This window comes from Haliotis rubra, unplaced genomic scaffold, assembly GCF_003918875.1.
Source record: "Haliotis rubra isolate DU_JTF1 unplaced genomic scaffold, ASM391887v1 Scf360, whole genome shotgun sequence".
In the NCBI taxonomy this organism is placed as follows: domain Eukaryota; kingdom Metazoa; phylum Mollusca; class Gastropoda; order Lepetellida; family Haliotidae; genus Haliotis; species Haliotis rubra.
Genome location: NW_025767036.1, coordinates 948,873 through 1,093,051, shown reverse-complemented (window position 1 = coordinate 1,093,051; position 144,179 = coordinate 948,873). Strand labels below are relative to the sequence as shown.

General features: G+C 40.3%; 8 protein-coding genes across 10 annotated transcripts in view; 5 read left to right on the top strand and 3 right to left on the bottom strand.

The window, feature by feature from the left end:
• The first annotated feature begins 4,394 nt into the window (after positions 1–4,394).
• Positions 4,395–7,792, top strand: LOC124285468 (protein wech-like). Its single transcript, XM_046721705.1, has 3 exons — positions 4,395–4,448; positions 5,350–5,649; positions 5,989–7,792. The coding sequence occupies exons 2-3, from the start codon at positions 5,460–5,462 to the stop codon at positions 7,485–7,487; spliced, it is 1,689 nt and encodes a 562-aa protein (XP_046577661.1). The 5' UTR covers positions 4,395–4,448; positions 5,350–5,459; the 3' UTR covers positions 7,488–7,792.
• Positions 7,793–32,135: 24,343 nt separating this feature from the next.
• LOC124285504 (tripartite motif-containing protein 45-like) lies at positions 32,136–34,389 on the top strand (the record flags this gene model as incomplete). Its single annotated transcript, XM_046721746.1, has 2 exons — positions 32,136–32,434; positions 32,774–34,389. Coding segments are annotated over exons 1-2 (1,890 nt in total), but the record flags the coding sequence as incomplete, so codon positions are not given.
• Positions 34,390–37,601: 3,212 nt separating this feature from the next.
• LOC124285469 (peptidyl-tRNA hydrolase ICT1, mitochondrial-like) lies at positions 37,602–46,017 on the bottom strand. Its single transcript, XM_046721706.1, has 6 exons — positions 45,598–46,017; positions 43,280–43,337; positions 42,250–42,309; positions 40,963–41,045; positions 39,658–39,827; positions 37,602–37,896 (listed from the first exon to the last, which is right to left on the bottom strand). The coding sequence occupies exons 1-6, from the start codon at positions 45,772–45,774 to the stop codon at positions 37,803–37,805; spliced, it is 642 nt and encodes a 213-aa protein (XP_046577662.1). The 5' UTR covers positions 45,775–46,017; the 3' UTR covers positions 37,602–37,802.
• A 3,212-nt stretch (positions 46,018–49,229) lies between these two features.
• On the top strand, positions 49,230–54,336 carry LOC124285470. Its single transcript, XM_046721707.1, has 3 exons — positions 49,230–49,538; positions 52,204–52,287; positions 53,708–54,336. Exons 1-3 carry the CDS (start codon positions 49,508–49,510, stop codon positions 53,902–53,904), a joined length of 312 nt encoding a protein of 103 aa, XP_046577663.1. The 5' UTR covers positions 49,230–49,507; the 3' UTR covers positions 53,905–54,336.
• Positions 54,337–63,213: 8,877 nt separating this feature from the next.
• On the top strand, positions 63,214–90,001 carry LOC124285467 (annexin A4-like). 2 transcript variants are annotated; one of them, XM_046721704.1, is made up of 16 exons: positions 63,214–63,338; positions 66,594–66,751; positions 67,150–67,257; positions 68,207–68,290; positions 69,009–69,111; positions 69,457–69,719; positions 71,439–71,520; positions 74,956–75,050; positions 75,278–75,391; positions 75,971–76,061; positions 76,243–76,322; positions 76,456–76,512; positions 77,947–78,136; positions 79,826–79,884; positions 80,611–80,733; positions 86,655–90,001. In XM_046721704.1, the coding sequence occupies exons 2-16, from the start codon at positions 66,605–66,607 to the stop codon at positions 86,712–86,714; spliced, it is 1,656 nt and encodes a 551-aa protein (XP_046577660.1). In that variant the 5' UTR covers positions 63,214–63,338; positions 66,594–66,604; the 3' UTR covers positions 86,715–90,001. The 2 variants fall into 2 exon arrangements, with proteins under 2 accessions (XP_046577660.1, XP_046577659.1); XM_046721703.1 differs by having other exon boundaries at positions 83,923–90,001.
• Positions 90,002–91,553: 1,552 nt separating this feature from the next.
• Positions 91,554–106,510, bottom strand: LOC124285482 (uncharacterized protein C4orf45 homolog). Its single transcript, XM_046721726.1, has 6 exons — positions 106,328–106,510; positions 97,097–97,320; positions 96,577–96,635; positions 94,502–94,689; positions 93,830–93,891; positions 91,554–91,898 (listed from the first exon to the last, which is right to left on the bottom strand). The coding sequence occupies exons 1-5, from the start codon at positions 106,413–106,415 to the stop codon at positions 93,836–93,838; spliced, it is 615 nt and encodes a 204-aa protein (XP_046577682.1). The 5' UTR covers positions 106,416–106,510; the 3' UTR covers positions 91,554–91,898; positions 93,830–93,835.
• A 20-nt stretch (positions 106,511–106,530) lies between these two features.
• On the top strand, positions 106,531–116,397 carry LOC124285483 (DPY30 domain-containing protein 1-like). Its single transcript, XM_046721727.1, has 5 exons — positions 106,531–106,643; positions 107,711–107,885; positions 109,627–109,749; positions 112,959–113,093; positions 115,009–116,397. The coding sequence occupies exons 2-5, from the start codon at positions 107,733–107,735 to the stop codon at positions 115,201–115,203; spliced, it is 606 nt and encodes a 201-aa protein (XP_046577683.1). The 5' UTR covers positions 106,531–106,643; positions 107,711–107,732; the 3' UTR covers positions 115,204–116,397.
• An 11,066-nt stretch (positions 116,398–127,463) lies between these two features.
• Positions 127,464–144,179, bottom strand: part of LOC124285481 (cGMP-dependent protein kinase 1-like) — a 128,145-nt gene continuing 111,429 nt past the window's right edge. The window contains exons 14-19 of one of the 2 annotated variants that reach the window (XR_006900827.1): positions 140,556–140,719; positions 136,666–136,788; positions 131,115–131,244; positions 129,164–130,500; positions 128,565–128,811; positions 127,464–128,504 (exon numbers count right to left, since the gene is read on the bottom strand). Coding sequence is in view for 1 of the 2 variants with exons in the window: in XM_046721725.1 (XP_046577681.1) it covers positions 130,402–130,500; positions 131,115–131,244; positions 136,666–136,788; positions 140,556–140,719 (516 nt within the window). In the remaining variant the exon portion in view is untranslated. Of the gene's footprint in view, positions 128,505–128,564; positions 128,812–129,133; positions 130,501–131,114; positions 131,245–136,665; positions 136,789–140,555; positions 140,720–144,179 lie in introns of those variants that run through there. The other variant, XM_046721725.1, reaches the window with a different exon arrangement.

Genomic DNA, 144,179 nt, shown 5'->3' with positions numbered 1-144,179 from the left:
TAGCTGACAATGCCACAAGATTAAGGAATAAATGTGTGTAAAGTCACATGGTATTATTTGACTTGAGAAACACTCCCTTTAGCACAGATTCTTCAATGGCTGTTGTCAACTACTGCACGTCTAGGACTGGTTCTGTGCTTCCGCCGTCATACACAACTACGATGACAACTAATCAGGGGTTGGAATTCCATGCATAAATACAAATGGGCTCGTCCAAACTGCTCACTGAATGTCCAGAAACTTTATTCGATCAGCAAACAACAATCCCCGAACCTCCGTAATATCTATCTAAATTCAACTTTACACTACAACATTAAAGCAAAGTTCCATGCTTCCAGCTTCCACGTTCTCTTCAGGGTTGCTAATATTAGTCACCTACAATGTTGATTTTAGAAAACCAGTTGTGACAGTTTCTGAGCTCAAATTTTCCAAAAGTAAATATTCCGCTGTCGATCTCCATTCTATTTTGGATGTCTCCCTTCCAAGCAAATTCCACAAATAGACATTCATCGGCAGGACCTCAATACTGTATCGTTGTTACAAACTGGTATTTTGATACACACCTGCATCTGATGAGACACAAAGTCAGAAAAACTCCATCAGCTGCCTCAGACTGCCGACAAGAATCACTGGCCCTCACCTCCATCACACGATAGACTACATTCTCTCACACACTATGGTGGCATCTATTGGCAGGACCTCAATACTGCATAATGGCTACAAACTGGCTCAGGTATTGCGATACACACTTACACATCTGATGACACAGAAAATCAGAAAGACTCCATCTCCTGCCTCAGACTGCTGACAATAATCACCCGTCTTCACCTCCATCACAAGATGGACTACATTCTGTCTCACACACGATGATGCTAACGCCTTGTTGCCATCAACTACCCACACTTGGAGGACTTGGAGTCGGGATCATACAGTCGGAATCTTTTTATCGGCAGAAATATCTTATGGATATGGAAATGGTTTTTGTTGCTTTTGGATACTATGGACAGATTTTGTCTCATATACTTACGTGTGAGGATATATGCTGCTCCAATTTGCTTAACCGGTTGCAGAAATGAGTAATTGTTGACTAAACTAAGCCACTGGTACCATACTTCACTGTTAATTATTTGGCACCAGCTCCCATTCTACAAGAACCGGGCGTGTTGGAGATGGTCATGTGTTTCTAAGCATCACATCCTTGCTCTTGGGTTTCACCAAATATGTAAATACCTAAGATGCACTTTACTTCGGGCTTTCCTCCCACATTCAGCAGACACGCTGTGATATAACTGACATAATGTCCCTAGCAGTGCAAAATAGAACTTAGAAGCCAATGTAACAATGTACACAGTCATGTCGATTTGATGTCATGAAGAGAAGTTGCCAACTGTCTTCTCGTGATATGTCATTAAGATGAATATGCGTTCTTGTGTGTTCTTCTACCACTAGTTCAATAATATTTAGTCAAACCGTTGAAATGATAATTCACATACCGATACTTTTACACTATTTAATTATAACATCTAAACAACGTCTGAAACCATTTAAATAAACAACACAAATTAAGGTTTAAATATTGTTTCAAAAATTCATAAAATGTTTCTAGAGGTTTTCAGGCAACGTGATCACACGAAGAAAGTGTTTGTGTAAATTATTTTCAAAATCCATTTTAGAAATAGACAAGAAGTCCTTACTCGCCTATACTTCGTACACATGTTGCACTTACTGACAAGCATACAGGTTCACACAAAATGGAAACAATTACATTACCTTCTTTAAGTGGCATTTAGAAGTTGGTGTGATGAACAACGAGGAGAGTTCTATGGATGTACAACATTTTTAATATTAATATGAGCTTAATATTAAAGAAGTTGTATATCCATAGAACTCTACTCATTGTTCAACAATTGCATTATTTGCAGAAACATACGACTCAAAGACAGAGAAGGTAGCTTCAGTTTTATTTTGACATAACTCGTATCTATCACTAAGTATCAATAAATGACGAGTGCAAAATGAGAAGCATTCATGAGCTTCTGAAAGCTAATGGATTTGTGTCGTGCTACATGAAAGTAAGCATACGCACAGTAGTCATGACAAAAATATGATTAGGAGCTCAACGAAATCTTATATGCTTGATATTTAAAGTTTCAATAGGTATTTCACAAACGCCGCAACACTCAATCATACTACATGAGGTGAGAACTTGAGGGACAAACTCACCTTGTTCCGTCAGTTTTACGTTGTTACCGTCAGGAAGCATTAGGTACAAAAGACGCCTGTATTTTAGTATTTTTACGCTAATATTCACTAGTTTTATGTCCATCATTCTGTTTTCTTTTCTCTTTTCCTGTGGCAGCTGCATTGACATTGGCCTTTGTGAAGTGTGCCTTCAACACAGATACTTACGCTGTGAATAACAGGTCATACATCTGCAGGATAAATCATAAAATAGACAGTCGTTACAAAGTCCAAGCATAAACCACTTTCGTAGACACTCATTTTTTCAGTTTGTTCAGGCAGCTGATTGTGACAGTTGATATCGTAGCAACTGTAATCTTGGAAACACGAGCATGAGAATCATCTTCATGTATGTATGACTTGTTACCGTCCTAAACGTAGATAATGACGCGTTGAGATGCTAGCTGAAGTTAAATAATGAAGATAAAACAGATATATTCAGATTCAATCATTTTACCGAAAAGGTTCTAACATTTATCATCACTAATAATAGTCAAGCACAATGCACAGGCGGATCCAGAGGTGGTTGGGTGGGTGGTGTTCAGGGAGGTGACCAGTAGCTGCTTTGTTTTTGGCGAGAGACGGTGAAAGGTTGTGTGTTTCTGTCAGAAGCTGTTCGTAAAATGCATTCCACACGTGTTTTGTATTTTAATTGTGATGAGCATGCTATCTGACTGTTTAAATATCTTTAAAATATATTATATAAATGCCTCTTTCGATGAACATTCAACACCTAATGCAAATAAAAGAATGAATGGGTTTTTGTTGCTCCAGTTAGTCAAAGACCAACACTGTCACAATCTAATATGTCGCACATTGTGGATATACAGAAGCTGGTCATAAGTGAGTCATCATTAGTGAAGTTCTTAAACTTGCATGTTTATTAACTCTTGCAAGAATAATTTTCATAAAGTTAGTTTCGGTCGAATTGCTTTCAATACTTATCTGCCAGCTGGGAAATCATCTCAGCTACATACACATAATTTCCATTCAATTTTCCAATGATTACTACGAAAACTGCAACTATTTAAACAACATATATTAGAAATACCAATCAGGTTTAACCTGGCTGTCTATGGAATAGATTAAAAATAAGTTGTACTTAATCAGATGTCATTCGACAACTAATCAACGGAAAGATGAAAGAAAATTATGTACACGTAGCTGAAGGTGATTTCAAAGATGTTTGCACAATATCAAAATAAAATGACTCCTACTCAATTTATGAAAAATAGTCCTGCAACAGATAATTAACATGTTAGCTTATGGAAATTTCACTAGTGATGACTCACTTATGGCCAACTCCAGTACGTTCCATGTTTAATCCCCCTGCGGATATTCCTCCTGGCGAATAGGCCACAAGTATATTTAATACCTTGGACTCATTAACACATTCAACTACGATAGTTGAGGATCTTAATAGATTTATAAGCAATATATTTTTGCACTAAATGTTTTATGCATTATCTGTAAACAAGTGGACAAGTTATGTTGTTTCCATTGATACCCGAAGTAAATGGACTGCCATCCGTGGTGTAGTAGTTAGAGCGTCCGCCCGGTGAGCGGAAGGTCGCGGGTTCGATCCCCTACCGCGTCATACCAAAAGACGTTAAAATATGGTACTTGTTGGTCCCTGCCTGGCGCTCGGCATTAATGGGTACAACAAGGACTGGTCGGCTCGGAGTCAGTAAAATGTGTCTGAGTGGGGTATTCATGCTTCACTGCGGCATGGTATCTCAGTGGGCTAGCACTATAAAACCAGCTTAAGTCTGGGCTAGTACAAGCAGCCGCACATACACATACACATGCATGCACGTCGTCATATGAGCGAAATATTCTCAAGCACGACGTTAAACCCAATTTCACCTCACCTCACCTCACCTCACCTCAGTAAATGAGGGACATGCGTGCGTGAGAGAGAGTTTGGGCAGCAGCTACGTCTTTCTGGTTTATGTTGAACGACAAGACACGAAATGTTATACACCAGAAACACAGATAATGAACTCCTCCTTAACACTAAAATGTGTTTATAAAACAACAGCGTACGAATATTGGATTGTGTCGATATCTCACTTAATTATAGTATTCATCCTAGATTCGATCCAGAAACCTACGTCGTCATCTGCTCAGGTAGTTTATAAATCACGTTTAGTCGAGTTGTCTCAGTTACCTCCCTTGTGTGGTACGCGGAAGAGACAGGTAGACAGGTGGGTTGCATATTTCAAAGCATCCAGGAGACAGAAGACAGTCTCATCGTGTGAATAATTCGCATACATTCAGACCACCGATACCATCTATTCAGATTTAAGGCATATTGTTTAAAATACTGATTTAGTTTTGTCTACACTCAAAATTTGAAAGGAAGAGAAACCGAAAGTAGGAATTGTTGGACGCGACGTTTTAAAACCAAAATATAGTGATGCCATTTTCTGTTATTGTCCTGTTTTGTACCAATGTCTGGCATTCAGGTAAACAAGTTCATTTGTTAATTTGTCAACATTTAAAGCTTAAACTATAAAGATATATGTTGGCTCGGCCTGTGAAAGAATTTCACAGTTTCCTCCCTCGTATTGTCACTTTTGAGCAGAGACCATATAATAGATTATTATATGGTCTCTGCTTTGAGGAGGTGTGACTTTTACGTGTACTTTGTGATACCGGATGGATAACAATTCCCAATTACAGGACACTTTAGGCATTTTAGATTTTTATAAGTAACACATGTTGATTTCAAACGGCGAAACGCAGTTAAAATTCATTACTGGCAATTCACGGTACACCAGGTACTATGTATGACAACGACTAGCTTGTTCTTACAGCAGGAGTTTGTTGTCATGACAACTATAATGATGGAGGGCTTTGTTAAAACTATAGTTCTGAAACACCTTGTACATGTCGTTATTCCAAGACATGCAGAACAATGAGTTTTTCAGTCTTTTTCTGTATCAGTGTTTATTGAATAATCAAGACAGTTTTATAGAAAATAATACCATTGATCCCTGAGAGGCTATCCCAGTATCCCCACATTTCACAAGAGCGACTTAGTAGTGAGCAGTTTGTGACCTGGCTGGGCATCATCCCAACCCGGATGTGATTCTTGTTTTGCAGATGGCGACGTCACGGGAGGAGAAAGTGATGGAATTCCTGACCTGTGTGATCTGCCAGGAACAGTACACAGACCCGTGTACACTGAGGTGTGATCACACATTCTGCAGGAAATGTGTCACCTCATACGTCCAGACCAGACCAGATGCTGTACAGTCCAAGACCATCCCCTGTCCCTGCTGTCGACAAGACACCAAGGTCCCCACCCCAGGAGGCCGGTGGAGGAGTGGGCGGGGCAGATCAAAGCCAGCATCATTATACAGGGGCTGATTGACACACAGGAACCTTCTACAAGTACTGCAGGTGCAAATACCGACTGACATACTAATTATTATCAGTCACTTGTGTGAATTGTATGATAAAGTCCACAAAGCCCTTGAAAATAGATTTGTCTAACATCGTCTACAAATAACACAACATGTAAGGAGTATTTGTAATGATAGATCTTCAGGGTATCTACCACTCTATCTATGCCTTAAAATAGTCCTGAATGATTATACTTGGATTTCTCAATCTGTAATAGAAGCGACAAAACCCTTTCCACATCCATAAGAAATATCTACTGAAAGCAAAGTCGATTGTACAAGCTTATGAATATATTATTGTGAAATGTTAAGTTACCAAAGACATGTCCACTTTCAGGTACTGTTTCGTGTTGCTCGCTGTGTGAGAAGTTAGGGGAGACAACTCCAGGAGCCTTATGGTGTTCTGAGTGTGAAGTGTTCCTCTGCAAAAGATGTGTCAAGATGCATCGTGCAAATCCAGCATCACATGACCATGAAATGTGTGACCTTTCAGGAGAGGTCAAGGTCAAGAGAAGACGTAAGGCTGTATGTCAGGAACACAAGGGTGAGGTTATAAAGTTCGTCTGTAAAGACTGTCACAAAGCCGCATGTCAGACATGCTGCGTGCTTCACCACAGGAAATGTGAGTCTGTCGTTACCATGGAGTCAGTGATGCCAACCATGAAGTACCATTTGAGAAAGAGCACGAATGTACTGACAAAGAAAATAAGCAAAAAACAAACGTTGATTCGGAAAACGCACAAGAAAATTAGAGGAATAGCGAAAACTAAACTAACAGTAGAACATAACATCAAATCTGCTGTTAAAAGAGTCATCGCCAGCATCAGACAAAAGGAAAAACAGCTGATGAATGAAGTCAAGGACATTACAGACAAACAAACACAGCAACTTAAGGCAGATATTAAACTTGAAGAGATCGAGATGCAGATGTACAGACAACATTGTGAGTTCATTGACCAGGCCTTGGTATCGGACTGTGAGATGGACCTGTATGACGCGTATCAGGCCTGGGAGTCTGGAGCTGTAGAGATGGAGGATGTCAGGGATACAGAGGCAGCAGACACCCGGAGAATAGATGACATCATCTTTACACCTGACACTGACAACGTCCTGAAGGTCTTAGATAACCTGCAGTTGGGGAAGATTGACGTCACATACCAGGACCAGGGTACATATCTGCCATCTCCAGTGCTGGTTGACACGATAGATGGGAGGATGGAGGGTGATCAGAAGAACCCTCTTCTACATGATGTGACAGTCCTGGTTGTAGATGGTGTACAGACATGTGTTGTTACGGACTGTGATAACAAGTGTGTGAAATCTTTCTTCACAAGAAATAATCATTCATGCCATAGTAAACTTCCCCTGGATAACCCTCCACATGGGATGACACAGTTGAATGAGAAGCAGGTGATGGTTGCTGTCCCATACTCCCTTCAGATTGTAACAGTAGAAGTGACCCCTGACCTGGTGCTGCTCTCTACCATCACAACACGTACCGGATACTACAGTCTGGCTGTTCTGAATCCTTCATCTCTAGCAGCAGGTGCTTGTGAATGTGTTGATATCCTGGACATGGCTGGACACGTGTTGAGGTCAGTCACTACATACAATGGCGACTCACTGTTTGCCTGTCCCTTCTACATGTGTGTCAACAACAAGGGCAAGCTACTCGTGTCTGACTATGGGAAGACGTCTGTGACATGTCTGACGTCAGAGGGGGATGTTGTGTGGAGATACGCCCCTGCCGGAGACAGAGCACTCAGCTACCCTCGTGGTATCACAACTACCAGCACAGGAGACATCCTGCTTGTAGACAGGGACACCAGAAGGTGATACAGCTGACAGAGTCGGGGAGTTTGTCAGAGACTATCGAGATCATTGGTTATCCACGGGGATTGTATGTAGACAGACATGATACAATGTATGCGTGTGACGATTCTCAAATTCTGGAATTCAACTTTATGTAGTCACATATGTAGTATGCATCCCAGCATCAGTAAAATATAAGTTACACAATAACAGATCAGAACAGATGTTTTGATCAGATTGGATAGTGTTTGGATTTGAAAACTGATCAAAGAAATGTGCATCACCAGAAATGCATTCCACATGATTAAACACACATCATCAGCTCAGAACGTTCTCTTCTGTGACTTCCTCCAGGTACTCGTGGACAGAGCGTCTATATGCAAGTGAAGTCAGTGATGTGATGCACTGGCCGCGTCATTCAAAGCCATGGTACTTATTGTTACCCTGCCTTTTCAGCATTGAGGGGATAGAGCAAGGACAGCTTGGTGTCAGTAGGCTGTATCTTAGTAGGGTATCCTGTTGTTCAGCATTAAGGGGATAGAGCAAGGACAGCTTGGTGTCAGTCGGCTGTGTCGTAGTAGAGTTTCTGTTGTTCAGCATTGAGGGGATAGAGGAAGGACGGCTTGGTATCAGTAGGCCGTGTCTTAGTAGGTTATCCTGTTGTTCAGCATTGAGGGGATAGAGCAAGGGCAGCTTGGTGTCAATACTATGTGTCTTAGTAGGGTATCCTGTTGTTCAGCATTGAGGGGAGAGAGCAAGGACAACTTGGTGTTAGTACTCTATGTCTTAGTAAGGTGTGCTGTTGTTCAGCATTGAGGGGAAAGAGCAAGGACAGTTTGGTGTCAGTAAACTGTGTCTTAGTAGGGTATCCTGTTGTTCAGCACTAAGGGGATAGAGCAAGGACAAATTGGAGTCAGTAGGCCGTGTCTTAGTAGGGTTTCATGTAGTTCAGCACTGTGGGGATGGAGCAAGGACAGCTTGGTGTCAGTAGGCTGTGTCTTAGTAGGGTATCCTGTTGTTCAGCATTGAGGGGATAGAGGGAGGACCGCTTGGTGTCAGTCGGCTGTGTCTTAGTAGGGTATCATGTTGTTCAGCACTGAGGGGATAGAGCAAGGACAACTTGGAGTCTGTTGGCTGTGTCTTACTCGGGTATCCTGTTGTTCAGCATTGAGGGGATAGAGGAAGGACAGCTTGGTGTCAGTTGGCTGTGTCTTGGTATGGTATCCTGTTGCTCAGCATTGAGGGGATAGAGCAAGAACAGCTTGGTGTCAGTCGGCTGTGTCTTAGTAGGGTATCCTGTTGTTCGGCACTGAGGGGATAGAGCAAGGACAACTTGAAGTCAGTAGGCTGTGTCTTATTCGGGTATCCTGTTGTTCAGCACTGAGGGGACAGAAGGAGGACAGCTTGGTGTCAGTAGGCTGTGTCTTAGTAGGTTATCCTGTTGTTCAGCATTGAGCGGATAGAGCAAAGACAGCTTGGCGTCAGTAGGTTGTGTCTTAGTAGGGTAATCCTGTTGTTCAGCATTGAGGGGACAGAGGGAGGACAGCTTGGTGTCAGTAGGCTGTGTCTTAGTAATGTATCATGTTTTTCAGCATTGAGGGGATAGAGCAAGGTCAGCTTGGTGTCAGTAGGCTGTGTCTTAGTAGGGTATCTTTTTGCTCAGCATTGAGGGGATAGAACAAGGTCAGCTTGGTGTCAGTAGGCTGTGTCTTAGTAGGGTGTCCTGTTGTTCAGCACTAAGGGGATAGAGCAGGGACAACTTGGAGTCTAGTAGGCCGTGTCTTAGTAGGGTTTCATGTTGTTCAGCACTGTGTGGATAGAGCATGGACAGCTTGGTGTCAGTAGGCTGTGTCTTAGTAGGGTATCCTCTTGTTCAGCATTGAGGGGACAGAGTGAGGACCGCTTGGTGTCAGTCGGCTGTGTCTTAGTAGGGTATCGTGTTGTTCAGCACTGAGAGGACAGAGGGAGGACAGTTTGCTGTCAGTAGGCTGTGTCTTAGTAGGGTATCCTGTTGTTCAGCATTGAGGGGATAGAGGGAGGAGAACTTGGTGTCAGTCGGCTGTTTCTTAGTCAGGTATCCTGTTTTTCAGCACTGAGGGGGCAGACGGAGGACAGTTTGCTGTCTGTAGGCTGTGTCTTAGTAGGGTATCCTGTTGTTCAGCATTGAGGGGATAGATGGAGGCCAGCTTGGTGTCAGTAGGCTGTGTCATAGTAGGGTATCCTGTTGTTCAGCATTGTGGGGATAGAGCAAGGACAGCTTGGTGTCAGTAGGCTGTGTCTTAGTAGGGTAATCCTGTTGTTCAGCACTGAGGGGATAGAGCAATGTCAGCTTGGTGTCAGTAGGCTGTGTCTTAGTTGGGTATCCTGTTGCTCAGCATTGAGGGGATAGAGCAAGGACAGCTTGGTGTCAGTTGACTGTGTCTTAGTAGGGTATCCTGTTGTTCAGCATTGAGGGGATAGAGGAAGGACAGCTTGGTGTCAGTTGGCTGTGTCTTAGTAGGGTATCCTGTTGTTCAGCATTTTGGGGATAGAGAAAGGACAGCTTGGTGTCAGTCGGCTGTGTCTTAGTAGGGCATGATTTTGTTCAGCATTGAGAGGATAAAGCAAGGACAGCTTGGTGTCAGTAGGTTGTGTCTTAGTAGGGTATCCTGTTGTTCAGCCTTGAGGGTATAAAGCAAGGACAGCTTGGTGTCAGTAGGCAGTGTCTTAGTAGTGTATCCTGTTGTTCATCATTGAGGGGATAGAACAAGGACAGCTTGGTGTCAGTAGGCAGTGCCTTGCTTTGGTATCGTGTTGTTCAGCATTGAGGGGATAGAGCAAGGACAGCTTGGTGTCAGTAGGCTGTGTCTTAGTAGGGTATCCTGTTGTTCAACACTGGGGGGATAGAGGAAGGACAGCTTGGTGTCAGTAGGCAGTGTCTTGGTATGGTATCCTGTTGTTCAGCATTGAAGCGATAGAGGAAGGACAGTTTGGTGTCAGTAGGTTGTGTCTTAGTAGGGTATCCTGTTGTTCATCCTTGAGGGTATAAAGTAAGGACAGCTTGGTGTCAGTAGGCAGTGTCTTAGTAGTGTATCCTGTTGTTCAGCATTGAGGGGATAGAACAAGGTCAGCTTGGTGTCAGTAGGCAGTGCCTTGGTATGGTATCGTGTTGTTCAGCATTGAGGGGATAGAGGAAGGACAGCTTGGTGTCAGTAGGCAGTGTCTTGGTATGGTATCATGTTGTTCAGCATTGAAGCGATAGAAGAAGGACAGTTTGGTGTAAGTAGACTGTGTCTTAGTAGGGTATCCTGTTGTTCAGCATTAAGGGAATACAGCAAGGACAGCTTGGTATCAGTATGCTGTATGTTAGTATCGTATCCTGTTGTTCAGCATTGAGGGGATAGAGCAAGGTCAGCTTGGTGTCAGTAGGCTGTGTCTTAGTAGGGTATCCTATTCCTCAGCATTGAGGGGATAGAACAAGGTCAGATTGGTGTCAGTAGGCTGTGTCTTAGTAGGTTATCCTGTTGTTCAGCACTAAGGGGATAGAGCAAGGACAAATTGGAGTCAGTAGGCCGTGTCTTAGTAGGGTTTCATGTTGTTCAGCACTGTGGGGATAGAGCAAGGACAGCTTGGTGTCAGTAGGCTGTGTCTTAGTAGGGTATCCTCTTGTTCAGCATTGAGGGGACAGAGTGAGGACCGCTTGGTGTCAGTCGGCTGTGTCTTAGTAGGGTATCGTGTTGTTCAGCACTGAGAGGACAGAGGGAGGACAGTATACTGTCAGTAGGCTGTGTCTTAGTCAGGTATCCTGTTGTTCAGCATTGAGGGGATAGAGGGAGGAGAACTTGGTGTCAGTAGGCTGTTTCTTAGTCAGGTATCCTGTTTTTCAGCACTGAGGGGGCAGAGAGAGGACAATTTGCTGTCTGTAGGCTGTGTCTTAGTAGGGTATCCTGTTCTTCAGCATTGAAGGGATAGAGCAAGGACAGCTTGGTGTCAGTAGGCTGTGTCTTAGTAGGGTATCCTGTTGTTCAGCATTGTGGGGATAGAGCAAGGACAGCTTGGTGTCAGTAGGCTGTGTCTTAGTAGGGTATCCTGTTGTTCAGCACTGAGGGGATAGAGCAAGGACAGCTTGGTGTCAGTAGGCTGTGTCTTAGTATGGTATCCTGTTGCTCAGCATTGAGGGGATAGAGCCAGGACAGCTTGGTGTCAGTAGACTGTGTCTTAGTAGGGTATCCTGTTGTTCAGCATTGAGGGGATAGAGGAAGGACAGCTTGGTGTCAGTTGGCTGTGTCTGAGTAGGGTATCTTGTTGCTCAGCATTTTGGTGAATAGAAAAAGGACAGCTTGGTGTCAGTCGGCTGTGTCTTAGTAGGGCATGATTTTGTTCAGCATTGAGAGGATAAAGCAAGGACAGATTGGTGTCAGTAGGTTGTGTCTTAGTAGGGTATCCTGTTGTTCAGCCTTGAGGGTATAAAGCAAGGACAGCTTGGTGTCAGTAGGCTGTGTCTTAGTAGTGTATCCTGTTGTTCAGCATTGAAGGAATAGAGCAAGGACAGCTTGGTGTCAGTAGGCAGTGTCTTAGGAGGGTATCCTGTTGTTCAGCATTGAGGGGATAGAGCAAGGACAGCTTGGTGTCAGTAGACAGTGCCTTGGTATGGTATCGTGTTGTTCAGCATTGAGGGGATAGAGCAAGGACAGTTTGGTGTCAGTAGGCTGTGTCTTAGTAGGGTATCCTGTTGTTCAACACTGGGGGGATAGAGGAAGGACAGCTTGGTGTCAGTAGGCACTGTCTTGGTATGGTATCACGTTGTTCAGCATTGAAGCGGTAGAGGAAGGACTGTTTGGTGTGAGTAGACTGTTACTTAGTAGGGTATCCTGTTGTTCAGCATTGAGGGAATACAGCAAGGACAGCTTGGTGTCAGTATGCTGTATGTTAGTATCGTATCCTGTTGTTCAGCATTGAGGGGATAGAGCAAGGTCAGCTTGGTGTCAGTAGGCTGTGTCTTAGTATGGTATCCTGTTGCTCAGCATTGAGGGGATAGAGCAAGGACAGCTTGGTGTCAGTGGGCTGTGTCTTAGTAGAGTATCCTGTTCTTCAGATCTGAGGGGATAGAGCAAGGACAACTTGGAGTCAGTAGGCCGTGTCTTAGTAGGGTATCCTGTTGTTCAGCACTGAGGGGATAGAGCAAGGACAACTTGGAGTCTGTTGGCTGTGTCTTAATCGGGTATCCTGTTGTTCAGCATTGAGGGGATAGAGGAAGGACAGCTTGGTGTCAGTTGGCTGTGGCTTAGTATGGTATCCTGTTTGTCATCATTGAGGGGATAGAGGAAGGACAGTTTGGTGTAAGTAAACTGTGTCTTTGTAGGGTATCCTGTTGTTCAGCATTGAGGGGATTGAGCAAGGACAGCTTGGTGTCAGTAGGCAGTATCTTAGTAGGGTATCCTGTTGTTCAGCACTGAGGAGATAGAGCAAGGTCAGCTTGGTGTCAGTAGGCTGTGTCTTAGTAGGGTATCCTGTTGCTCAGCATTGAGGGGATAGAGCAAGGACAACTTGGAGTCAGTAGGCCGTGTCTTAGTCAGGTATCCTGTTGTTCAGTACTGTGGGGATAGAGTAAGGACAACTTGGTGTCAGTAGGCAGTGTCTTAGTAGGGTATCCTGTTGTTCAGCACTGAGGGGACAGAGGGAGGACAGCTTGTTGTCAGTCGGCTGTGTCTTAGTAGGGTATCCTGTTGTTCAGCATGGAGGGGATAGAGGGATGAAAGCTTGGATTCAGTAGGCTGTGTCTTAGTAGGGTATCCTGTTGTTCAGCATTGAGGGGATAGAGCGAGGACAACTTGGTGTCAGTAGGCTGTGTCTTAGTAGGGTAATCATGTTTTTCAGCATTGAGGGGATAGAGCAAGGACAGCTTGGTGTCAGTAGGCTGTCTATTAGTAGGGTATCCTGTTCTTCAGCATTGAGGGGATAGAGGAAAGACAGTTTGGTGTAAGTAAACTGTGTCTTTGTAGGGTATCCTGTTGTTCAGCATTGAGGGAATTGAGCAAGGACAGCTTGGTGTCAGTAGGCAGTATCTTAGTAGGGTATCCTGTTGTTCAGCACTGAGGAGATAGAGCAAGGTCAGCTTGGTGTCAGTAGGCTGTGTCTTAGTAGGGTATCCTGTTGCTCAGCATTGAGGGGATAGAGCAAGGACAACTTGGAGTCAGTAGGCCGTGTCTTAGTCAGGTATCCTGTTGTTCAGTACTGTGGGGATAGAGTAAGGACAACTTGGTGTCAGTAGGCAGTGTCTTAGTAGGGTATCCTGTTGTTCAGCACTGAGGGGACAGAGGGAGGACAGCTTGTTGTCAGTCGGCTGTGTCTTAGTAGGGTATCCTGTTGTTCAGCATGGAGGGGATAGAGGGATGAAAGCTTGGATTCAGTAGGCTGTGTCTTAGTAGGGTATCCTGTTGTTCAGCATTGAGGGGATAGAGCGAGGACAACTTGGTGTCAGTAGGCTGTGTCTTAGTAGGGTAATCATGTTTTTCAGCATTGAGGGGATAGAGCAAGGACAGCTTGGTGTCAGTAGGCTGTCTATCAGTAGGGTATCCTGTTCTTCAGCATTGAGGGGATAGAGGAAAGACAGCTTGGCGTCAGTAGGCAGTGTCTTAGTAATGTATCATGTTTTTCTGCATTGAGGGGACAGAGGGAGGACAGCTTGGTGTCAGTAGGCTGTGTCTTAGTAATGTATCATGTTTTTCTGCATTGAGGGGAGAGAGGAAGGACAGATTGGTGTCAGTAGGCTGTGTCTTTGTAGGGTATCCTGTTCTTCAGCATTGAGGGGATAGAGCAAGGACAGTTTGGTGTCAGTCGGCTGTGTCTTAGTAGGGTATCATGTTGTTCAGCATTGAGGGGATAGAGGGAGGACAGCTTTGTGTCAGTAGATTGTGTCTTAGTAGGGTATCATGTTGTGTAGCATTGAGGGGATAGAGTGAGGACAGCTTGGTGTCAGTAGGCAGTGTCTTAGTAGTGTATCCTGTTGTTCAGCATTGAGGGGATAGAACAAGGACAGCTTGGTGTCAGTAGGCAGTGCCTTGGTTTGGTATCGTGTTGTTCAGCATTGAGGGGATAGAGCAAGGACAGTTTGGTGTCAGTAGGCTGTGTCTTAGTAGGGTATCCTGTTGTTCAACACTGGGGGGATAGAGGAAGGACAGCTTGGTGTCAGTAGGCAGTGTCTTGGTATGGTATCCTGTTGTTCAGCATTGAAGCGATAGAGGAAGGACAGTTTGGTGTCAGTAGGTTGTGTCTTAGTAGGGTATCCTGTTGTTCATCCTTGAGGGTATAAAGTAAGAACAGCTTGGTGTCAGTAGGCAGTGTCTTAGTAGTGTATCCTGTTGTTCAGCATTGAGGGGATAGAACAAGGTCAGCTTGGTGTCAGTAGGCAGTGCCTTGGTATGGTATCGTGTTGTTCAGCATTGAGGGGATAGAGGAAGGACAGCTTGGTGTCAGTAGGCAGTGTCTTGGTATGTTATCATGTTGTTCAGCATTGAAGCGATAGAAGAAGGACAGTTTGGTGTAAGTAGACTGTGTCTTAGTAGGGTATCCTGTTGTTCAGCATTGAGGGAATACAGCAAGGACACCTTGGTGTCAGTAGGCTGTGTCTTAGTAGGGTATCCTGTTCCTCAGCATTGAGGGGATAGAACAAGGTCAGATTGGTGTCAGTAGGCTGTGTCTTAGTAGGTTATCCTGTTGTTCAGCACTAAGGGGATAGAGCAAGGACAAATTTGAGTCAGTAGGCCGTGTCGTAGTAGGGTTTCATGTTGTTCAGCACTGTGGGGATAGAGCAAGGACAGCTTGGTGTCAGTAGGCTGTGTCTTAGTAGGGTATCCTCTTGTTCAGCATTGAGGGGACAGAGTGAGGACCGCTTGGTGTCAGTCGGCTGTGTCTTAGTAGGGTATCGTGTTGTTCAGCACTGAGAGGACAGAGGGAGGACGGTATACTGTCAGTAGGCTGTGTCTTAGTCAGGTATCCTGTTGTTCAGCATTGAGGGATAGAGAGGGAGGGAGAACTTGGTGTCAGTAGGCTGTTTCTTAGTCAGGTATCCTGTTTTTCAGCACTGAGGGGGCAGAGAGAGGACAATTTGCTGTCTGTAGGCTGTGTCTTAGTAGGGTATCCTGTTCTTCAGCATTGAAGGGATAGAGCAAGGACAGCTTGGTGTCAGTAGGCTGTGTCTTAGTAGGGTATCCTGTTGTTCAGCATTGTGGGGATAGAGCAAGGACAGCTTGGTGTCAGTAGGCTGTGTCTTAGTAGGGTAATCCTGTTGTTCAGCACTGAGGGGATAGAGCAAGGTCAGCTTGGTGTCAGTAGGCTGTGTCTTAGTAGGGTATCCTGTTGCTCAGCATTGAGGGGATAGAGCCAGGACAGCTTGGTGTCAGTAGACTGTGTCTTAGTAGGGTATCCTGTTGTTCAGCATTGAGGGGATAGAGGAAGGACAGCTTGGTGTCAGTTGGCTGTGTCTGAGTAGGGTATCCTGTTGCTCAGCATTTTGGTGAATAGAGAAAGGACAGCTTGGTGTCAGTCGGCTGTGTCTTAGTAGGGCATGATTTTGTTCAGCATTGAGAGGATAAAGCAAGGACAGATTGGTGTCAGTAGGTTGTGTCTTAGTAGGGTATCCTGTTGTTCAGCCTTGAGGGTATAAAGCAAGAACAGCTTGGTGTCAGTAGGCTGTGTCTTAGTAGTGTATCCTGTTGTTCAGCATTGAAGGAATAGAGCAAGGACAGCTTGGTGTCAGTTGGCTGTGTCTTGGTATGGTATCCTGTTTGTCATCATTGAGGGGATAGAGGAAGGACAGTTTGGTGTAAGTAAACTGTGTCTTTGTAGGGTATCCTGTTGTTCAGCATTGAGGGGATTGAGCAAGGACAGCTTGGTGTCAGTAGGCAGTATCTTAGTAGGGTATCCTGTTGTTCAGCACTGAGGAGATAGAGCAAGGACAGCTTGGTGTCAGTAGGCTGTGTCTTAGTAGGGTATCCTGTTGCTCTCAGCATTGAGGGATAGAGCAAGGACAACTTGGAGTCAGTAGGCCGTGTCTTAGTCAGGTATCCTGTTGTTCAGCACTGAGGGGATAGAGCAAGGACAACTTGGTGTCAGTAGGCTGTGTCTTAGTAGGGTATCCTGTTGTTCAGCATTGAGGGGATAGAGGGAGGACAGCTTGTTGTCAGTCGGCTGTGTCTTAGTAGGGTATCCTGTTGTTCAGCATGGAGGGATAGAGGGATGGACAGCTTGGATTCAGTAGGCTGTGTCTTAGTAGGGTATCCTGTTGTTCAGCATTGAGGGATAGAGCGAGGACAACTTGGTGTCAGTAGGCTGTGTCTTAGTAGGGTAATCCTGTTTTTCAGCATTGAGGGATAGAGCAAGGACAGCTTGGTGTCAGTAGGCTGTGTCTTAGTAGGGTATCCTGTTGTTCAGCATTGAGGGGATAGAGGAAAAGACAGTTTGGTGTCAGTAAACTGTGTCTTAGTAGGGTATCCTGTTGTTCAGCATTGAGGGATTGAGCAAGGACAGCTTGGTGTCAGTAGGCAGTATCTTAGTAGGGTATCCTGTTGTTCAGCACTGAGGAGATAGAGCAAGGTCAGCTTGGTGTCAGTAGGCTGTGTCTTAGTAGGGTATCCTGTTGTTCAGCATTGAGGGGATAGAGCAAGGACAACTTGGAGTCAGTAGGCCGTGTCTTAGTCAGGTATCCTGTTGTTCAGTACTGTGGGGATAGAGTAAGGACAACTTGGTGTCAGTAGGCAGTGTCTTAGTAGGGTATCCTGTTGTTCAGCACTGAGGGGACAGAGGGAGGACAGCTTGTTGTCAGTCGGCTGTGTCTTAGTAGGGTATCCTGTTGTTCAGCATGGAGGGGATAGAGGGATGAAAGCTTGGATTCAGTAGGCTGTGTCTTAGTAGGGTATCCTGTTGTTCAGCATTGAGGGGATAGAGGGAGGACAGCTTGGTGTCAGTAGGCTGTGTCTTAGTAGGGTATCATGTTTTTCAGCATTGAGGGGATAGAGGAAGGACAGATTGGTGTCAGTAGGCTGTGTCTTTGTAGGGTATCCTGTTCTTCAGCATTGAGGGGATAGAGCAAGGACAGTTTGGTGTCAGTAGGCTGTGTCTTAGTAGGGTATCATGTTGTTCAGCATTGAGGGGATAGAGGGAGGACAGCTTTGTGTCAGTAGATTGTGTCTTAGTAGGGTATCATGTTGTTCAGCATTGAGGGGATAGAGTGAGGACAGCTTGGTGTCAGTAGGCTGTGTCTTAGTAGGGTATGCTGTTGTACGGCGATGTGGTATCAGTTTCACAGAACGTCCTCTTTATTTGGAAACATACACACTGGTCACAGATCGAAAACGGATTGTGGGCAGTGAGGTATATTCTTAGCCATCAAGTGGTATTCTCAGAAACAAGTGACTGTAAAAGGACTTATGAATGAATGCATACTTTATGGTGAGGAATTTGATTTCGACCAGCTGAGCATGATAATGAAAAATAACCACTTTGGTTGTCCAATTATGAGGCCATAATCAAGCTCAGGGTTAAATTCAGGAATTGCACATATTGAAAGAAAGAAAACGGTCACATTAATTGTAATGAACTTCAGTGTTTACTTCATTTAAAAACAGCTGGACCAAAAACAAAAACGAAGTAATTAATTTAACAATAAGGTCTGTCATGGCTGTTTTAGTGTTATGAATGTACAGTACCATTTAGAAAGGACAGGATGAGTGTTAGATGGCTGTCATTGTTTACTGGTGATTAGGTACCTGTCTGTACCTGAGTGTAGGGTCCATTCTTGTGTTGTATTCAACCGGAAAATATAATAGAATTTGTACTTGTGTAATCTGGAATGTGACACGTGTTACGTCAGTTCGTATTGGCCTGTACTAATATGATAATTTTCTATACTAATTTTAAATTTAGCATTTATGTTAACGGAGTCCAAGAAGCATATCTTCCTGCAGTAGTTGTCTCCCTTACAGTATATGAACCCACGTGTTACCTGCATCCACCCCCGTATGTATTTCTATAGATAGGAATGTTAGCCCTGCACAACTTGCTGTGACTTGTTTGGTGTTTAATGCAAAACGTTTGTTTGGTCCACCAATTCTTTCAGATGTTCAGATATTGTAAATATATTTTATTTTAATCAAACAAGATCTCAGAAGTGACATGCTCAAGAAAAGTGATACATTTTTCCTTCCTGCAATATTAGCCCCAACATTCTATACGGGTTAAGTCAAAGGGCTATACCAGAGTACGGGACTGCATCAAGCAGTTATTAAACATTCTAAGCGTATGTTGCTTATAATTTTATATTGTGTACTATGTAAACTATATGACACGAGTTGTTTCGTTCTGGCTACGTCTATGTTCCTATGATATGTTGAAACGTTTAGACGATAATGGAGATGTTAACTGGGCTTCGGCAGTACGATCAATGATATTTCAACATGGCTTTGCCTATGTATGGATATATCAAAATGTTGGAAACTGAATTGTTTTAAACCTTTTTAAACAACGTTGTAAAGATATGTACTACCAAGAATGGATGCAAGATATAAGAGTGAGTGAGTGAGTGTTAGTTTTACCACGCACTGAGCAATATTCCGGCTATATGGCGGCGGTCTGTAAATAATCGAGTCTGGACCAGAGAATCCAGTGGTCAACAACATGAGCATCGATCTGCGCGCAAGATATAAGAAACTCAAAATCATTTTACATGTATTTTGCTTTTAAATCTGATATTGTTCCAGAATTGTATTTGATTGCACTCTCTTCGTTACATCTGCGCAGAGTTTTAACAAAATTCAGATGCGGCTCCACCAATCTGAAAATAGTTTCGTATAGAAGATCTAAAGACAATGACATTAGTGTAACTGTATGTGATTATTGTAAAAGGGCACCAGGAGATGAGCATCATGTGTTAATGAAATGTCCTTTATATGCAGCGGAAAGAACTCACTACATACCAGATATCTATATCATGAACCCAAATAAACAAAACTTTGTACATCTTCTAAATACTAAGAAGCATAATATCATACTCCGTCTATCAAATTTTGTAAACAAAATCATCTCCATGTGTCCTGTAAAACTTTAATCCAAGTTGTCATTTTGTACTATTGGCCTCACGGCCACATTTATGAAATAAATCTGTCTGTCTGTCTGTCCGTCTGTCTATCTGTATCACCTCTTTTGACCAATGTAGAGATATCACCTCTTAAAGAGTTCAGCGTAATCTTTTGGAGTGTCCTCGTTATGTTAACATAACACAAAATCTCAGAAGTGACACTCGAGAAAAGGGATACATTTCCTTGCTGCAAAAATGGGCCCAAACATTCTAGACGGGCCTGCATCAGGCAGGTATGACACATTCTAAGCGTATGTCGTATGATAGAAACATTAAACAAAATATCTGTATTGCTTTTATATCGCTTTAACACTTCTTTGTCTGTTTGATTGTGTGTGTTTTTATTGAACGAGTGTCACGGTAATATTTTTTCTTTTCCTTTTTTACCAAAACAAAAACCGGTTGCTTGATGTTTTAGTCCACTTCACTAAGCAGAGGATTCTGACATTTCAAAATATATGAATCAAATAAATACATATTTTGCATGGTAAATAATATCTTTTGGTGTTGTATGTCTACCTATATTTATAGTTCAACATCGATTAATGTGTTGGGTGCAAACTGATCGTATTTGGTGGACAATAATCACGGACAACATGTCACGTCATACGTTCACCCGTGAGCTGAAAATCACCAGTGCCACAAGAGTAAGGAGTTTAAAGTCACATGGCATTATGTCCTTGCTCTTGAGAAACACTCCCTTTAGCAGAGATTCTTCCATGGCTGTTGTCAACTACTGCACGTCTAGGACTGGTTCTGTGCTTCCGCCGTCATACACAACTACGATAACAACTAATCAGGGGTTGGAATTCCATGCATAAATACAAATGGGCTCGTCCAAACTGTTCACTGAATGACCAGAATCTTTATTCGACCAGCAACAAAAATCCCGAACGTGCCTAATATCTATCACTATTCATCTCTGCAGTATAAGTTCCTACATTCCTCCAGCTTCCAAAACAGAGCTAGGATCTCTTCCAGAGTAGCTAATATTAGTCACCTACAGTGGAGGTTTGAGAAAACCAGTTGTAACAGTTGCAAATTAAAGCTCAAATATGTTAAAACCTAAAATTCCGCTCTCGTCCTCCATTTTATTTTAAATGACTCTCTCTCAATTAAATTTCCAAAACAGATAATTATCGGCAGGACTTCAATACTGAGGTATTGCGATACACAGCTACATATCTGATGACACACAAAGTCAGAAAGACTCCATCAAGACTCCATCAGCAGCCTCAGACTGCCGACAAGAATCACCATCTACCTACTTATACCTACACACCTACATACCTACATCTACCTACACCCACCTACCTACCTACCTGCCCACCTACGCCTACCTACCTGCCCCATACGCACCTACCTACCTACCTGCCACCTACACCTACCTACACCCACCTACCTACCTGCCCACCTACACCTACACCTACACCCACCTACCTACCTGCCCACCTACACCTACACCTACCTCCACCTGCCTACCTACCTACCTACCTGCCCACCTACACCCTACCTGCCTACCTACCTACCTACCCACCTACCCACCTACACCCACCTACCCACCACACACCTACACCTACACCTGCACCTACCTACCTACCCAACACCAACACCTACCCCCTGCACCACACCTACACCTACACCTGCACCTACACCTGCACCTACACCCACCTGCCTGCCTACCTACCTGCACCTACACCTACACCTACACCTACACCTACACCTACACCTACACCTACACCTACACCTACACCCACCTACCTACCTACCTACCTACCTACTAAATATGTAGCGATGATAGAGATTTGATTTTGTAATTGTTATGTGTTTTATAAATGTCTGACATTCGGGTAAACATGTAAAACATACACTATGGCGATATTTTCTTCCCAAAAGAAACGCATAGGTGATATTGATAGTTGAAATTTCAAATAGTTTTCGAAATTAGTGTTTGATTGTTATAATTTTGCCTGTATAATGCCGGTTTGTGTACATGGAACGAGTGCACAGCACAAAAAGCGCACCTTCGGGAAATTTTAATGCACGTTTACGTTCTGAAGTGTCAACTTGCTGGAAAATGTCATGGAAAAAAGTGGTTCACAATATACACGTACAGTTCAGAGGAATCGTAGGCAGGGCCATTGCCTATGTATGGTCGTTTTACTTTTATACGGTCGTTGGCATTTTCGTCGGATTGATATAGACCTTGGAGTACCAGGATAGGAACTGGTTCATTTTCGGAATCAAAGTGACACAGCAACTGCAAGTGAAAGCGTTGTGCCTGGTTTGAGGAGGGTGTCGGTGCAAACCATTCGTAATCGTTTACGAGAAGCTGGCCGTCGAGTCAAAAGACCTGTGCTGTGACGGAAGAGTACGTGTCTATCGACGTCTAAATGATCGATTTGCCCAGAATTGTGTCGCCCAGGTTCACCGATACGGTGGAGATCTCGAGTGTCATGATGTGGGGAGCCATATCCTACACTCAGAAATCTAAGTTTGTACTCCTTCAGGACAATGTACCTGTTATTCAGTACAGAGACGAAATCTTAATGATTTACATGGTTCCGATCATTGACCGCCAGAGGGAGTTGTTCTAGCCAGATAATGCCAGGCTTCACAGAGGACATGCCACTATTCAGAATCTTCAGAATGAGAACATTACAGTGCTTCCATGGCCTTCCAAATAACCCGACCTCAACCCCATCAAGCATTTGTGGGGTGACCTCGACCGACACGTACTCGAACGTCAACCGGCGCCCCAGACATTAGAACAACTGCCACATGAATTGCAAGAGGAATAGGTTGAATTCAAAGACTTAGTCAGTCCATGCCTAGACGGTGTAGACTAGGTTTGGGCTGTGATGGTGGACAGGACAGGTATTGAAGACTGGGAACGGAAGCCGTCACTTATTTAATACGGTATACAATGTTAACAGACATTCAATCATTTGTACTGTACATTTTGGCTGCAACTGATACAGAATTACATGTGTTATCTCACTTTAAAGTTAGCAGATGACATTCGTGAAAATACACATATGGGTTTCCTTTTGGGAGTGTGTAGGCTGGGGTTGCTCTATGAAGAAAGGTTCATAGTTGTCACTTGTATTGTCACTTTGGAGGGGTGTTGTTTTTTACCTGTACTTGCTGTTACAGGGTGGATAACAAATCCCTTTTTACAGGACACTTTTTTAAAGGTAGATGTTTATAATAAACACGTGTTCATTTGAAATGTTGACACACATCAAGACTGTTGTGGGCATCTTGCCTGATCTCACATAATCACAATATGTTAAATACATTCAATTATAATTCATCACTAACAATTCAAAGTAATCCATGTACTTTGTATGACAACAATCAGGTGTTTATTATTATTACAACGATAATGAAGGAAGGTTAGATTACAAGTATATTTACAACAATGAGTATTTCGGTCTAAATCAGTATCATTCTTTATGGGATAATCAAGACGTGTTTTTAAAAGACTCTGTTGAGGCTACCCCAGTATCCTCACATATCACAAGAGCGACTAAATTATGAGCAGTTTGTGACCTGGTTGGGCATCGTCCCAATCCGGATGTGATTCTTGTTTTGCAGATGGCGACGTCCTGGGAGGAGAAAATGACGGACTTTCTGACCTGTGTGATCTACCTGGAACTGTATACAGACCCGTGTCCACTGAAGTGTGATCACATATTCTTCAGGAAATGTGTCCCCTCATACGCCCAGACAAGACCAGATGCTGTACAGCCCAAGACCATCCCCTGTCCCTGCTGTCGACAAGATAACAAGGTCCCCCCACACCAGCAGGTTACACACCACCAAATGTTTTCCCATAGACTTCTATAGTAACCTTATAATATTTTTAAATATCCAGGCTGTCAACAGCCATTCCGTGTACACATGGGTACACTCTGGCCTTTAAACTACCATAACAAAAATATCAGGCCAACTTGTCCGGCTCGTTTTGCGAGCACAGGAAGCGGAACACATCAACCCCAGTTCCGCACCAAATGTCACCTACTGGAAAATATCTGTACACAATAAGCATAAGTGATGGTGATAAAAATGACAGCACTAAATACTTAAGATTGTGGTCAGTTTTAATTACTGGTTGGATGCTTTTAAAAAACATAAACATCTTACACTATTTCATCCAATCACAGCTGTCACATGCCTCTGTCTCTCTTCACGCTCTCGCTCAGGGAGCATGTGATACTGATTTAGTGTAGTGGAACCAGCAGGCCGGTGGAGGAGTGGACGGGGCAGATCAAAGCCAACATCATTATACAGGGGCTGACTGACACACAGGAATCCTCTACCAGTTCTGAAGGTGCGACAACCCTAGCAACTACTTATCGACATACTGACTATTATGCATCAACCTAATGCTAATATGATGTGTAATGCAAAGCACCTGAATGCCCTGGTAAATAGGATATCTAAAATAGTATACAAATGACAATGATATTATGATATATCCTCAGGGTAGGCAATAGTGATTAGAACTGTACATTGATGAATCTGATGGGTCTACTTGGGTAAGTGAGTAAAATGAGTTGACACTGTCACACATCAAACCCCCATGTGAGTAAATTAAACACAGGTCTTCAGCCGGACACGCCAACACTTGACCCTGTACCCACCACCCTATCTATGCCTTAAAGACAGCAAGGAGTTTACCTTGATTGCACAATATTTAAATTTATGAAAATATTCTGATATACCAAATAACCATAGACATGTCCACATTAAGATACTGGTTCGTGTTGCTCGCAGTGTGAGAAGTTAGGGGAGACAACTCCAGGACCCTTATATTGGTCTGAGTGTGAAGTGTTCCTCTGTGAGAGATGTGTCAAGATGCATCGTGCATATCCAGCATCACATGACCATGAAATGTGTGACCTTTCAGGAGAGGCAAAGATGAAAAAGAGACGTAAGGTTGTATGCAGGGAACACAAGGTTAGATTCTAAAGTTCGTCTGTAAAGACTGTCACAAAGCCCTGTGTCAGACATGTTGCGTTGTTTACCACGAGAAATGTGAGTCTGTCGTTACCATGGAGTCATTGATGCCAACCATAAAGTATCACTTGAGAAAGAACGTGAATGAATTGTCAAAGAAAATAGATAGAAGCCAAATGTTGCTTCAGAAAAGGCACACACAAATTAGAAGAATAGAGAAAACTAAAGTAGATATTGAAAACCACATCAAATCTGCTGTTGAGAGAGTCATCGCCAGCATCAGACAAAAGGAAAAACAGCTGATGAATGACGTCAAGGACATTACAGATAAACAAACACAGCAACTTAAGGCAAATATTAAACTTGTAGAGTTCGAGATGCAGATGTACAGACAACATTGTGAGTTCATCGACCAGACCTTGGTATCGGACTGTGAGATGGACCTGTATGACGCCTATCAGGCCTGGTAGTCTGGAGCTGTAGAGATTGAGGATGTCAGGGATACAGAGGCAGCAGACACCCGGAGAATAGATGACGTCAGGTCTTACCTACACCTGACACTGACAACGTCCTGAAAGTCCTAGATAACCTGCCAGTCCAGGGAAGATTGACGTCACATACCAGGATCGAGCAGATGATTCATCTTTACACCAGAATTCCAGTCCTCGCTGACATGATAGATGGGAGGGTGTCGGATGGTGAGGAGGAGCCTTTCCTACAAGACGCGACAGTTCTGGTTGTGGATGGTGTACAGACATGTGTTGTTACGGACCTCAAAAATAAGTGTGTGAAATCATACTTCACAAGAAATAATCACTCATGCCATTGTAAGCTTCCCCTGGATAACTCTCCAAACGGGATAACACAGTTGAATGAGAAGCAGGTGATGGTTGCTGTCAAAGAGTCCCTCCAGATTGTAACAATAGAAGTGACCCCTGACCTGGTGCTGCTCTCAACCATCATAACCCGTTCCGGTTACTGCAGTTTGGCTGTTCTGAGTCCATCATCTCTAGCAGCAGGTCGTTGGAAATGTGTTGATATCCTGAACATGGCTGGACACGTGTTGAGGTCAGTCACTGCACACAATAATGACTCACTGTTTATCTTCCACTGGTACATGTGTGTCAACACCAAGGGCAACCTACTCGTGTCTGACTGTGGGAAGACGTCTGTGACATGTCTGACGTCAGAGGGGGGTGTTGTGTGGAGGTACGCCCCTCCCGAAGCCGGTGCACTCAGCTTCCCTTGTAATATCACAACTACCACGACAGGAGACATCTTGCTTCTAGACACTGCCAGGGTGATACAGCTGACAGAGTCGGGGGAGTTTGTCAGAGAATATCGACACATCGTTGATTATCCACGGGGATTGTATGTAGACAGACATGAGACAGTGTATGTGTCACGAAAATCAAAATTACTGGAATTCAAATTCATAATAGTCATCACTGCGTGCATCCAAGCATCAGTAAAACATGAACTACACTATAACTGCTTGACAACGACATTAGAATCTATGTCGCAACGTCGCCTGTACAGAATACTGAAATTGTATATCCAGAAACAGAATTATCCTCAGTCCTTATCTCATCAATTTCTAGAATGCCAATCAAAGAAGAAATAACCAATTTGGTAGTCCAATCATGAAGCCACAATCAAGCCCAGGTTGAATTCAGGAATGAATTGCGCTTATTGAAGGGAAAGAATCGGTCACACAATAATTGCAATGGGCTTCAATGTTTAAAGAGCTGAACCAAAAGCAAGAACGAAGTAAACAGTTTGACAATAAGGTCTGCAATGGTTATACTATTGTTATGAATGCACAGTGCCATTTAGAAAGGACAGGATGAGTGTTAGATGGCTGTCATTGTTTACTGGTGATTAGGTACCTGACTCTGAGAGTGTAGGTTCGATTCTCGTATGGTATTCAACCAGAAACATAAAAAGAATTTGCACTTGTGAATGTGTAATGAAAATGTAACATATGCTACGTCAATTCGTAATGACCTGTACTACTATGATATTTTTCGTACAAATTTTATGGTTAGCATTCATGTTAACGGAGTCCAATAAGCATCTCCTCCTGCAGTAGTTGTCTCCCTTACAGTATATGAACCCACGTGTTACCTGCATCCACCCCCGTATGTATTTCTATAGATAGGAATGTTAGCCCTGCACAACCTGCTGTGACTTGATTTGGTGTTTATTGCAATAATTGTAAAGTCCACCAATTCTTTCAGATGTTCAAATATTGTAAATATATTTTATTGTAATCAAAGTGACATGCTCGAGAAAAGTGATACATTTCCCCTTCCTGCAATATTGGGCCCCAACACTCTATATGGATCAAGTCTGAGGGTTATTCCAGAGAACGGGACTGCATCAGGCAGTTATGAGACATTATAAACGTTTGTTGCTTATAGTTTGGTATTGTTGTGTGGGATTAACAGTTTTGATATACTAATAATGTAAACATATGAACTATAACAGAAATATTGTAAATATTCTTGAGTTTATTGTAATGTGCAGTATTACCGCTTAAGTGTTATCACGCCTTAAACAGTTCAACGTACAAGTTGGAAAGTATAACCTTTATAAATTTAGATTACTTGTGCATGTACAAGTTGGAAGGTATAACCTCCAAGAATTTAGATTACCGGAGTCAAACATTACTGTATTGTTTGATCTGACCTAACTTATTCCTTAAGTAAGTATTGTAATCAATCTTAGGCCACATTCCCCAGCAAGGCTTGTTGGGTCATGCTTACACTGCTGTTTCATGTATGAGAACACTGGAAAGTATGCATTTGTCAAATCTTGTCATCAGCAAACTATTGTGTATTTATCGGTTCCCAATTACTCAGTGTTTTTGGACCAATGGGATCGGGTGGTCAGGCTCGCTGACTTGGTTGATATGTCATCGGTTCCCAATTGCGCAGATCGATGCTCATGCTGCTGATCACTGGATTGTCTGGTCCAGATTCGATTATTTACAGACCGCCATATAGCTGGAATATTGCTGAGTTGAGGCGTAAAACTAAACTCACTCACTCACTCAGTGTTTTTTGCGGTCTTGGTGTTCTTAGTGAAATATTGTTATCCATTCAGCATTCTTATAAATCATTTCAGTGTGTAGATATGGTCAACATATGTTGTGATTATATTAATTGAAATATCAGAAGTAATACATAATTTGTTAACCGAAAGGTTGTGTTGACGGTATAAAATGCATGCTAAGTACAGACGGAAAAGAAGATCACAGTTATATGAATTATATTTTTCAGCATTATAGTTTTATATTGTTTGTTTGGGATTAACATATATATCATACATACTTAGTAGCAGACAGAAAAGAAGATCACAGTTATGCTTTGTTTACATCACTCAGAATAACTGTACCAAAGGAACATGTAAATGTTGGGGGGCCTATATAATTTTACATGAATTATATTTTTCAGTATTATAGTTTTATAGTATTTGTGTGGGATTAACCATTTTAATATACTAAAATTCTCAAGAAATGTACTATAATAGAAATATTGTAAATATTCATGTGTTTATTGATGTGTGATTTCAAATGGTTGGTTGCTTTTAAATTGTTTTACTATTTCTTGTTGTGTAAGAGGAACATTTCAAATGCGCTGAAATACCTAATACAGAAAAATACTAACATATTTTAATGATACAGTCATTATTTGTTTTCATAATGTTAATAGAATTGGCATTTGGATCAAAATCAGTCAAATATTTCTGAATATATCTTAACCTTTAAAAAGAACAGCGTTCACACTTAAGGAGTACATGAAATTCATCTTCAATAACATTTTTGTCATTCACTTTACAAAATAAACATAATCTCTCATTGTAATCAACTTTATTGTATCTTCCCGTTTCAACTGCTAAATAAAAATGACCACATCTTAATTTCGACAGTGCAGATCTGAGATGTAAAGGAATATCAGAATTTAAATATCTTCCCACATTTAAAAGTGTCTAAAATTGGGAGTAATAAAAACATTTATGGAATAACCTGTATTAATTTAGATTACCTGTACAAGGTGGAAAGAATATCCTGTATCAATTTTGATTACATGTACAAGCTGGAAGGAATAACCTGTATCAATTTAGAATACTAGAGTCCAAAGAATACTGTTTTGGACATATATTGGCTTGGAATTACATGTATCTGGTTACAGGGCATTCTCTTCCCATAGAGGTTACTTGTCATATCTTTGTTAAATAAAACATCTGAAATGTCAACATCATGTCAACAATTTGACATCCTGATAATGATTGAGGGTCGTACAGTCAGCAGGTTTAAATCCTAGTTCAAAGGTAAACACACAGATGACAGACAACCCGTCATGTCATACGTTAGCTGGCAATGCCACAAGATTAAGGAATAAATGTGTGTAAAGTCACACGGTATTATTTGACTTGAGAAACACTCCCTTTAGCACAGATTATTCCTTGGATGTTGTCAACTACTGCACGTCTAGGACTGGTTCTGTGCTTCCGCCGTCATACACAACTACGATGACAGCTAATCAGGGGTTGGAATTCCATGCATAAATACAAATGGGCTCGTCCAAACTGTTCACTGAATGTCCAGAAACTTTATTCGATCAGCAAAAAAAAAATCCCCGAACCTCCGTAATATCTATCACTATTCAACTTTACAGTACAACATTAAAGCAAAGTTCCATCCCTCCAGCTTCCAGAGATATCTTATGGATATAGAAATGGTGTTTGTTTGCTTTTGGATACTATGGACAGATTTTGTCTCATATACTTACGTGTGAGGATAAATGCGGGTGAAATTTGCTTAACCGGTTGCAGAAATGAGTTATTGTTGACTAAACTAAGCCACTGGTACCCTACTTCACTGTTAATTCTTGTAGCACCAGTACCATTCTACAAGAACTGGGCGTATTGGAGATGGTCATTTGTTTCTAAGCATCACATCCTTGCTCTTGGGTTTCACCAAATATGTAAATACCTGAGATGCACTTTACTTCGGGCTTTCCTCCCACATTCAGCAGACACACTGTGATATAACTGACATAATGTCCCTAGCAGTGCAAAATAGAACTTAGAAGCCAATGTAACAATGTACACAGTCATGTCGATTTGATATCATGAAGAGAAGTTGCCAACTGTCTTCTCGTGATATGTCCTGTCCGCAATGTTGCTCATAACTCACAATTACTTGCTCTCCTCTTTATCAAGAGGGGACGATGAGAAATGTTTTGATCCACATTAAACAGTGAACACACTTGGAGAACGAGCCATGGAGGCGGAGATACTTAAACGTGACATCAGAGGTATATTTAAAAACAGTTAAGATGAATATGCGTTCTGGTGTGTTCTTCTACCACTACTTCAATAATATTTAGTCAAACCGTTGAAATGATAATTCACATATGAGGGAGGTGACCAGTAGCTGCATTGTTTTGGGCGAGAGACGGTGAAAGGTTGTGAGTTTCTGTCAAAAGCTGTTCGTAAAATGCATTCCACATGTGTTTTGTATTTTAATTGTGATGGGCATGCTATCTGACTGTTTAAATATCGTTAAATATATATTATATAAATGCCTCTTTCGATGAACATTCAACACCTAATGCAAATAAAAGAATGAATTGGTTTTTGTTGGTCCAGTTAGTCAAAGACCAACACTGTCACAATCTAATATGTCGCACATTGTGGATATACAGACGCTGGTCATAAGTGAGTCATCATTAGTGAAATTCTTAAACTTGCATGTTAATTAACTCTTGCAAGAATAATTTTCATAAAGTTAGTTTCGGTCGAATTGCTTTCAATACTTATCTACCAGCGGGGGAATAATCTCAGCTACATACACATAATTTCCATTCAATTTTCAGATGATTACTTCGAAAACTGCAACTATGTAAAACAACATATATTAGACATACCAATAAGGGTTAACATGGCTGTCTATGGAATAGATTAAAATTAAGTTGTACTTAATCAGATGTCATTCGAAAACTAATCAACTGAAAGATGAAAGAAAATTATGTACACGTAGCTGAAGGTGATTTCAGAGATGTTTGCACAATATCAAAATAAAATGACTTCTACTCAATTTATGAATAACATGTTAGCTTAGGGAACTTTCACTAGTGATGACTCACTTATGGCCAACTATAGTACGTTCCATGTTTAATCCCCCTGCGGATATTCCTCCTGGCGAATAAGCCACAAGTATATTTTATACCTTGGACTCAATAACACATGAACTACGATAGTTGAGGATCTTAATAGATTTATAAGCAATATATTTTTGCACTAAATGTTTTATACATTATCTGTAAACAAGTGGACAAGTTATGTTGTTTCCATTGATACCCGAAGTAAATGAGGGCATGCGTGCGTGAGAGTTTGGGCAGCAGCTACGTCTTTCTGGTTTATGTTGAACGACAAGACACGAAATGTTATACACCAGAAACACAGATAATGAACTCCTCCTTAACACTAAAATGTGTTTATAAAACAGCAGCGTACGAATATTGGATTGTGTCGATATCTCACTTAACAATAGTATTCATCCTAGATTCGATCCAGAAACCTACTTGGTCATCTGCTCAGGTAGTATATAAATCACGTTTAGTCGAGTTGTCTCAGTACCTCCCTTGTGTGGTACACGGAAGAGACAGGTAGCGCGTGGGTTGCATATTTCAAAGCATCCAGGAGACAGAAGACAGTCTCATCGTGTGAATAGTTCGTATACATTCAGACCACCGACAGCATCAATTCAGATTTAAGGCATATTGTTTAAAATACTGATTTAGTTTTGTCTACACTCAAATTTGAAAGGAAGAGAAACCGAAAGTAGGATTTGATGGACGCGAGGTTTTAAAACTAAAATATAGTGATGCCATTTTCTGTTATTGTCCTGTTTTTTACCAATGTCTGGCATTCAGGTAAACAAGTTCATTTGTTAATTTGTCAACATTTAAAGCTTAAACTATAATATAAAGATATATGTTGGCTCGGCCTGTGAAAGAATTTCACAGTTTCCTCCCTCGTATTGTCAATTTGAGCAGAGACCATATAATAGATTATTATATGGTCTCTGCTTTGAGGAGGTGTGACTTTTACGTGTACTTTGTGATGCCAGATGGATAACAATTCCCAATTACAGGACACTTTAGGCATTTTAGATTTTTATAAGTAACACATCCATGTTGATTTCAAACGGCGAAACGCAGTTAAAATTCATTACTGTCAATTCATGGTACACCAGGTACTATGTATGGGAACGACTAGCTTGTTCTTACAGTAGGAGTTTGTTGTCATGACAACTATAATGATGGAGGGCTTTGTTAAAACTATAGTTCTGAAACACCTTGTACATGTCGTTATTCCAAGACATGCAGAACAATGAGTTTTTCAGTCTTTTTCTGTATCAGTGTTTATTGAATAATCAAGGCAGTTTTATAAAAAATAATATCATTGAACCCTGAGAGGCAATCCCAGTATCCCCCACATTTCACAAGAGCGACTTAGTAGTGAGCAGTTCGTGACCTGGTTGTCCATCATTGTAACCCGGATATCATTCTTGTTTTGCAGATGGCGACGTCCCGAGAGGAGAAAGTGATGGAATTCCTGACCTGTGTGATCTGCAAGGAACAGTACACAGACCCGTGTACACTGAGGTGTGATCACACATTCTGCAGGAAATGTGTCACCTCATACATCCAAACCAGACCAGATGCTATACAGTCCAAGACCATCCCCTGTCCCTACTGTCGACAAGATACCAATGTCCCCGACCCCAGGAGGCCGGTGGAGGAGTGGGCGGGGCAGATCAAAGCCAGCATCATTATACAGGAGCTGATTGGCATACAGGAACCTTCTACAAGTACTGCAGGTGCAAATACTGATTGACATACTGATTATTATCAGTCACTTGTGTGAATTGTATGATAAAGCCCACAAAGCCCTTGAAAATAGATTTGTCTAACATCGTCTACAAATAACACAACATGTAAGGAGTATTTGTAATGATAGATCTTCAGGGTATCTACCACTCTATCTATGCCTTAAAATAGTCCTGAATGATTATACTTGGATTTCTCAATCTGTAATCGAAGCGACAAAACCCTTTCCACATCCATAAGAAATATCTACTGAAAGCAAGGTCGATTGTACAAGCTTATGAACATATTATTGTGAAATGTTAAGTTACCAAAGACATGTCCACTTTCAGGTACTGTTTCGTGTTGCTCGCTGTGTGAGAAGTTAGGGGAGACAACTCGAGGAGCCTTATGGTGTTCTGAGTGTGAAGTGTTCCTCTGCAAAAGATGTGTCAAGATGCATCGTGCAAATCCAGCATCACATGACCATGACATGTGTGACCTTTCAGGAGAGGTCAAGGTCAAGAGAAGACGCAAGGCTGTATGTCCGGAACACAAGGGTGAGGTTATAAAGTTCGTCTGTAAAGACTGTCACAAAGCCGTGTGTCAGACATGCTGCGTGCTTCACCACAGGAAATGTGAGTCTGTCGTTACCATGGAGTCATTGATGCCAACCATGAAGTACCATCTGAGAAAGAGCACGAATGTACTGACAAAGAAAGTAAGCAAAAAGCAAACGTTGATTCGGAAAACGCACAAGAAAATTAGAGGAATAGAGAAAACTAAAGTAGCTGTACAAGGTCACATCAAATCTGTTGTTGAGAGAGTCATCGCCAACATCAAACAGAAAGAAAAACAGCTGATGAATGAAGTCAAGGGCATTACAGACAAGCAAACACAGCAACTTAAGGCAGATATTAAACTTGAAGAGATCGAGATGCAGTTGTACAGACAACATTGTGAGTTCATTGACCAGGCCTTGGTATCGGACTGTGAGATGGACCTGTATGACGCGTATCAGGCCTGGGAGTCTGGAGCTGTAGAGATGGAGGATGTCAGGGATACAGAGACAGCAGACACCCGGAGAATAGATGGCATCAGGTTTACACCATACAATGTTCTGAAGGTCTTAGATAACCTGCAGTTGGGGAAGATTGACGTCACATACCAGGATCAGGGTAAATGTCTGCCATCTCTAGTGCTGGGTGACACGATAGATGTGAGGATGGAGGGTGATGAGAAAGACCCTCTTCTATTTGATGTGACAGTTCTGGTTGTAGATGGTGTACAGACATGTGTTGTTACGGACTATAATAACAAGTGTGTGAAATCACACTTCACAAGAAATAATCATTCATGCCACAGTAGGCTTCCCCTGGATAACACTCCACATGGGATAACACAGTTGAATGAGAAGCAGGTGATAGTTGCTGTCCCAGAATCCCATCAGATTGTAACAATAGAAGGGACCCCTGACCTGGTGCTGCTCTCAACCATCACAACACATACCGAATACTTCAGTCTGGCTGTTCTGAATCCTTCATCTCTAGCAGCAGGTACCAGGAACTGTGTTGATATCCTGGACATGGCTGGACACGTGTTGAGGTCAGTCACTACATACAATGGCGACTCACTGTTTGCCTGTCCCTTCTACATGTGTGTCAACAACAAGGGCAACCTACTCGTGTCTGACTATGGGAAGAGGTCTGTGACATGTCTGACGTCAGAGGGGGATGTTGTGTGGAGACACGCCTCTGCCGGAGACAGAGCACTCTGCAGTCCTCATAGTATCACAACTACCACGACAGGAGACATCCTGGTTGTAGACTGGGGCAAGGTGATACAGCTGACAGAGTCGAGGGAGTTTGTCAGAGAATATCGAGACATGGTTGATTATCCACGGGGATTGTATGTAGACAGTCATGACTCAATGTACGTGTGTAGCCTAACTCAAATACTAGAATTCCAGTATAACAGATCAGTACAGATATAGATTTTGATCAGATTGGATACTGTTTGGATTTGATAACTGATCATAGAAATAAGTTCCATAACACAATAGAACGTTCTCGTCAGTGACTTCTTCCAGGTACTCGTGGACAGAGCTCTACCAGCGAGTGAAGTCACTGATTAGATACATCATTCTAAATGTGGTACTTGTTGTTGCCCTACCTGTTCAGCATTGATATGATAAGGCAAGGACAGCTTGGTGTCAGTAGGCTGTGTCTTAGTAGGGTGTCCTGTTGTTCAGCATTGATATGATATGGCAAGGACAGTTTGGTGTCACTAGGCTGTGTCTTAGTAGGGTGTCCTGTTGTTCAGCATTGATATGATAAGGCAAGGACAGCTTGGTGTCAGTAGGCTGTGTCTTAGTAGGGTATCCTGTTGTTCAGCATTGATATGATAAGGCAAGGACAGCTTGGTGTCAGTAGCCTGTGTCTTAGTAGGGTGTCCTGTTGTTCAGTAGCATTGATATGATAAGGCAAGGACAGCTTGGTGTCAGTAGGCTGTGTCTTAGGAGGACATCCTGTTGTTCAGCATTGATATGATAAGGCAAGGACAGCTTGGTGTCAGTGGGCTGTGTCTTAGTAGGGTATCCTGTTGTTCAGCATTGATATGATAAGGCAAGGACAGCTTGGTGTCAGTAGCCTGTGTCTTAGTAGGGTGTCCTGTTGTTCAGCATTGATATGATAAGGCAAGGACAGCTTGGTGTCAGTGGGCTGTGTCTTAGGAGGACATCCTGTTGTTCAGCATTGATATGATAAGGCAAGGACAGCTTGGTGTCAGTAGGCTGTGTCTTAGTAGGGTATCCTGTTGTTCAGCATTGATATGATAAGGCAAGGACAGCTTGGTGTCAGTAGGCTGTGTCTTAGTAGGGTATCCATGGTAAACTGTATGTGGTATCTCATCAGATTCACAGAACGTCCACTATATTATGAACGTAGGATGGTAGGTTTGCTTGCCCCTCCCCCAGGTCGGGTGTCCAGGCGGGCAGTGAGTAGTATAGGGGTGACATACCATGGCCCTTGCCAAAGATACACACTGGCCACAGATCGAAGATGGAGTGTGGGGAGTCAGGTATATTTTTAGAAACAGATGATTCTAAAGAACATATGAATGGATGAATACTTTGATGAGGAATTTGATTTCGAACAGCTGGGATATAAAACTAGTATGGAATTCCCGCAGTTAAACCCCGAGCTTGATAATGAAAAGTAGTCACTTTGGTTACCAAATTATGAAGCCATTATTAATCCCAGTGTTAAATTCAGGAATTGCACATATTCAAAGTAAAGAAACAGTCACAATGTAATGAATGACCTTTAATGTTTACATCATTTTAAAAAGAGCTGAACTGGAAACGAGAACGAAGGATACAGTTTGACATTAAGCTAATTGGGTCTGTAAGGGTTATATCAGTGTTATGAATACCTTTCAGAAAGGGCTGGATGAGTGGGTTAGATGGCTGACTTTGTGTGCTAGTGATTAGGACTCTGAGAGTGTGGGTATTCCCGGATGGTATTCAACCTGAAAATGTACTAGAATCTGTATGTGTAATGTGGATGTGTAATCTGAAATGTAACACGTCACATCAAAAATTTACATCACAGATCAAAAGGTTAGTGTGGGAAGTCAGGTATATTCTATTTTAGAGGGAAACATATTGTCAGTTGTTGATAACTATTATAAATGTAGCCTGTCATAACATAACATATTCTTGTCTCCCTTGCAGTATATGAACCCGCCTGTTTCCAGCATACACTGCAAAAGTCATTTCCTGAAATTGGAATGTTAGCCCTGTCAAACTACCTGTATTTTCTCTGGTGTTTCATAAACAAATTCACCAGAAGTCAGGTCCCCGTAACTGTCAAATATTGAACCAATCTAATGATGTCAATTGAAAGATGGTTGAAAATTTAATTATCAAGTGGCAACTACTTGATGAAAAAATTTGTCAAAGGGATTCCTGTTGCTGCCATGTTGGGGGAATCAAATAAATAGATGACAGGGACCTGATCTGCTGTTCATTACTTATTCCTTCAGGTATGTCATTGTAATCAATCACAGGCCACATTCCCCAGCAAGGCATGTTGAGTCATGTGTACACTGCTGTTTCAGAACTCCAGAAAGTATGTATTCTTGTGATCAGCTTACTATTTTGTATTTATATATAGTATTACTCTGTGTTTTGTGGTCTTTGTGTCGGTAGTGAATTTATGTTATTCATTCAGCAATTTTGTGAATCCTTCGTCTAGACATGGTCAGCTTATGTTGTGATGATATTTAATTATATTATCAGAAGTACCACAGAATTTGTTAACCGAACATAAGTGGAAGACCAAAAAGATCACAGTTATGCTTTGTTGACAACAATCAGAATAACTGTACCAAAGGATCATGTAAATGTTGGAAGGCATATATTTTTATATATTTTGATTACATTTTTCAACATTATAGTTTTGTATTGTTTGCGTGGGATTAACAGTTTCTATATACCAACAATGTCAGGAAATGTGCTATAATAGAAATATTGTAAATTCTAAATGATTTTTGAGTTTATTGTAATGGGATTTTAACTGTTGTTGTGTAAATTATTCTGGTAATCTCTACCAGTCTTATTGCAGCATACAATACTTGTACAAGCTGGAAGGATTAACCTGAATCACTTTAAAAAACCAAACACTGCTGTATTGTTAAAGTACACCGGACAAAGTGACCGGACAAAGTGAGACGATATTATTTTTGTTTTCAGTGAAGGGAGATAACTCTGTAATACTTACTCTGGCTAATAGAAGGGAGAAAATTCACTTCTATCCGAGACCATTTGTCCTTCAGAAACATAAAATTGTAAAATTTGCTGTCGTGTTGTTTTAACTAGATTTGTTTTGACATTTGTGACAGATGCAGAGCTCAAATTTCTTAAACTAAATATTCGGCCTTAATAATACATTCTATTTTGTGCAATAAATTTCTAAAACTAAACATTTTGCTTGTATAAAACATTTGCATATCACTCCCCCAATTCCCAAAACAGAACTTGAATAAAGGTGTGTGACATTAGTTGTGTATAGACCGGGTTTGATGTTTGTGACAGAGCTCAAATTTAATAACCCATATTCCGCTTTAATAATACATTCTATTTTGTGCTCTCAATTAAATTCCCAAAACAGACACTGCAGGTACATGTATTTGTTTAATTAATAGGGCTACAATCGGATTGAGTCATCATGACACAGATCCATACATCTGATGGTACACAAAGTCTGAATGACAGAATCAAAACTCCTTCAGGTGGTCAATAATCACTTGTTCATCATCTCCATCACACGATGGACTACACTCTCTCTCACACACACACTATGATGCTCAAGTCTTCTGTTGTCAGGAACCACCAACATTTGGAGTCTGGCGATGTTGTTTCTTGAGAGAGTGGTGTCTTTTCTCCTTCAGCATTGCCTGCTTTGCCTTAGCCATCCTGAAACAAGCACCAGTCAAAGTGCCCACTTCATTAATCACATAGGCTTGGTTGAGTATAGTTTTATGCTGCTTTTAGCAATATTCCAGCAACATCATGGCAGGGGACACCAGAAATGAACTTCAACATTGTACCCATGTGGGTAATCGAACCCAGGTCTTCAGTGTAACAAGCGAACACTTTAACTACTAAATTACCCCACCACCTCACATAGGTTCCGCCCACCGCTTGAATAAAATACTGAATTACACAACAATCATAAATCCACATTTTTTTCCATCAGTCTGTCAAAAATTAAGTTGCAGACATGATTCAGTTACAGATTCTAACTTATTGTTCATTCTTTCAAGATTTTCAATACTGGAGCGATCAGTAACTGCTTTGATCTTGCGTAATTCATGGTTAGATGGAACATGCCCCCAGCAGCCAATACTGGTCATCATGGGTGGCCAGCTGGATTAGGTGGTCCATCTGAGTGGCTTTGTGGATTGGTGCTCACAATATCACTACCGGGACTTGGTCCCGACTTGGTTACTTACAAGTCACCATCTTTTTCTTTTTTTATTATGTTTTACAGATTAAAGATTGTATGCAGCAGAGAGGGTTCAGGTGATCCTGGCACAGTCAGGCTGGTAAGGCTCATCATCAGCTCAGGGCCCTCGCCCCCTCTACACGCAGCCCAGACAGCGAATGGGACTTCTCCCAGGAAACGCTGCCTAGTCGAACCCACCAAGAACTTTCCGGAGAATATGAAGGCTCCCCAACACTGCAGCCTTCTGCTTATTATTATTATTATTATTATTATTATTATTATAGGATATCTTTATAGCGCACATATCCATGCAACTAATGCATGCTCAAGGCTCTGGTATTTTTCCCCTCGATCATCGGATGTCAATCTCAACGGCACATCATATTATCAATCTCAAGTCGCTGGGGAGTATAAAACTCTTGCTGCCACTAGGCGCAGCGAGTTATTGTGGCTTTCTCATCCTAACGAGGTACCCACTGACAGCTGGGTGGACTGGGACACAGTCACTGCACGTTGCTGTACCCGCCCATCGGATTCCNAACTAGGTGTCCTGTTATGACACGACAAGTCAAAGGATACATTTTTGTAACATTTTGAACACAGGTTACTGGGCACAATTTCCAAAACAAAACTTCCATTGCAATTTTGCAGGTCACAAACACCTGCACATAACAGGGACTGGATCTGACAAATTAGTGAGCCACACCAGATACCATCCCAATGACAGGCGATCAAGCCAACAACCCTGCCACAAGATCAATATTGACATCTCATTCATAGCCAGTTCCGACCTGGAATCTACATGGAATATTTTGGCTGAATAATTTTTCCAACCTTGATGTAGAAACCATCACACAACAAAGCAAACTTTCTTCACAAATTCTGACTGCATGTCAGCTAGACACATCTACTCACATTGCCAAAACATGGTCAAATGGGCGTTTTGCTTCTGTATTGTTTATAATGTACAAGTACATTATAAGGTTGGTTGTTGATTAATGCCACACTCGGCAATATTCCAGCTATATGGCAGTTGTCTGTAAATAATCAGGTCTGGACCAGACAATCCAGTGATCAACAGTATGAGCATCAATCTACGCAGCTGGGATACGATGACATATGTCAGCCAAGTCAGGATCCCAGACCACCCGATAGTCGCCTCTTACAACAGGCATGGGTTACTGAAGACTTTCAACTTAAAATGTGAGTTCGTTAAACAGATTTAATACCTCCTGTCTCTCACAGTCTTCTCCTGCTCTGTGAGCTCACGAGGAAGTTCACCTGCCCCGAAGATGACTGTACGTATTTTCTCCATGCAATCCGCCTGGTTCAACATCTGTTTCCTTGTAGCATCCGAGGTCACGACCAGATAGCCTCCCTTGGTGATCCTACCAGCCTCCTGTGTAGTGAGTGAGTGAGTGAGTTTAGTTTTACCCCACACTCAGCAATATTCCAACTATATGGCGGCGGTCTATAGATAATCAAGTCTGGACCAGACAAACCAGTGATCAACAGCATGAGCACTGATTCACACAATTGGGATACGATGACTGGACATTGTGTTAACCAAATCAGCGAGTCTGACCACCCAATCCAGTTAGTTGCCTCTTATGACAAGCATGGGTTACTGAAGATCAATTCTAACCCGGATCTTCACGGGTTGCTGAAAGTGGGAACTGAGAAGCCCAGACACCTTCCAGCTCATCTGAAATGTCTCCTGATTCCGACTCTTGTCAGTGATGTTGATCTTCACATCCGGATTGAAGGATATGAGCCACATGGGATTGAATGGTTTTAGTCTCTATGATAGTCACCGCCTCCATGGTGTACCGTGTAGTGGTTAGAGCGCCCGCCCAGAGAGCGGAAGGTCGTGGGTTCGATCCCCGACCGTGTCATACCAAAAGACGTTAAACTGTGGTACTTGCTGGTCCCTGTCTGGCGCTCGTCATTAACATGCACAGCAAGGACTGGTCGGTTCGGAGTCAGTATAATGTGTCTGAGTGGGGTATTCATGCTTCACTACGGCATGGTATCTCAGTGGGCTAGCACTATAAAACCAGCTTAAGTCTGGGCTAGTACAAGCAGCCGCACATACACATACAACGGCATGCACGTAGTCATATGAGCGAAATATTCTCAAGCACGACGTTAAACAAACTTTCACCTCACCTCTATGATAGTTCTGCGGTATCTTACATCCTGTCATACAATAACATGTACTCTCCAAAAATAGTAAGGGATACATGTATGATATCAAGTGCTTGATCAAGATAATTGTTGATGATATATATCCTGTCATGATTGATGTCTGTAGAACTGAACACCAAAACACAGTCTGATAGGGTGCATGTGTCTCATGCAGTAGCCCCACAGATGGGAGTAGGGCATCATTTCTGATTGAGACATTTCAAAGTTTGGAAATTTTTATTCATTTCTGAGTATTCCCAATTCTTGTGTTAAAGAGTGTATTATATTGTGACATTTGTCATCTAAGCTTTCAATCTATAGTTTGGAGGGGAGGGGAGATAACCCACCTTCTCCAGGAGTCTCTCTCTGATCCACTGAGGTATCCAGTCAGCACTCTCCACATGGAACCGAACCTCAACCTTGGTGTTCACTGCAACCATACAGTCACCATACAGGCAACAGATCCTAATGTACACTAATACCACACACAAATCTACACACAACTTATTTCAGGAGATGACTTTTCATCTGAAGGAGTGAATGAGTGAGTGAGGTTAGTTTTACACCGTACTCAGCACTATTCCAGCTATATGATGGCAGTGTGTAAATATCAAGTCTGAAACAGACAATCCAGTGATCAACAGCATGATCATCTATCTACACAACTTGGACGTAATGAAAAGTGTCAACCAAGTCAGCGATCCCAACTATCCGATCCCCTTAGCTGCCTCTTTTGACAAGCATTGCTTGCTGAAGATCAATTCTAACCTGGATCTTCACAGGTGTTGCCAAAGAACATTCAGACATGATCTGTAATGGGATCATTATTGTGTCTTGTGATCTTTGTACTGCGGTAATGACCACCTAGAACCAATGTTAATGAGATTAGACAATAAAAGCAGCATGGTCAAGATGGTGAAAGTCACTCTAGCAATATGTCAACTTGATATGACCTGCTCCTCCGTTCAATCTTTAGAGAATATTTGAGTATCCTTAAGTGTGCAATAAGAAATGACTTAATAAGTAGGGATGCCACACTACATCGATACATCGATTCTTTGATACTTTTTCTAAGACGATACAATTATCGATACATTCAAAACTGTATCGATATTTAGTTTTGAAAGTATCAGTTTAAATATGTTTATGTATCATTTACATTTTGCAATTGTATCATGTTATTTGATGTTATGAGAATTATAAACGATTATTTTTCATCCACAAAAATGGGAAATTTGAACTTTTTAATCTCTGAGTATAAAAAATCTTGATTTTTTCATGGACAATTATAAAATATGAAATATTAATGTTCAAAATGTAACTAAATTTACGCAATAATGCCGCGAAAACAGGTATTGTGATACGTATCGAATCATGAAATGGGTATCGTGATACGTATGAAACTTATGTATCGTGACATCTCTAATAAGATTTGACAACAGAACATGTCAGAACGAACTACATAGTTATGATGGTGAAATTGGTGGTAACAATATGTGAAATTAATATGACTGTTACCTATGTTCTGTCTTTAGGGAATATTAACAACTGGCTGATTTCTTCACTTGAACTTAAATATACTTTACTATACTATAGGCAATGAATATATATATTTTATGGAAAATCAGACAGACCTTTGTTGACGTTCTGACCTCCTGGGCCACTTCCCCTAGAATACTTGATGTCAAGTTTATCTACAATAGGAAATAACAGAACAACAGAATAAAGACTGACAATCGATAAAAATCTGTGACTTCAGTAAATAATCTGTGGATAATATATCGTAACACAACCAAGTCTGCATACTATATCACTTGCTTGCCAAAATGAGGCATGGAAATAACAATTTTATATTTTTACAATAAACATTTATCTTGTTTATAGGTATTTAGATCAATAATGCTTTATATGAGTGACATACTCGTGTTCTAAATGCATGAAAATAACACAACTATACTTGCGGTGCTTGTTGAGGTTACAATCATGATATGCATACTAATATACAAATTATGCACATGTGATCGTGTAGTGCATGACACTCTTCTCATTGTATTCTTATTCAAGAAGAGCGGAGATTGGAAGGTCGTGGGTTTGATCCCCGGCCTCGTCATACCAAAAGACGTTAAACTGTGGTACTTGTTGGTCCCTGCCTGGCTCTCGGCATTTATGGGTACAATAAGGACTGGTGAGCTCGGAGTCCGTATAATGTGTCTGAGGGGGGTATTCATGCTTCACTGCAGCATGGTATCTCAGTGGGCTAGCACTATAAAACCAGCCTAAGTCTGGGCTAGTACAAGCAGCTGCACATACACATACACACGCATGCACGTCGTCATATGAGCGAAATATTCTCAAGTATGATGTTAAACCCCATTTCACCTCACCTCACCTTCAATGATTTGTTTAACAGGAATGATCCTCCTATGGAGTACTATCCATGAGATAATTGCTATGTGTATAAATAGGTGCTGTCTAGTCTAGTCCGTTACCTTTGAAAATAAACTGTCTATAAATATTTTGGTGGACCTAGAGAAGAATACTTCAGGGACTGGGGAGATGTACAAGGGACTTCTGATAACGACTGGTCCCTACCATATACACATTGACATTCCCCGAATATACACATTAGGAATCTTAGGATTCTGAAAGGTTATTTCTACATACTTATTGGAATATATCCTGAAAACAGCTCTTTCCCATCCGGTAGAACTGAACTTGATTGCTGAAAATATGAATCATTAATCATTTCATGAAGCAGAAAGCTGATCATATAACATCAGTGTATGAAATAAGGCCCATTCGACCGCCCGAGATGGGCTAGATTTCTGACAGATGGTCTAAATTTACAGCTAGTCAGCCGATGGTCTGGTAAAAAAGTATCTTGGTGTCTGGTCTGGTTAAATCAATTTAGGGCTGGTAACAAGTTGAAGTAACCATCCCTGTTGTGTGGCTGGGTTTTTGGCATATTTCATACACTAATAACATGGAGTCATGTTTCATACACTGTGTTTTTGACTGTAAAATACAACTTCTGATATACTAGCCACTGAAAAATAACACTAAAGATATGGAGGGCATGCATCGTTATGGTTCTGTTGGTCCTATCTGCCACCATGGCACACATGTTTTGTATCTCACTGATCCATACCTGTCAACCCTCACGCATTTGGCGTGAGTCTCACGCTTTATTGACAAATGTCACGCTCTTACGCCTCCAAATAATAATCTCACTCATATCTGGTAGCCAAAAATAATTTCAAAATTAATACGCATTTTCGTTCGTTTTTGCATAAAGTTGAACATTGAAAGAACGCCTGAATGAACGAAGTGCTAAAACGATGTTTATGCGAATCATTCGGCTTATTATTATTTATTAGCATGCATCTTTTAGTTTCAAAATAATGCCATCAGAAGGCTCCAAATGCACCTGAAAATCACTAAACTTCATTTTTTGGGGCTTCGCTTCACTTTACTAGACCCCCACCAGGGCATCGCCCTCAATTTGACCCGGCTGGACCCTGGCTTATTTTTCAGTCTCACTCCAAACCATCTTTAGGGGTTGACAGCTCTGCTGATCTTATTCTATTTGCCATGTATTTTGCCTAACTATTCAGCTGCACTTCTGGTTAGTTGACAAATACTTTATCACTTTATTAGTAATCAAATTGGTAAAATACACGGGCTGATAAAAGCTCTGAAAAGTGCTTTGCCACTGTGCGCTGTCAATGAATGCATAAAAAGTCTTCCAGCAAAAGTATGGCTGAAGTTTTTTGTGACTAGTTAGCTTTTCTTTTTTTTATTTGATAAAGAACTATTATCTATACAAAACTAATGTGGGCTTTTACTTGACCTACAGTTATCAAATGTATGAACCAATTCCCTTTATTTCCAAACAGATAGTGTATCGTGATACGTATCGTATCGCAATAAACCTGTATCGTCACAACTCTAGTCGACATGTCCTCCAATCACTAATTATGAGGGTCCTGTAAAGCTAAGAAACGGTATAATGTACTCTGTTGTACAATTAAATAATTACAAGAACAAGATTACAAGAACCTTTAAATATTTCTTGTCAAGAATGTGGTACAATGAATATTATCATGGATCCCTCAGAATGCAATGTTTATCTTTTTTTTCTGTTTTCATTCTGTATGCTTGTGCATACTGGATGCACATTTCTGCATCGCATAAAACCTGAGTGTCAACTTAGATGTCTCTGGTTTATAATATTATACATCGTGTTAGTGTACAACCAACACTGCAAAGCAAATGATTGCAAACCAGCAGACAGCGTAGGATCTCTTTTGACTGTACAGTGTATGATCACATTGCTACAAGGTCACATTGTTCACTGCGAGTGCTGCATATAATGCATATCTACTTCGTATTCATGGTAATGCTGGCAATGAGTTGTTTAGTTGATATAAGGCGGTGGGAGTAACCTAGTGGTTAAAAGCGTTATTTCGTCCACGCCCGAGACAAGGGTTGAATCAAGACATGGGTACAATGTGTGAAGCCCATTTCTGGTGTTCCTCGCCGTGATGTTGCTGGAATATTGCTAAATGCGGCGTAAAACCAAACTCAGTCAGTCAGTCAGTTGTTAACACATTGCATTGTTCATCCATTATCTACACTTTTAATAATCAGTTAGTCCAGATCATTTTTTTTAGTATTTTTTGTATTTGTTGTTGTTGTATTTCTGATGTTTTGTGGCAAAATGACTTGGAAAATAACTCCAAATGAATTTGCTCGTGACTGAGTACTAGACTAAAGAGACTATTGCAACCATTTACTTGCATCCAGAAGTAGATAAATGGACATGTAAAATACGGCTGAACGATTCTATCAATAACAAGACTCAATATGACGTGTGGCGTCTGATAAGGCTGGAATATTGTCGAACACCAGCTGATCAACACCGCCATACGAATCAAACAATGTGATCGAAATTAGGACAGCCTATCCACACATATACCAACCGTGAATGCTGTTGAGCCAAAATAATCTTGATCGCTATTTGGGTATATCTTGTCAATGCTATATTGACTTCTATAGCCCGATGTCAGTGTTCTTGTTACATGTAATGTAGTGGGCGACATCAGTCGACCAGAATATCGACAAATGCACGTCAAACTTCGTCGAAGCATGTTTATCATAAACCGGATCTCAAATATGATGAGTTATCTCCCATGGAAGTGTAGCGCAGCAGACCCCGGGTTTTTGGAACGGAGATCAGAGATAGTAGTGACGATTTTCACAACTGGCTCCATGATTGTTGCTTTGCGCGGGCATACAACGCATTAATCTTTGTGTAGAGTCGCTCACTCAAAGATTGTATTCGTAACTACTCGTGTCATTCCGGCAAGTAGGCGAGTACATTCGTGACCAAATCGTGTTATTCCGGGACAAGCCGAAACGAGTCTGCGTTCGGCATTTATCGTTAAACCACGGGCGGTGTTCATGGTAATTATTGACCCTGTCATAATGGTCAGTTTATTTCTCAACACAAATTATTTTGTTCGACGGTGTAAGGTATTTTTATGCTAACATCTACATACAACACATTTTGTCCCGACAAGTGTACCATTGTTAACATTTCCATGCTTATTTTATGTAAAAGATTGTGATATGATCCAAACACGAGGGTTACATATTTTCAGGGTAATTTATCTTACCTCGACACGGAAAGGATGCGTCGAATGTTGGGGAATCCCCTTGTGCCATTTCCCATTAACTGAAAGGCAGTTTGAGCTGGACTATAAAGGTAATAGTCAACAATAGTCCTACATACGAATCCTTGAAATTCGTGAACAGTTTTCAGAATTCATACACCAGAGCTTTATTGTGGTGAGACGATGACATATATTTTTGTCTCAACCACAGGACCATGTAACTATGAAGTTATTGTAAATGTAAGCAGGGAGACACTGAGACAGTCAAGTATAGAGACATTATTACTCATGTGACCAGCAATCGTTCCTAGAGGTAAATGTAGTAACCGCATGAGAGAATGAAAATAGTTCTTCATCGATGAGCAACAACCATCGATGAGCCTGTTATGTTACAAAACTCAGGTTAAACTCTTAAAAAATATATCCATAATATTATCTAACTGCTTTTAAAAATGTCAAGCTAACAACATCCCTTTCTCTCCACACCAAAGCATGTTGATACATCATTATTCGAAAATCTCAACAGACAATATGTCCGGTCCTCATCCTTAATATGTTTTAAAATGACAATGACAACAGCCACCATAACCTTTAATATTGAAATATTGTATGTTTGTCTTTTTCCAGTTAACAGTCATCTGTTAAACAAATCAACATGGCCCGGCAACCAAGTGGTAAGTCCTAATGACAATGTGACAGAGCAATGTAACATAATGCCTACTGAAAATCACTGTGTTTAAGGTCTGTCTTTCCTTAAGTGGTGACCGCCTCCATGGTGTAGTGGTTAGAGTGTCCGCCTGGAGAGCAGAAGGTCATGGAGTTCGATCCCCAACCGTGTCATACCAACAGAGGCGTTAAAATATGGTACTTGTTGGTCCCTGCCTGGCTTCGGCATTAATGGGTACAACAAGGACTGGTCGAACTCGGAGTCAGTATAATGTGTCTGAGTGGAGTATTCATGTTTCACTGCGGCATGGTATCTCAGTGGGCTAGCACTATAAAGCCAGGTTAAGTCTGGGCTAGTACAAGCAGCCGCACATACACATACACATGCATGCATGTCGTCATATGAGCCAAATATTCTCAAGCATGACGTAAAACCCAATTTCACCTCACCTCACCTCACCTTATGTGAGTGAGTTTAGTTTTACGCCACTTTTAAGCAATATTTCAGCAGGGGACAGCAAGACTAGTGTTTGGGAATAAAGTAATGCATTCTTGTTAACTGAAGTTAGCCGTAGGTACTAAGGGCAAGTACTGCCCCAGCACTGGTCCAGATTTATAGATACACTGATAAGAAATGGTGAGAGAATATCTTGATGATAAGTGCTTGTACCGATGTTGATTATGTTGATGAATATTATCATGAGAATTTGCGTAACCAAATATGATAATGCTATGTTTGTTAAATAAAAAACATAATGATTGGGCTCTGTACTCTACTTCAACGAAGTTGTTGATTTTGATAAATTAAAATGTTTTTGGCAAAATCAGCATAGCGAAATATTATAATTTTAGTGGATATTTGTTGCATCAGTATCATACATTGATATCAAGCTGTCATCTCATATTAAACATACATCCTACTGACAGTCTCAGTGAAGACTCAGTCTTTAGCAACCCAGGCTTGTTGTAGAGGTGTCCAGTGACACTCAGACTCAATCATTTGGTTAATGGATGTCATTGTATACCAGAAGTGATTAGGGTAGCCTAGTGGTTTAAGCGTTAAACTTGTCACGCTGAAGCGCGGGTTCGATTCCCCACATGGGTAAAATATGTGAAGCCCATTTCTCGTGTCCCCCGCCGTGATACTGCTGGAATATTGCTTAAAGTGGCATTGAATCCAACTCACTCACTCACTCATTGTATTCCAACTGTGTTGACTGATGCTCATGATGTCAATCACTGGACTTGGATATCACTGTGGCGCAGGTGGAATCTTGCTGAGTGCAATGTTGAAACAAACTAGAACTAAACCAATATGACATTCATATAGTTCCTGATGAGCATTGATACCACTTTATTACTTTCCTGGTGCAAGAGACTGCTTTGTGCCTTACCAACCCAGTGTTGCATGTGGGGCAGTGGTTAAAGTGTTCACTTGTCACCCCAATGACCCAGGTTTGATTCCCCACATAGGTACATGGTGTGAAGCCCATTTCTGGTGTCCGCTGCTATGCAAATCGAAACATGAGTCTCATTAACCTATTCAGACAATGACCTACTTTTCAGCCCGATCCGAATTCTCTGTGTGAAAGTGAAAAGAGACACCACAAACAACTATGGTTACACTGAATACCAATTCCTTGTTTCATAAGAAAATGGTATTCTGAATGAAATTTAATTTTAAACTTTAGTAACATCGTTATTTCTATATTTTATGGCTGAGGTGTAGGCAGCATGACCTTAACAAAGACGTCTGAACTGCCCCCGTTTGATGAGGTCTTAAAATGATTCACAATGCATCTGACTCACTGGTTACACCTGTTATGTGTCTTTATGCGCTTATCCAGAGTAGTTCTGTAACGCACAATTTGATTGATATAATATCAAGTCCGTACCAGACCGACAAACTGTTCTAGCGGCAGAGCCCATTTGAGATTTCCATGATTTCCATGTTTCCGTTTGTCAGAGCTCGCTGTATGACGTGTTTGCAAGGATAAGAAGGAGCGTAGTGTTGCAATATACAAGTGCTTAGATGTATTAAAAAATACTGATTAATATTTATGTATGCAGTTAAATGAATTGGTCTCAAAAGTCTGGACTGGTTATTGTACTAAGTTTCTCAATAGGATGGAACCCAGTCAACAGGAAACAAAACTGTTGTGTAATCAATGTTTTGACTTGTATTGCTGGAATATTGCTAAAAGCCGTGTAAAACTAAACTCACTCACCCACCCACCCTCTCACCCTCTCGCTATGTTGTATGTTACAGTGACAATCAGAAACCAGTTTGTGTGTATCTCCTTGAAAATGCCACCATCAACGTATTTGACTGCATCGACAACAACACAGGCCAAAGAGACATTTACTACATACAGAAAGGGCGGATCGAGGACTCTGTTCAGTTCCGGGAGACTCGACGAACACCGAGACAACAACCAACCTACAACCAACAACCAAACTGGCGTCCCCCCCATTACTCTCCCCCCCCTCCTCCTCCGAATCTTCCTCCGACGAAGATGAAGAAGAGAACAGGAACAACCAACGCACAGACATGAAAACAGACAGATACATTGAAATTTTAGGTATTTATTACTTTATGATCCTGAATTGATGGAATGTCTAAGTCTCAAGAGACATGTGCAATAAGTGATTAGAAATTGACTGGTGCCTTGTGACAAATATCCCCATTTGTCAGACATCTTGGCCAACGGGTACAAGGTATATGTTGATTAATTTCGCTTGTTGTTTGTTGTAATTGTTGTCATGTGGCTCCATACACAGAAACAGAACCTCAACATCTTTTTTCTTCAACCTGAAAAACAATTTCTGTTTCTGACACATATGGGTGTAAAACACACATGATTGTCAACAGAAACGATTACGGTCTATTTAAAACTGGTGTGTGATGTTAAACAGAATGGTATTACACTGACATTTGCAACCACAGAAAAGGACATGCAGCCTTGCAAAATATCCGCGATTTGGGTATGTGAAGATCGGGCAAGAATTGGTCTTCAGCAACCCACACTTGTCGTAGAAGAGGCTGACTAACGGGATCGAGGTGGTCAAGCTTGCTGACTTGGTTGACATGTCTTCATATCCCAATTGTGTAGATGGATGCTCATGCTGTTGATCACTTGATTGTTTGGTTCAGACGCGATTATTTACAGACTGTTGCTTTATCGCTGGAATATTGCTAAATGCAGCGTTAAACAACAATTATTATTCTTAGTCCAACCCACGCATGTTCACACACACACACACACACACACACACACACACACAAATACAAATAAAAATACAACTCATGGTTTGCTTTAACCTTTTAAATGTGGAAAGTAAGTGAAAATCCTGAAGGAGACACACATTCTTGTTTTCATTATTCAAGGATTAATTGTTTTATTAAGTAAATTAAGCAAGGAAAGAAGAAGAAACTGTAAAACTAATGATAAGATGTACTAATTTGTCTTGTTGGAATATTACATGGCAAATTGCTAGGTCTGTGGTAACCAATGATTATTATCAACTATTCAAGATTAATGAATCCTTTTTTTCTCAAGTTTATTCATTCCTCAACACAAGTTTCATCAACTAGTTGGACAAACTGATCAATAACTAGTGGTAACAATCAGTTCTCAAATATGCTTTGTGTATATTCCAGAAATGTCATGCTCATGAAACCTATTGTACCGTAATATCATTAAGCTCATCAACTGATGCACATTTTGTAATTATGATATTCCTCATGTCTAAATTATCTTGCCTTATGTCTATATTATCTTTCCTTATGTATATTTTATCTTTCCTTTTGTCTATATTATCTTTCCTTATGTCTATATTATCTTTCCTTATGTCTATATCACCTTTCCTTATGTCTATATTATCTTTCATTGTGTCTATATCACCTTTCCTTATGTCTATATTATCTTTCCTTATGTCTATATTATCTTTCCTTATGTCTATATTATCTTGCCTTATGTCTATATTATCTTGCCTTATGTCTATATTATCTTGCCTTATGTCTGTATTATCTTGCCTTATGTCTATATTATCTTGCCTTATGTCTATATCACCTTTCCTCATGTCTATATTATCTTTCCTTATGTCTATATCACCTTTCCTTTTGTCTGTATTATCTTTCCTTATGTCTATATTATCTTTCCTTATGTCTATATTATCTTTCCTTATGTCTATATCACCTTGCCTTATGTCTATATTATCTTTCCTTATGTCTATATCACCTTTCCTTATGTCTATATTATCTTTCCTTATGTCTATATCACCTTTCCTTATGTCTATATTATCTTGCTGTATGTCTATATTATCTTGCCTTATGTCTATATTATCTTGCCTTATGTCTATATTATCTTGCCTTATGTCTGTATTATCTTGCCTTATGTCTATATTATCTTGCCTTATGTCTATATCACCTTTCCTCATGTCTATATTATCTTTCCTTATGTCTATATCACCTTTCCTTTTGTCTGTATTATCTTTCCTTATGTCTATATCACCTTTCCTTATGTCTATATTATCTTTCCTTATGTCTATATCACCTTTCCTTATGTCTATATTATCTTGCTGTATGTCTATATTATCTTGCCTTATGTCTATATTATCTTGCCTTATGTCTATATTATCTTGCCTTATGTCTGTATTATCTTGCCTTATGTCTATATTATCTTGCCTTATGTCTATATCACCTTTCCTCATGTCTATATTATCTTTCCTTATGTCTACATCACCTTTCCTTTTGTCTGTATTATCTTTCCTTATGTCTATATTATCTTTCCTTATGTCTATATTATCTTTCCTTATGTCTATATTATCTTTCCTTATGTCTATATCACCTTGCCTTATGTCTATATTATCTTTCCTTATGTCTATATCACCTTTCCTTATGTCTATATTATCTTTCCTTATGTCTATATCACCTTTCCTTATGTCTATATTATCTTTCCTTATGTCTATATTATCTTTCCTTATGTCTATATTATCTTGCCTTATGTCTATATTATCTTGCCTTATGTCTATATTATCTTTCCTTATGTCTGTATTATCTGGGGTGGTGGGGAAGTCTAGTGGTTAAAGCGTTCGCTCGTCACGCCGAAGGCCAAGGTTCAATTCTCTACATAGGCACAACGTGTGAAGCCCATTTCTGGTGTCCCCCACCGTGATATTGCTGGAATATTGCTAAAAGTGGTGTAAAACCCAACACACTCACTCACTCTATATTATCTTTTCTAGGTTCAAGAAGAACAGTCACAGATACCGAATTAAAAGAACTTGCCAACAAGCTACGATTTGAAGACGATAAATATAGAAAATTAGGTGAGAAATTTGTCAGCTTGTCAATTTAAGGTGGAAGGAAGCTATCGAAATCTATTTATCACTTTGTTCAAAACCCACACTAATGGGTTAGGGTGCTGTAAAACCTAAACACAGGTACAGTGCAAAACAGGATTCAAACCTATCATCATAGGTTTCTGGCACACCAAAGGGATGTAACTCTACCATGACCAACAGCATAGGCACCATGTTGTTGCAATACACACAGATATGGAAGATGTCTACAGTCATATATATATAAATATAGTTGTGAGCAGCCATGTCAGGCTCCTTGGCTGTAATACAATCTAGCCATTTGTACGTAGATGTCGAAAGTAGTAATGGCTACAGGTAATATGGAGCATATTGCTATCAGTAATGAGAAAAGCTTCAGTTATTAACTTTGAATTCTAATGGTTGAGGGCTAGATACAAAGGATTGTGTGGTATGGCTTTGGAAACGTGTTGGCTTTATTAGAAATTCGAAGAAATAAGAATAATGGTTGCACGTTCAATTGCTAATCATTTATTTGTTTTAACTGAAAGGATGACATCCCCACCAGCTCTGACAAATTTAATGCAGCTGGCTGAAAACATTTTAACTAGAAGTAATGGACGTTCTGTAAAACTAGATTGCAAAGATTGAACTGCATTGAAATGGAGCCAGAACACGTTTTTGACCTGAGAGCGGACCTTCCAAATATGGACCTTACTGCATGCTGCCAGATTCTAGCTGCGTAGCTGAAATAGTAATGCCGCTGTGATTTTTTTAAGATACATTTTAGTAGAAATTAAACAACAACAGGTTATTCATATTTGAAATATAAACTTTATATGTGCAAATTTGCAAAGTTCTAGACCTCACACATTCAGAGTTATGGATTGCGGAAATGCCTACCCATCAAAAAGGTCAAATTTCCTTCAATCCAATATGGCGTCCAAACGGTGCCTCTTAGCCCCATGGTTTCTGCAGTTGAAATTGAAGGTAATCAGATTCCAGAGCTGCCCCAGAAATTTAGTAGTCATTGGACATATAGTTTCGGATATTATTGCTTTGGAAATTTAAAATTTTGAATTAATTTTGCATTATCTGCCCTTTGCTCTTAGGCCTAGAGCCTTGAGATTTTTATGGGGAATATCTACACCTCGGTGGGCATCTGGGTGATTCTTTTCAAGCGATGCTGTTATGGTGCTCTTTGAACGAGTTGAACAAAATAATAAATAAATACTAGTAATAAAAACACGAAAAGTAACAATAGGTCTTCTGCCTTGTGGCAAGGAGCCCTAAAAATAGGATGTTTTGAAACTTGAGTTGTATATTTGTTCAAGCACAGAATTGAATTTATTTTTTAACCATTAAACATGTGACCAGAACCACATTGCAAACAAGAAAATCTTGTCTGATGAGTTTTTCTTGGTTTCAGCACTACACTTGGAAGTAAGCCAGGTTGATATAGACAGGATCAGGAAGGAGTATGAGAGAAAGGACAGGACAGATATGATCTTTGCTATCCTCAAAGTCTGGAAGTCAGCATCTGGGGAGCCCTCAGTTAGTAACCTGGGTCATGGTTTAGAACATTGTAATCTGAAGAAATTTGTCACTGAAACATTGAATCCTTAGAATGTCTGTGTGTGAGCTGTCCATCTTATATGTTCACATCAGTGCTCATGTTGGTCAGTTGTAACCAGCTGATAGGGTGAGCTCTCTGTGTTGTACATTCACATAAGTGCTCACCTTGGTCAGTTGTAACCAGCTGATAGGGTGAGCTGTCTGTGTTGTACATCCACATATGTCTCTCTGGTGTCAGTTGTAACCAGCTGGGGTGAACTTTCTGTGTTGTACAGGCACATGTGTCTAACTGGTGTCAGTTGTCAACAACTGGTAGTGTGAGCTGTCTGTGTTGTACATTCACATAAGTGCTCATCTTGGTCAGTTGTAACCAGCTGATAGGGTGAGCTCTCTGTGTTGTACATTAACATAAGTGCTCACCTTGGTCAGTTGTAACCAGCTGATAGGGTGAGCTGTCTGTGTTGTACATTCACATATGTCTCTGGTGTCAGTTGTAACCAGCTGGGGTGAACTTTCTGTGTTGTACAGGCACATGTGTCTAACTGGTGTCAGTTGTCAACAACTGGTAGTGTGAGCTGTCTGTGTTGTACATTCACATAAGTGCTCATCTTGGTCAGTTGTAACCAGCTGATAGGGTGAGCTCTCTGTGTTGTACATTAACATAAGTGCTCACCTTGGTCAGTTGTAACCAGCTGATAGGGTGAGCTGTCTGTGTTGTACATCCACATATGTCTCTCTGGTGTCAGTTGTAACCAGCTGGGGTGAACTTTCTGTGTTGTACAGGCACATGTGTCTAACTGGTGTCAGTTGTCAACAACTGGTAGTGTGAGCTGTCTGTGTTGTACATTCACATAAGTGCTCATCTTGGTCAGTTGTAACCAGCTGATAGGGTGAGCTCTCTGTGTTGTACATTAACATAAGTGCTCACCTTGGTCAGTTGTAACCAGCTGATAGGGTGAGCTGTCTGTGTTGTACATCCACATATGTCTCTCTGGTGTCAGTTGTAACCAGCTGGGGTGAACTTTCTGTGTTGTACAGTCAGGTGTGTCTAACTGGTGTCAGTTGTCAACAACTGGTAGTGTGAGCTGTCTGTGTTGTACAATTCCTTGGAACCTTCAAGGAATTGTGTATTAGCATGAACAAATATATTAATTATAGGTTCATGTGATTGTGCTATAATACAACTAGGCTGGACTTCATTTCTTCACGGGTCTTCTAGTTATAAACTAGATGGACCTGATTTTAGGTAGTGTTTACAGGTCATGGTTATAACACCCAAGAGACTGAAGTGCTCAGTAAATTTCAAGACAGTACCTGAATTGTGATACTTGAAACAAATAAAATAAAATAAGATTACATAACTTTCATTTGGGGAACAAAGTAACTGTGTCTATCTGTCAAGAATAGAACTGTTGTTTATTGCTTGGCCAATGTTCAAAATGCTGTTAAAAATGACACCAAGTGAGGTGAATTAGTAAAAATGTTTACCTGCTAAGAGAAGGGTTCGTTTGGAAAAAGGGTTCATTTAATTTTTATTCTATTTTTGTATTTTTTCCATTTTGAATATATATGGCATGCACAACACATATGAAAAGGCTTCTAGGATGAGTTAATCTCCATGGACATCAGACCTGGAAAGAAAACAAAATTGCTAATGGTGTACATACTGAGCCAAGCAGATGCTATCTGCCACATTCTTTATAGTGAAGAACTGGGCCTAGATTTTTGAAACGTTCATACTACGGCCAAAGAATTCTTAACTTTGATCGTAGCCAATGTGTTAAGGATGGGCTTAAGAAGTTTGTCGGGCTATGAACGCTTCGAAAATCTAGGCCCAGAAGTATATTTATTACCAGAATGTTGTATCAACCTTGGAAATAAAGATTCTTATCTGTTTATTGTAAATATAAGCTGTCAGGGTTGATACTACAGATGTACATATTGAGCCAAGCATCTATCATTTCTCATACGTGTAGTATTGACATGTAACTGGTTAAAATCAGATCAAAGTGATCACTATGGTAGCTAGCTCTAAGATCTGATCTTGATGAGTTTGATTCATTACAAAAACTTTCTGTAAACACAGGAAATAAACATGTGTGCACTGTCCCTTTCTTCCTGTATTATTTGTCTTTCTCCATCTTTCATAAGATCAGTTACCATGGTGATTGTATAACGTTAGTGAGTGAGATAGTTGGGTTTAATGCCTCTTTTATCAATATTCCAGCAATTTCATGGCAGGGGACAACAGAAATGGGCTTCTCACACTGTACCCATGTGGGGAATTAACCCGGGGTCTTCAGCATAATGAGTAAAAACACCTTAAACTTCATCCGTGATGAAGTGAATGGACCAGAGACCATCCCAGATAGCAAAGGTGTGTTGGGCCAATGTTGGTATATGGTTGGTTGGCCAACGGTTTGACAACATTGGCCCAACGTTATCTTAATGACTTAAAAGTAACAGTGGCTTTAGACACGTTGGTCCAACAGTGGGCCAACATTTGAAAAACTCTGCCTATTTTCCTTGATCTTACATCTATTTCAAAAGGTTCGGCCAGCGTTGGCCCAACATTGTGAATAAAAGAGTGAGTACACGGCCATTTAAGCCGTGTTTTCGCATTTAGATTTTGATTAAAGTTGAAATAATTACACAGACAAAATGAAAGAATCTATTTCCCTGTCGTTCAACTATGATGCAGTGAATTTTACAGCACTGTTTTCTCCAAATTGAATACCAAACTTGTCATCATTGATAGCTTTACCTGATATTCAAAGAGCAGACGACACTACATTTCTGGAGGCCAACTGGTAAATATGCATTGTTATTTCTGTGATACTGAATTGCAAATATATTGTGAAATAAATGGTTTAAATCATCATTTAGGTTAACGAAACTGACACATACTGTATTGGAAGGCAATTGATTAAGTACATAAAAGATTTAATTGACTCTTTTCTTTAGGTAGCCTGTTTTAACCACTTTGATAAATCTCATTTCACAGTTATAGCAGTTACACGTCATATCCAAATAAAACATTGTTTGAACGGCATTCTAGAAGTTGGTGAGTCAAAAATGAAACATATAACTTTATGGAAGACAACATCTTGTTTTATTGTATAGAGCGACGTTTCGATGTAGATTCTTACACTGTTATGAAGCTAAAAGTGACTACAACCAAATGATGAGAAGTATATATACATGTTCTAACCCAGGAACAGTTTGCGAAAGTCTAACGGGTCCAAAACACTGCAGCACGGATCGTGACCCGAACGAGGAAGTGTGCACATATAACACCAGTGCTAACTTCCCTACACTGGCTCCCAGTCCAAGCTCGAGTCCAATACAAGATTCTCACATTGACATATAAATGTGTCAATCAAACAGCTCCTGCCTATCTGACAGAATTGATTGAGAAATATGAACCTTCTCGGACACTAAGATCTGCTGATCAGTTACTTCTAAAAGTACCCAAATCCCGCCTCAAAAAGTATGGACAGAGATCATTTGCTTACATGTCCCCAACTCTGTGGAACGATCTTCCCTTGGGAATAAAGAAATCCCCATCATTGACAAACTTTAAAATCTGCATAAAGACTCATCTCTTCCAAAAGTTCTATAAGGATTGATATACCAGTGAAAATATAGCGCCTCTACTGCAGTGTTTTTTAATTTTGTGTAGCGCCATGAGCAGACACCAAGTGCCTGGAGTTTTGGCGCATAACAAATCTACTGTATTATTATTATTATGAACATTGTATGTTTTGTCCAATATACATAATTGGGAGCGGCCAGTTGGGGACTTAGAACAACAAATGGATCTAGTGATACAACCAATAAACAGGGTGGGTGGAGGGAGAAGCTGATTTCGAAGCTGATTTTTTGTGTGAAGTCCTGATTCTTGTAGGATAAGATTTCGAATTTGTCAAACCACCCTCCTAAAAACTAAGACTGGCGTCATCTCAACCCTGATCAAGCACGCTAAGAACATTTGCTCCAGCAGCCATGACCTAGAACATGAGCTGAACCACCTACAACACGTCTTCATGAGCCTCAACCAGTAACCCACCAACTCATTGTCCGTTTGATTTCATTTGAGACCAATGAATTGCACACTAACACAAAATCTAATAATTGCAACAAAACCAAATTTTGCAGTCATATGAAAACGACAGACCAACTCTGACCGCCAGGGCCCCGTTTCACAAAGCTCTCGTAAGCCTAAGATCTCGTAACTTTTCTCGTAGCATTCGTACGTATTAGACTAACGGTAATACATGGGCTGGTCGGCTTTGAGTCATTCTACTGGTGAGTGAGCTAGTTTGGTTTTACGCTGCTTTTAGCAATATTCCAGCAATATCACGGCGGGGGACACCAGAAATGGGCTTTACACATTGTACCCACGTGGGGAATATAAACACAGTGCCGAGAATCTATTTCCGACACATTACTGTGCATTTTCCGTTCTCAATAAATGGCTTCGATATGATGGCCACTTTTCAACAAGCAATAAGTCCATGGTCCTTTTACGCCTCTTTACAGTAATGAAAGGATATTGCGCACATGACAGGTGCGCAGGTATTGCTTATCCTTTTATATTAAAAAAATGGGAATCAGAAGAGTGACTGAGTGACTGACTGACTGAGTTTGGTTTTACGCCGCTTTTAGCAATATTCCAACAACATCACGGCGGGGGACACCAGAAATGGGCTTCACACATTGCACCCATGTGGGGAATCGAACCCGGGTCTTCGGCGTGACGAGCCAACGCTTTAACCACTAGGCTACCCCACCGCCCTATTGCGCACATGAGCTCATGTTATTTCACATATATTTATTTGTATGGATATGTATTAATGTTCCTTATGTCCCTGTGTCCTGCAAAACCCAGGACACAAATACCTAAATGCCCACAGCATGCGCCCTGTTTACGCGAATGGGACTGAATGGTTGTGGTGGTGAGCGTGCACCAACATGCGTTCAACGTACATATAAATGTATACATTCAATAGTTTTATTGCTGCTCCCTCGTAAACGGATTACACCACTGCCACAATATCTTTATTAACACACCCGATACGAATTGTAAATATATAAAACGTACCCTCCTTGTCGAAAATCCTTTTCAACGTCTGTCAGTGCTAGTATTCGCACAATTCTGAAAGAGTCGTCTCCTTGCGTGTCTGTGCGCTTGCTTCTGTGTGCGTGGGCGTTTGAATGTGTGTGTGCGTGTCATCTCGACTTTGCAATGTCGGCGAATCAATTAATGTCAGCCCTCAGTGTCTTTGTCCAACTATACACTTTGTACCCGCAGCCGTGCTATATGCGTTTCTACACTCATGCACATGCCAGCGAAACATGTCGACCATAAAACATGCATATACTGAAAAGGTAGACATATGTGTGCAGGACGGGGCAATAGGAAACTCTCGATGATCGCAGGATGAGGATGTGATTCGTCAGCTATTGCCATCTATTTAAATCTACTGCACGTATAATAATTTGGTAGGGCATATATGTGATTGACAGATACAGAAATATATGATGAAGACAGAAGCCTCGTTAACTTGAATTCGGTTATCTCGATTTATCCTATGCATATATATGTGTCCTGGCATATATGTATATATATATATATGTTTATGTGGATCTATTTGAGTATGAGTGTCTCTTCTCTAGATAAGCTGTCGGTGTTTTGTATGCATACAATTAGGGAAATCTGTGCGTGTATGTGTGTTGTTTGACGCCGCACGAGTCTGGACCAGACAATCCAGTGATTGACATCATGATCATCCATCTAAGCAAGTAGCGCAATGAAATGAAATAACGGGACATCCAATTCAAAAGGTAGTCAGCGTCACCAAGAGAATGATACAAATGCAACTGTTGTTGTGTTTTATTTTCTAGATATTATCTGTCAACCTCAAGGCAAATTGGTTTTACATTGTTCCAGCCTCACGATCCCCTTTTTGTTTGTCTTTGTATCTTGATATCCCCCCAAGAAACAACAAAAAAGCAAAAAAAACCCAAAACAACAACAACACAACAACAACAACAAAAAACAAAACGCAAAATCTACAATAAATGCATTACAAACCCAAGGAAACAAAATATGCAGGAAACATTTTGTGTGTTTGAGATAGGCGGAAGTCCGCTAGAATCAAACTTATATTAAAGTGCATTTAAAAGCAATTTGAAACTACAATCGCTTGTTAAAGTGACTCCTCCCTCCCCTTCCCTCTCCCCTTTCATGTCTACTGAAAGAGCTTGTTTTGACACTACCCACCTCCTTTCAGATGAGGATATAGCTTCTTTTAATGTTTTCACTTATTAATACATGATGCCAAGTGTTCAAACTAAATACTGAATGGTCACATAAGTGTCAGCTTTCAACACATTGTAAACAGTGCCAGCTTGAATATCTGGACACAATGTTTTGAAAGATTAAACTGGGGATGTCCTTAAAAAACAGCCCAAGTCTAAATATAAATTAAAATCTTTGATTATGACGGTAAGTTATCCAATACTATACCAAACTTACTTTATATGATATTATCTGAGGACATATCATGATTCAAGAGGTACCATATGTCAGAAGGTTTTTCATTTTCTGCAATTCTGTTATGACATATTACAGTGTTGTGATGACTAATATCTCGTTAACCACATTACCCACATATGTGAAATTTTGGATATGGCTTTGCTAATGATTCCTTCAAAATAAAATAGAAGCTTTTCAAACATTGGACATCGAGGATATAGTTAGGCCGACTACTTTTTGAACGCCCCTCGTACACACAAAGCCCGCATCGTGCAGAGGTTCTGAACCCGTGAAGATCCCGGTTGGAGCAACCCAGGCTTGTCGTAAGACGCGAGCAACGGGATCGGGTGGTCAGGCGCGCTGACTTGGTGGACACATGTCATCGTATCCCAGCTGCGTAGACCGATGCTCATGCTGTTGATCACTTGATTGTCTGGTCCAGGATCGATTATATACAGACCGCCGCCATATGGCTGGAATATTGGTTGGTGCGGCGTTAACCAGCCAGCCAGTCTGCACCTGATACATGGGCGGATCCAGGAATTTGGAGACGGCTGGGGTGTTTCAGGGGGTTCGAAACACCCTGAACCCCCCATTGGCTCCGCCAACGCAAAAAAATCTTCAGTGTGGTCTTAAGTCATTTTCAAAGGGGGCTGCCCTTCCCCACCCCCGATCCGCCAATGTGATTACACAGTGTCATTTAGAAAGTGGTCATATGTAACATATGTCATAAATTACATTTGTGACGTCATTCATATGTTATTACTTTTCAGGGATTATACCTTTTTTGTCTTAGTTAATTTTGATAACAGAAATATTCCCAATACTTCGAATGTATTTAAGTAGGTAATCTCAATTCTCCATTCCTTAAAATACATGTGCTCGTTCTCCGGGGCCTCGGCTCCATTATTTTTAAGGAATGGAGAGTTACTCGGACATTACCCTCTACGTATAGTACAGATTCTAGTACTTTTGTTGGGTTGAGTCCCACACCCTCAGAGTCAGGCACCTAATCGCCAGGACACACAGTCAGCCGCCTAACCCACTCAGCCAGCGCGACTTCCACAAGTTCGGTTTTAAATCAAATTTAGAGCTATTAAAATTTTGTTATATACCTCTGATTTTCCGACACAGTATGTTTATTTCCTAAGTGTCCAATCTTCCACACGATTCTCGTTATGGCCAATCAATCCAGTTTGGTCTCCTGTAAGACATACAGTCATGGGACATAAGTATTCGTCAGTCGGCAAAATTCTCATAGACTTGCATGTTATTTTAGTGTAGCTGTAATAATTTTCATTAATTCAGCTTTCGTTATTTGGTTGTCAAATTGTGCAGGAAATCATCTTGGTCACAGATACATAATTTCCATGTAATGTTCCTTCAAGTATTTTTCGCATTGTAGTTACATGAGTAACATATATACAACACTGTGTATTCATTCCCCATAGACCGCCATGTTTAAAATTGTTTTAACCATGACACGCATCAATCAAAGTGTGGTCATTCTTGAAATACTGAATGGAAAATAAAACGGAAATTATGTCTTTGCAACTGAGATGATTCATGACACATGTGCAAAATATGAACAAGATCAAACGACAAATAAATTCAAGATAATTTTTCTAGCTGCACCAAATTAACATGCAAGTCTATGGAAATTATGCACAGTGACGAATACTTATGTCCAATGACTGTACATGCGTTGTTGTTCTCCGGTCCCCGCAAGAACCGTATGATCGGAAGACCTCTGAAAGTTTGGAGCATAGATCTAGCACAAATCTACGGGCAAGAAAGGGACGCACGAACTAATGGTGACAGTAGATTGACTGTAAACGTTCACCTCGTACTCCCACGCGTGACTCCATCACCTACAGACGTGATTAACCAACTGTTTTGTCACCCCATGTCACGGAAACTCTTTAAAACAAACAACCACAGGATATATTCGACGTGACTCATCTCTCGCCGTCATCATTAAGTTGGTCGTTAGCAAGAACTGTTACCTGAATACAGCTTCATATTTGTAATTAAGATTGCTTGTGAAATCCGAATTATCAGTATTCAGTGCCGTGGTCTATTTATACTTATAAATGGCTTCACAGTTGTATATGTATATGGAGATTATTATAGGAGTATGGGTGATAAAATGATTTTGCAAAATAAATGTAAGTATTCTTGCATTCCCCGTCCAAGTCCACCATGAGCCATCCCTAAATTTCACAAACATTTGACAGAGATGCTAATTTAAATCCGTACTATTTTTAAAAGTCAATTCACCATACCTGAAGATAAAGCAGAAATATGTGGTAGGGAAATCTGTGTTGTGCATTTCTATAAATGTTGGCTCTGTACGCCGGTGAGCATCTTTATTTATTTTAATAACTATTATATTTATTTATGTAAGTTTACTATTAGCTACTCAAGACCATATCCTTGATCCGTCAGTGATATTTATAAATCTACACAAGATATTAGGTCGTAATGTAATACGTCTCTTGTGAGCATTTCATCACAAGACACGAAATGAATTGATTATGACGTTCATCAGTATTTTCTGACGTCACGGTCACTTTCGCAATGCTTTATCACTGGATGCGTTTGTGCGATGTGGTCGTGAACTTAAAATCATGTAATAAGTTGATTTTACTTCAATTCACATGCTTGTGAGTACAGTGTATATTTTCTGGCAATAGTGAGACAAAATTGATACATGTGACATCTAATTAACTGAAAAATATAATTATGCAATTAATCTACGTTCACGTTTTACTCTAACATTTCGCACCAAAACGCACCAAGGGTAGGTAACTCTCACTGGTATGTGGCAATAATAGCGTTCACGGAAGAAGATACGCCTTGAGAGTGTTTTCGCTTCAATTTCACATTTGAGACTGGTTAGTTGAAGACAGGTTGTGCTAGCTGGAGTGAACAGACACCGAAGGTACGTTATGTACTATGTAGCTGTAAATCCTATCGCTTGATTTGGTCATTCAGTTGATGATAAACTGGTCAATGAAATATCGACAATATGTAGGCCATGGTCGCTCATGCCATGGACACCGGATTAGGAAATAGCAGCGGCGAAACTAATTTAGGAGCCTATTTACATTGCAGAATTTACAGAATATATGTGTTAAGTTAAAATAGCACATTCATCTTAGGTACAGTGTTTCATGTATTTGTATAGAGCATAGATTCTAAAAGTAAAACGACTGGTGGAATAACGATCAAGAAAAATATTTTTGACGACTAAACCGTGATACAACATAATGTTAGGCTAATTACTCAAAACTGACACGGCAGTGTTGCGTAAGTGCGATAAAGGTCATGCCTATCCGGAAATAGGAACCATTCCTGTGAAATGATATCGATGAGATGCCATGCTCTGTTGGCTGTTTTCAGTGATAGTTCTTGTAGTCCAAAATAGTGGACTTTAGCCCCCAAATTGGGATATTTGTGAAAATAAATGATTGTAGATCCTATCTTTTAGAATGGCATGGTGCTTGTTCAGAGTTATTTAGCCCTATGAAGATCCAGGTCAGAATTGGTCTTCAGCAACCCATGCCTGTCGTAAGAGGCGATTAACAGGCTCGCTGGTTTGGTTGATAAGAAGGCATTTCCTATTCTCGCAGTACTTACGGATATCGGCAGAAAAAATAACACAAACAATTCATATTTTATGAATGCTTGTTGTTTTTAAATGAAGGGCCTTCTCCTTTAACATCTGCATCCATCAGCTGCCAGATCCATCAGGTGAATTACCACTCGTGATCCCGGTGATAAACAATGCCATCCGCCATTGACGAAACGAGGCTTCTCCTATTCTTGCGGTATTACCAGGAATTAACGTTATTGAGTGTATGTAAGAGCAATCCTGCTGCAAAGGGCGAGAAAAAGGAATGATATGTCCAAGTTGGTATAAACTCCCCAATATTCGTGACACTGCAAGATTTTGATCACTCACAAACTTGGTCCACTTCCTAGTTACCAGTCGGTGATGGAAACAACCGCTAAGTGTCACGCATCGGCGATTTCGACAGAAAATGTGTTTACCGCGAGAATAGGAAACCCTCGAGAATAGGAGACGGACCTATACATGTTACTGTATCCCAGTTGCGTAGATCGATGTTCATGATGTCAGCAGTAAACAACTAACAAACTGAGTTGTTTACAATTTGTCCCAAATATAAGCTCAACCCAATCACTTTGCTTTGTGCAGGTCAATGTTTCACCCACCTTTCATTGGATGATAAACAGTTTCACAAATAGGAGAATCTTTGACTGTCCCATGATACCCATCACAAGACTTTAGTCATATTTAGACACTGACACTATTACTGTTTTTGATTTTCTGACATGCAGATAGAAAGTTTTACCCATGAATGACAAGAGCCCTTTCAAGCAGCTTTATTATGTGTCAAATACTGCAACAAAGCTCCTAACAGTGTAAATATAAGAGCAATATAATTTGAGATTTTGCCAAAGTTCTTTACAATGTGTTGTGATGGAGTTTGTTTCATTACAATGCACAACACTCACTTCCTGCACTCAAAGCATATGCATGTTGTGGAATGTTAATGTCATGAGAAGCATGTCAGTTAGAAATTGTACACCCAAATTGCTCATGTGCGTGATAATTCTTGCGTCTTTATTGAGACAGATATTGCAATGCCCTGGAATGAACTGTACCTTTCTGTTTGATTGAAATGTCTTGCCAAAAGTAATCAATCTGAAAACATAAATAAGTCAAGTTTTATCAAAATAGTAATATTGTTCTCAACATAGTAATGATGTTCCAGTAATTTGTAAATAATGCTTGACTCATTACAGAAGGTTTTTTTTATATAGTTCTTAACCATACTCTTGTAATACCATTTAACACAGTAAGCTGTGAAATATTTGCCATATCCTTCTCTTCTTTTTCTTTGTTTGAATCAAAATACCAGGATTGGATATATTCACAGAAAATGGTTTGGGAAGTACAGAGTATAAGTATAGCCATGACATCCTGGAATGTGCCTGACAGGATGTCATTCTGATTGAGTTTGTTCAAGCTGGTGGAAAATCCACATCAGAAAGTTGCAGTTGGGAGGTTTTGTAGCCAGTAGTTTGGTAAATGTAAAAATAATGAAAACAAACCTATACACATCAATGATTTCAAGTCTGCGTGAACAACATATTGGGTCTGTGTGACACAGAAAATATGCTTGTAATTTAATACATATCTAACAATGTAAATTGAAAATATTTATTACTTCTTTACTTATCAACAATGACACAGGGATAATTTTATCACTGAAATAGATTATCTCCCCTTCATAGCATTAACTTAGTTGAATATTTTGTGTTCAGCAATTTGTCTTTCCTACTTGAGAACTTACATTTCTTGCTGACTTTAGATATTAAGATATATTGGAGTTTGTTCCCGCTCATGTTCTGACTCATCTTGTACATCAGTAAACCCAAATACCATCAAAACTCATAATAATTTTCAGTTCAGTGCATTAGCAACATGTCTGTATGATGAAAATAATTTGAAGTTCCAAATTGTTCGAATTCCAATTCCATTTTCATTTCTTGAACAAAGCTTAGACATAAATATGATTACATGACAAGAGAGAGTTTTCTTCTGATTCCCACCCGTTAGAATGTTCCTTCAGTAACCAATGCTTGTCGTAAGAGGCGACTAACAGGATCAGGTGGTCAGGCTCGCTGACTTGGTTGACATATGTCATCGGTTCCCAATTGCACAGATCGGTGCTCATGCTGTTGATCACTGGAATGTCTGGTCCAGACTCGATTGTTTACAGATAGCTGGAGTATTGCTGAGTGTGGCGTAAAACTGAACTCACTCACTCACTGGGGCTGAGTGTGTTGGCTCGTCAAAGATCTGAATCCCACATGGGTACACTCCCATTTCTGGTGTCCCTCCATGATGTTGCTGGAATATTGCTCTAAAACCAAACTCAGATTCCCATTTTTGATTCCCATTTTTTTTTAAAAGGATAAGCACTACCTGCAGTTCATACATATCTAATCCCATTACAATATAGGAAGAACATATCACTGTTTTGTTTTGTGAAGGAGAAATTCTTAATTTTAGACATTAATGCAAACCCACAGAAGAAATTTGAGGAAATATTTTTTTATACATTCATTCTGTGAAAAATGAATTATTTGTGTGCTGTGTTTAAAGGAAAAACAAACATGAGTTATCCCCCTTATGGACCACCCGGCGGTTACCCTCCAGCAGGTGGAGCCTACCCCCATGGTCAGGGTGGTTACCCTCCGGCAGGGGGCATGCCAGGTGCCCCTTCCTACCCTGCAGCCCCAGGTGGTTACCCAGGTGCACAGGTAAGTACTGACACATTATTGATTATAGAGTATTTGGTCATTTTGGAAAAATAACGAACATTTGACTTCGGCATGATAAACATCAAAATATGTTTTATTATATATACATTGATAATTGTTACATTATGCAAAACGACCAGGGGAAGGGGGATGGGGGAATAGCATTCTGCAGGGTTAGAAATAACAGATAATTATATTAATTATTATTCTGAAGCCAGAAAGATTTACTAAGTATATAAGCAAAAATCCAACTCCAATTACCCTTCATGACAAGGGCATCTATTGAGTGGGGTTTGTAGATTTCCCTGTCAGTTGAAAGTTTGGTATTTTGTTCCACCCTTTAAATTTTTTATATCTAGTATGTATGTTTACTGTTATCCACTGATGTGTTATGCCAGGTGAGTATGCCCACACCTGACTCAGCTTCAGCAGCAGCATATGGTTCCGCCCCAGGAGGACTACCCTACGCCCCACAGCCAGGCGCTCCTGGTGGGCTTGGATTTGGTGTGAGTACTTGTATCACATGTCCATACAGAACTACCTAAATAAAGATCATGGTTCAAGTGGTCTTCAGCAAACAATGCTTGTCGGGACCCGTGAAGATCCAGGGTAGAATAGGTCTTCAGCAACCCCTGCTTGCCACAAAAGGCGACTATGCTTGTCGTAAGAGGCGACTTACGGGATCGGGTGGTCAGGCTCGCTGACTTGGTTGACACATGCCATCGGTTCCCAATTGCGCAGATCGATGCTCATGCTGTTGATCACTGGATTGTCTGGTCCAGACTCTATTATTTACAGACCGGCGCCATATAGCTGGAATATTGCTGAGTGCGGCATAAAACTAAACTCACTCACTCACTATGCTTGTCGTAAGAGACTACTAAAGGAGATTAACCTGCTTGTGAGTTTGGATTTGGTGTGAGTACTCATATCACATGTACATACAGAACTACCTCACTAAAGATTGGGTTCAAACTGATCTTCAGCAACCCTTATTTGTTGTAAGAAATGACTAATGGGATTAGGTGGTCAAACTCACTGACTCAATGTATGTCATTGTACTTCAATGATGTAGACGGTCCAGACTTTATTAACAGACCACTGTCATTATTGAGTTCAGGCAGACACGGAGCATTGGGATAGTCTAGTGGTTAAAGTGTTCGCTCGCGTCATGCCGAAGCCCCGGGTTCAATTCCCCACATAGGTACAATGTGTGAAGCCCATTTCTGGTGTCCCCTGCAAGATGTTGCTGGAATATTGCTAAAAGTGGCGTAAAACCATACTCACTCCTTCAGGCAAACAGACAGACAGACAGAACGAGATGACAAGAACTGCCTTGTCACTACAGTGAATGTAAATGAATGGCCTTGCTGTATTTCTTTTCTCTGGATAATGATAAGAAAATGTGACAAGCATCACAGTATCACTCACAGTCCTGACATGTTTTTACTCTAGGGCCCAATGCAAGGTGGCCCACCCCAGGTAGCGATGCCATCAGGCCCCAGTGCCGGTCAGCCAACATACCAAATGCCAGGACAGGTGAGACCTTTGGTGTAACTGTGACTGCAGGGGTGGAAATAACCCATTGCCCGACACCCGAGTCCAGTGTTTTTTTCTGTCGGGCGTACAAATTTGTATATCACGTTGTATCGGTGTCCTGTTGACTATCCAATGTTCATCGTGTTGCTTATTTAAAAAATCAACAAGAAAATTGTCCTGTATAGTGGAAACATTATCAGGGCAAGTGATTTTACATATGCCACTGTAACGGAGTACACAAGCAATTTTAAAGTTATTTCCACCCCTGGACTGGGAGTTAAATTGGGAGGACTCATTTTTATGTGTTTCTGTTTCATAATTATCATTAATTGGGATTAAAAGCTATAATACGAATATGATGCATATTTAATAATTGTTTGATCGGCATTATAGAAGGTGAGGAGTAAAAAATGAAGCATACGACTTTATGGATAGCAACTTTTGGTTTATTGCATAGAACAACACTATGGATAAGTTGTTGGATATATTGAATATTTGATTTTTTGTTCCTAATATTATCCCATGAAGATCCGGGTTAGAATTGTTCTTCAGTAACCCATTCTTGTGGTAAGAGGCGACTATTGGGGTCGGGTGGTCATGGTTGCTGACTTGGTTGACACAAGTCATCGTATCCCCGTTGTGTAGATCAATGCTCATACTGTTGACCACTGGATCGTCTGGTCCCTGCTGATTACATGCTACATGTTTTTATTCATAGCCAGGAGGGTATCCTCCCCAGGCCTACAATGCCCCCCCACAACCAGGCTATGGACAACCCCCAGCGGGTGGCTACCCAGGCCAGGCCCCAGGAGGATTTCCAGGTGGGTTGTGTGCCAAGCTTGAATGAATGTAATCTGGCTGTAAAGATGTACTTTGTTGTGATACAGTGTTCTTTCTTGGCCATTTAGATATGAGACAATCTCATAAGGATTAGATATACCTAGGATTTGAAACTGTGGCAGACATATTTTGAAAAAAATACGATTTATTTTTAAATGTGTTTTTCAGATTTTTAAACAGGTATAGAATCAGTAAAAATTCTGATCCTATCCTGGATTCGAACCTCACTCTGGCACCTAATTGCCACCACACAAAGTAAGTGACCTAATCCTCTCACCCACCCCTGCGTCCACATTAATAATATTTTTGTGATGTTTGTCTTAAAGGTCAGGCCCCACAGCCAGGGTATGGTCAGCCTCCTCAGGCTGGGGGCTATCCTGGTCAAGCCCCTCAGGCAGGATATGGTCAACCGCCCCAGGCAGGGTATGGTCAGGCCCCCCAGGCAGGTTATGGTCAGCCAGCAGGGTATGGGTCAGCCCCAGCTCCAGCAGGGTATCCAGGGTCAGCTCCAGGAGGCCAGCAGCCACCAGCAGCAGCTTATGGAGGCTATGGAAATCCAGGAGCTGCATCTTCAGTATATAAAGTTAAGGTAGGACCTCTACTTTGCACAGAGTGGTTGGATTGAGGGTCAATATACCTACCTGACTGTTACTTTCAAACTTTCTTACACTATTTTCTAGTCTCACAATCCATGAACTGGTTTCTTTTCCCTTCTATCCAGCCCTTAGAGCAATGTTTAATCCTTAAATGAAGCAAGTCTAGATTTCCTCAGGTTCTAGGGCAGTGGGTAGCCTAATGGTTAAAGTGTCCGCTCGTCACGCCGAAGACCCTGGTTTTCCCCATATGGGTACAATGTGTGAAGCCTATTTCTGGTGGCCATTTCTGTGATATTGCTGGAATATTGCTAAAAGCGGCATAAAACCATACTCACTCAATTGTTTTCTATCAACATTATAAATATTCAGAGACAAAACATTAGTCTAGCTTTATCTACGTATAGTGCACACATGATAAAGTGGGAGAAGTCATGTACTGGCGTGAGTGAGTGAGTATGGTTTTACGCCGCTTTTAGCTATATCACGGGGAGGGACACCAGAAATGGGCTTCACACATTGTACCCATGTGCGGAATTGACCCCAGGCCATCGGCCTGACAAGTGAGCACTTATACCACTAGGCTACGCCATAGCCCCTCATGTAATGGAGCTGGGAGTTACTCTTTGTAAAGTCCTGAGTTCTATATGGATAATAGGTGATAACAGACTCACATAGTTCATTCACTGAGCCACAGAGAATGGTATATATTTAGGAATGATCGTTGCTAAATCTTTGTTTTGTACTTAATCATTTTACAACTGCAATATAGAGTCCCATTCTTCACTACAGTGGAAACCTGATAAGTAAAATTTCAAGGGACTCGCCAAATTTGTTTGCTTATCAGGTATTTTACTTATCCAAACTTATAAAAACCTGCAAATGACCATATGCATGTATATGTATGCATATGTAACAATGAACAGCTTATCAGGGCTGCCCCCCAGTTGTCAGTGTATTGTTAACTGCTTGATGCTAGCGAGCTGTAGGTAGGATGTTTGTTTGACTGGAGACTGACACGACTGCCCCCATGTCGGATTATGTGGTGATCGCTAATTTAGTTATCCAGTCTCTTTTGTTAAGTAATTTACATCCAGGGACCGTGAGAAGACGTTTAGTTAAGCGGTATTGTTTACTTATCCGAGTTTAGTTAACCGGACTCTAATATTGATAATTAATGAAGAAAGTTGCCGGGACCAAAGAAAAGTGTTTACTTATCAGGTCTGTTTAGTTAGGTGACCGGACAAAATCCACCACTTCTTAACAAAAAAATGGACAAAATCCACCCTTCTCAAATTGCTATTGTTAAAAGTTTAAGTGTGTCCTGATCTTTGATCAATTTGTTTTTCGCAAGCATTGTTTTGATAGCTGTTGTTCCTAGATGTTGTTTCAAACATTAAAGGTTTCTCCATTTGTCACAGTTTCATCACTACTTAATCCTCTTTCATGTATCATTAAGTAGTCTCACACTTTGATCATTGAAGCCCTTTATACTCATGTTTTGATATAACATACTTTTTAATGAGTTTGAGATCATCCTGTTTATTTTAAATGTGAAAATGTGCAATTGTCATATTTATATATTTTGTCCGGGTGGATTTTGTCCTAGGTTGCAATTTTGGGGTGGATTTTGTCCGGGTGGATTTTGTCCTGGATTCGTTTAGTTAAGTGGTCTTGACTTAGGCGGTTTCCACTGTATATTACTTTGTTTCCAGGAAAATGGAACACTGAGACCAGCTGCTAACTTCAATGCTGAGACAGACAGCCAGAAACTGAGGAAGGCCATGAAGGGACTTGGTAAGAGCTGGCTCAAACCTGGCTCAAGCTGGCCACAACTATTGTACTTAGAATCAGAGCCTCCCTTTGTCAGAGCAGTTTTGGTGTGGGGTGAAGTTAGGCGGTATCCCATTGTAGCACCCTGTTTCAAAATGCTAACATCGATAGATAAAGCAATTGAGATTAAACAAGCTTTCAGGTCAAAATTTGCATGACAGAAATGTGTGCTGGTTAGCAGGGCCTCCTTTTACAAAACACTAAGGTGATCGTAAGTCACTAAGGTAACCTTAGTGCAATGTTAAAGAATGGGAGTTAAGGTTAACCTTAGTAAAGGTTGCTTCGTGAAAGGAGCCCCTAGCTAATAGATCTCTAGTTCTGGCCATGCATGTTCTACTGTTCTAATTTGATCAGCAAGGTTTGCTATTGTGTTGTGGCCTTGATGAAGCCTGAAGCATCATTTACTGGCTGTGTCTTGCCATGTTCAGCATCATGTAATGTGTTTTTCTGCTTCTGCTACTCCCTTAGGGTGGATTTTGTCCTGATCATGATTTTCCTATGATTTTCTCCAGAATGATTTAAAAATATTTTCTTTAACAATGCTAGTTTGAAGAGAGAGCCTCTGCACAATTTATTGACGAGGTAAACTGACCTATCAGTGATCTGATGTTTGTGTAGTTTCTGCATGGAGCCAGTCAAAATTTTGGCTGGGGGAGGTTGTTAACTATCTATGTTGATTAATTAAACCTCTCAGTAATAACCTTGATAATCATGACTGGTTCTGAAACGTAAGCAGGGCAAGTCGACTAACTGTAATGTGTCTTCCCAGTCTATTGTTTGCATGATGTTGGCAACTTTCTATTTTCAGTAAAGTCGAGAACTATGACAGGAATAGCAAAGGGGGTTGCCATAAGAGCAACTAAAAAGTTCTTTTGAAAAATGGATTTGAATTATATGATTGTATTGTTTGGGGATGTACTTATCTGATAAATAAACTTTTGTCTTTTGAAATGAGAATGAGAATTGAATCAGTTGCATGCTGGGCTTCATCTTGTGTACCTAGTGTTTTGTCTCCATTCCCTAGCGATGAACACCCTGGACCCATTCACCACTTGAAGCTTTATCATTAACTGCCATCACCATCACCATTACTCTTAACTAACAATTATGCTTTTGGTGCTAGTGAATCATATGGAGATACGCTACACTGAGGAACTGTAGATGACTGCACTTGTTAATGCATTGTGTGAAGGATGTCTGCATGTTGCTTGGTGGCGGAACATAGTAAGACCATGTCTATGTTATCATGAACCCAAGTACTCCTCGGTTTAATGTATGCATACACTGGGGTGTATTAGAGATATGCATGAAAGGTACGGAAGTCATAATGTAGGCTTCATACATGGGAAAGGCCAATTCATCTTGAAACATAACTATACCATGTAGATACAACCCTGTGCATGATTTTTAAGTATATTATTACTCTATTCTATTGTGATAAATACCTAGCACTGCCATAGTTTTGTTTGCGATGTGTTCTAACATTCCCTGTCTTTTCTAACAGTAGTAGTTTGTAAAAAGTTTGATAACTGGAAACATTGTTGATGGGAAGAATGATGAATGATTATTGATGTCGATGATCTGTATTGGTAGCCATCACTTCCAATCAGTAACTTCCTACTAAATTTCTCTCATGTCAGTTTGAAATGATGTGGTTACACAGTGTCTTGTAAAACAAGGACTCAAAACAACCAATAATGTTGGGTATTTATCATAACAGAATGGATATATATTCTCTGGAGGTCAGAGGATGCTGCCGATTTTCATTAGACTGTATACAATGTTGCATGGAGCAGGAGTGACTCAGTGGTTAAATGTGCATTAATTTGTAAAGCAAAGTTGTGTCAGAACCTGGATCATTGCCCTCTTACTATTCATTTTCATGTCGGCTAGATATCCAAGTTCATTTATATCACTAAATTGTTACCAGTGTTAGACTTACAGCATGTTATATTCAGTCAACACATGGAACCATATTGATCTGATGTCGCATGTAGTATCAGATTAAGAACATTCCATTTATTGACTTTATGTTACGTGCCACATCAGATCAGTCACACTGGAAGGCCTAGATGTGTCTGGATGGCACACTGGTATAAACTGTATGTAGACGGCAGTCAGCAATGGTATGGCCACTTTTCTTTTGGCCATGTATGCTTAGCTGTACACTCAAGACTAAAGACTATTAAACTCCTCCGTCTCTCTACCCCCTTATAAGGTTTCAGAGATGACTTTGCTATCACTTTGATCATATGCAGCTGAAATATTAGTAAACTTATTAACTGCACTAATCTATGATATTTTGCTTTAGGTAATTTTTTACTGTCACTTTACTCTCTTCAGCATTAATATATACTGAACAACAAAAGTTTAGCACATTTTTGGAAATTGTATTTAATTTTCAACAAGTAACACTTGATGTTATAAGTCATTACACATAGAAATAGAGTGACAATTTGACCGCACAATGGAAGTGTCAAAAGACGTGTTCAATCCAGGACGTCAAGCTGACGTTACACATTGTAGGGTAGGGGTGAAACATTCCAAATGACAAAAACGCCTACAACCGGACGTCGGGCACGTAGGCCTGCTGCATGGAGACGTCTACGGACTGTCTGGGGGTGAAAGTGTGTACCCGTAGCTTGCCGCAGCTCGTTGGCCAGACGTAGGGCGCTTGTTAACCTGTGTCGTCTTGATGACGTCACAATGTGGCGGTCTTCCCGTGGGGTGGTAGAACGAGGCCTTCCTGACCTTGGTCGGTCTCTAACTTGGCCAGTTTGTTGGACCCGCTGTCGCAGAGACCGAATAATTGTGCTGTAATGCACTTGGAAGTGCCTGGCGACGCCTCTTTACTTGATGGCTAGCACGTAGTCGCCTCTGAGGGCTTCATTGGCGCTGATTTTCTGGCATTCAAGGCCGACGACCCATGCTTCAAACTGAACAATTCTTTGCGGTTTCTGTACACTGATACTCCAGTGTGTCATGTCAACCCTGTTATACACCCCAGTTTGCATGATTTTTCTGCCGATGGGCATAAACACGATATGCACGTGCACCATCCTGGTTTTTACAACGGTCCAACAATCGGGTAAAGTTTGATGGCACTCAAGTGTGTCATGTGTTCACGTTTGGGCCAAATTTCAGTATTTTGTCTCATATCATTCTTTTGTATATAAATGTAACAAAAATGTGCTAAACTTTTGTTGTTCAGTATATCTTATCAGTTTATAATCCACAGTTTTCTCTCACATGCTTCTACAGCTGCATCAACTTCACGGAATGTGAACAAAGTTTGTTCATTATGCCTTGGATGCTTAAATTGTACTTGTTGTAAATCAGTGTGATTTTACTGAGTGTCCTGTACAGAAGATAATCCAACTGAGATGTGTTGTGTTTTAGGTACTGATGAGAAGGCTATTATTGATATTCTGGGGTATCGCAGCACAGACCAAAGACAGCAAATCAAACTGATGTACAAGACTTGCTTCGGCAGGGTAAGATTAGACCACTCCTCTTGCTCACTGAAAGTAGTTTAGGTGCTGAAGACTCTCAGAATTAGTGCCCATTTTCACATACTTGGTTTAGTAAGAGTGCCAATCAACTTTAATTAGCAGTTTTTGGATTACCATGATTGCATTTTAAGGGGTCGATATTTAAAACATTGGTATACAGTAGACTACTGTCAGTTTATGTTCTTGAATCCTTGTTTGTTGATTTGTAGGATCTGCTTCAAGACCTGAAGAGTGAGCTGAGTGGCCATTTCGAGGACGCCTGCATCGCTCTGTTGTACACACGAGAAGAGTATGACGCCTACGAACTGAGGAGAGCCATGAGGGTTAGACATATTAAGCTGCACTGTCACATGTAGACTTCTTTGAGTGTATTACGGCAAAATGGCTTCTTGTATACTTTTTATGCTTTTTTCTGTCGGGCAAGCAAATTTGTATATCACATTGTACCGGTGTCCAGTTGATATTCTAATGTTAATTATGTTGTTTATTTAAAAATATCAACAAGAAAATGGTCGGTATAGTGGAAAAATTATCAGGGCAAGTGATTTTACATGTGCCACTGTACCGGAGTACACTAGCAATTTTAAAGTTATTTCCACCCCTGGGGCAGTAGAAATGGACTTCAGATATGTTTTACCCATGTGGGGAATCAATTTGGGCTTTCAGCAGTGTAAACGGACACTTTCACCAAGGCTGCTCCACTGTGCCCCCCACTCCACCTCATCCAGTACACATTTCTGGTGTCCCCCGCTGTGATATTGCTGGAATATTGCTAAAAAGCGGCGTAAAACCATACTCATTCACTCACTCATCTAGTACAAACTAGGCACAAAAATGGGAGTGTTAGCACATTTGGTGATAGATCTCCAAGACTAGCATCCATACCTTTTTCTCTGTTGTAGGGAGCTGGCACTGATGAAGCAGCTCTGATAGAAATTCTGTGTACCAGGAACAACAAACAGATTCTGGCCATGGTTGCTGCTTACAAAGCCAGTATGTAACACATCATGAACACTTCCTGATCAATACAAAGTTGGCTGCATTATCTCAGTTTCATCAATGATTTATATCTGTGTTTGAGGTAGCATATTTATCATTCTGTCAGTAGTCAGCGTTGTGTCTGGTGAAAGAGCATTTGATACAAGTTGAATCAATCACTGTATGATGTTTTCAGTGTATGGCCGAAAGCTGGAACAGGATATCGTCAGTGAAACATCAGGACATTTCAAGAAGCTTCTCGTCTCCATGACAACCGTGAGTATTAACAGCATTACAGTGCTGGCGTTGAGTTAATCTTCATTTTCTTTTCTTCATGTGACAAAGTCTTAGTCCGGTAATTTCTCCATATTAAACATATTTTAACGGGATGAATGTGATCTGGTTTCAGGGCGGCCGGATGGAGAACCAGCCTGTAGACCAGGCTAAGGCCCAGCAGGATGCCAAGGTGAGTTTGGGGCTGTTTTTGTATTATAGAGATCAGCCATGTTTATTTGATAAGTTGATGTATCTGGAATACAAACAAATCTAGACATGTATTGAAAGCAAAATCTCCCAGGCAGGTATACTTTTTCCAGAATTTTGAAACATGATTTACGTTCATTGGGAAGGGATAGAAATACTTTCTTTTCTAAGTGTGCCTTAGGGCACCAGACAAATATTTAAGGTGTGCCTTTCTGAAATCGAGTATGCCCACATGTTTTTAGAGTAAATGACAATGATGATGATCATTTGAAACTTATTGTTAAATAAAGAAATAAGTTTATGAGCATTCAGATATGCATGGTATTATTCAATTTTGAAAAAAAAAATTGTTTTGGGGATTAAATGACTATATGTGAGTTATGTCTCTTAGAAACTTAGACGTGTCAAAAGGGTCACAAGGTTACCTAAGGTGGTGTCGGCAATCAACCATGAAGTCACCCGTCTCACCGGCAAGAAACCGGCAGACGCTATCAAACTAAAATCGATAGTGTCAGAGTCGGCCGCTCCATTGCGTGGGAAGGAGAAGCAGATACCAGATAGGGTCCTAGTGAGATATCTATACCAGCCGGGGGAACACGAGGGTGATAGCCGTAAGCGAGCCACTGATCCTATATGGTCAGTCAAAACTTACAACATAGATAAAGTGGACATGAAAGTGGACGAGCCGAACTTGTACTACTTGAGGGATAGGCCAGGCAGAGGATTTGTAAGAGAAGAATTATTGATCGTACCGTACGGCACAGTGTTACCTCCTGTCAACACGGCATAGCCATGTCTCCGGCCGCGTACATGTGGAGTTCGTATCCCGCTGTCGCTTGAAATTTTTATAGGTTGGGAAAGCAGTAGGGGTAATGGTAGCAAGAGCTAAGGGTCCGACCAAAGCCTTATTTGGGGAATAAGGCTTTGCAGAGGCTTTTGTTGGAACTGGTCCAAAACCCCCATTCCCTATACTACTGCCCCAAGAACATTTTTTAGCCGTGCCATTTCTGTATTTACCGTGCCGTGGCACACTAATATATGGGGTATTTTGAACCCTGTTGAGGGTTACAACTTGACACTATTATGAGTGATTTTGTGTAATGTCCTAAGCCCTAAGGTCTGAGGATTTCACGCTTTTGGAGAGAGTCCCTATATGTTAGCATTATTTGGGATGGTTAATGTTACAGATTAAAGTTAGCCCTGATAAAGTCAATTATATACTTTTGCTAAACCTTTCATTATTGGCTGACAAGTTTGTATTCTCTTCATTGTGTTTGTGTTGGAAGAAGTGAGTTCATATGAAGATTTGTAATCACACTACGCCGCCATATAGATGGAATATTGCTTAGTGTGGCATAGAACCAAACTCATTCACTGTAATCACCCTAACACACATGCATCTGTTACATTTGTGCAGGCACTGTATGAGGCAGGCCAGAAGAGATGGGGAACTGATGAGAACACATTCAACCGTATCCTGGCAGCACAGAGCTATGAGCAGTTGCGAGCAGTGTTTGAAGCCTACAGTCGAATTGTCAACCAGGACATCGAGAAGGCGATCGTATCAGAGATGTCGGGGGATCTGGAGAGAAGCATGCTCACGATTGGTAGGTCACCTCCTAGCTATATGTTGTGTTCTGGCTGCCGCAGTTTATGAATATTGACCCTTACTGCAGTTTATGAATATGACCCTTACTGCATGTTATCAATATGACTCTTTCTGCAGTTTATGAATGTGACCCTTACTGAAGTTTATGAATATGACCCTTACTGAAGTTTACCAAAATGCCCCTTACTGAAATTTATGAATATGACCCTTACTACATTTTATCAATATGACCCTTACTACATTTTATCAATATGACCCTTACTACAATTTATCAATATGACCCTTACTACATTTTATCAATATAACCCTTACTGCATTTTATCAATATGACCCTTACTACATTTTATCAATATGACTCTTACTACATGTTATCAATATGACTCTTTCTGCAATTTATGAATGTGACCCTTACTGAAGTTTATGAATATGACCCTTACTGAAGTTTATCAAAATGCCCCTTACTGAAATTTATGAATATGACCCTTACTACATTTTATCAATATGGCCCTTACTACATTTTATCAATATGACCCTTACTACAATTTATCAATATAACCCTTACTACATTTTATCAATATAACCCTTACTGCATTTTATCAATATGACCCTTACTACATTTTATCAATATGACTCTTACTACATTTTATCAATATAACCCATACTGCAGTTTATCAATATGACTCTTACTGCAGTTTATCAATGTGACCCTTACTGAAGTGTATCAGTATGACCCTTACTGCAGTTTATCAGTATGACCCTTACTGCAGTTTATCAATATGACCCCTACTGCAGTGTATCAATATGACCCTTACTGAAGTGTACCAATATGAACCTTACTGCAGTTTATCAATATGACCCTTACTGCAGTTTATCAATATGACTCTCACTGCAGTTCATCAATATGACCCTTACTACATTTTATCAATATGACCCTTACTGCAGTTTATCAATATGACCCTTACTGAAGTTATCAATATGACTCTCACTGCATTTCGTCAATATGACCCTTACTGAAGTTTTTCACCTTGGAGTATAGTGATGCTACAAAAAGTGACGGGAGACAGCAGTGTTTCAGAAACAAAAGTCTGTGCAGTGAACTTTCCAGATTGAAGAATAGAAACTAGTCATTTCTTCTACTAGTTTGCTTAGTTTGTCCAGGGGATAGTATTGGGTGGTGGACTTGGTACATTTGAGGCTTAAGCCCTGATTGTCAAGCAAGTGACCTATTATACATTTTTTACTTTGCCTGATCCCAATCCTCAGTCCTTGACTGTAATTGAACTGAGAGGTCCTCTTCATCTGTAGGAAAATCTGATTTGTTGATCTGTTGATGTTGTAACCACTATATGAGAAGAGTTTTGTTTCACAGTTACAACAATAGAAATTCTTTAGTGTTTCTTTTTCTCAGTGGTAAAAATGGCAGTAAAAATTCCCAAACTAGTATTAAACGTTTCCCAAATCAATGTTAATATACCCCTGAACTTAGGCATGGGCACGTAGTTTAAATCCTAGAAACATCCCTGCTTCTTATCCTTGAGTTTTAGGATGACTTTGAGTGTGTATATGTGATGAGATCATTACTCAAATTTGTTGTATCATTTTTATGCCATCAGTATGCAGTTATTACAGCAGCCATCATGTTTTCATGTTGTCACCATGGTTTTATTTGTGGTTTTCATTATTTCAGTGAAGGTCGTGAGAAACAAGGCGGCCTATTTTTCAGACCGACTCTACTATTCTATGAAGGTAAACATACCAACGTCAAGGTTCATTATGTTCTGCTGCATCCGTGGTGTAGTGGTTAGAGCATCTGCCCGGAGATCGGAAGGTCGCGGGTTCGATCCCCAACCTCGTCATACCAAAAGACGTTAAAATATGGTACTTGTTGGTCCCTGCCTGGCGCTCGGCATTAATGGATACAACAAGGACTGGTCGGCTCGGAATCAGTATAATGTGTCTGAGTGGGGTATTCATGCTTCACTGCGGCATGGTATCTCAGTGGGCTAGCACTATAAACCAGCTTAAGTCTGGGCTAGTACAAGCAGCCGCACATACACATACACACGCATGCACGTTGTCATGTGAGCGAAATATTCTCAAGCACGACGATAAACCCAATTTCACCTCACCTCATTATGTTCACAACCACAGACCAGTGGGCATAGTTCTGTATAATTTACATGAACGGAGGCATGGTAATGGACTGACTGCATGATTAATATGTGCTGATATATCGTACTATCTGAGCCTTTTTGTTTGTTTGTTGTTTAACACTGCACACAGCAATATTCCAGTAAACATACAGACTTCAATAGGGTTTGCCCAAATGTGTTCACGATGCTTAATTGTGTTTTCTGTGTACATGTTAAGTCATGAAGTGTCATGTAGTTGATATTTTAACTCAAGATGCCTGCTATATCTAAGACCTGGTATAGAACCGCCTTCAGAGTGTTTTAAAATGGCTTGTTCCAGGGTGCAGGAACTGATGATCGTACACTGGTTCGAGTTGTTGTCACGCGGGCTGAAGTGGACATGGTTCAGATCAAGGAGGAATTTGCAAAACGCTTTGGGAAGACTCTGGAGAGTTTCATCAGGGTGAGTTGATGTTGACAAATAATTTATTCACATATAAACTCACCATTTGACTCAATCAGGTCAAACTTTCATGGTATAAAACATGGTTGCTAGTAAGTATTGTATGGACTATGGAGGCAAAATTTATCCACATTGCCCATTAGCTGTTGAGGCACATACATGGAGATTGTGTGGTCACAATGGCTGCTGAGTATGGTTTGTATACTCCCCAGGAGTTATTATCATTGTTTAGTTCAGTACCTCTGGCAAAGATCCAATACAGTGCCCACAGAAGTTTGTGTCCCTGAGCAAACTTTAATTGTCTCATTCTAGCTCTTTAGCCAATCAACTCGAAACCTTCATGACAATAAGGCTTCATTGCTTTGCCACCCTGGTTCAGAAACTCAGTTTAGCTCCCCCTCCACCTCCTCACCAAATCCTAACAGGCACAATATATCCTCCAGTGGAGAAGCAACAGGTGTATTAGATATCCACAACAATATCATAGCTCCTTGTTTATCTTAACATTCTCCTTTGTGTTTCTTTTTGAGACACAAGTATCTGAAGAAGCTCTGAATGCTTCACTTGCTCTTACAAAGAATATGGTTAATATCTATTACTCTATAGTTACTATAGAAATTAGTTTCAACACTCATTGGCTATTTATTTGTAAAAAGATTGTTCTGTAATTGAGCAAAATATCTGATTTCATTAAGATTTGGATGGTGCAAACATGTGACCACTGTGAAGTCGTTATGTTCACAACTACAGACCATTGGGCATAGTTCTGTATAATTTACATAAATGGAGGCATGGTAATTGAACTGACTGCATGATTAATATGTGCTAAAATATAGTACTAGCAGAGCCTTTTTGTTTGTTTGTTTAACACTGCACACAGCAATATTCCAGCTATATGGTGGCAGTCTGTAAACAATCAAGTCTGGACCAGATAATCCTGTGATCCACATCATGAGCATCGATCTACGCCATTGGGATATGACGTGTGTCAACCAAGTCAGCAAGCCAGACCACTAATCCCATTAGTCACCTCTTGCGACAAGCATAGGATACTGAAGTAGCTACCAGAACTAGCTACATTCCCAGTTTAAGGGACCAAGCATCTGATTTTTCATGCCATTAATCAGCAAATACATGCTGGATGTTCCTTGATACAGGAAAGGCACAAGTGGTCCAGTTTGTTGTTCAGAGTTGCTTCCCCTAGGTACACCAGAATCTTATGATGTTGTCTTCTAATGCTGATTGACTCTGATTATGGTTTGTCAGTATCATACCCATGTACTTGGGTCATGCCAAATAAACATGGAAGACTTGCAGGGGGGTAGCCTATTGTTAAAGCATACATTCATCATGCCAGAGACCCTGGTGGTGTAAAACCATACTCACACACTCTCTTAAAGACTAGCAACAGTGTGAGCTTTCCTCCTTAAAGCCATGCTATGACTGAAATATTGATCGAAGCGACACCCAAAATTGTTTACACAAGCCATGTTAATGTGACTTCCTCTTGAGGACTAGGGAGGATAGGAAGCAGCCTAGATGTGTAGTCATTAAGCCACAAGTCTTCATTTGATTCCCCACATAGGCAACATTGTCTTGAGCTGATATCTGGTGTCAACTCTGTGATATCGCTCAAATACTGTTAAAACAATTTAAATTACACCTATTGTGATGAATCCTTAAAGGACAGATCTTTATCAGACATTGTCGCATTCATCATGACTCCCCTCAACCTATATACTCAAGGGTTAGCTCCCTTGTCTGTGTGTGGATCTGTTGTTGTGTGTGTCTTGTGATAGACCTGGCTTGATACCTTGCTTGGGTACAAATATATGCATTCACAGTGCTCATGGGATTTTGTTACAGTGCTGACTTGTATTAAACATCTACTCACTCGTTAACATTATTTTGAGTCAAGTTTGGCGACCAGTAATGCATGTGTAATGTTTTGTGTCTTGCGCTAGTACTCATTGCTTAAGGCCTGATTGAGTTGCCTCCCTAAACAGACCAAACGTTATCAGAGTCTGGTAAGTTTAATATCCAGCACTGACTGTTTATCCTATTAAACATGTTAAAATTAAGATGAATCAGATTTGGCTTTCATTGTCAGTATTTTAAAACTTTTCTTTTTTTTTGCATTTTCTAGTAACGATATAAGGTGTCAAAATCTATTAACATAAAAACTAGAATGTAGCAATATATTTTTCTTACATGTTGAAAACAATCAACAGTTGGAGACAGTGGTAAAAGTCATTTAATAGTTACCCGGTGCATCAAACAAGGAGTTTCCATGGGAAGTACAATGATCAGTTTGTGCAAAATTAGCATTTGTTATTGACACAATTTGTTCTGGGTTGTTGGGTTTTGTAATACAACCCACACTGGGAATACTTCCAGATGTCTTCAACAAGCCACCGCCAAACTCAAATACTGGAATAGATACCTATATTTACAAGTATTGCATCATGTTTAAAAATTTAAGGTTTTAAGTTGTAGTTTTAACAACACAAAAGCCAGATTTTTCCTGATTTTTGTGTTACTATTCCTTGTTGGTAGCTGGGCATGGAAGGGAAAGTTAAAGAACTTCTTCAGAACTTGAGTGGAACTAAAAGTCTTCCTTCTTGCCATTGAATATTCAGCATGTACATATTTTATCATCATTAATGCCCAAGTTTACATTCATAAGATAATTATTATAATGGAACTATTCAGATCTTCTGTTTTCAATGTTATTTCAGTGTTAAAGTATGTTTATGGTGTCAGAATCTGTAAACCTTATGTAAGGAATTCTCTCCTGAGGGGGGCCGGCCATTTGTTAGTGTTGGGGAGGTGGATAAGTTAGTAGAGCGTGGGATTTTGTTTCGAGACTTCATTTTTTTTTTCAGCTGCAGCTGCAAAAACTGATAATTTGTAATTAAAACTGATTCTAAATATATTTTTCAAAAACCCATTATGCATCAGTGTATTTTGTGCAAGACAACAAAATGGTTGATCCCTGATTGCTGACCTCAATTTTGAATTGCCGCAAATTACTATTAACATGAATATGCCTGCTGATTTTATTGCTTTTGCAGTGTTGGCATGTTCACATGTTTTTTTGTTTATTCTCCTCTTTTTTTATCAGTTGTATTACTTTTGAGTGAGAAAGAAACTCATACATATGTTAAAAGTCCTATTTTTTTCATCCAGGATGACACATCAGGCGACTATAGAAGAATTTTGATGGCGCTCGTTGGAGCCTCACGATAAGCCTACAACACTTCCTTGATTTAGCTACATGCTTCGGATCTAACACTCTTGCTCAAATACTGACCAAATGTTTTGTTTTGTTCACCTCTGGGTGGCACACATTGTGATTTATCTCTGTTATGACAAAGAGATCATTCATACTAATCACCTTCATTTGATTACTGGGTTTTCAATATGATGATGGAAAACACACTTTTATCTTTTTGTCTTGTGAAATCATGTTAATACTGGCACATGATTTTTGTTATCACAAATGGGAATGAACCAAGCATTGCATCTTTTGTTTGTGTGTTACATATAATATTCTAGTTTAGGTTATAGCTGTTGTCAGTATTGTTTATGAACATGATCAAGAGACAGTTCTTGGTAAAGCTGAGAGATGCTTTGTCTGGGAATAGACATGTTTATTCAGTTTTGTTGATGAATTCTTTAAAGGAATGTAAGCATTTTATGTAATCCTTCCAATTCTTCCTCAATGCCAACTGTTTTCTCTACCTCCATCCATCGGTGTCGACACACACAAAAAAACAACCACGCCTCCCTCCCCTTCCACCCACACCCGCCTTCGTCACCACCTCAATCCACTCTCATCTATTGCTCCTCAAAACCCAACCCCCCTTCCCCACAACCTCTCATCTCTTCCCCTCAACCTCCCCCTCCCTCCTCCCACCCACACCCTCCTTAGACACCACCTCAGTCCACTCTCATCTCAACCCCAACCCCCACCCCCTTCCGACCTCACCCACACCCTCCCTCACCACCACCTCAGTCCACTCTCATCTATTCCCCTCAACCTCCCCCATGCACCCACACCCTACTTCTCGTCCACCTCAGTCCACTCTCATCTATTCCCTCAACCCCAACCCTCTCCTTCCACCTTCACCCTCCTTCATCACCACCTCCTCAGTCCACTCTCATGTATTCCCTCAATCCACCTTCACCACCTCCAGCTCTACCTCCTTCATCACCACCTCAGTCCACTCTCATGTATTCCCTCAATCCACCCACACCCCCTACTTTGTCACCACCTCAGTCCACTCTCATCTATTCCCTCAACCCAACCCCTCCCCTTCCACCTTCACCCTCCTTCATCACCACCTCAGTCCACTCTCATGTATTCCCCTCAATCCACCCCACCCTACTTCATTCCCCTCAGCCACCACCTCAGTCCACTCTCATCTATTCCCCTCAACTCCACCCCCTCTCCCCATCCACCCACACCCACACCCTCCTTCATCACCACCTCAGTCCACTTTCACCTATTCCCCTCAACCACCCTCCCCTCTCACAACACGGGTAGACACTGCATGTCATATCCAACTAATTTACAGTTCATTTTGGACAAGTTGTCAAGTAAAAAACTATATTTAGTGAAAAAGAACTACAGACTCGTGACCATGTCTGTTCCGGTGACACCATGCTCTGTTCTCTGTACAATAAAATCAAATATATTACCGAAGTCTATGTATGTGTGGCGGCAAGCGTCATTTGTTATGTCTCATTATATCCAATCACTGTCATGTACTGTTAACCATTGCATATGTCTGGAACTAATGGAAAATTAATATCAGAAGCTGAAATTGTTTCATACTCTTTTCATCCACGCACACTATACACAGAATTGCTTGATAGAACACTGTATACCATTTTATGACAAAGCATTTAAATAATGGAAAAAAAATCAGAGAATATATGCAAGCACAGAGTTTGTTGTGATATGCTCCTACAGAAGCAAATGTCTCTATTTCTAATAACAGTAAAGAATGTGGTTGTAACAAAATCATGATTGTCATTTTTGGTTAAATAAGACAAACCTGCTTTCTGTTTATCATTGGTGGCATGTTTTTTTACGATTTTATAACAGAAGAATATAAATACATTTATATACTACTCAAAAGACGTTAGAGATCTGTGGATTCTTTCATATTATTGTAGTTAATTGAGTAGTATATTTGAAAATATGAAATCCATGTCCAACTTACTAACATGTCACAGTTGCCCTCTTATCCAGTCTCGCCCTTCTGACCTTACTACACTGATAATACCTTGATAGAACCACAAGATGTTCATGATAGGATTTGTTCAATTTGCTATCTTAAATTTGACTGCTCGGTTTTGCTTTGTGTTGTGTCATGTTGTGTTCTGTTGTGTTCTGAAGCTCCCTTGCCCACACTCTAACCTGGCAGCATGCCATCACAGTCATCATGATCAGGAGCCTGTTCTCGCAGTTTGTCTCAAGTTTGTTACTGATGGTTTGAGAGATGGAGATTCTGCTACTAACGACTTGTCGTTTCAGCAATGTACCCATGATGAATACACAATGCCATTATAGAAAGTGGTCAGATGTAACCTGTTATATTTGGGATTACACTTTCTCAGTAAAGTACATAGTACTTTTGTTGGGTTGATTCCCATCCAGGATTCAAACCCTCACTCTCAGGCACCTAATTGTTAATACCGTACACAAAGTCAGCAATCTAACCCACTCAGCCACCGTAGTCTTCCACAGACATGGAAGTCTGACTCTGAGAGTGTGGGTTCGAATCCCGGACCGGACTCAACCCAACAAAAGGACTTGAATCTGTCCTTTACTGAGAAAGTGTAATTCCAAATATAGCAAATGTACCCACGATGTGAGCTGTAGCTATCTCTGTGTTTTGTCTTTCACCTAGGATGACATCTCGGGTGACTATAGGAGGATCATGATGGCTATGGTTGGCGGCGTCCCATAAAGAAATGTACGTCAGCATCCTATCCCACTGAAGGTCATTTGCATGCATATTTCAGCAGCTGTTTGGACTATTGTAGTGGCATTAGCATTGACTCTTTCAGGGTAGAATCACATGCATATATCTCAAAATCTTGTCACTTTCAGCAGTACTGAAATTCAGTGTAACACGTAATCAAAAGTTTACCAATAGACAAGGATTGTCAGGTAATTTCATAGGAATGTCTGGTGTTCTTCATGTGAAGGATATAAACTAATAACACTGTTAACATACTATTAACTTAAGTTAAAGGACACTGGATGTTTTCATTTGACTATCATTATCTGTGATGCCATGAAAGATAGGGCATGATAATATGAAAAAACATTTTCTGTCCTCTTACTTATATTGAGTAGTATCAAGTCATTTTCAGAACTTTTTATGTCACTGGTACATTATTGAATATGTTTAAACAGAAGTTAAACATCTATCTGGCAACAACTTTTGAAAATGTGATTTGCATGCATGGTTTCCCACTTAAGAGATGTTTTTGTTAAAGTAAGATTTAAGTCCCAAGCAACAATGGTTTGGTGGGGCAATGCTAAAGAACTTGGTCTATTCTGAATACTAGTAGTTAAAATGAAGGTATGAGTTATAGTTAACAGTTCCAAATCAAGACTTATTTACTGGTAGTCCAAAGTGAATCTCACTAATGCCTGGCTATTGTGCTTATTACATTTGATAATCTGCAGCTGGTGAAGATATTTTGTGGTTCACAAATAATTGCTGACACAGCAGAAAGCTTCTCTCGCTTTTAGTTTAGTTTTCACAGTCACTCTGTCTAATTATGCAAAGATTATTTGTTGGTTGGTTTACCCTGTATATTCTTGATAATAATGATTATCATCATAGTTATTAATGACATGCTGACTACAGTTGAAACTTTACCAAAAACAGTATCTGCTGATATTTACGATGTAAGTGCTGATGGCGTGACCGTTTCAGCATGTATCCTGTGTCTGTCCATTTACAAATTCTGACATTATATTCCTGTATGCCTACTTTTTAATCAGCGTTGCAGAAATAATTATTAATATTTTGACACCAGTTTCGTTGATATTGCAAAATGAGTGCAAGAACATTCAAATATTCCTGTAATCAAGAATCTGAAAAATTCTGGCTATGCTAGGATGACTACAATTCTAGCATATCCATAGTCTTTTGTGGAATATTTGGACAATTTATGTTGTTTAGTTGGGTGGGAACTCAGGCTGCTAACTATAATGGTTCCACATTTTTCTGAGAGTGAAGTTACCAAAGCTTATCTAATGAATTAGCTGGAAGTGTAATTATATGTGTTTGTTTAAATTTGTATCCATCATATGCAAATTATGTGTATTTGTGATTTGCCCCCTGAACATTTTTATCAAATTTATTTATCCATAAATGTTTTCCAATCAAGGTATGATCCATTTGCAATTGTTTGATTGTATAAAATATCGACAAATATATAACAGTCCCTGACCTTCCTTATGGAGAATATGTGTGTTACATTCTACCGTTATGAAAGTGCCTTCACTGCTCTTTGAAGTGATAGAAGTGGTCCATTTCACATCATGTACATTTGGGATCTTCAGAATGGTATGTCCTGTTATCTCTAGAAGTTTGAAATCTGGGTTGAGAATGTATTCACAATAATGAATAAATTGCTGTCCTGAGTGATCTTAGGATCACACAATGTCACCGGTCTTGTAGAGGCTGTTACACAAGGTATCTTAGCTGTATGTCTATCGTAAGTCCATGTTTAATAAATAATCCTTTGTCCCTGATTGAGAGCTTATAACAAACAAACTCACAGTTATTTGGTGCATCACTGCAGTGAGATGTGGGTTAACACAGATCTGACGTACTTTCTTTTACCTTTACCATATATCTGGCCTTGCTGCCATTTGTCTCTACTGTTTCAGCCAGTATCATTATGCCAAAATATGCCACAGTGAAATACCGTTCCTGTTCAACTATATCTTCAGCTAAACATAAGGGCCCTGTCTGAATATTGACTTTGTCAGTATCTGAATGTTGTTTGTTTATGTTGTCAATCTTTACCTGTCACTTGAACCTTGTCAATATCATGTTAATTTCAAATCTATTTCAACAGGTATCATGTTTTTATGGTACAACCCTGACACTTAAAGATCTCAATTCAAATGTCAATATCTGTTTTGTTCATTATGCAAATTGACACATAAATCAAAGGGGGTTTTTCCTTTGTAGAAAAATGATACCTTCTTGTTTCCCCACTGTTTTATTTTGATGGACTTGTATGCCAGATAACATTTTTTTGTATAATCAATATAACTGCTTTACCATATCTTTCATCTAAAACTACTTTGAAGAGACCAGCATATAACACAAGGGACTATCATGCTTCCTGACGTTGAGATAGTAGATTAATACATCAGGGATATAATAATGAAGTTGTGTTTTCAGCAGCGTACAGAGTCATCCATGTTAGAATTGTGTAATTGTTCTAGAGGGTTTGAATAACTGTGTGCTCATGATCGTTTCAAGCTGTACCGTCCAGTGATGTATTGTGGTATCATGAATTGGGATTACACATGGTCAGAACTCAGTGTGAGGCTTGCATGCTTCTGTCTTCACACTGGCAATAACTGGAATGAATACGACCAGGTGTGTTTGAGAATGGTGAGTTGCTTGTTCAGCTGAAAATTACAAACTTTTCCAAAATGATATTTTTCGACTAATGTATTTGTATTTCTGTAAATTATTAGTTTATAAAACTGTCAGTATTTGACATGAAATGATTTTCTACTCCTGAAATATGATCCCTTTGAAGGCAATCTATTTTCTGTCACGTCAGTGTATCCTTATATCTGTCACGCAATATTACAACACGAATTTGTGTATTATTTATTATCCTAATTTTAAACAAGAACAAAATATGTATTAAATGACAATTTACACATGAGATGTGATCCATCGGACCTTGTCATAAGACACTTCATGTCGTACTAATGCGCGTTAGGTAATTATCAAGTCATATAAACTACTTGTCAATTTCAATTTTAAGTTGTTGATAGCCTGTCACTCACCCTATAGTGTAGTCAGTTTCTGTCTATGTTTTAGCCACCTTTATTATGAATCTTTATCTAAAGGAGTGATTTTCTGTTAAGAGTACATATTGACTTCCATGTTGAAAACGTTTGTTATTAATCTATCTCTATCATTACTTGTCTGTTAGAATTTGTAATTTATTATTAATCTTGGAAATAAAACTGTATACACCTTCAGCAATGTGCTTGTTGTATCTCCAGCTGCATATGGACACAGCGACCACAACTTCCATCTGTCCATCTCTTTACCCTTCTTCCCTCACCATCGACTTTCACATCCTATGGGATTATGGTTAGCTGGGGAAAGGTACTGGTAGTCTGTCTCACTGTCCCTGAACCACATTACTTTCCCTTCTGCCTAGCCCTTTCTGCAATGCCGCCATGATGTTGCTGGAATATTGCTAAAAGCAGCGTAAAACCAAACTCACTCACTCACTTTCTGCAATGCTAAAGCCCCAAATGAAGTCTAGATTTCCTCAGGTTCAGGTTCTGAATCTCAGTTCTCACGGGACTCCTTTTCAATTAGAAATGAATTATTTGTTTTTGTCAAAATAATATATATTCAGAAACTAAGCGTTAGTCTAGGGGAAAGGTTGCATCCCTTGGATGTAGATTGGAATCCCATAATCCCTTGATTATGTTTTTGCAGTTGTCCTGGGTTTTGTTCCTGGAGGCAGTCTTGGCACTAAGGTGGTCGAAGCTTATGCTCTGACATAGGCTTGTTGCTGTAGTCATAGTCAAGATCAGTTTGTGCAACAGCCCAGTGGTAAATGTCTGACTGCATCTTCGACAAACATTCTACAAACTGGACAGGCATTTAAAGGCAGCATTAGACCCAAATCACTCACTCATTCAGTGATCCTTTCAGAACCGTAGGGGTGGTGGAGTAGCCTAGTGGTTGCCTGTCATGCAAACACCCGGGTTCGATTCCCCACATGGGTACAATAAGTGAAGCCCTTTTCTGGTTTCACCCACCTTGATATTGCTGGAATATTGCTAAAAGCTGGAATATTGCTGAAAGCGGCGTGAAACCATCCTCGCTCAGGACCATAGATATACTCATGGAAACAAATAAGGGAACACATGAAAGTACAAGTGTTCCTTTATTTATTCCCAGAATTTCACCCACAGTGCAATACATACCGTGTGAAGAAACCTAGAAAAGAATAAAGGAACACTTGTACTGTCATGTGTTCCCTTATTCGTTGCCATGAGTACATGAACAATTTGTTCCATGCAGCCTTACAAAACCATGCACACATATCACAGGGTAAGGGAAGGAAGGAAAAGTACAGCCAACAGTACAGATTTGTTCTGCTCTTTTTCAGTTGTTTTGAATATATTGCTTTAGTTGTACCTGAACTCATTGTTTCCACTCTGTTTCTGACATGACTAGTGGCTGACATTTGCAAGTACAGAGACCCCAGAGAATTATGTATTCAGAAGACATACTGCAGATTTCACAGATACTAAACATTTATTGACAAAAACTGCTGTAACTGGAAGTTCAATAAATAAATTAGAATCACACATCACAGACAAAATAGGGAACTGAGTATGTCATGTTGAGATTGTTGAAAATAATACTGGTCAGTAAAGACATGAAAACATAAGTACAATATAGACAATAAATACAGGAATAACCTTGACAAGAGATCCTCAAATCTGAATCAACAGTAATTAAAAGTAATTATCATGAACGACTTTGCTGAAATACTCTTTTTTTGTGAGGGAACAATTTTCACCTTTCCAGTATTACATTTGCATATTTCTGTGAATACATTATAAATGATTCCATATTCATGAACCATTTATTAAATTTCCACCAATATTTCAGGTTGGTACAAATAAAAAAATAACAAAAAGTAAACATTAATTGTAATGATAAGGTTACAGATTAAACGACACTATTAAAATTACCATGACAGTATTCTACAGTCATTTACAAAAATATGAAACTTTGTCCAACCAGGAAGCCCTGTGAGATGTACATCTTGGTGGGAGCTTCAGCTATTCCATTTTCGTTGTTTATTGCACCTTCCCTGGCAGAGCTCTGGTAAAGATGACTTGATACTGGAAAGAAAAATGATGACCTATTACAACAATAGCGATGATGAAAATGATAGTAATTAGCAACAAACCCCTTCTATGTTGATAAGCTATCTCTGCTAACATCAGAGTTACGTTACGACTTTATCATCAAGTTTGTTCATTATAATAATCACCATTAAACAGTAATGATACCAAGTGTGTGCGAAAAGGTTCTTGTATCTTGCATCCGTCACAAACACATGCAATGACAGGCCAAGTTGTTTTTCACAAATAGCGTAATATTACGCACATGTAAGTCAAGAAATCTCTACATGTGCTTATATGACCAATAACGAGTTCCAATCTGCAACGATAGTTGACGGTACGATGACAAGCAACCAAATACGTCACCGGATCCCATTTCAAAACGAGATCGTAGCCTCCGACTGTCGTAAGTTTGTGTATTGATCGACAAGTTACGACTGACGAGATACGATCTTTTTGTGAAATAGGACCAGCACCACCCCGTCCGTAACGTCGCCTTTCACTACAGGCATTGGTTACTTGTAACCTATTCAATCCTGGAATCTCCATGTACCCATGACAACCACGAACAGACCCGCAAAGATCCGGGTTAGAATTGATCTTCAGTAACCCATGCTTGTAAGAGGCGACTAACAGGATCAGGTGGTCAGACTCGCTGACTTGGTTGACACATGTAATCGTATCCCAATTTGCGTAGATCAATGCTTATGCTGTTGATCACTGGATTGTCTGGTGCAGACTCTATTATTTACAGACCGGCGCCATATAGCTGGAATATTGCAGAGTGCGGCGTAAATATATACTCACTCGCACAAACACAAAAACGTGGGCGATATATAAGGTCAGTGCTGCTTGAACGTAGAAAATAAAACAGCAATAAATATATCAACAGGTGAGTAATCAAATATCAGCACGTTCAGAGTGTATCCATTCTCTGAATGTGGCACTAAAGTCACAAGTCAGAATCGAAATGCCAATGGTAACATTATCTGGGACTAGTCATCAACATTAGAGGTTGGAATATTTTCTTTCACATGACATTTACATACTACATTACATTCCGGGGAAAATGACGCAGTGTCCTGGGACTAGATTTTCGAAGCTCTCTTAGCGCTAAGATAGTCTAAGTGCCATTCATTAACATTAACTTACGACTATCTTAGCGCTGAGAGAGCTTCGAAAATCTAGGCCCTGTGCCCGAAAGGCCGCCTCAGTTCTTGTTTACAGATTGCAGAATCGGAATTTCACTTCTCTAAATTCCCAACGTGTTTGTATTGGTTAAAGTGATCACTATGTTCCAATCCGGGTTATCCCCACATGGACTCTACCAGACGAAGGGAAAGCCAAAATGGTGGTGCCATCTGCCGTCACATTCCTGGAGGACTGGTTAAAGTGGGGTCAACTCATGCTATTGAATCACGGGTTAGAATTGCTCTTCGGTAACCCATGCTTGTCGTAAGAGGCGACTAACGAGATCATCGTATCCCAGCTGCACAGATCGATACTTATGATGTTTATCACTAGAATGTCTGGTCCAGACTCGATTATTTACAGACCGCTGGAATATTGTTGAGTGCGGCGTTAAACAACAAACAGACAAATGATCACTAAAAATAACACCAGGGTGCCGTTGTACAAAACAACCTTAGCGCTAAGGTTCCCTTAAGTCTATGTTAAGGTATGGGAGTTACGGTCGGTCACCTTAGCGCAAAGATCGCTTTGTACAACGGCACCCAGGTGTTACATGTCAAAGCCGATGGTTGCGTTAACAACAAACACCATGCTAGCGATAAGTAATCAGTTACATATATGTAATATAAGTGGAACATATATATGTCCCGTTCCCGATGATGTCTTTGATATCCATGAACTACAAATATGTGACTCCACACATAGACCCGTTCTCTGTGGGTGCTTGTCTACCTACCTTTGTTCCTAATATGCTTCAACTGGTTGACTCTCCTGGGGGACATCTGCTGCAGGGGCGTTGTCTGCAAGTGGAGAAGCATTTCAGGATGATTCTCACAAGATCATAATGTTTTGTCAAAAGTAAAATCATCCCATTTGATCTGGTCGTTTTATGCTGCGTATCGAGAAAGTAATGGTGAGCGATGTGTGACAAGAACATTACGTTGCCACAATGGAAGACAGTCGTGGATGTGCCTATAAACATCCTTTTAAAACATTTTTCGTAAGTGTGGAGCATAATTATTGCCTCTAGTACATATTGGTATCATTCCAAAAATAATCATTCATTCACTTAAAAGCGTTATGATAAAAGTGCCGCAGCCATTGATAGTGCTGTTAAACTAATATCGCTAATGGCAGAAAAGGTTGAAATGTAGACTGGAATGACGGTTTAGAAACTATATTCAAAGCAAAGCCCGAGCAGCAACCTAGTCATAACAGTGAATAGAAGCTTCAAAGAAGTTCCTTTGAATGTAAAGCAAGCTGAAAGTAATGCATTAGTAAAAAGAAACTAGCAACTTGATTAATAAAAGCAAATGGTTTCTAGTGCAAGCCACAGAGCATAAGCTTCAGCTACTTTGCAACTACACTACTTTGACGTCACAGTGGCGCCTGATGACGTCACACTGTTACCTGATGACGTAGTGAATGTGTTGACTGTGTACAATGGCGTGGCTGCCGGTGTGCGTCCTCTGTGACGCCATTGACGTGAACCTGTACCTGCTGTTTTGTGCCCTGTCGTGGCTGGGCGCTTTCGGTGCACGTTCATCACCCTTGCCTCGTCCGAGTTCGGGTCCACCTCGTCATTAGGACCCGGGTACCTGGGGGTAGACAGTACACGTGGAAGAAGATGGGTCAATGGGGATGACTGTTGCATTATAAATAGGTCTTGTTATGAGGCAGTGTTATACCTTGTGCAACACTGTTTCAGGGGATATACATTGTAATTATAGATTGCAACGGGGACAAGTGGTGTGCTATATTTAGACTTGAGTTCTCGAGGCTTCTACCGTGTTCTGACCCACAGAGTATTACAGCCTTAGTATAGATTTTTATAGCATCTAATTATTGCGTATATAAGTAAAGCTGACTATTGTCCTCATCTCACATTACACACCAGGGAGCCGATCCACAAAGCGTTCGTAACGTTACGAGATGTCGTAACACTATAGTTTAGGCTTACGAATGTCGTAGGACTATTGTCCTCATCTCACATTACACACCAGGGCCTAGATTTTCGAAGCTCTCTTAGCGCTAAGAAAGTCGTAAGTGCTATACATTAACATTAACTTACGACTATCTTAGCGCTAAGAGAGCTTCGAAAATCTAGGCCCAGGGAGCCGATCCACAAAGCGTTCGTAATGTTACGACATGTCGTAACTCTATAGTTTATCATAGGCTTACGAATGTCGTAAGGCTACGAACGCTTTGTGGATCGGGACCCTAAATAGCAGCATTGTGTGTGATGATCATACCCTGTCCAGACCTAGTTGTAAGTTGGATTACTGTTGTATTCATTGGTATAACCAATGCTCTTGTACTATATTACCTCTGAACTTGTACTGCCTTACTGGTACTTTGTATTGATTAATGAACTGAATTTTAGAATACATTTATTAATTACAATACATTTGTTTGTTGATTGTTGGTTTCACTCCTTGTTCTTTTACGGACTGATTCCCGGTTAACTTTTTAACTTCAGACTTGGAATCCACAAACAGTCTTTAAAGGAGGTTGTGCCCTACGATCTTTAGACAATGTCCAGGTTTAAAGGGGGATTGTGCCCAACGATCTTAAGACAATGTACAGGTTTAAAGGGGGATTGTGCCCAACGATGTTAAGACGATGTCCAGGTTTAAAGGGGGATTGTGCCCCACGATCTTTAGACAACGTCCAGGTTGAAAGGGGATTGTGCCCCACGATCTTAAGACAATGCCCGGGTTTAAAGGGGGATTGTGCCCCGCGATCTTTAGACAATGTCCAGGTTTAAATGCTGAAGAAATGGCATGTCTGAAACTGACCTATAGAGTGAATGGGGTAACCCTTAACTTCCAGATTAATTCGAATCATAGAATTGTGGTTTGTAGATGAAGAACATTCAAGTGGGTGAGTTGGTAGAGTGCCTGGTTTACATGTATTTAAGGATGGCAGAGCTGAGTTGCGTCCCTTGGGCACGCCAGAAACCTACCAGACTGGATTCGAATCCGATTCGCTGCGATTGTGTTTCCAGATACCTGTCTCTCATTCACCCACTCACTTACGCTCTATACATTTAACGATAAGAGATTGTCAGTAATGTTGTTAACAAGTATGTGGATGGATGGTGTTGGTTTGGAGGATATATGTGTATCGTTGAATAATATACTACATTTTTCTTCTTCTCGACACTTCTATTGTACTTAATATTTATTGATTTCTTCAGACGACATATGTTACCCGACTGTCTACCTCGTGTGTCTCTATTGAGATCGAATACAAGTGCCCCTCCCTACTCAACCTTAGCCGCGAACACTTCACTGTCCTCAACTGGACTAGATAACGCTGTCTCTATATTGTCTTTACAATATATATACAGTCTGTAGTTAGCGGTAAAACGTAAGTGTCGTGTATTGTATATCACCGCCTATGTACCAACCAACACCCACAATTTAGTAGGAACTAGGCTGTATTTTTCCGTAAAACAGGCTATGAATCCCGTCGAAACTTACCACGGGTTCTGGTACTTGTGCGCATGTCTGTTTTCGAGTTCCTGTCTGAATTCTCCCATCTGAGGAATAAACAAAAAGAAATCTTATGCAGACCTTATAGTGTGTATTCTCCGTAGTTTTGACGGCACCAGCTGCAGAATATAACACAAATTAATATCTATCCGTTCAAATGGCAGCCATCGTGAAATTTGGTGGCCATCTTGGATTGTGGCCAGCGTTTTCATATTCATATGCACACGTATGAAAAGGAATTTGTAAAACTAATTCCATGACTGTTTCATCATTGCCGCAATTATCGCTATGTCTGCTTCACACTGTAAAGGTTATATAAATAACCAAATCCCAAATCATAATATACTGACTCCTATAAGTTAGAATCAGTCACCTGTCACAATAATCCACGTCTTTGTGTCAAAGCGGCTGTTCAGTCATTATTACTAAATGTATATTATGTGCTCTTAACCCCAAATCTAACTTACAGATGTTCCATTTCAAACCTCCCACCGATGCAACAACTCACCATGACTTGTCTCCCCGTGACTGGCATGGACCAATCGGTGAACTGCTCTATCCCCCAGCCTATCTCCCCTACTCTACAGGTCTTGGGTCGGGGGAAGGGGGTGTTGGGTGCAGCCCTCCACAGGTAGTCCACCTCGCTGGTCCCCTCCTGAGACATGGTGCCGATCCCCACCATCCTGTTTTCCGGCTGTACGGTGACACGGTGGTCCCTGTTGTAGTCGGGCCCTGGGAACAATAGTGAAGGAGGTATTGTGTGTTGTTCACAATAACATACCCGAATGTGATGAATTCACGAACGACTTCATCATCGATAATCCTTAGGTATGGTTAGATTTAATCAACAAACGATTAATTTGTGTAAAGACACGGAACGCATTCAGAAGCAGGTGTCCCCACAAGTGTAGACCAATGTTTAGTCCTGAATATATATAAAATGTGGTTACAAATAATCCCATTTAAATCGACAAGGAGACCTAGTGAGATGAGAGTGAGTGAGTGAGTATGGTTTTCCGCCGCTTTTTAGCAATATTCCAGCAATATCACGGCGGGGGACACCAGAAATGGGCTTCACACATTGTACCCATGTGTGGAATCGAACCCGGGTCTTCGGCGTGACGAACGAACGCTTTAACCACTAGGCTACCCCACCGCCCCGACAGAGTGAAATGAGAGGTTGAGAACGTGAATCTGAGGAAGTCTGGACTTGCTTCATTTAGAGCTTCAGCAGTGCAGGGAGGTCAAGGCAGTAGGGAAAATAAGCTGGTTCAGGAACTATGAGACAGACTAACACAAATGGCAAGCTTAAGGTGATGGCTATCAGGCTTATCTGTAGTATAGTACAGTATTCCTATTATTATCATGTTTTAAAAACGCTCGGTTTTCGGAAAAATAGTAGTAATGAACATTATATGACTGGTTCACGGGGAATCAGGGATGATACCATGTACACCACTGCTTCGATACAGTTTGTCATTTTGTACAACATGCCTCATAACCATCTGTACCGTTCTACAACCTAGATTTAATTACTCGCATTATTCAGTACGATGACTGAAGCTCATACTTGCCGATCTCTATAGATATATAGCATAGATTGTTTGAGGGGTCTTAGGGGTGGGAGTGGTGCCTATTTGCTAAAAGGATGCCCACGTGTCAAGCTCTGTCAACCTCGTACTCGCATTATTCAGTACGATGACTGAAGCTTATACTTGCCGAGTCTATAGACATATAGCATAGATTGTTTGAGGGGTCTTAGGGGAGCGGGAGTGGTGCCTATTTTCTAAAAGGATGCCCACGTGTCAAGCGCTTTGTGTTTTGGAATTATGTAAACGGTGAGAAAGAATTACATCACAAGCAATCGATAGTCTAGAGCTGCATCGATGTCAACTATTAATACTTTCACTCTTGAACATCAATGTATTGCCACATCGAACCATTGACATTTGCAATGCATCGGTAGCTCGATCAAGCGGTACACCCTTTGTATTACATTCACTTGCCAGGTGCGTGGAGCAGTTAATGGTATTCGTCCAGCAAGGCATTGAGTGCTAATAAAAAATACAGTGTACAGTTTGAGACAAGATGAATGTCGATATTTGAGATTAAATGTTTTGTAAGTATTACAAAAATACGACATTGTCATTTGCTTCCCGTGGTTGATGTGGCATGTATGGTATTGGTATTACCAAGTAATCCTTCCATCAGGCTCAGGCGAAAATATACATGGGCTGTGTGAGGTTAACTTGCCATTATTATCATCAGTGGGTTTCAGCTTAGAAATACATGTATATATACTGAGGGGAAAAATAAGGGATCACATGAAAGCACAAGTGTTCCTTTATTTTGTCCAGGTTTTTTCGACAAGCTATCCGATACAAAGCTTGTGACGAAACCTTGGAACAAAAGAAATGAACACTTGTGCTTTCATGTCATCCCTTATTTTTTTGCTTTCCCTCAGTATATCTGACCTGACATATCAACTTGGCAGCTGATGACGACTTTAAAGGTTAAATAATGTTAATTGGAGACGATTTCTTTAAGACACAGGATAGTTTTAATGGTAGAATGGAAAGTTATAATGGTAGTATGGGTCGTTACAAAGGTAGTGTGACGGGTTATAACGGCAGTATACCTAATAATAATGGTATTATGGATATGTATAATGGCGGTATGGATGTTATGAAATGTTATAACGTTAGTGTGGATAGTTAGTTACACTGGTAGTATGAAGAGTTATAACAGTATAGTAAGGATTATTACAATGGTAGTATGATAGCTATAATTATTATAATTGTAGCATAGATAGTTATAATGGTAGTATGGATAGCTATAGTGGCAGTATGAAGAGTTATAACTGTAGTATGGGTAGTTACACTGGTAGTAAGGATAGTTATGGTAGCGTGGATAGTTATAATTGTAGCATAGATTATAATAATGTGTCCATTTATATAGCGCCAAACTCCACACTAGGTATGCTCATAGCGCTATAATCAAGTAGCACGGATGAATAGCTTCCTGTTAGGCGCTAGAAGGTTATAGTCATATGACTTTTCCACCGGGTACCCATTTTCCTGCTGGGTGAGCGTCACTTGCCTAAGGTGGATGTGTCACATGTGCTTCGTTGTGGGGCAGGACTCAAGTGTAGCAAACTTCAGATAGTCATAATGGTAGTATGGATCCAGCTCTCCGAGCTCGACCCTGTTCACCGATTACCTGAAGAGTTATAACCACCACGTATGAATAGTTACACTGGTAGTAAGGATATAGTTATGGTAGCGTGGATAGTTATAATTGTAGCATAGATAGTTATAATGGTAGTATGGATAGCTATAGTGGCAGTATGAAGAGTTATAACTGTAGTATGAATAGTTACACTGGTAGTAAGGATAGTTATGGTAGCGTGGATAGTTATAATTGTAGCATTGATAGTTATAATGGTAGTATGGATAGCTATAGTGGCAGTATGAAGAGTTATAACTGTAGTATGAATAGTTACACTGGTAGTAAGGATAGTTATGGTAGCGTGGATAGTTATAATTGTAGCATTGATAGTTATAATGGTAGTATGGATAGCTATAGTGGCAGTATGAAGAGTTATAACTGTAGTATGAATAGTTACACTGGTTACAATAGTTATGGTAGTGTGGATGGTTTCAATTGGTATATTAGATAGTTATAATGGTAGTATGGATAGCTATAGTGGCAGTATGAAGAGATATAACTGTAGTATGAATAGTTACACTGGTAGTAAGGATAGTTATGGTAGCGTGGATAGTTATAATTGTAGCATAGATAGTTATTATGGTAGTACGGGTAATCACAGTGGCAGTATGAAGAGTTTTTACGGTAGTATGGGTAGTTACAATGGTAGAGTAAGGGTAGTTTCAGTGGTATTAAGAATAGTTATAATGGTAGTATGAATAGTTACACTGGTAGTAAAGGTAGTTTCAGTGGTATATTAAGAATAGTTATAATGGTAGTATGGATAGTTACACTGGTATTAAGAATAGTTATAATGGTAGTAAGGGTAGTTTCAGTGGTATATTAAGAATAGTTATAATGGTAGCTGATGTAACAAATATGAGGGAGTTTACTGGGCCCAGGTAAATAAGACGTGACAGATTTGGTTTTGCCATATTTACTCGTTTGGGATTAATCCTATTTTTCATCTGCAGCATGTAAACATAATGTGTACGGCTTCTAAAGAACACAACTACCTTATGAATATACTGATCGAACACATCTACACACATATAATCGATATCACGATTCACACTAATGTATTTGTCACGCAGCCCTACATCACATGTGCACCTGGGCGATCTCTTTAGTTGCTCTTGATATAACAGATATATTGACAAATCAATCACCACTCCCGACGGTGTAATCGCCCACATGCACACGGCGGTGTCTTCTCCTCGTGGTGTTTGTTCTGTCTAACACACAACGTAATGCATTTGCTAGGACGTTATCAACCTGTTCTCCAGCAGGTGGGGTCGCGGATGACGAAGGCAATATGAAATAGGGACATATGGCGGAGGAGTCCGATCCCCTGTCGTGTGAGTCAGCAATAGCCCAGTATCATGGCGATGGGTAAATAATTTAATGTTAACGCCGATCAGCACCCAGGTAACGATGACTCACTTTAAGTCCTGTCCCACATTTAGACCACCTGATCCTCATCTAGTGAGATGTTATGAAATATACTTGGCTGGAGTACCAATTGTGGAAGCTTACTTATAAATGTCCAATACCACATATACCAGAAATGCGCCTATACCGACATGAACATTTCGATGTAAACTTTATCGTTGGCTAGAAGGTAATAGCGGTACACATACAGTAAAAATATCTATACCAAACCGAAACATGAGTCTCCTTAATGCATAACCTATGCAGACAATGACCTACTTTTCAGCCTGTCCGAATTCTCTTGTGTGAAAGCGAAAATAGACATCACACACAACTATGGTTACACCGAATTCCAATTCTTTGTTTCATAAGAAAATGGTATTTACAACTGAATTTTAATTTTAAACTTTAATAACATCGTATTTCTATATTTTATGGCGAGGTGTAGGCAGCATGACCTTATTACCTAAGACGTCACAGACTGCCCCTGTTTGATGAGGTCTTAAAATGAGTCACAATGCATCTGGCTCACTGGTTACACCTGTTATGTTTCTCTTGCGCTTATTCAGTGTAGTTCTGTAACGCACAATGTGATTGACATAATATCAAGTCCGTACCAGACCGCCAAACGTTTCTAGCGGCAGAGCCTCGTTTTGAGATTTTCCACGATTTCCAGGTTTCTGTTTGTCAGTGCTCGCTGTACGACAGAGCACGCTGCACGACATGTTTGCAAGGATTATAAGGAGCGTAGTGTTTCAATATACAAGTGCTTAGATGTATCAAATAATACTAATTAATATTTATGTATCCAGATAAATGAATTGGTCTCAAAATTCAGGACTGGTCGTTGTACTAAGTTGCGCAATAGGACGGAACCCAGTCAAGAGGAAACGAGACTGTTGTGTAATCAAAAAGAATATGTGAAGTTAAAGGTTTCTCCTTCAAAGCTTAAACATATCTTTTTGATATATTTGGTATAGGATAATATTACTTTATATTCCTAACCCATATACAGCTATATTTTGTTGAGGACAAGGAAATGCATGACAGGGATCTTGGTGACAGCAATCACGCTTCTATCATCCATTCAAAGTAGATGTATTACGGTTCTAGAGTGAGTGAGTGCATAGGATGTGGAAAGGCCTCAGAGGCGTACAACCTACTTGAAGCATCAGAATATTGTGCTAACGTACCAACGGTTATATAACTGGGGCGGTTCTAGTTTTAAATCCCGAGATCAGCGGATCCTGCCACGGCTATAGCTATGACTAGCATTGACTATATAACGAACATATCCGGATGCCGCTCTGGCGGATTATATCAGTGAACACATACATATACGTAACAATACACAATGCTCATGATTCGTTAATAAGAACACTTGCTAATCTGGACAATTTAACTATAGCATCGTCCGGATTAAGGGGGTTTCGCAGTATATAGATGATAGGTCCTGACACGCTTCCTGTTTGTTTGTTCTGGGAACTGTTTCCTTACGGTAAGGAGTTGACAGAGACCAGTCAAGCATCTCTTCAGCAAGCGATGTGTAAGTCATTAGAGCCATTGTAGCATCCATTACTCATGTCTTATTCAGAGATCAGGGTTGTAATTCTGTTGATTTGTTTTGTGGGCGGAAATCGATGACCAAGTACAATAAGGGAAAACAATACCGTGTATCAGCAGTGTGCTGGATGAATGCACGTAACTGTAGGAGTCCCGTTGGGATTCAATGTACTTACACACACGTGTTACAGAAACGGCCCACAGACACAGGCTGGTAATGGCTTATGTTAGGGGGCCTAAGAAGGCGATGTAAACAACCAACATATGCTTTGTGGATATTCACTGTTTTCATATTGACAGCTGTTGAAAATTAAGCAAATGTAAATGAATCTTAATGTGCGGGTGTACAAATTTACAAAAAAAAAGTGTCAAACTAATCACTGAGTGAGTGAGTTTAGTTTTACGCCGCTTGTAGCAATATTCCAGCAATATCACGACGGGGACACCAGAAATGGGCTTCACACAAACTATTCACTGGACCTAATGTCAAGATCAGACGTTTTGATTGGGTCAGGTACATTTGGTGCTGTATTATTCGTTAATTCCTACTATGTCCTTTTCTATATCATGATATCTCTATCGAGCTTAATTTAAACCAAAAAAGACATTGATCAAGGGGTCGGAAATTCTAGTTCCTGAATTTCTTTGGCGATATCGTTTGCTGTCTCTTCGATAAACGCACTTGTGTTAAAGTGTCCGAATTAATCTAATCAAAGTATAAAACATTAATAATCCCTCTACTTTGAGGATTAATCTATTTGATCACAGCCAATGCAAACCGAACATCGGAGTTTTAAATAGAAAGGTTCACATTTCGTCCCTTCCCTGCCATATGTCCTCAGGTAACACTGGGGCGGTGGGGTAGCCTAATGGTTAAAGCGTTGGCTCGTCACGCCGAAGACCCGGGTTCGAATCCCCACATGGGCACAATGTGTGAAGCCCATTTCTGGTGTCCCCCGCCGTGATGTTGCTGGAATATTGCTAAAAGCGGCGTAAAAACCAAACTCAGTCAGTCAGTCAGGTAACACTCGACTGTAGAACTACCGGACGCCTCCGTGGCGTAGTGGTTAGAACGTCCGCCCGGAGAGCGGAAGGTCGCGGATAAGACGTTAAAATATGGTACTTGTTGGTCCCTGCCTGCATGGCGCTCGGCATTAATGGGTACAACAAGGACTGGTCGGCTCGGAGTCAGTATAATGTGTCTGAGTGGGGTATTCATGCTTCACTGCGGCATGGTATCTTAGTGGGCTAGCACTATAAAACCAGCTTAAGTCTGGGCTAGTACAAGCAGCCACACATACACATACACATACACGCATGCACGTCGTCATATGAGCGAAATATTCTCAAGCACGACGTTAAACCCAATTTCACCTCACGTCACCTGTAGAACTACCGGCATATGAGGGAGTGGAACAGCAACTCACACTATGTTTATGAAAGTGCCTTTATATTTCCCTGTCAACTTTAAACCTATGCGCCTTTACAATGGACATGCATACCTGCCCTTGCATGCTCAGCTCTCTTACATCTGACACGGAACACAACCCCAGTAACCTTCCCCAAACCCTCCACACGAGTCCTGGTCATGAACGCCGAAATAAGACCCTGATGTATGTCTTAAACTGCAAAACCTCATAAGTATACATCTAATTTTTAAAAGCGGTGTCTGTGACCAGTGCATATCAGAACACGAATTTTATTAGGAGGTACATATTCACTTTCGAGATCCCTTTTGTTGTCCCAGTGCTTAACGAATATAGTACATACTTGTCTCAGGCAGGATTTATTGATTTTGACTGTTATTGAATCCATGGTGTAGAATGTTTGATAGGTCTGTATGTCAATGATCAGGAAATAATTCAGCGGTATCGATGCATGTATTTGCTGTCCATATTGCATATGTTCGCGCGTTGGTATAGTTATCAATGAATAATTAATACACTCTCGTATAAAATTCTCGCTGCGTATGCTAATTAGAGAACAAACACTGTACTCGCTAATAGAACTAGTTTTACAAAAAGGCATTTAGATCAAAACGACAAGTGTTCAAATCTACTCTCTCACTCCCCCAGTCCCCTCCCCTCTCTCTTTCGTAATATGACATGATATTCGTCAGTTCTGTTAAAAAAGTATACTTTAAAAACGATCGCAATCACTTTTAATTGATTTAAGATTATTGCTTTGATGAAAAAAGACCCACTACAAACATGTTAAGTATGCAATGTCGACCAAACACGAAACCTGTCTAGAAAAGAACCCCTTCACAATAAGACAGGTATGTCGCCTAGGCGTTCATAATCTGTATTCAGAGAAAGGTCTCCAGTATGTAATCGTTTTAGTGTAGTGGCTTGTTCTTTACACTGAAGGGGAAATTAAGCGTTCATAAATCATGGCGGGTTTTATAGAGAGCTATTCATTAAGCCTCAGTTTTATCTTGAGATAATCTGCCCTATAACTTCAACCATTCACACATTAAACCTCGGCTCGGTCGAGCCTGTTGTAACAGATTGGGTGGTAAGCAACGCAGCCTCGATATAGGTGGGAGAAAGTTCTACTGCAGCCGGTGAAAGAAATACATAATGGAAGTTATGCAATATAATAATATCAAACAATAATGATCATACCAACGTCACCAGCACCACGAACAACTACAACAACAACAATAATAGAAATGCTGTCTTTTGCTTGAAAAGTGTAAAGAAATATGAGTACCGCTATTTGAGAACTATTCTTGATTTTGGTTTGCTATTGCTCGTTGAGGGACTTCAGCAAACAGATAAGGATTACGAAAGTCGATCTCAGAAATGTCCTCAAATTTGACAGATGTCCACTCACAACTTGCGCTGACGTCTTATTGACTATCAGTTTCGTTTGACAGGGTTTTGAAAAGCAAAATATACCCCGAGTCGCGTTGCGGGAAGATTACATATCATAGGCTCATTTTATCACAAGTCGGTTACGAGGTTAATGCAAGATGTCGTAAAAAATGTCATGCGATCGATAAGACATGAGCTTGTGTCTAAGAGTCTTTGGAATGTGTATGTGAAATCCGTTATATTGCTGTCTGCTTCAACGCGTTATCAGTTATGCATGCTTATATCTTTTACACATTCTTTTAATCGGCTTGGAAACAATATTTGTTGAAATTTTGCATAACATATAATATATAAAAATTAACTTGGCATTGGAAATAGAAACTGTTTACATGAACATTTAACTTAAAACATTTAACTTGGTTCTTATGTCTGTCAAGTTTATTATTTATCTGATGTGGACATCCGTACAATTGGGTTGTTTTCTCTTTTCATTAACCGCGTTTTCTTGTAAACATTTACTTAAAATTTTGTTTGTAAACTTATTATTCCTAAACATATATATTATACACATTTACCAGTTTGGGTGAGTGACATTATCCCAACCGATACAGACTAACTAAATATTTCTTAATATTCTAAATTTCTAAATATGTAGAAAACAATGTACAAAATTATATTTTGTTTTTATTTTTATGATGAAAAAAAACCCCTTAACTTACCTGTAAAAAGCATTCTTGGGTTAAGAGTGGGTGGTTCAAACTCATTGTTGTTGTTTCCCGACGGAACACCAGGTTGTCGCGCGTTCATTTTGAATATGAATGTGGAACCTTTGAAGAGAGAGGCTCCCCTTCTATATTACAGCGCGACACATTGAAGCGTGGACAGACCCCCAGCCAGATAGCAACGACGTCACGTGACCGTAGCTAAGGAAGCGATTAGCGGTTTCGATAACGAGGCTGGGAGAAAATAATGTGGCATTTTAGATTTTAACATCTCTTTGTTAACACATATTGAATCATTTCTGGGACAAAATACGTAAGTATGATGTATTTTGAAATGTAGACTACATATCTAATGCTGCGAGGACGGATTAGACAGAAAACTAGACGTTCTGGACGTATCGGTAATGCACGTTACTGTTGGTAAATAATGAAACGTCTTGGAGTATCACGAACATAGAAGCATATTGTGAATCGTTACACGCTTTCACAAGATAAGCAGTTAAATGGGGCTCGTAATATGTTTGGTTGGAATGCCTTGTTAAACAAGTAGGTTTTTAGTTTGTACTGTTGGACGTTTAGCCGAATCGCTAAAATAAAAAGCGCGTGTGCTTGCACTCTAGATAGTCTCTACACAACGACTTGAAACAAATACTGGAGTAGAGCTACTTAGTAAATTTGTTTTGTCAAATGAAACACAGTGTGTTTGTTGAAGCATTCCACCGATGGATGTAACATTATGCAACCTGGATATTAGAGTAATATTTCTTTGTTGATTTGTAATTTACGATTTGAAAGAATTGTTTAGAATGTTAAATCCAAACGAAGTAATGTTTTCTGTTTCAACAATATTTCAGTTTCATCACCGACTCTAAATAGTCTATTTTAAAAATAGTACCGCTGCCTCATACTAAAATGTTAGAAGCATATAACACAAATAGCTATCTGGTGGTATTTGATGGGTGCACTGCTAAATTTAAAGAATATCCTTGAAATTGTTAAAGAGAGGACAAGTGATATATTACCTCTCTCCTTCTACCTAAACATTTCAGCCTAATGTGTATTCTAATACTTGTGTTTACAGCTTGTAGTACATCCCCTATGCATCATACAGACAAACAGTTATATGTACTGTTTAGACTTAGAATGTTTGACATGTCTCTGCAAATATATAATACTGACAAAAACGAATAGCTACATTGGATTGGATTGGACCCCCTGTGCAATGGGAGATTCAGAACCTGGGAAAAATCTAGAAATGCATTATTTAGAAGTAAAGCATTTCACTACAGGCTGAGTGGAAGGAAAAATAACATGATTCAGAGTAAAATGTGGTCAGTTTGATTGTTGTTTATTCTTCATGTGAAGTTTATGATTCAATAGGATAATCACAAAAGTCGTTACCATGGCAATGGAAGCAGCCTACCTGAAGAAGCATGTCGGGGACTGTTTGGTGACTTGTCTCACCGAGGTAGCGGAGAAGCGACCTGCTGATCCCATAGAATACATCGCACATTGGCTGTATAAACAGATAGAAAACGAGAAACTTCACAAGAAGGTGAGTGCCTCACAGGGCTGAGTGGGTGGGATGAGGAATGTGGAATGACAATAATTATCAAGTTTCAGGTTTGTGTTTCCTTTATGATTTAAGTTACATTATGCCGAGTCAAAACATCCAGGTATGTCATTTTTGGTGCCAAATTCTGAAAGTCCCAAGACATAAATGGGAAGATATTTGGGTCGGTATCTGAAATCATTTTACTTATCAAGAGGGTTTTGTATAAGGTGGGTACTAAATGACTTTCTGATGTTCAGGGTGCCATTGTACAAAACAACCTTAAAAAATTAGCGCTTAGGTGACCGTTTTGTGTTAGGTGGGTACTAAATGACTTTCTGATGTTCAGGGTGCCATTGTACAAAACAACCTTAAAAAATTAGCTTAGGTGACCGTTTTGTGTTAGGTGGGTACTAAATGACTTTCTGATGTTCTGGGTGCCATTGTACAAAACAACCTTAAAAAATTAGCGCTAAGGTGACCGTTTTGTATTAGGTGGGTACTAAATGACTTTCTGTTGTTCTGGGTGCCATTGTACAAAACAACCTAAAAAAATTAACGCTAAGGTGACCGTTTTGTATTAGGTGGGTACTAAATGACTCTCTGATGTTCTGGGTGCCATTGTACAAAACAACCTTAAAAAATTAGCGCAAAGTTGACCGTAACTCCCATACCTTAACATAGACTTAAGGTAGTCTTAGCACTAAGGTTGTGTACAACGACACCCTGATGAGTCACAGATTATGATAGAAGAAAAATAATAATAAATGGAAAAGTTAAACCTGAGGCAATATTATTTTATGTGTATTTTCTAGAACAATTAATTTTTTCTTAACCAATCCATCCATGTATGCTTACAGTGTTCACGAATGGTGTTTCAAAGTAACAGGACATTGGGTCCTGTAAGTTTAAGATGTCTGTCTGACCCTTTGAAAATACACAGGACCCATGGAATAAAATTAAACACACATTTCAGATTTAACATTTCTTATAATTAGCTTTGAAATTATTAACAAACATAAGAAAAATTAAGATAAAGTGAACAGCAAACAAGTGTCAAATGTCACATATATAACAACTTCAGTCAAAGTCATTGTGAAATATACAGTTGGACACTGGGGCTGGTGGGTTGTAGACTTCTATCGGACCGTTGGCGAATCTGCCGGATTTGTCAGAGGATCAGACACTATTCGCGAACACTGTGCTTATATTTAACATTTGAAAACCTTGTGTTGAATGTTGTTCCAAGGTCAGTTTAAAGAGGTTAACACCATAACTTAGTCGTGTCCATGGTGTGTCTTGTAAAGCCGTTTTATTTCTTAACTGTGTTCAAACTGTACAGTCCCAAAATAGTAGCAGAGAAAATCTTAGGGGGTCCACAGAGGACAGACAAACCAAATTACCTGCCCCTTGATTGCTAGCACTGGTCACAAGATGGTTTTTCTTCCCATGGACTGATGACAATTTGGTACTGAGAATCTCAGTGAGATGATACTGTTGTCATGAAGATATACATGAATGTATTTAAAATATATCTTTGTTATGAGCAAATGTTGTGTAGTGAAGTGTGTGTTGAAATGTGTGTACAACAATAAAGCATGTGTAGAACATGTTGAAATCTGTGTTGTTTAATCAAGTGTGTGTTGAATATGTTGTGTTGTGTAATAAAGCATGTGTGTAACAATATGAAATGTGTGTTCTGCAATGAAGTGTGTATTGAACATGTTGAAATGGGTGTTGACAGGAAGGGGAAGATGCTGATGAGTTGGATAAAGAGAAGGAGGTGCATGAAGTAGAGCTGAAGAGACAGGAAGTGATGAAGGAGGAGGCCAAGAAGCTCAGCCAGGAGGAAGCAGCCAAGAGGAAGGTGAGACAATGTGCAGATAGAAACAGTCTATCTGGAACAAGTGGATCAGTGCTGATTATCGACTTGTCTGGTCCAGTGGAATGTTACCAACTTACCATGACAGTATACCTTGAGTATACTTGAATTGTACTAACTTGATCAGACAGCCTTGAGTATACTGGAATTGTACTGACTTGTCAGACAGCCTTAAGGATACTGTAATTGTACTGACTTGCTCAGACAGCCTTGAGCATACTGGAATTGTACTGACTTGCTCTACTGCTTGCTCAGACATCCTTGAGCATACTTGAATTGTACTGACTTGCTCAGACAGCCTTGAGCATACTGGAATTGTACTGACTTGATCAGACAGCCTTGAGCATACTTGAATTGTACTGACTTGATCAGACAGCCTTGAGCATACTGGAGTGATGACTTGTACTAACTTGTACTGACTTGCTCAGACAGCCTTGAGCATACTGGAATTGTACTGACTTGCTCAGACAGCCTTGAATATACTGTTTGATTGTACTGACTTGATCAGACAGCCTTGAGCATACTGGAATTGTACTGACTTGATCAGACAGCCTTGAGCATACTGGAATTGTTGATCAGACAGCCTTGAGTATACAGAGACAGCCTTGAGCATACTGGAATTGTACTGACTTGCTCAGACAGCCTTGAGCATACTGGAATTGTACTGACTTGATCAGACAGCCTTGAGCATACTGGAATTGTACTGACTTGATCAGACAGCCTTGAGCATACTGGAATTGTACTGACTTGCTCAGACAGCCTTGAGCATACTGGAATTGTACTGACTTGCTCAGACAGCCTTGAGCATACTGGAATTGTACTGTACTTGCTGCAGACAGCCTTATATTTAAAATTCAGAGCATACTGGAATTGTACTGACTTGTAGACCGAGGGAATACAGACATGCCTTGATGCATACCAAGAACTTAGAAAATAAGGGGTACGGGCTTAGGGTCATCTCAATAGATGTTTTCTGCAAAATGTTGAATATGTGTACTTATAGTATACATTATCAGTTATGTATGGGATCATTTGTGTATGTGTGTGTTTTTGAAATAAACATACTGAATTACTGTACATTGGAAAGAACCCTATCACTTGTGTTATCTTATCGACTGCTTGTAGAAATGTGCAACGCTTTTAATAAATGTTTTGCATGTCAACAGTATATTTCATTGAAAAAATATGGATGTAATTCGTCAGTTTAATCTAGTTGTGAACATTGGCCAAAGATTTAACTAAGTCACTGGTGTAGCTTCTTTAGAATATATATATTTTTCTTCTCATAAAGTTTGTAGACCGCCTGTCCTAAGCACTCCCTTGTCAAAGTTGTCAAGGATGGTTTTACGTCCCGGTTTTGCATTTGAGACGGTCCCTGTCTTGTCTGATTTGTTTACAATATTGTAAACTTGTTGGTAAGACATGCCAACAGCTCTACGAAGTTCTGTAATAAACCCTTTCTAAACTAATGAAAGGTTTACCTCTGTCTTTTAAGCAGAAAAACCTATAAACCTTTGCAACAATCGACTGCAAATCGTTGGCCATAGTGGACGCTGTGATAAAGATGTGCATGCATGACGGGAAACTTATTTATCAAGACTTAACATTTATCTTAATATTTCTTCAATAAAGAAAAACGATACTTTAGTAAAGTAACACAAACATTCAACATTTATTTGTTTAGGATAAACGTTAATTCATATTTTTACACCACCTGTATTATTAGCATAAATGTAAAGACTATTTCAGATTTCTGTTGTTGAACTCTGAAAAAATATTAAGTTGCTGTTTTGGTACCAAATTCTCTCCTGTAAACTGCCCTTTAAATGCATGGGAATGTTAAATCGATTGAAATAAAAATTAGGTAGACAATAGGCGAGTTGATATATTGACAACATAGTACATTTATCACCTTTATAAAGATCTTAAGGCTAAAAAGCATTTTTCTAGCATTTCCGACAGTACTTTAACTTGCTCAGACAGCCAGGACTTTTTGTAACTTACAAAGACATCCTTGAGTATAAATGGAAACCAAGTTCTCAGGATAGTCAACTTCTTTATTGCAATGAGTGTGAGGTTTCTGTTATCTGCTTGCTTAATAGCGGTGTTAGTACCTACACCGAAACGACACACTCATTGCAATAAAGAAGTTGACTATCCATAGAACTTGGTTTTCCTTCATCTTTACAACTTGTAAAATGCCTTTCAGAGAACAAATCCTTGAGCATGCTGGATTATTACTGACTGTTTGACAAAGACTGAGGAACCATGACAGTTTCTATCACTGTTTTATTCATGTATCCGGGTTTTACCTCGACTTTAAACATGGGGGTCCTGCGGGCCCCTAATTGTTAGTTTCAAGAGTCCTTGCAGGCAACATGAGGTCCTGTGAAGTAATGTTGTATAGAACTGTACATTTCGATACTTTCTTTAGAACTAACATTGATCATGTTGACTGATGGATGAAATGATACATGTAACAGCTCTGAAAGAAACAACCCAACACTTAGCAAAGTCATAGATGTGTTGTGGGTACAGTGAATAGTATTGTGTGTCCCTCTGGATGCAGTAAAACAGTTTCTGCATCCATTCTCTGCATTTGTGCGAACTGGATGCACATTCTCTTAATGTGAAACAAAGGTTGCTGGCAACACACGTTCCCTATGGCAACTGTCAGCGGCTCTGTGCCAGTGAACTCTATCCAGTGTAATGTAGACTGTAGTATACTGGGCTATGTATGTATAGTAGACAGACTGTAGGTGTCATCAGAGCATTTATTGCTCCATAGTAGGGGAGATATCAAAATATTTTGAAATTACAAAATATAATGCTTACTCTACATGCAGTAACAGCTAGTTCTTTACCTTCTGATCATCCTTCCACAATCTATTTACTGAGAATATTAAGTCAGAAAACATATTGTAAGTGTATTCAATCATTATTACTAAAAATATTACGCTATTGAATACACAGAGATAAAGTATGCAAACATATTCAAAGATATCTATTCATTGTATGATGGTGATTTGTGAAAGTATATTGAGCATATGTATATTGTGAATGTATTCTACATATATTGCACTGTGGAAATGAAGATGGTAAAAAAATTTTATTGCTCCGTGTGCACGAATGGAAGACGGATGGAAATGGCTTGCTTTCTAGTAACGTGGAATATCTGTGATATTTCTATTCAGGCGGAGGAGGAAGAACGGGCAAAGGAGGCAGCATCAGACTCTAAGCTCCCCACACTGGTGGAGAAGGAGGAGCCTGTTGTCACGGAAACACCAGCAGCTCCTGTTGCAGAAGAACCCGAGGCCAAACAGGACGAGGTGAGATTGGTCAGAAATAGGTTTAGACATTTACAGCATAGTATAGTGTTAGTGTGTCCTAGTGTTAGTGTGTCCTAGTGTTAATGTGTCCTAGTGTTAATGTGTTCTAGTGTTGATGTGTTCTAGTGTTAATGTGTTCTAGTGTTAGTGTGTTCTAGTGTTAGTGTGTCCTAGTGTTAATGTGTTCTAGTGTTAATGTGTTCTAGTGTTAGTGTGTTCTAGTGTTAATGTGTTCTAGTGTTAATGTGTTCTAGTGTTAGTGTGTTAGTGTGGTCGTGTTAGTGTGTTCTAGTGTTAGTGTGTCCTAGTGTTAATGTGTTCTAGTGTTAATGTGTTCTAGTGTTAGTGTGTTCTAGTGTTAATGTGTCCTAGTGTTAATGTGTCCTAGTGTTAATGTGTTCTAGTGTTAGTGTGTCCTAGTGTTAGTGTGTTCTAGTGTTAGTGTGTTCTAGTGTTAATGTGTTCTAGTGTTAATGTGTTCTAGTGTTAATGTGGTCGTGTTAGTGTGTTCTAGTGTTAGTGTGTCCTAGTGTTAATGTGTTCTAGTGTTAGTGTGTTCTAGTGTTAGTGTGTTCTAGTGTTAATGTATCCTAGTGTTAATGTGTTCTAGTGTTAGTGTGTTCTAGTGTTAGTGTGTTCTAGTGTTAATGTGTTCTAGTGTTAATGTGTCCTAGTGTTAGTGTGTTCTAGTGTTAGTGTGTTCTAGTGTTAGTGTGTTCTAGTGTTAATGTGTTCTATAGTACTGTCGGAAATAAAAAAACCCTGTATTTTCTCATGTATCTCTACAATTTATGTAGTTGATATGTGAAAGTGTGAAATATCTGTTAAACTATGTTCGGCCTAACTACAGTCTCGGTGGTAGAGAGATAGGAAATGGAGAAAAAGGACTTTACTGAGGGGAAATTAGTGCAGAAATGAGCAATGCAGGTTTTTTCTAAGTCCAAAAAGACTTATTTGGAACAGACCATGGCTTTATGCAAATTAGTGTGCCACGATATTGTATTACAAAGGACCCTTTTTAAATGCCTAATTTGAAATTAGACGTAGATTCATTATAAACGATAGCTGACGTAAAAAATAATAACTTTTATGCCGAAACTATTAAGGATGTAGCCTCCATGCAGTCTCACTGTCACTATAAAAAGAAACAGATAGGAGGGGCCGTCTCAAAAGCAAAACCTGGGGTCGGGCTTGGCCATAGAGATATAAGTCCTGTCGATCTGTCACCTATATACTACGATGCGTTTCTATGGTTTTCGGGTATCATACTCTTTTACATATCTCAACATAAACTATATGTAACTATATGAAAGAAAGACACATAAGATGTTAATCAATAGATGAGACATAGTCAACACACATGAAAAATATATTTGAGATGACCCCTTGTGCCTGTAGGCAGCACGTGCATTTCATGCCAGGTGAATCGACGGTCCGTCGTCATACCTGGCTGAGCGACCTAATTGCCATCTATAGTCTGATCTTTTGTTTTCAGCACCTATTCGTGTTTTTTTAAGTTTTGCACGTTTTGACGAGTAAACATGCTTTTCCGGATATCCTATTACGCATCCCACTGAACGCCCAGTTAGACCGAAGTGGGTTATTTCGACATATGCTATTTGCAATTGTGTAAATTTTAGGGATACAGAGTAACAGCCTAAAAACAGTTTTTTTCTATTTCCGGCAGTACTTTAGTGTTAATTTGTCCTAGCGTTAATGTATTCTAGTGTAAACTAAGGTTGGTTGTTAGTGGGACCAAGTGCTGATGGAACCTGATGTTGGTAGACATAGTGGTTGTGGAAAACTGTGTAAGTGACTCCAATTGCTGGCTTGACCCAGTGTCCATGTAGGGTAATATAGGAATGATAATGTGAAATGTATATATCCTTTAATGTTTTCTTTTTGTGATGTATAGGGACAAACAGAGGAGATGCAAGAAGAGGAGGAGAAGACAGGCGAGGAGACCAAAGGCGAGGAGACAACAGGGCAGGGAGAGACCGAGACCGCAGGGGACACAGAGACCCAGGGAGAGACGGAGACCCAGGGAGAGACCGAGACCCAGGGAGAAGGGGACACCCAGGGAGAGGGAGAGACTACAGGAGAGTCCTAGACAATGTGTTAAGGTGTGAATATGTGTGTAAACTGTGCAAGTTGTATATAATGTGTCCAGTCATTATTGTATGTGTGTGGTGTGAACTGTTAAGGCTGATAATCAAATCTTTTAGATATAGGTCATCATATTTATTGATTTTAGTTATTTTGAAAATCATCAGATTTAAAAGATACCATTATCTCAAATTGACAAATAGTATTTCATCTTTGTGTCATTTACTATTTTTAATGCACAGTTTATTCAAATGCAAATTTCAGTGTCATAATAACCTTTTTTTTAAATATAATTTCTGTCCAGTCCAATGTTGAAAACTTTGTCAAAAGCATGAAATTGTACACATAGACATATATGGTGCTTCCAATGTCGACAACACAATCTGCTGAAGTGGGTTAATATATTAACCATGTTCTAAGATTCAGGGTACTAGTCTGCTAACAAATACTGATATCTTTGTATTTGTGTTTTAAAGCTAATCAAATTCGGATACATATCAAATCCAAACATTCCCAGAGCAGGAGTTTCCTGCATGTTTCTGTCCTAACATTCCTATCTTGTATGTCAACATTCTCTTGTCTGTCCAGTACATCAAGTTATTTATTTCATTCTGTGATTGTGCTGCTGTTAATATATTTATGTCACTTTAGACAGGGAAACTTAAACTGGAATTTTATAATTTACATTTGTAGGTCATATTCATGACAGTAAAGTTAAACCTCGTTAATCTGTAACTTGTTAATCTGAAAATGTACTTTCCAGACAACCTGGGTTAGAATCATTATTCATATACAAGTTACTTTTCTCTGTACCAATGCTTCATTAATCTGAATGATTTCATTTGGAACAGCACCATTCTGATTAGTGAGATGTCATGGAATTCCATCTATTGATGAAGTGACTATGTAATTACTGTCTCATGGGAAAAACTGATGTTATCTCAAAGAGTCTCAAGTGTTGGTACTTTGTACAGGAATGCTAATTTAGGGAATTTGGGAACATTTTATCAAGTACGTCTATGCAGTGAGGATTTTAAGATTTGTAATATACATGTATTTCATGATGGTGCATTGTAACGTCAAAACAATCATTTTATTAACTGTGAACAATTGGAATTCTCAGACATTCTGAATATATCATTTATTTGCCTTGCTGGTACAATTATTTATTTGAAAAAATAAATGATCATAAAAATGATATGCTTTGTGGTGTTTATTTTGGTTTGTACAACCCATTTTATGGAGCAGAGAGTGTTTTAGTCTCTGAAATGAATATACTTTTGTGAAATTGTTATCTGTACAGTTCAAGTGTTCTCTCTTCACTTTAAGAGACGACAGAAATCTTGACTTAGTGTAGATAGATCTATTCACAAAAGTGTGGAAAAGATTGTGCACGACTTACAAAAACATATACAAAAACTTCAGAACCAAAAAGGAATAAGGAAGTGAAAAGCTGAATGAGACTATGTAAAGCATAGACTATAATGAACTATCTACATTAATTACTGTCTCAAAGGAATGGATGGTGTTTAGCACTAGCATATAGAAGAATTATCAGCATATAGTCCTACGGGGAAACTCATGAAACATTAAATGTCGACAATAGAGAGACGCTTCACTGAGTGCAGCCTATAGTTAAGATATAATGTGTAAATAATTATGATGATTATTTGAATTTGTCTTAGGGATTCTGGCTTAGAATAATTGACCCTTGGCATCATATGCTGGTCATAAAAGGCCACCAACTGGACAGGGTGGTCAGGCTGGTGACTGTATTAGTTGTGCATCCTCGTATCCGTACGGTGTGCACCATTCCTTTAAATAACATTCACTGGATTGTCTGGTCCAGATGAGATTAGTTACACTGATAAAGGAAAATCTGTTGAAAACGACCGTCACTTGATGTTAGTGGTATGGTGACTCTCCCCAGTTGCAGTGATAGGATACTTATCATAATACGTCTCCATGGACTGGGATTACACGGTAGTATTTTTATTATGTTGGTTTTGTAGGAAGGACTTCTGTCAAAATATGTGTGCTCGTCTGTGGACGTCGTGTTGTAATTTGTCAATGAAGCGGACGTAAAATATGAGGCGTGTCCGTTAGGGAAGGTTATAATGAAAGTCTTATGTATCCATGTTTTCTTCAAATACGTGAATAGGTATCGTCACATTCGGCGTTGTTCCGGGAAGAGAATCCACAATGGAGTCCTGAATGGACAAACTGGTGACAGAAACATAGGCAACTATCCATAACATCTGGGTGCTATAACCTTCATTCAGCCGGCGTCGAGTATGTTAGTCGCAGTCAAGGAAGGTTTGTCCCTAGGGACCTATTCACCCATGCAATCATTCGGCCGCTCTACTCAGTAAACTCCGCAGGCCTTGAACATGCTACTTCGTAGTCATTGACATGCGCACGCCCACACACAAACACATACGTATCACACACATGTTGCGCACGCACGCACGCACACACACACATAAACACACACACGTGTATCATACATTTATCACACACACGTATCTTATACACTTGTATCACTCGCACATATGTATTACATGTGTTTCCCACACATGTGTTACACTCACACACACTTGTATCACACACACGTGTTTGACGCTCACACACTTGTATTACACTCTCTCGGGGCGGTGGGGTAGCCTAGTGGTTAAAGCGTTGGCTCGTCACGCTGAAGACCCGAGTTCGATTCCCCACATGGGTAAAATGTGTGAAGCCCATTTCTGGTGTCCCCCGCCGTGATATTGCTGGAATATTGCTAAAAGCGTCGTAAAACCCAACTCACTCACTCACTCACTCTCTCTCTTCCCCCCTCCCTCTGCCACACGTTATATCAGTAAGCCAGCAGTCCGCACACTGGCACGATCACAAAGAGTGAAATTAGCTTGCAATCGCGTTAAAACTCATTTCACCTCACCTCACCTATGACTCAGTGAACGAGAAAACGTAACACGATCACCTGATATCGATTCTTTGGACTAATATAAGGTAAGAACGTACGTCGCTTGTTGATGCCTTTGCAAACCACTGAGCTGTCTGAAAGCGTTACCGTATACATACTATCAAAGCACAACATGACGCAATGTATGCTGTAAAATCGGAGAAAAATAAAAAACCTGACGTGCATATACCTATGTAATTCAGCGAAACAATCTAAATGAACACGAAACAATATTCAACAAAGATAACTTCATAGACTACTTATTCAATCATTAACAAACAGAAAAAAGCAAGAAAACGACGAATTTTTTAAAAAAAAAATACCCTAAACTACAAAACTGTTCACAGCGCCAATGACACCATCCTTCACAATACTGCAACAACCTCGCCCAGATTGTTTGGGGTGGTGGGGTAGCCTAGTGGTTAAAGCGTTCGCTCGTCGCGCCGAAGACCCGGGTTCGATTCCCACATGGGCACAATGTGTCAGTGAAGCCCATTTCTTGTGTCCCCCGACGTGGTATTGCTGGAATATTGCTAAAAGCGGCGTTAAACAGCACTCACTCACTCGCCCACCCTGTCAAATCAAATCAATCAAATTAGACATTTGTATAGTGCTACATATCCAGAGTCCTGCTCATGTGCGCTTAGTCGAATGCTCGTTTGAAGAGGATGGTTTTGAGACAAGATCGGAAACTGTTGATATTTTCCGATTTTCTTACATTTTCAGGTAATCCATTCCAGAGTACAGCACCCGCTCTGCTAAATGATCTGTAATCATGATATATGGATAGCGCAGTCCGCTTGTGGGAGAAGCCGACTTTTTTAAAGGTTTATTGAAATGTAAACTTGAAGAAATTGTTGGTTTAACCAATCAAATGTCACGAAATCACCTGCAAAATTATTTATAGCGACTGACAGTGCACTGGACCACTGTGCCACGCGTGTCATGGTTAATCAACCTGTCAGAAGCAGTTAGTCGTCAGACAATACGATTTCTATACACAATCTTCAGACCACCGACTTGTCACAAATATAGCTGTGTTATAACGAGAAGTCTATAATAGTACTGTATAGTCTCCCTGAAGTAACTTCTGCCGCATTGGTGATTTTACTCAATCAGACTACCGACGTATTTCTTAATCCGTGTAAAATAACTATACGTATATAAAGCCCACACATAATGCCTGGCGTGGACGTAATGTGGTATCAGAAATAGAAAGAAAACTATTTTGTCTCATCATTGAAGATGGCAAGGTTGACTTTCAATTCTCGAAATATCTTACCACAAATTACGACCTTTGAATAGTATCCTCGCTCTCATTTGTGTTTGTTGTATTACAGATTGTTTGTTAAATAATCAGCTTGGTCTGTCGAAATACAAATAAAAAAAAGATATGTATGTTTTGCCACATAAACAATTCTATTTGCCATGGGATTGTTTGTGCGTATACACACAATTTACCTAACACACAATTTATTTATTCGACATGACCTTAAGTTATAGGTTAACTTATTGTTTTCGCCGTGTGCGTTTAAGGCAGTAAAAACAATCTGGTTTAATGCCTTTTAAAGAAATGAATTTAAAATAATAGATTTGACATACATATACGTATTTATTTTATGTTATGCGTGTGTTTTTGCTCCCGTCAAATTCTTAACCCTAAGAATTATAATATCGTTTTGCCTTTGTAAGCCCGTACTCCGCTTTACATGAATCTTCCACAAGAGTGAGTGAGTGAGTTTTAGTTTTACGCCGCTTTTAGCAATATTCCAACAATATCACGACGGGGGACACCAGAAATGGGCTTCACACATTGTACCCATGTAGGAAATCGAACCTGGGTCTTTGGCTCGACGAGCGCAAACCGAAACATGAGGTTCATTAACCTATTCAGACAATGACCTTCTTTTCAGCCGATCCGAATGTTCTCGTGTGAAAGTGAAATAGACATCACAAACAACTATGGTTACACTGAATTCCAATTCTTTGTTTCATAAGAAAATGGTATTTACAACTGAAATTTAATTAATCGTATTTCTATATTGTATGGCGAGGTGTAGGCAGCATGACCTTAACTAAGACGTCACAGTCCACGCTAGTTTGATGAGGTCGTAAAATAATTCACAATGCGTCTGGCTCACTGGTTACACCTGTTATGTTTCCGTTGCGCGTATTCAGTGTAGTTCTGTACAGCACAATGTGATTGTAATAAAATCAAGTCCGTACCAGACCGCCAAACGTTTCTAGCGGCAGAGCCTCGTTTTGAGATTTCCATGTTTCTGTTTGTCAGCTTGCTGTACGACAGAGCACGCTGCACGACATGTTTGCAAAGATTATAAGGAGCGTAGTGTTGCAATATACAAGTGATTAGATGTATCAAATAATACTGATTAATATTTATGTGTCCAGTTAAATGAATTGGTCTCAAAATTCTGGACTGGTTATTGTACTAAGTTGTGCAATAGGACGGAACCCAGTCAAGAGGAAACGAGACTGTTGTGTAATCGATGTTTTGACTTGATGCTTTAATCACTAGGCTACCCCGCAGCCCCTCTTCCTCTGGAAGAAGAGTCAGTCCTTTTGCACAGGGAAGATGTTTTAAATCGGGAATTTAATCTATAAAATCTGTCCCAGAGAAGGGGTTCCTGTTTGCATATTGGAACAATATATGGAGATATCCTCTAAACTAATTTGATGTATCAGGAATATCTCTGTCGTGCAGTTGCGTAGATTGATGCTCATGCTGTTGATCACTGGATTGTCTGGTCCAGACACGATTATTTAAAGACAGCCGCCATATAATTTGAATATTGCGGCGTTAAACAACAAACCAAGGAGCCAAGGAACTTCTGTCGTCTTTACAGCAAACGTATGAAAACTATAAGCCGTTTATGACTGTTTGTGAAGTTAACAGGATGTATTTTGCATGACATGTTACCCTGTAGGATGGACCTCAACCTTTATCATAACCATCAGATCGAGTGAAAGGACGAGGAAGTGGACTGGGGCACTTTCTAATGTGTCTAAAATTAAAATGTCAAATCAAAGTTACAATCTTAAATACAATATTATAGACATTACCAAAAACTTTGACTGACATTCTTTCACCCTGTTAAATATTGTGTTTTACCCATGATCAAGACAGATCAAATGTTTAAGCATGGAACATATGGCAAGCGATATCTCCCGTGGAAGCCAAATTTGGATAATAAATGAGGTTTTAATGCCGCGTTCGAGATGATTGAACTTTAGCGACGTGCATGTGAGTATGCGTGAGCGTGCGTGTGCGTGCACTCGTGGACAAGAAGTTCTTACTGTAAAGGCCACTTTTATAGAGCCAGCCCACATGATGAAACATCATACCGCAGTTTAACTTGGATCCCATTGAGACACAGTGTACTGACTGTTTTATCTGTAAACTGTGTTTATTTCAGAGGCTAGATGTTAGTCTAACCCAGGCCCTGCACCAGGAATATGACAGATGATTCAGACGACTGATTCTATAGCCTCACGAATGTCATCCGTGAGCGGGATGGCCTACTCAAGTATAGTGATGATTCCCACACTGACAATGATTGTTATCCGTTTATAATTTCATCATATTTTAATGTAGCACATGCCCCTAAAATGGATAGTGCTCAACTTTTGCCCATTTGCATTTCATTAGAAAACCATATCAGCATAGGAAGTTACGACTATGTAACAAAACTGAATGACTTTTTAACTTATATGGAGACAGCTGTTTGGCTATGAAAACAGTTTCAGTGCTCGTGTACTTAGCCATCATACTTTGATCTTGCTGAAAACCTTTTGAAATCTCTGATGTTGTAAATTTAAAACATGCATGTGTCAACAAAGTTTAATTCACGTCTATGTGAGCACCACTGAAGAAGTTCTTGACGATCCATGAACATATTTGCTAAATCCTTAAATCATAAAGATTATTAGCTTAGAATGGTTTGTTAAATATATACTCATGCCAATAATGGTTGTCACCCCCTTCAATTTTTTTAATTGGAGAGGGGGTGGGGGTTGGGGGTGTGAGGTGTGTGTGGGGTTGGGGTGGGGAGGGTGGTGACAACCGTTATTGGCATAAGTATATTATCATTTAGGCATCTTGTACTTTTAATTCTTACCAAACAGATATATTTGTAATGCCAGATGGTACTTCAAGAAAAGATATAGTTTACACTATGAACAAAGACTGCGTTGCGCCAAATATAAATACATTTTATTTACATACTCTCCCCAAAAAGAAATGCATAGGCGATGTTGATACATGACATTTCAAATATTTTTATAATTTCGCCATTATAGTGCTCGTTTGTGTACATGGAACGAATGCAAAGCGTAATATACGCATCTTCGGAAATGTTAATGCATGTTGACGTTCGAAAGTGCCAACTTGCATGAAAATGCCACGGAAAAAATGGGGTTTTCAATATGCACGTGTAGTTCTTAGGAATCATGAGCAGGGACATTGCTTATATAAGGCCCTTTTGCTTTAAAGTGGACATTGGCATCTTTTGGCTAACAGCAAGAATATCGTTATGCTGCGACTCACTGCTGTAAATCGAACTGATACACGCAGACATCTAACTTAGTGTGCATTCAGGACAATTTAACTGTTATTCGAGACAGAGATGAAATTTTAAAGGGCCACTGATCCAGAGCAATTACCGTAGACTGGTTGTTGCTTTTGTCATTGTTTTTCTCCCGGGAGTACCCGGATGATATCCCAGAATTCATGATTGGTTCGTTGCCTCTGCTGCGCCACCCTCATGCACAATTGATAGTATAAGTATAGACTGATCAACAAAGATGAAATCTTTTTTACTCGATAATCTTGATTTTGTTGTAAAATTATGTAGACTGTGATGAATAATTTGGATTCTTATAAAAAACAAAATCACTTTGATAAAAATGCTGATTTTGATGTAAAATTTTGATTTCATAGTAATGTTGACTTTATAAAAATGTTACCGTAAATGGATGTAGAATTTGATTTAGAAATAGTTTGACCTTGAATTTGGTGAGAAGCCTGATATAATAGCATTGTTTGAAAGTAAGGCTAACTAAGTACATGGGGAGTCTTGGGGAGAGTAGTGAGCTTGGGTTCACTACTAGTCAATCTGAATGTTGTATTAAATGGCATTATTTTGATAACAAATGAAAACATTTTAAGTTTAACCATCTGCCAGTGGTACAAGATGTTAGGACTGAAATAACGAAGTCAATGTACGTCTTTATATTCAGTCTTATAATCCTAATTAGTTTATTATCATATTTGTATGCATTTTGAAACTTAATAAAATGCACACGATCTGCTTATACTTAGTGAATTTATAAACATGACTGTAATATCTAGACACCTTATAGATTGCCAACTTGTATCACGTTTCACACACACGCCCTACGTCCTAAGTGCGACCTAGTGTATGTTGTCGGTCCATTTCGCTTCACGGCAAAAAAAATATAATGATTCTGTTGTTGTTGAGACTAAAGTTATAGGAACAATACCAGGCTATTACCTTGTTCGGGGAATGTATCCATCCATATCCACATAAAGGAATGAGATGCCATTCATCTGCAGCTGACAAAGAATCCTGTTCCATGTCACGTGTCTTTTAACAGTCTAATATGCGAAAAAGTGATCTATCGTTTCAGGTTTTCACATTGGTGTATCCCATTGGTCAGCCAAGATAGCACACCTGGCAACTAGTTGCATGATGTTCGCCATTCTTTAAAAATCCTTTGATCGATGTTTGATTTGAAACTCAGCTGATAATTCCTCTTGCTGCACTGCCATGCGCATATTACATAATAATAATTTTGCCACATCAGACCTCAATTTATAATGAGGAGTATTGGGCCGACACTGTTTTGAGGATACGAACGTATAGAACTTCATTGTTACATAAGAAATATATATAAGCATTTACTGTGTGCTTAGTTAAAAAGTGTATATACCTAAGTAGAATTTCAGATTTTTTTAAGCAGTGGCAAAGTGGGGTTGTTTAGTTTATGGATTCAAATATATTAAATGTAAAATTTCAGATTTTTAGCAGTGGCAAAGTACCGGGTTGTTTAGTTTATGGATTCAAATATATCAAATGTGTGTTTTTTCCCGTGTCCGTCATATCATAAGCATACTTAATAGACATCATATTTTTACATGATTAAATATCATTTAAACAATAGGATCAAATTGGATCAGTCACTATACCATCCAAACACCTGAAAATCTGAAAAAGCCTACACTGCTGGGATACTTTATCACAGTCCCCATGTCTGCCCCTCGGGTCCAAGAACTACCGCAGTAGCCAGTCCCATGTCGGGATATTTTCAAAGGGGCAGTAGCCCAGACCCCCATGTCCGCCTGGTAGGACATCTGATGGGGCATCCACCCTTCCTAATGTCCCACTGATTAGGTCGAAGAAAGTCTGCCGCCCCGGTCGAAGTGGACAGTAGCCCAGTCCCCGTGTCCGCCCGAGGGCAGGTCGGGAGCAGTAGCCCAGTCCCCATATCCATCCGCGGTCGGGGAGCAGTAGCCCAGTCCCCATGTCGCCCTCGGTCGAGGGGGAGCAGTAGCCAGCAGGTAGCCCGAGCTAGCCAGTCCCAGTGTCCGCCCGGTCGAGGAGCAGTAGCCAGTCCCCATGTCCGCCCGGTCGAGGGAGCAGTAGCAAGTGTCGCCCGGTCGAGGGGCCAGCCCAGTTGTCCGCCCGGTCGGTGGAGCAGTAGCCCAATGTCCCGTGTCCGCCCGGTCGAGGGCAGCCATCGGTCGAGGGAGCAGTAGCCCAGTCCCTGTGTCCGCCCGGTCGAGGGTCGAGGGAGCCGTGCCCAGTTCAGGGAACAGTAGCCAGTCCCCATGTCTGCCCGGTCGAGGGCGCAGCAGTAGCCATTAGCCCAGTCCCCATGTCCGAGAGAGCGGCAGCCCGATCTGTAGCTCAGTCCCAGTGTCCGCCCCGGTCGAGGGAGCAGCCAGTAGCCCTGTCCCCATGTCCGTCACGGTCGAGAACGTGATAGCCAGTCCCCATGGAAACACAGTAGCCAGTCCCCATGTCCGGTCGAATCGAGGGAGCTCCCCGTGTCCGTCACGGTCGAGGGAGCAGTAGCCCAGTCCCCATGTCCGTCACGGTCGAGGAGCAGTCAGTGTCCGCACGGTCTTTAAGCTAGGTTTCGTAATTAGACTGTTGGCTGGAAACATTAATCGCTCTGGATCAGTGGCCCTTTAAGGATTCACATACTTCCAAACACTGACCTATAGAGAAGGTCGTACCCCATATACTCTATGCACACATTTTAACTAATGACTTATTGACATACATAATATAAACTAAACTATAATGGATTCCGAGTAATAAGCACGGCTAACATTAAGAAGGGGTTGTAGCCTGGTGTATAGTACATCTCCAAGACGCAGTGCTGATGAAGTAGGAATATACTTCCAAACGTTGGATGATGCAGGTCATCCATCCCAGTGATGTAGATTGATGCTTATGATGTCAGTCACTGGATTGTCTGGTCCAGATTAGTTACATTTTCTAGCTGGTATATTGCTGAGTGTGGCGTTAAGCACAAACAAAGAACGTTGGTTCTCTACTATTCCTGCCACACTCAGACATTATGAACCAATGATATTCAATCATAGGATCATAGTAACGCAGTCAAATTTCAAAACCAAGAAAAATAGCCGTGGGTTCCTGAAATTATCAACATAGCTATTTTTATTTTGTCGATAACAAACATAGAACCGGCCTTTGTAAAGTAGTCTTGATCAATGTCCAGAAAACATCCCGTCTAATGGATTCCCGGAGACGCGTTCTATAATTTGTCCAAGTTCATCCAGTATGTTATTGTCCCGAAGGCAAAGTTGTCATGGTAACAATGTACAACGTGATTCTGAAATACGTTATTGATACAAAAAGGAAAGTGTGCACCATATGACCTTCAGATTATCAAAGCACGCATACGTCCGTTAACAAGAGGGGTTTCACAGTAAAATCAGACATTTTGAAACAACGTAAAATAATATTGACCAATAACTGTCGGGACAAATACCTTATAATTAGATAGGAATGTAACCTGTTGCATAAAATACAATTTTCTGTCGTAAAACTTGTGATACTACAATTTTATCGTGCATTCACGTTATAAGGTCACGCTAAACAAGTCTGATGAGGCCAGCGATGTATCCACAAACATTGTAGTCTCAGCCCAGACTATCAACTTTCTAAATATAATGTCTTTCTCCACATATGCAGATACTGATGATTTATGATGGTTCGAAAATCGGGGTTTCCATACCTAGTTGCTTCACCACAGAGCGCACACATCCGTTCACCAAGGTCTAAAGAACCCGTGAAGATCCTTGTTAGAATTGGTCTTCAGCAACCCATGCCTGTCATAAGAGGTGACTAACGGTGGTCAGGCTGGCTGATTTGGTTGACACATGTCATCGTATCCCAGTTGTGTAGATCGATGCTCATGCTGTCGATCACTGGGTTGTCTGATCCAGGTGCGAGTATTTACAGACCGCAGTCATATAGCTGGAATATTTCTGAGTTCGGCTTTAAAAAACCAAAAAAAAAAATCAAGTTGAAGTTGGATATTCACATATTAGCTTCATGACACATTCAGAACAAAGTCACTTGCCCGAGGAAACACAAACAATATTCATGTTTTTCTAAACGTGTTTCGGTGTAACGCAAGACGAGGCACTGGAATCACTCGGCAGCTTGGTATTTTTAAGCAATAAAACATTCATCGATTTTCAGATAATGGAACGTTGATACTATTTCTGCAACTTCTTGCTAATGATTACTAATGCGATCTACCGACTCTGAGAGTGACGTGATATATATTTTTTCCAACCTCCATTTCCGCGTCATCTGCAAATGTGATGAATTGCTATATTACCTGGCCCATACAATGAATTCGTTCCAATTCTCTGCAAATCGTGACTGCGGTGATACTCCGTTGTTCCGCACACCTCATAACACAATTTTGGTTTCCAAAGGCGTTGAAAGTTATTCTGCCGCTGAAGAGTGCAGGTAGGTGCCATGTAGTCGAGGCGTTCGCTCGTTATGCCGCTTGTTCGGGTTCAATTCCATACATGGGCACAACGTGGGAAGCCCATTACTGCTCACTCCGCCGTGACATTGCTGATTTGTTTCTAAAAGCGTCATATAACCATTAATATTTTGCGGAAATCTCACAAAGAGCTCCTTCGTCCAGCGAAAAGAATCGCTTTACCCATTCTGGTGAGACTTATATGTTGCAGTAACAACAACTTGAATACATTTAATTAAATTCTTTATTGTCCAAGTTTTCACATACCCTTGCGGAGAAAAATAAACAGTTTCAACGAAGGACAAATAAAAGGCACCTGTTCCAGCTGACCTGTGCACGAGATCCCTCACCATTTGACATTGCCGGACACTTGAGGCTCCGTGCCAGGCGCCCCATAGAGGTTAGATTACATAGCATGACGTCATTCACGTGACATTCATCCTTTCACACAAGCAACTCACTCACGTGACGGTAGGAAACATGTGGAAGGCAGAAGTCACACATCTTATGCATTGCTATATACCAGAATGTGAACAAGAATGTGGCTTTGTTAATTGTACCCCTTCTCTTAAGCATCGATGGTTAAGACGAGAAAGTAATATCTTGTAAAATGAACTCTTTGATGATGAAGATATGATGATAGATACCCTTTGTTGGAATGACCAACCCGCCGATATGAAATTGGTAAGGCTTCGTCACCCATCCCATCTTTCCGTAATCCAAGATGGCCTTTAGCGTTACAACATCCTACCACTGACGGAAAGGAGTAACAGGTGAATATATATTTTGGTTGTAATGGAACCAATTCCTTTGGCTTTGGTTAAGAATGTATTACAACATTTCATCGGATTTAATATGATATGAATTGAAAATGCAATAGATGTCGTTTATCCAGACTTTCATTACAAACGTACATATGACAAACAACCCAAAGCGACTACAGACACGCTGGATAATCGATCGAGATTTATTTTAGATATTACGGTATAGATCTTCCCCAAACACATAAATTTACATTCCGAATGCCCTGGCATGATTTATAATAATATTTAAACGTATGCAGGATGCCATATCATGGGTAGTCTGTGACACGTATAATGATTGTATGTTAAGGACACATACATGGAATGCATGATCTGTAACGAACTACAGAAACTAGTGTTTGACGTTCCCCTGGAGACCGGAGACTGCGCATGTATCCATGTAAACACTATAGCTTCAGAATCTTCAGCCCACATGCAGTACCATGAGCTGAAGATCAGAGTGTAAACCTACAGCTTCAGAATCTCCAGCCCACATGCATACCATGAGCTGAAGATCAGAGTGTAAACCTATAGCTTCAGAATCTCCAGCCCACATGCAGTACCATGAGCTGAAGATCAGAGCGTAAACACTACAGCTTCAGAATCTCCAGCCCACATGCAGTACCATGAGCTGAAGATCAGAGTGTAAACACTATAGCTTCAGAATCACCAGCCCACATGCAGTACCATGAGCTGAAGATCAGAGTGTAAACACTATAGCTTCAGTATCACCAGCCCACATGCAGTACCATGAGCTGAAGATCAGAGTGTAAACCTACAGCTTCAGAATCTCCAGCCCACATGCAGTACCATGAGCTGAAGATCAGAGTGTAAACACTATAGCTTCAGAATCTCCAGCCCACATGCAGTACCATGAGCTGAAGATCAGAGTGTAAACACTATAGCTTCAGTATCACCAGCCCACATGCAGTACCATGAGCTGAAGATCAGAGTGTAAACACTATAGCTTCAGTATGACATGCAGATGAGCTGAAGTCAGTAAACACTATAGCTTCAGTATCTCCAGCCCACCAACAGTACAGTATCATGAGCTGAAGATCAGTGTAAACACTATAGCTTCAGTATCCAGACATGCAGTACCATGAGCTGAAGATCAGAGTGTAAACACTATAGCTTCAGTATCACCAGCCCACATGCAGTACCATGAGCTGAATATCAGAGTGTAAACACTATAGCTTCAGTATCACCAGCCCACATGCAGTACGATGAGCTGAAGATCAGAGTGTATACAATATAGCTTCAGTATCACCAGCCCACATGCAGTATCATGAGCTGAAGATCAGAGTGTAAACACTATAGCTTCAGAATCTCCAGCCCACATGCAGTACCATGAGCTGAAGATCAGAGTGTAAACACTATAGCTTCAGTATCTCCAGCCCACATGCAGTACGATGAGCTGAAGATCAGAGACATCTCGTCGAGTTGCATGGTTAGTTTGTGTTATCTGGTAAGTGGTTTTCATTGTGCTAGAAAGATTCAATATAAACTACAAGGCAAGATGACTGGACATAACATAACATAAGCATAACATTTTTAACGGAGAAATCCGAATAATTGCGAACCAACCCGTCATATCCAAAAATGACAAGGCTTTTCTGTGTACCTCAACAGTAAAATGGTATGACATATAACGTTTAAAACTCTCATGAACAATCCAATACTCCATATCTGCATATCTCCGATGGAGTTATCACGGTCTTCACAAGTGAAGGAAATAAATACAATCTATTAACATATAATACACATCTGGTGGTTAATCAAATATATCAACCAGGTAAACACAATGGTGATGAAACCTGAAAGTTACCATCAGTAGAGGGAGACAATCACCTTACTGTGACGAAACCAGATTTCAGTTACCTCCCTTTATGAATATGGCTGACGGCAGTGATATGTCGTGAAAAGATGAATTAAATTTTAAGCGACGAACGTTTTCGGTGGAAACTGGAAGACGAATATCTTCACCTCATTACGCTCACCATTTGCGACTGCACTTCATTATTGCTTTAGGACATAACATGGGACAATTGTCCCCACTTATCCAAACCAATCCGATCCGATCACAAAATTGTAACACTGAAAGTACTCTGTGGACCGAAGAATCATGATTCAAACAGTATGGAAAGTTCTGATGTGATTCAAGTTCCCCTTATTCATATCTTGGCTTGTAAAAGCCACGTCTCCACGGAAAGAAAGGGCACCATGAACGATATCCCGTTTCTTTGGCCCAGTATATCATTGAGAGGCAAGGCACGACGGTTGCATGGCAAGCCCTGACGTCCTCAGGTTATCACAGATGACGTTGCAAAATTCACTTCCGGTACTGTACATCCGGTCACGCGTCTCAGAATTCTTTGTCCCAGCCAGTGAGATCGTCTGGCGGGGGTTCCTCCTCGTCTTCGGGGTAGTCGTCAAAGTTGGACGTATCCGTGGCAGACTTCACCTGGGGTGCAGAACAGAAGGGAGTCAGAAGGGGATACTTATCACGTCATATACACTAGCATTGCAAATTTTATCTAAAAATTACTTGATATATGAGAGACCATATATCGGCGTATCGTCTCTAGATGTACATAAAATTACAATATTAATATTAACCCACACTAACTCGGGCTGCGAGTTAGTATGATCCAAGGGAGTTGTATGATCGGGACGTCGGGTTGAGGGTCCGGGGGTCGGCGTGGGGGTGGGGTCGGAGGATGTCATAGACGTGAGTAGAGGCGACATACGAAACCAAGTAAACCCAACTATATATCACTTCCTAAAGGACGCTATGGTATACGGGATCCTATAGACAATTTAATACATCAAAATTGATACGGAATACTTGTAAAACCTCAAAACAAATTCAAACTTGTATCTACAACCTGGAATATTTTGTTACAATATCTCAATGTTGAGGATCAGTACAGACCAATATATCTGCAATATAGCTGACCACGACACACTCGCACTTTTAGCAGTAACAGCATATTCCAGTAATTGTGAAATCAGCGCCTTGTCTGATGTGCCGTGTCACAGCATGCTTTTCAAGCCATCAAAGGCTTGTCCGCTTACCGAAGGGATGATAGGTGGTTTGACGTTCCTGTTTCGGAGGCCGTCCCAGTTGAAGCTCTCGAACCACGCATGTTTTTGAATCTCCCGTATTCCACTGCGACCAAATCCGAGTCTCTCCATGGGATTATCCCTGAAATAAAAAACATACTTGAACATATTTGTAAACTTTTTTTTAAAAAGTCAAAGCTTTGATCTAAGACTTGGCCAATCACAAAGGACGAGAAACATATGTACATGTTCATTTTTTTTGTATTTCTTTCTAAATTCGAATGTTATATTAGTTTGCCGATGTGAGATGTTTCGTAATATTCAGGGCCGCCATATAGTTATAATATTGATTAATATTGATCACTGCAGCGTATACACCCCCTTCCTAAAAAAAGCAAAAGAAAACGTAAAAAAGCACAACAAGAAAGCACAACAAGAAAAAAACAACCTAAAACGAACAGAAAAAAAGATAAAAGAACAAAGGAAAGCAGAAAGAAATCCCATAAATAAAAAAACACAAACTAAAACCAAAGGAAAGACAAAATACAAGTCAAACACATAACACATAAAGGTTTGCCATACAATAATGTCTGAAGGTTTTCCGGGAGATCAACCCAACTCACGCAAGGATTCTTCAAAGCAAGGCATTCCCTAACTATTTAAGCTATCACCGACTCTCGTTGCCGTCTCCGTTCTGAAATATTGATATTGACGAGACAGGCTACATTAACGTCTGATATGGGCATCCCTTGTAGATTTAATTTTTATGGCAGCTTGTCACTCAAATGCGATAACATATTGGTAGGGAATGTATTCCTCTGCACTCTCTCGTGTTCACACGTTACTTACACAGATACGTAATTTCCTGTAGCTGGTAAAGCCTGAATGCAATTACGATGTCCTAACGAAGAATGATAAACTGGATTTACTGTGTTACGGTAACATCTGCAGGCTATGTTGACGAAGTGTATAAATTGCACCGGAGTATCTTTTAGTGTAAATGAGTAAATTAGATTAGGTGTGAATATATACAGTATGTATGAAGTATATTACTGAAGAAGTTCGGTAATGTCGAGTGAAATAGATTGAATACAACAGATACGATACGTTTGTCTGGCTAGCTTTGTATATCTCGAATAAAGAACTATTTCTAGGTGTTATTGGTACTCTGTTTTGTCGTCTTTACGTTGATACATTCTGACAAGCATAAGAGAGGCTGAATATCATCTGAAAACGAGGTTGCAAATGTCAGGTCTCAACGAGTAATCTTCGCTCAAGAATACAGTAAATCATATCGACCTTGAAAGCCGCTGTTCCGGATGCTCGCTCAGAAGGATGCGTAGAGCAAGGTACAAGGTATAAACATTGATTTATCATACAAAAGGCAATATCTTACATAAAAGCAGCTGCTGTTCAACGACAACAAGTAATACTAGACTACAAATACATGATGGAATCCCATATATCAAACAGTCTTCGATCTCACATGTGTACAACGCCAGCCCTGGTTCTAAGCTTAATATATGTTGGTACAGATACAAGCAGGGAGTCGAATGTACAAGATGCCGCCACATACAATCAACGTCCTTGTTACTATCAGCCATCAATATGCATTTTCATAAATGTTTGCCATTTAATGCATGCAATATTTGCAGTTACATGTGGGCGGTATTTTCTCTATATAATGCTTCCAGTATTTACCAGCAGTATTTGCAGTAACACGTAAACAGTAGTACCTTCTCTGATATATAACCAGTTTTGCTTTTTAAGGGGGCAAGACATTTAAAAACAGTTGCCCTTACAACGTCAAACAGTAATTTTAAACATAATAAGGATACGACCTGTCACCTACATCACGCAAAACGACGTACACCCACGCTCTCTCATTCACCCGAAACATACAACCGCAATATGCACTCTCTCATTCACCCATATAGCACTCTCTCATTCACCCGCAATAAGCACTCTCTCATTCATCTGCAACATACAACCACAATAAGCACATTTTCATTCACCCGCAACATACACCCGCAATAACCGCTCGCTCATTGATCCGAAACATACAACCGCAATAACCAATCTCCCATTCACCCGCAACATACAACCGCAATAAGCACTCTCTCATTTATCTGCAACATACAACCGCAATAAGCACACTTTCGTTGACCCGCAACATACAACCACAATAAGCACACTTTCATTCACCCGCAATAAGCACTCTCTCAATCATCTGCAACATACACCCACAATAAGCACACTTTCACTCACCCGCAACATACACCCACAATAAGCACACTTTCACTCACCCGCAATAAACACTCTCTCATTCATCTGCAACATACAACCGCAATAAGCACACTTTCATTTACACGCAATAAGCACTCTCTCATTCATCTGCAACATACAACCACAATAAGCACACTTTCATTCACCCGCAACATACACCCGCAAAAACCGCTCGCTCATTGATCCGAAACATACAACCGCAATAACCAATCTCCCATTCACCCGCAACATACAACCGCAATAAGCACTCTCTCATTTATCTGCAACAAACAACCGCAATAAGCACACTTTCGTTGACCCGCAACATACAACCACAATAAGCACACTTTCATTCAACCGCAATAAGCACTCTCTCATTCATCTGCAACATACAACCACAATAAGCACACTTTCATTCACCCGCAATAAGCACTCTCTCATTCATCTGCAACATACAACCGCAATAAGCACACTTTCATTTACCCGCAACATACAGCCGCAATAAGCACACTTTCATTCAACCGCAACATACAGCTGCAATAAGCACACTTTCATTCACCCGCAATAAGCACTCTCTCATTCATCTGCAACAAACAACCGCAATAAGCACACTTTGATTCACCCGCAACATACACTCTCATTCATCTGCAACATACAACCACAATAAGCACTTTCATTCACCTGCAACATAAACCCGCAATAAGCACTCTCTCATTCATCTGCAACATACGGCCGCAATAAGCACACTTTCACTCACCCGCATCATATACCCGCAATAAGCACTCTCTCATTCATCTGCAACATACAACCGCAATAAACACACTTTCATTTACCCGCAACATACAACCGCAATAAGCACACTTTCATTAATACATAATAGTCATCTAGAAAACAAACCATCTCTGCTCTAACGTCCATAGAGGTACATTCTCCACTGGAAGATAACCACCGCCTTAACTACAATAACGCCCCGGTATCTGTTTACACAGTTCCAATGCCGCTGCATTACCCCAAACACTTGACACTGTCTGTTTATAAAGGAGGAATTAAACACCACCCTGTCAGTAACTCACCATGTGTGTGGCGCATGGCAGCACGCCCAAACAAAGACCGGGGGTAATTTAACGCAACCGAAGGGGAACATTTTTCAGAAATGATTCCAGGCCAGTTTTGGCCATCACAGGGAAGCTTCTACTGATACCGGAAATACAAATGGCGATCAAAAACGTCTGGTCTGCTCAAAAGCCATAAAATGGTCACCTGCATTTTCTTGGATACCGACAAGGTAATACTACGCCTCGGTACTCAATGTTCGAGTGCTGTCGAAAGAAATGAAAACTTTTAATGGCTCGGATACAATTTACCGACGTCCGTCCCGCTCATTTTACACGCAACGTTCCAGTAGAGTCCCCGTTAACTCGTCAACGTAACGCGCAAGTGGTGTCAGTTGAAATCGCTAGTTGAGATATTTCGGATGTTTCAGTTCAACACGGACATACAGAAAGAAACGTTCATTTTTTAAGGATAGAGGAGGCACACGCTCTTTATATATTTGTTTGTTCTGCACACAATCTCATAGGATGCCAATTACGGAGAAACAGGTGCTCGAAAAAAGCACACTTCATTATGGTAGTGTAAGCCAGTGATGACTGAGAAATCTGGTAATTGTTATCACAATGATGTACCTGGTTGAAATGCACGCCGTTTTACCACACGGTATTTGGTTGTAATGAGATGGAAAAAAGTATTCCATCAATTCGGAACGGAATTGCAAATAAACTCGAAACGTAGGAATGAGATATGATAAAAATCTAGCCAATAATATTTGGCACTCTTTCCTTCGTCCTTCCTGCATAATCTTACCAACAGTGTATTTACATATTTCTGTCTATATGAATGATACGTGTATATATATCTAACATATTTTACAGAAAATAGTGTTCATAAAAAAATAATCATAAAATATAATGAAAAGGAGCCCAGAGACGTTCATTTTCAGAAACTGTGGAAATCTTGCATGGACTTTCTTGGATATATACTTCCTTTCAACAGTTTAGACTCACTTAAAACACTCACTATATGTTTTGCATATATATATATATATATATATATATATATATATATATGGTTACACAGAAGATTGATTTCTCCACTAACTTGGGGAACCAACTGCAAACCTTATGCATCAACTTGCTGAAAAGCATGTGCAAATATCGTGCGTAAAGTGTTGGCGTAAAGTGTTGTTAAAAATTCGCCAATTACGAATTTGTTTTACAATACATCAGTTCATGTGTAAACAGTACCTTTAAACAATATGGAATATTTTTGCAAAATCCAGTTTAGAACAGTTGCCTGAAGTAAGTGGCTATATTTACACTAGTGAGTCTACACTTTTGAAAGGAAGTATATTTGTTTCAGTTAAGGTCAGTATGACAGACTAATCTAACCTGTGATCACTGTGACTTACAAATGTAGTATGCTATTGTATCATATCCAAGTGTGAAACAAACTACGTCTCAAACGTGGGTAACAGTCACTTATATATTACCCATCAAAAGTTTAGACTTAGCTTAAATCAATCACTGTATATTTATGTATGTACATATGGTTACAACGAAGATGACCAAACCTTATGCAGATTAATTGCGCGAGGATCATGCATCAAATTGCTGAAAAGAATGTGCAAATAACGTGCATGTGAACAGCTGCGTTTTGGTGTAAAAGTTTGATAAATAATCGGCATTTTTCATTATATATTGAACACATGACAATAAACTTTTCAACGTCACGAATTTGTCTTACAATACACCAACTCATGTATAAACAATACCTTTAAACTGTATGGATTATTTACGAAATTTAGTTCAGAACAGTTGACTGAAGTAAGTGGCTACATTTACACTAGTGAGTCTAAACTTTTGAAGGGGAGTATATATCAAAGCTAAGGTAGCGTTCTGCTAAATCATCATACACCGTTACAGACAGAAGCGTTAAATGACTATACCATGTACTTCCCGATAACATCCCAACCTGTAACACCGATTTCCATCTTCGGTAAGCTGATCATAACAGTAAATTAATTAAGACAGGACTATTTGCTCCGACATCTAGCCCCCACTTATGGTTGTCAGTTAAAAGTACATCCTCTGACCCCCTGACCAGACGGGTCCACTGTAGGTCGTCGGTCTAACATTACATTGCATTAGCTCCTCTCTATCCCACCTAGCAATCCGATAGCAATCAGGTCTACAATGGCACCGCTAATAGCCAAAACAAATGTCCGGTTTCACCCATTTACCTGCATAGCTTTTTAATCAAACTTTGAGCGTTTTTGGTGATTCGCCTTGGAAAGTCTATGGCGTCGATGCCTTTTAGGATGAGGTTGTACGTCTTCATCGGATCTGGACCAGCAAACGGTGGGCTGAAAGAGAACGAGACAGATTCTCAATCACATTCAATTGACTTTTAATCTAAATACTTGTGTCTAGGTTTCATGACTAAACGAATTATGACAGTTGTGGCGAAGTAACGCCGGGGCCAGCTTCCTTCTCAAAGATCCTTTCGTCCTCAGATTTGATTTCAGCTGCATTTAAAAAATGATATTACAGATAATGCATTAAACTTCAGAGCTTAATACAACTGAATAACACCGGCTTAATACAGGAAATATAACCTCGCCTGCATGTCTGTAAAATTTCCTTTTATATTATCAATTAGACAGTCATGTTTACCTGCTACCTCCGAAAAATGTTCATGCAGGAACGTTCTAGAAACCCGGTTTCCCAACACAACGTTGTAGGGACAGTTGTTTACATTGACAAAATACGACTGGTTATCTCACTGCGGCACGATAGGTAAGGCTATATCCTTTAGAATGACGTCCAATCACATGCAAAGCAAGTTGCTGTTTAAAGTAAGTTCTTCACAGGAACATTTGGAGCAAGTCAAGCCCGGGAACTTCATCATGTTGCCACTGGTGCGGAAATGGGCTCCACATGGCTGCCATAACACGTTTCGAAACCTTTACTAAGGTCGTGGATGTTCTTACAAGATCAAACATGTCAGTGAGTGAATGAGTTTAGTTTTACGCCGCTTTTAGCAATATTCCAGCAATATCACATAGGTGGACACCTGAAATGGGTTTCACACATTGTGCCCTTGTGGGGGATCGAATCCGGGTCTTTGGCGTGACGAGGAACGGTTTAACCACTAGGGTACCCCACCGCCACCAAACATGTCAGATCAATTCACATGACTGTCTTTGAAGGTTTCTTGGAAAGATCATGCTCGATTGTACCTAAACATCATGAAATATAGACACCATAGGCTTGAGTTGCTGGACCTGTGCTCAGTATGAAGGGACAGTTAAATATAGGACGACGGTCATCCCTATCGTCGTAACACGTTCACCATGGGCCAAGAAGTGGTGTTGCAGTAGACATCAATGTGGATAATGCTTACTGTTTTTCATATAACATCTACACACGTGTCAACTCTTCACCTGGTACAGTTTGGAAGCCCTCTCAGAGCTACGAGTCATGTTATGGTTACAAATCACAGGTGCTAATGTACACCTTTTAACTGACAAGTATCTACGTAATGGAAGAACCGGTTGATGTGAAGTACAAAGTTTTGTTTACCGGTTTGAGAAATTATTAATTACTTTGAAATCGAGTTTACTCTTCACTCAGAAGTTGCATTAATAAATCAGAGGGGCAGGTTTCTTCCTTCGCACTTGCTGACGAGGCACCGCAATTCTTCCATGAAGTTCCTCTTATAACCAACATGTAACCACGACATGCTAACGAGCACTTCAAAGGACCCGGGGAACACAGGTGTGCACTACGCAAACCTGACTATATTTAAGCTCCCCTTCCCCTGCTGGGGTTATCACCAATATCCACTTATTACAACGGACGTCCGCACTTAGGGTTTAAAGTACAGAGTGGTTGAATGGAATTGTTACCCCCCATGACGGCGCGGTCGGGTTGGTACGAACGCCGGCACTAAATAATCTGAAAACAGCGCACGTAAGCCTAGTCAGCTGTTAGCGTCTGACAACAGATGAAGATAGTGGAACGTAACTTGGGAGCCTGGCGTGGTTCATCATAAGTAATGTCTGTTTAAATTCTTTACATCACCTGTTGGGTATGGTTTGTGGGGACGAAATATTTTCCTCTTCCAGTTCAAGCAATGGTGCTGTTTCCCTATAACTTTAATTACAGTGCGGAACTAGTGGTACTACTTCTTTGAGTGGCATTTTTAGAAGTTGGAGAGTGAGATAAGGGCAAACTTTATGGATAGAAAGCTTCCTTATTCAGGTGATGCGACGTTTCGATACAGATTCTTGTACCGTCCAGGTATCGCAACGTCGCATCACCTGAATAAAGAAGTTGTTCATCTATGAAGTTTGTCCTAAGTGGTACGATGATTTTGGGCCTTACTTTTGTACTGCCATTTACTGCTATAACAATGCAGCGCGATACGTTCTACACTATATTGCATACGTTTTCTCTTCAGTAACATGATTTTCTGATTGTGTTTTATTTCGAAATGAACATTAAAGTCGGACAATTGCACATTGTGACAACTTCGTAGTCAGCCGAGTGAGATTAGTTTTACGCAACTTTTAGCAATATTCCAGCAATATCACGGGGACACCAGAAATGGGCTTCACATATTGTACCCATGTGGGGAATCGAACCCGTGTCTTCGGCGTGGCGAGCTAACGCCTTAACCACTAGGCTACCCCACCGCCCAGGCATATCAGCGTTGTGAAACTTATATATCAGAAACATGATACAGCGTCATTATCTGTTGGAGGGCAAATTATGTAAGCTTTTCCTTGACTTTGCACGTGTTTGTGATGGGTGCCGCCGATTGGGCAGGAAACGCTTACCTTTACCCAAACACCATATGATAATGATTCATTAACACTTGCTCATTGTAAGGTCGGAGTCGTCCAGTCTCATCGACTCATTAATTTCTCATGACTATGGAAAGGTTTTGCCGCTTTTATTTGTCTCTGTCATTGATGAACAAAAAGACAATCAGCTTGTAACCCGAAGAGAGTACAAATTGTATGGATGGGAAAATACTACTGACGCGGAAGAGGCGACTAACGGTATGGTGTTGCTGTTTATTGGATTGAAAGACGCTTATGTAGCCATTAATATTGTATGTTGAAAACGGACACCTGATATTTACTCATTTGGCAGCTTCTCGAAATCCATTAACACCTCCGTGTATTCTTCAGATGGACTCCTGTCTCACTGGATACACCATATAGTCAGCCTACAATCTTCCCTGCTGTGCCATATATAGTTTCAACAGTTATAATTTCATGTAATGATCTGTCGTTCTAATAACTTGGTGTCTTAACACATTTGATTGAAAAACGATTAAGGCTTATTAGAATTTAGCTGAAAGGTATACATCGCTTATGTTTCAGCATCAATTATTCATGACGCCAGACATATATCACACATTGAAAGTTCTCATATGTCCCTGTGGGTGATATGTCCAACTTATAACGTATCCCTGTACTGTCATCCATAGCGAGTGTAATGAAGGTTTGCATGTCTGTTTTATACTACTAAAATGTTGAGGACAACACTATTCATCCAAATACAATAAAATGGCAGTTTAACTGTAGTTATATGAAAGTCCTTAACTTTAAGTTTATGAGAACAGAATACCGACCGAATGAAGGGACCGCCTAATTATCCGTACAAGGAAGATACTGACTTACGTTGTCACTCAGAACTCGGTCAACAGGACCTCGCTAATGTTCAGTATTGTGTTGTCTTTCATCAGATATCCGTGATGTCTTTACTTCGTGGTGCAATATGGTTCGCCTAGAAGTTAAAGCGTTCACCCTTCATGACTAAACCCTGTATCCTAATCCAATATGATTACAATGGATAAAACTCATTTCTGGTTTCCTCCCGACACACCTGGAATATTGCTTAAATAGTGAGTGAGTTTAGATTTACACCGCTTTAAGCAATATTCCAGCAATGTCACGGCGGGGGGACACCAGAAATGGGCTTCACACATTGTATCCATGTGGGGAACCGAACCCGGGTCTTCAGCGTAGAGCGAACGCCTTAACCATTAGGCTACCTCGCCGCCCCTTAAAGCAGTGTCAAGAGAGCAAACTCTTTAACTGAATTCGTGGTGACGTACCTGCCGGTGAGGAGCTCGTACATGAGGATACCGAGTGACCAGTAGTCTGCAGAGATGTCGTGGCCTTTGTTGAGGATAATCTCCGGGGCCACATATTCCGGCGTTCCACAGAATGTCCATGTCTTCCTGCCATGACCAACCCTTTTAGCGAACCCGAAGTCAACCTGGGAACAGAAGGAAATACGGACGCTTTACGCGGGCGATCGAGAATGCTTTCGCTTGAAGATACCCTTGATGATGTTAGTCCCCCAGACATGTGTTTTATCTCGAGAAATACCATCATCTAATACAAGCCGTAATGACGAAAATGGGAAATATATGGACAAGACGATTTCCAATACATGTATCTAACATGACGTTCCACGCTTTGTGATCGATAAAGACTTTCCGTATTGTTCACTATGTTAGACTGTTCAACTATATGCCTTTCACCGGAATTTTAATTCAACTTTCCCATTCCCCGACAGGTTAGGTTCATGGCGAGTGTATAATAATTAAACTTGATGAAAAAGCCTTCCGTGAGAAAAGGGTTAACGCACAGCAAAGAATCTCACTACTCTTGTTCCGACCTTAGTCTGCTGATGTCAGGTTATCTCGCCACAGATAAACCAAAGTAATCTGATGAAGTGTGCGGCCGAGAGATACCAGGGTCATGCCTTCAGCTCGAGGTGAAGGGATAGCTTATTGGTTAATACTGCAAGAACATTGTCTAAATCATACGCTCAGATTTGTACTATAGTATGATTACAACTTGTTAACTATATCTATGTTTGTGCCCTGGGTTTTCATGTGGAAAACATTGTCCACCAACATAGGATACGTTTCGTTGACAGTCACTTAACCAACTTGAAAAAAAACAACAGAATGTTTTATTAAAGTGAATTTGTAAGGAGGCTTCTTTCAGGGGACATGTCTCACAGAACATGTAACTTTCCCCTTGAAGCAGTTTGTGACAGTATCGTGTTTGTTGACAAGGATTCCAGTTATGAGTTCGGCAAAGATGTTTCTTTATGTGGGTAGAAAGGTTAATTTCATGAATTAAAATGTGAACTGAAACTATTGCGAACAGTTATATAATAATCTTCTTTGAGTGGAATTTAGAAGTTGGTGTGATGAACAACGGGGAACGTTCAAATAATTACATTGATAATAAAGAAGTTGTATATCCATAGAACTTTCTTCGTTGTTCAGTAATAAAATCGATGACAGTATTCTGAAAATGAAGCTCGCCAACCTTGAACGATACATGTGCTTTATCTTTTGCCTACCAAATGAACGGTCATGACCATTCGACAGCCCCGTATAATCAGTCATTTTAAATGAACAGCAGTCGGCAGCAGGGGTCGTGATGATTAACGACTTCTGCTGATATATGCTTCACATATGTAGGGTAAATAAACTAATTTGCATCAGCAAGTGAGAAGAGCAGGCAACAAAAGTTTCTTTCAATAACGACCTTATAAGTAAGGGGAAGTTGGTGTAGCCCTGTGGTTAGAGCGTTGACTCGCCATGCCGAAGGTCCGGTTCGATTTCCGACATCTGCACTGAGTGTGTAGCTAAATTCAGGTGTTCCACGCCGTGATATTGCTGAAGTTTTGCTATAAGTGAGGCTATAATATCAGTCGATGTATCCGAGTTTCTGTAGGGATTACGGGTTCAATTCCCCACATGGGTACAATGTGTGAAGCCCATTTCTGGTGTCTCCCGCAGTGATATTGCTAAAAGCGGGGTAAAACTAAACTCAATCACTCACTCACTCACTGTAGGGATTAGCGGAATTAGGAACATGTCTTGAACCACAGTCACGACCATTCTAGCTGTATCACGATGTGAACGGCGAGGACTAGACTAAAGCTTAGTCCCTGAATATATAATATCATTTTGATAGTAAAAATACCCATTTAAATTGAAAAGGAGCCCCAGTGAGATGGGAAATCCCTGAGGAAATCTAGACTTGCTTCTTTTTTTAATGCTTTAGCACTGAAAGGACGGCAAGGCAGTTGGGAAAATAATGTGGTTCAGGGACTGTGAGACAGACTAGTAGTGGTTCAGGGACTGTGAGACAGACTAGTAGTGGTTCAGGGACTGTGAGACAGACTAGTAGTGGTTCAGGGACTGTGAGACAGACTAGTAGTGGCTTAGGGACTGTGTGATAGACTAGTAGTGGTTCAGGGACTGTGAGACAGACTAGTAGTGGTTCAGGGACTGTGAGACAGACTAGTAGTGGTTCAGGGACTGTGAGACAGACTAGTAGTGGCTTAGGGACTGTGTGACAGACTAGTAGTGGTTCAGGGACTGTGAGACAGACTAGTAGTGGTTCAGGGTCTGTGTGAGACTAGTAGTGGTTCAGGGACTGTGAGACAGACTAGTAGTGGTTCAGGGACTGTGAGACAGACTAGTAGTGGTTCAGGGACTGTGAGACAGACTAGGTAAGAACAAGAATCAGACCAAAGCAGTCTAGTGGCTGATAGCATGAGCCTTCGCCGATGGGGTGAGGCGGCATTTCACCAGGACACACACTGTAGCCATCTAATCCCCCTATTAGTCAGTTCATACCACAATATCTATAGGGGACTGGGAACCTACTTTGCCCTGGCATCCCTACCTGAGGATATCCATTAGAGGAATGGGAACCAGAACGAGGTTACCGGAGCAAGCACGCAATTGAAGATCTCTCCTACATCGTGTACTGTCTCAAGAATTAGGGCAATAACGACAATTATGGATACCATCAACAGGAACACTTGCTCGGATAACGCTGACGAAGACCACGTGCTTGTGATGATGGGGAGTAGATAGTAGATGCCAACACTGTCTGCAAACAGTAGGTTATCTGGGCACGAAGCGGGTTCACAACGTTGGGACGTTTCACTGTTGGTGTAGGAACGCTGCGTGTTTTTATCAATGCACGTTTTGATGTGTACACATTGAAACATCGGCATACAATACACAAAATAAATATTCTCATCCCAGAATTTCCAAGATAATTGGTAAATGAGTCATCGCTTATGGCTTGAAATGTATGATAGAAACTTGAATCATTTTGAAAGCATGCCTTCAATCCACACTATTCACTGAGTGAGTGAGTGAGTGAGTGAGCGAGCGACTAAGTTTTAGACCGCTTTTATCAATGTTCCAACAATACAATGGCGGGGAACACCTAAAAGAGGCTTCACATGTGGGGAATGAAACGCAGGCCTTTGGCACGACGAGCAGTTGCACCACAAGGCTACCCCATCGTCAAGCAATACAAGACAGTTACCCGTGAAGATCCGGGTTAGAATTGATCATCAGCAACCAATGCTTGTCGTAAGAGGCGACTAACGGGATCGGGTGGTCAGACGCGCAGATTTGGTTGACACGTGTCATCGTATAACATTTGCGTATATCGATGTTCATGATGTTGATCACTGGATTGTCTGGTCCAGACTTGATTATTTACAGACTGCCGCAATATAGCTGGAATATTGCTGAGTGCGGCGTAAAACTAAACTCACTCATTCACTCACCAGACAGTTCCACACCCACGTCTTAATATAGTACAAAGGGGGTGGGTATTACATAACCACCATCTACTCCGCCTGACAGTAATGCTATCAGAAAGCCAGAGTCTGATAAGTGGAG

Excerpts from the sequence above, each read along its gene's own strand:
- LOC124285468 (XM_046721705.1), top strand. The coding sequence starts at position 5,460 with ATGTGTCACCTCATACGTCCAGACCAGACCAGATGCTGTACAGTCCAA. Across the intron at positions 5,650-5,988 it reads ACCTTCTACAAGTACTGCAG|GTACTGTTTCGTGTTGCTCG; the intron begins GTGCAAATACCG and ends GTCCACTTTCAG.
- LOC124285469 (XM_046721706.1), bottom strand. The coding sequence starts at position 45,774 with ATGATAAACATGCTTCGACGAAGTTTGACGTGCATTTGTCGATATTCT. Across the intron at positions 42,310-43,279 it reads TTCAGGATATATTCCAATAA|ATAAACTTGACATCAAGTAT; the intron begins GTATGTAGAAAT and ends TTCCTATTGTAG. Across the intron at positions 41,046-42,249 it reads AGGTCAGAACGTCAACAAAG|TGAACACCAAGGTTGAGGTT; the intron begins GTCTGTCTGATT and ends GTATGGTTGCAG.
- LOC124285470 (XM_046721707.1), top strand. The coding sequence starts at position 49,508 with ATGAAAACAGACAGATACATTGAAATTTTAG. Across the intron at positions 49,539-52,203 it reads CAGATACATTGAAATTTTAG|GTTCAAGAAGAACAGTCACA; the intron begins GTATTTATTACT and ends TATCTTTTCTAG. Across the intron at positions 52,288-53,707 it reads CGATAAATATAGAAAATTAG|CACTACACTTGGAAGTAAGC; the intron begins GTGAGAAATTTG and ends TCTTGGTTTCAG.
- LOC124285467 (XM_046721704.1), top strand. The coding sequence starts at position 66,605 with ATGAGTTATCCCCCTTATGGACCACCCGGCGGTTACCCTCCAGCAGGT. Across the intron at positions 76,323-76,455 it reads TTCTCGTCTCCATGACAACC|GGCGGCCGGATGGAGAACCA; the intron begins GTGAGTATTAAC and ends ATCTGGTTTCAG. Across the intron at positions 78,137-79,825 it reads GAGAAGCATGCTCACGATTG|TGAAGGTCGTGAGAAACAAG; the intron begins GTAGGTCACCTC and ends TCATTATTTCAG.
- LOC124285482 (XM_046721726.1), bottom strand. The coding sequence starts at position 106,415 with ATGAACGCGCGACAACCTGGTGTTCCGTCGGGAAACAACAACAATGAG. Across the intron at positions 94,690-96,576 it reads CACAAGTACCAGAACCCGTG|GTACCCGGGTCCTAATGACG; the intron begins GTAAGTTTCGAC and ends GTCTACCCCCAG. Across the intron at positions 93,892-94,501 it reads CACATTCACTACGTCATCAG|ACAACGCCCCTGCAGCAGAT; the intron begins GTAACAGTGTGA and ends CTCCACTTGCAG.
- LOC124285483 (XM_046721727.1), top strand. The coding sequence starts at position 107,733 with ATGGCAATGGAAGCAGCCTACCTGAAGAAGCATGTCGGGGACTGTTTG. Across the intron at positions 107,886-109,626 it reads ACGAGAAACTTCACAAGAAG|GAAGGGGAAGATGCTGATGA; the intron begins GTGAGTGCCTCA and ends GGGTGTTGACAG. Across the intron at positions 109,750-112,958 it reads AGGAAGCAGCCAAGAGGAAG|GCGGAGGAGGAAGAACGGGC; the intron begins GTGAGACAATGT and ends ATTTCTATTCAG.